The sequence below is a fragment of the Microcebus murinus genome, chromosome 3, assembly GCF_040939455.1.
Source record: "Microcebus murinus isolate Inina chromosome 3, M.murinus_Inina_mat1.0, whole genome shotgun sequence".
Lineage (NCBI taxonomy): Eukaryota > Metazoa > Chordata > Mammalia > Primates > Cheirogaleidae > Microcebus > Microcebus murinus.
In genome coordinates this window covers 51,515,663-51,659,841 of record NC_134106.1, presented here as the reverse complement: position 1 = coordinate 51,659,841, position 144,179 = coordinate 51,515,663, and the positions used below count along the sequence as shown (strand labels likewise).

Sequence of the window (144,179 nt, the reverse complement as noted above, 5' to 3'; positions counted from 1 at the left end):
TTATCATTATTTTAATGCTTCATTGAACACTTTAGAGACATTGATCCTTTTTAAAAATATTATATCTATAAGGCAGCACTATTGTTAACTACAAAAATGCAAAATTGACACATGCCAAAATTGAAAATTACATTGTCTGAGAAAGATGATCTGCATACTGTTCAATGTTAGCCAAAACAATCTGATCAATGCATTCCCTAGAGCTCACATGCAAGTTTTAAGAGTGTAATAGTTATTAAGAATGTGACAGGAGGCTAGACGTGGTGGCTCACTCCTGTAATCCTAGCACTCTGGGAGGCCAAGACCCGCAGATGGCTCAAGGTCAGGAGTTCAAAACCAGCCTGAGCAAGAGCGAGACCCCATCTCTACTAAAAATAGAAATAAATTAATTGCCCCACTAAAAATATATAGAAAAAATTAGCTGGGTCCTGTAGTCCCTGGGACACATGCCTGTAGTCCCAGCTACTTGGGAGGCTGAGGCAGAAGGACTGCTTGAGCCCAGGAGTTTGAGGTTGCTGTGAGCTAGGCTGACAGCATGGCATTATAGCCCAGGCAACAGAGTGAGACTCTGTCTCAAAAAAAAAAAAAAAGAATGTGACAGGATTTTAAGAAACACACACTCATCCTATTTCATTTCCCATTTGACTCCTTAAAATAATTATCAAAAAATAAAAAACCAAAAGCTTATTTTTACTGCCCTTTACTCAGAAATATTTGAGCCCTCTTCCTAGATATCCTTAGAGGTAAAATAATTAAAAGTTGTTTTTTTTACCTTGTATGTGTTCTATGATTTAAAAAATGTAAAAACAAATATAAAAGAATAAAAACTTTAAAAGAATACACAAATAACTTCATTAATGTAAAAATTAAAAGTGATACTATTGTCTTTTTAAAATTCTCCTTTGTTTTTATTTTGTTTTTTTTACAATAAAAAATGATTAAAGTTGTATAATTATAGTTTTAGATTGAGGATACTGCATAAGTCATCATTATATGCTCTTCAAAATGTTCTCTCACTATCTAAAAGCTTTCTGTCTATAGTTTCTGGTTATAAAGCATATCTAATTAATAAAAAATGGAAACTCTCCCCTAAATAAACTCATTCCTGGATATCTAAAATGTTCTGATTCTGGATCCATCCTGCCCAGTTACATATTCCAGTTTGGGGATAGAATGAAGAATATTCCTTCACAAAATGGCTTTCTCTACGAATGTCTTCTGTATTTTATAGCATAAAAAGAAGGACACATTTTCATTGGTACATTTTGTGTTTAAATTGCTTTAGGACCAAGAATTTCATGGCTCTGCTGGTCATTTTCCCATCCTCTAATGCTAGCTCATGTTTGGCTGCCTTCTTATTTTCATATTCTGTGTGGAATATTCCATTCTCTGCTTCAGTGTCAGATCAGGTGGCTCAAATAAGCAAATATTTATCAAGTGCCTACTATGTGCAAAAAAGTACTGAATTTTAAAAAATGTATAAGCCATGGTTGAAGACCTCAAGAAATTTAGAGTTGGTTCAGAGAAAAATGTATAGATCATAAAAATGTAAACTATAACAAATATAATATCTTATAAATTATTCAAGGAACAGTCTAAAACAAAATTAAAGAAAATATAAGAAATTCACTATTGTCTTATAGTTCTGATGAGACTCAAGCCAGTTATGGTGAAACACACAGAACATAGATGAGACTGAAGTTGAGTGAACTGGCTTATTGTTGCAGCTCTACCACTCGCTAATTAGGTCAGTCTAGGAATGTACATGACTTCTTCAGATAGAGGGAAAAGGTCCCATGAGATATATATTGACACATATATACACACAAATGTGACATATATGTGTGACATATACATGCATACCTACATATATGACATATATAAATATTCCAAATCAAGCCAAATAGACAATTTGGGGAATATTGGTAGAATTATTAGGAAAGAGAAGCTCTTTCCTCTGGGATTGATAGCTATTAAGGTGGGTATTTTCTCACTATACAATATATACATGTAATGGAATTCAACTTATACCCCCTAAATCTATTAAAATTTTTTAAAAGGGGGGAAAAAGATGAGTATTCTGTTGCCAGGGACCTCCACTGGAGCAAGTCCACCTGAGAAAGAAGGCCAAACAGGAAGCCATGAGATGAAGCAGAAAAAGAGTTGCTTCATTTGCTTCATCTGTAAAATGGGAAATTGGAAAATAACAGTTGGCTACATGGAGGTGAGGGGTTGAAATAAATAAGTTCTTAAAACTCCTTCCACCTCCAATTCTGTGATTCTTAAAATGTCTGCCCTTAATACAAGGATATATGTGTGTGAAGTTAAAAGAAGCATTAAGAGTTTCTTCACAGTTGTTTTCACTATGATAATCTAGTTTTTGCTGTCTTAAGGATGTTTTTCCCCAATTGGGGTTATTTTTGATGATTTTTGTCTACCTTTAATTTTGATTGACCAAAAATTGAAATCTTATAGTCACAATTCCCATACTAAACACTAAGGTGGAACGGTTTCTGTCAGGAACATGGAAGATGTTGTTGTAAGTATACAACAAGATGATGTAAGTATACCAATTCCTAATTCAATTGTTTTATACTCAGCTCTAAAAAGTAGCGTAATCACAGGTCAATTTAAAAAGCATTAATAGAACATATTGCTCTTTTGTTTGAGTATATTGTTTATAACTCTAATGGCAGCTCCACCCAAAGAGTTCAATCTTTTCCAGCATGAATGCTGAGGTTGTTTGAACTCTTATAAGAAAGAGACACCCATGATTTGCAATGATTTAGTGTTCTCTGAAGATTAAGAATACAGAAACAACCTATACAAAAATTACTCCAAAATGGATCACCAACCTAATTGTTAACAGCCAAAACTATAAAACTCTTAGAAGTAAACAGGAATAAATCTTCATGATCTTGGACTTAGCAATGGTTTTTTAGGTATAACAAAAGTTTCAGCAACAAATTGGGCTTCGTCAAAGTTTAAAAATCTTGTACTTCAAAGATACCATCAAGAAAGTAAAGAAAGACAAATATTACATGTTCTCACTTATATGTGGAAGCTAAAAAGATCTCATGAAGGCAATGAATAGAATGGTGGTTATCAGAGGCTGGCAAAGAAAGGGGAGAGGGAAGGATGAAGAAAGGTTGGTTAATGGGTAAAAAAAATCCAGTTAGGAGGAATAAGTTCTAGTGTTTTATAATAAAGTAGGATGACTATAGTTAATGAGAATTTATAGCATATTTAAAAACAGCTAGAAGAGAAGATTTAGAATGTTCCCAACACAAAGGAGTGATAAATGTTGAGGTGATGGAATTCTCAGTTATCTGGATTTGGCCATTATCCATTGTATGCATGTAACAAAAACACACACGTACCCCATAAAAAGAAAGTAAAAAAAAAAATAACCAACAGATGGGAGAAAATATCTACAAACCATATATAAGATAAAGGACTTGTATCTAGAATATATTAATATAAAGAACTGCTACAGCTCAACAACAGACAAATATTCCAATTTAGAAACTGGCAAAGAATTTAAATAGACATTTCTCCAAAGAAGATAGGTAAATGACCAATGAGCACATGAAAAGATGTTCAAAATCATTTGCCATCAGAGAAATGGAAATCAAAACAACAATAAGATACTACTTCAAACTCACTAAAATGGCTTAAAATCAAAGACAAACAATAACAAGTGCTGATGAGGATATAGCAAAATTGGAGTCCTCATACATTGCTGGTGGGATTGTAAAAAGGAACAGCCACTTTGGAAAAACATTTTGGCAGTTCCTCAAAATGATAAACATAGAGTTACCCATATGATTCAGCAATTTCACTCCTAAGTAAATACCTAAGAAATGAAAGCACACAAAAACTTGTACATAAGTGTTCATAGCAGCACTATTCATAATACCCCAAAATTGGAAACAACCCAAATTCCATCAGCTGATAAGTAAACAAAATATGGTATATTGACACAATGGAATATTATTCAGCAATAAAAAGGAATAAGGTACTAAATGAAGTACCTATTCAAGCTACAACATGAATGAACGTTTGAAAACATTTTGCTAAGTGAAAGAAGCCAGTCACAAAAGACCATCTACTGTATGATTCCCTTTATATGAAATGTCCATAATAGACAAATCCATAGAGACAGAAAGTGGTTGCTGGGGAAGAGGGAAATGGTGGAATGACTGTTAATGGTTATGGGGTTTCTTTTTGAAGTGATAAAAATGCTCTAAAATTAAATACTGATTGTTGCACAACTCTGTGAATATACTAAAAACCACTTAATTGTGTACTTTAAATGGATGACATTTATGGTATTTGATTTATATCTCAATAAAGCTGCTATTAAGAAAAATAAAAGAATATAGAAACAGACCACCAATGAAAGGCACTCACCAGTCTTACTACTCTGCAGCCACATTTAACCAAGAGTCACAAGACAACTGAATGTGCTGGAGAGCTCAGCAAAATATAATATTCTAACACAGAAACTTAAAATGTGAACATTCCTTATACTTACAGTTTGGAGATGTGGGTTCTAGTTTTTCCTGGACTCCAACATGCAGCCTGGGACAAACCACTTAGGTTTAACAACATTCTGTTCTTTCATCTGTAAAATTAAGGCAGTAGATTAGAGGATTTTCAGTTGAAGGAAGAGTCTAGGAGGTCTGGAGGAGTTCAGAGGCAAAAATTATTAATTGCCTCTCAATACCTATTTTTGGTTTTTTCCTCAAAAGCAATAAGAACCCCAATTTATAGCTGAGCCATTTTCACTCAGCTAAAGACCTGCCGGCCACCTTTATAGTTAGATGTGGCTATGTGCCTAAGTTTGGCTAAGTCTTGTGCATAACTTCTAGGAAGTCTCTCCTCAAAGGGAAGGAGTGTGCCTTTCCTTGTCTCTCCATTTTGTTGATGGGATTTGGGTGGGCTAGAGCTCTAGCAGCTATCTTGGACCATGAGGATAAGGGGTGGCAAAGTTGCAAGCTGCAAGGAGCCTGGGTTCCTCACAAATTTGTAGAGCCACTACACTTGCCCTGAACTGCCTGTGCCCAGACTTCTTTTATATGAGACAGACATAATCATATTAGCCATAGTTATTTTGTTTTGTTCCCTTGTCACATATAAAGGTACTTAAATCTAACTAATATACTGGATTATGAAGAGTAAAGAGAAAAGTGTACTTTAGATTGACTTGGAGAAGGAGTATACTCTTTCAAAAAAGTTAAAGCCTTCTTTCTAAATGGAACAGCTTTCTAAATTAACCTGAGAGCATGCAAGAGCTCTTTATATTCCAAAATTTTGCCAACAATGGCAAAAACCTAGAACTGTACAAATGTATCTGCCATCAGTGCACCTGCCTCCTCTCTCTGGCATTTTCATATCAGCCGAGATCAGTACTAAGAATCTAAATATTGCAGGTTTCAAATTTTATTAGTTTTCGGGAAGAGGGCAGGATCTTTCCTTTGAAATAGGTTTCTAGTGGCATTCTGATTTCTTTTTCACTCTATCCCAGTTTTCTAACTTTGATTCAATCTGAATAGTTAGTTAAGCATTTTTTGAGGTGCATAAGAACAACCCCTGATAGGTAAAAAAAGTTTAAAAAATCATGCATTCTTGGTTATTAGAGCTTTATGTGGCTTTATAACTGGTCAGTATTCATTAACAATGTTATTCAATCTTATATAATAATTATTTTGAATTATTTAATTCAAAACACCTATTTTTAAAAGCACATACACTCCATCATTCCAAGCTGGCTTTTTCTGCTACTCCAAAGGAGAGACCCATGGGTTCCATCCACTAAGTGCCATGCTGCAGGTGACTGTTTTAACCACAGTTTTCACAATTTCCTAGATTACTGAAAGATGTCACAGTCCATCTACTCCTGGGCAGGTATCCCTGAAACTTCAACTATTATAGACAATACCAAATGTGATTAAAAAGCAGACATCACAATTCTGTTATATGTCAAGAAGCTTTAAAAATATTCATGCAGATTCTGCCATGTGAGGAAATATGAAAGACTAGAGAGAATCCTGATAACTCTTTTCAACTTCCTAAAGTTACAACCATTACTTCCTTTTTAGTACTAACTATGTGTTTTCTGCGTATACTTTATCATTCATCCATTAAGGACTGAAACTTCATGTTAAACACAAGGGCAGATAAATATACAATCAAGAGGTTTCATTAGGAAAAAGTCAAGATTTGATAATAATGTAATCATAATATAGCCAGAGGTTTAGGCTCTTGCTAATGAAAATCGATACAATTTTTAAAAATTATCTTAATAATAGTAGAAATTTTATTTTATGTGAAGATATATCAAAATAGATTCTGAACTAGCCTCCTTTTGTTTTTCAATTCTATCCACTTGATTTTTTCTCTATTGAGGTACATACTGATACTTCTTATGTCCACAGCTCACTGACAAGGCATTGAAACTTCTGTGTTTCAACTCCTAAGACTGTCTTAGGTTTTATTGCATTTAAGAATCCTTTTAGGCCAGGCGTGGTGGCTCATGCCTGTAATCCTAGCACTCTGGGAGGCTGAGGCGAGTGGATCACTCAAGGTCAGGAGTTCAAAACCAGCCTGAGCAAGAGTGAGACCCTGTCTCTACTATAAATAGAAACAAATTAATTGGCCAACTAAAAATATATGGAAAAAATCAGCCGGGCATGGTGGCGCGTGCCTGTAGACCCAGCCACTCGGCAGGCTGAGGCAGGAGGATCGCTTGAGCCCAGGAGTATGAGATTGTTGTGAGCTAGGCTGACGCCACGGCACTCTAGCCCAGGCAACAGAGTGAGACTCTGTCTCAAAAAATAATAATAATAATAATCCTTTTAATAAACATGACCACAGACTTTGAAAGTTCTTTTTAAATTTTTAAATATTTTTACTGGCTTAGTGACTATAAAAAAAATAACAAGCCTCAAGTGATTCAAACATACACATGCAATTCTGGGACTCCTGAGTGAGTGATGGGATGCACACATCCTTATTTGGAGGTTCATTAAAATGGCCTTTTCTATACTCATGCCAGGCCCCCCTTCATGAAGCAAAGCCAGATAGTCATTCCAAAACTTGCATCCAGTGCTGTGTCACTCCTTTACAAAACATGAGGGATTAATGTGTAATTTCCATTTTATGGAGAAAACAAAACCAAAAAATGGTCCCATTGTGTCCATTTTGGAAGTGTTTGGTTTCTTATGCTTTCTCTGTGAATAGCCTGGGTAGGAGGAAAGGTCAAGTGATGAAGAAAATAAAATAACTGCCTGATACATAGAAGATACTCGATAAATGCTGATTTCCTTCCTTCCTGTCCCTTCTCAGGGGAGCATACATTAATAACATTGTTGATTAAATTAACAAAGTGTAATGAAGCTATATTAATATTAATTGTGCTACCTAAAATAGCCAATTGATACACCCAATATTAAATTACTTTCTTCAGCAATTCTCTCTCAAACTAAAAATTAGAGCCTGAAAGAGATCATTTCTTTTTAAAAATCTACTACTGGATATATCACTTCACTGCTTTTGTAAAAGTCAAGTTTCAATGAGAAAGAAACCTGAGGAATCTTTTCCAGAATCTACTTTTCTATGAAGTCCTTCTATTCTTTCAAAAGTAGGCACAGCTAATATTCTGTGTACTTATTTACTGTGGTAAAGAAGCCATCTATCAGCTTGCTTCATTTGAAAACTTCAGCAGTAACTACTTTGGGACTGACTTACTCTTGCTCTCCTTCCTTGAATCTACTCAACCTCATACTTTATAAAAATACACCAATTCTTGTTTCTTTGTTTGGTCCTTCCATAGCTGGTCTGCACAGATTCTGGAGCATTTAGTGGTACCTTGAAAGTAATGTCTTTTTTTCTTTGTATTGGGATCCTTACAGATCATTTCACAGAACATGGCTGGTCTTTTATATTTAGATTGGCAGGTCAATCCACAAAAAAAGAAACATTGGAAGAGTTCACTGAGAAAGTAATAAGCCATGTCACAAGTGCATTTTTATTGAACCTAGGTAGGAATACCTAGAAAATTAGGCAAATAATAAATGGATGCTTGGAATTCCTCTGTGTACTTCTACACAGAGGTGAATCCACATGTTGCAGCCCACCCATAGATTATCTGAGAACCTTAGGACCTAGTACAACTGGGATTTCCTACATCCTTTTAACGCTACTTGGAGACTGCACCTAGGTGAACGGGAATGAGCTCAAGGCTAAGCAGTTTCTGAACTTTTTTACTTCCAATCCTTGAAACAAGGAAGATTATTCCACCTCCTTCCATCAATAGGAGGATTTTCTCTGGGTTTGAAGAAGAAAGGCAACATTTAAATAAAATGTGTATTTATAAAGTAAAGGTGTAGTGAGTGATCAGAGAAAGACAGTGTTTAGAACTGGAAGAGATCTTAGGGACAGTTTAAGTCAATTCCCCTGATTAAGAATAAAGAAAAAGAGCCCCAGAGAGGATTTGTGTTTGCTTCAGGTCAAAACAGAATGTGGGAGGTCACATGGAGTGGTGGAAAGAGCGTGGACTTTGGGTCCAGCTCTTCTAGTTGAACGGTCTCTTCACATGTAAAGTGGGGATAATAGAACCTGTATTCTAGAGTTGTCGTGAGGAGTAAATGACATAATTTACGCAAAGTCTCTAGAACAGCTGCCAGCACATAGTAAGTGCTTGACAAATATTAAAATCATTGCAGGAACCCAAACCAGAGTGTTGTGACTCCAATTCTTATATATGCTTGCTGCACTATTAATACAGCTAGCCAAAAGGATTCAAATGTGTTTAAAATATGGGATTACAAATGAAATAAATGGTGTACAACATCAAATAATGTTTTTGAAACATTCACTAATCATTAATGCAAGCAATACCCAGTTAGATAAAATAAAATGTTCCACTTCTCTTAGTGATTTTAACTATTTTCAGATACGCACAGCCCAGTACAAACGGATGACACAAGGGACTTTTTTATCTGCACTGCAGAAAGCAATACGGTGATAATTTGCATCAGAACTTGCCGTTAGCTCCATATGGCATGTATTCATCATTTAGTGGGTTCAATGCCCTATCTTTAGAGCTTCAGTGATCAGGGTAGAAATTGCCCACTTATTTATGCTTGGCTGGACTGAAAATATAGGGAAAAGAAGTAGTATAGGGAAACACCAATCCCTGCAAAACTTGGCCCTGCAGTTAGGAGTAAAGGACTAATGCTGACTTATCCAGGAATAGCTGCCTCTGTCCTAAAAAGTAGGCAAAATGCAGATGACATGAGTCGTATTATTTATGGGTTGCAATCATACATGCTATTCTTGTCTGTCCCACAAAGGACTTGTCTGTAGTTAAATGTAGAGCTGTCTTCCTTTTGTTCAACACAAAGCCTCACTCATACTGAGCAAGTGAACATTTCCGATAATACATGATCACTTAGTTTGTATGAGCAATAGGAGAAGTTGCTCTTAAAAGTCAAATTAGGAATCAACCAACCCCCTTTCAGTGCCCCTCCCTCTGAGAAAGGGAATGGAGAGACATGTTGTTTCTCCTGTCCCTATTGAGAGTAAAGTGACAAAGAGTTCTCTCTCCCATTGGAAAGCCAAAGAATCAGTTCCTTTATACAGAAGGAATTTTGATTTTTTTCCAATTTATTGCTTCCAAAGATTATATAAATATTTCAAGCTGGAAGAATCTGGTCTTTTATCCTTTGGTCATCATGGTGATTTCAATAATGAGAAAGAGGGAATTCTGAAGCCTACCCCTTCCCCTCCGACCCCATAGTATTAAGCATTTATTTAGTTCTAGAATTCTAACACTGGAGCAAAAGGTACAGTCGCTTATGGGCTCTGGACTATTAAGAAGGATTATGGACTGAGATGGGTTGAATTGTTTCTCTACCAAATTCATATATTAAAGTCCTAACTTCCAGGGCCTCAGAATATGACCTTATTTGGAAACAGGGTTGTTGCAGATGTAATTAGTTAAGATGAGGTCATTAAGTGGGCCCTAATTCAATATGACTGATGTCCTTATAAAAACGGGAAATTTGGACACAGACACCCACACAGGGAGAACACCATGTGAAGATGAAGGCACAGATTGGTGTGATGCTTCTATAAGCCAAGGAATGCCAAATATTGCCATCAAACCACAAGAAGCTGGGGGAAAGGCATGAAACAGAGTCTCCCTCATAGCCCTCAGAAGGAACCAACAATGCTGACACCTCAGTCTCTGACTTCCAACCTCCAGAACTGTGAGACAATAAATTTCACTGTGTAACCCACTCAGTTTGTGGTACTTTGTTATGGCAGCCCTCGCAAACTAATATATGGGCTCACTATCCCCCCACCCCCTTTCCCTTCTTTCCTCTTTTCCTCCCTTCCTTTTCCCGTGGACTTCATGGAAAAGGAGGTTGGAAGATGGGAACATTATTTGCCTTTTAAGCCACTGATGGGCTTTAACATTTTCTTTAGCATTAAAAAGTACAAATACTATTAATAGTTTAAAAGCATATCTACAACTTATTGTGACAAAAGCTTGGTTATAATGGGCAAAAGGGGCTGCCCCAAGGGACACATGTGCCGGTGTTTGCTCCATGTGCTTAAAATTAAATAAATGGCTCCTAAAACTCAATGGCTCATTTCAGGCCTCCAGAGAACCCTAATTTTTCCCTTGTTTCTCCCACTATAGCTTTTCCCTTCCTTGACTGAAGAACCAATTTTTCAACTTGCTAAAAAGCTTTACTTTGTCCAGATCTATCCACCTACCTCCAAATTGGAGCAGAAGTAGTATTCTGCTATCTCTCCTCCTTTCCCAAGGAGTAATTCCACTTCTACCACTCCATACCTGACCCTCCACCCAGCGAGGAGTCTACCCCAGGTTTTAATACTGGCTGTCCCTGCCCTGTCCCACCCAATGCTACATAAAGGATGTGTCTCCATGGCCACTGCTTGGCTATTGTATTTGCTCTTCTCCTGAGGGCTTCTTTATCAATAATACAGCATCAAGGTCACTGACACTTGCATCTGAACACCGATGCACGTCCACATACTCTCACAGTTATTTTTTTCCTATGATGATATTACTAGAGACGAAGTTCCAATGTGTGTGCAGTTGTACCTGATAAGACCACTCTGAGACCATGGAATCTTCTTGTGCCAAGTGTGCCTGACACCTGTTCTTGAATTACACACCACCTTTCAGACACCCCAAACAGCTTGATGTTCTTAGTGCTACTGCATTCTCATCCACGGTGGACCTGAAGCTTCTGTTCATAAAACAGCAAACTCTGGTCCCCCAGATGCCTGGGCCCATGGGCTATGGCTGTTTCACATTCACCCGTGATGCCACCACATTTCTTGAACCTATTCTAGGCAAGTGAATATCTGTCATGTTTGCCCACCTGACATTCATTCCTCCTTCTTCCCTAGTTTTCTCACTTTCCATCTGTGTAATTTAGGTGACCTTATTTACCTATCTCTAGGCCTCTACCATTAGTGAAAGGAAGTGCAAATGGCCCAAGCCAAGACAATGCAACTCAATTCAGGGCTTTGTGTTGAAATTGCTGGAAAAAGGTGTTGTCTGTATTTGACTTGGAGTTGGGAGAACATAAGCCTGGAGCTTCTGGAGGCCACCAGGTGAAGGGAATCTCCTGAGGATGAAGCCAAGCTGAGAGACAGATCAAGGGGGCTGTGGGGAGTTGGGAATATTGTCTTGGTTTGCCTGTTTGGGGCCAGCCAAGCCTGAACTTTTAAGTTCTGTAAGCTAATAAATTTCCTTTGCTTAGGCCATTTTGAGATGGATTTTCTGGAATTTGAAACTGAAAGCATCCTATTATGCTCATTGTTTCTTTTGGCCTTTCTTCTGTCTTCCACTTCTTGCTTAATGGACAATCATTATTTTAGTTATCGTGCATTAAATTTACATGTTTAGCCTTCTCATAAATGTGTTGGAATAAACTTCAATGTCAGTGAATAGGGTGTTCAGTGAATTTACTGTTGCCACTCTTATCCTTCTACGTGGAGAATTTATAGTTAGTTGATGATGAAACTGTTTCCAAAAATCTAGCAGTTCTGTCCTAGAGTCAGCCCAGAAGGTCAGAAAACATCAGAATTTGTTATAGCCTTATGACCTAGTTAAGAGCTTGATATTGTGCTGGTACCATCTGTCTGTCAGATTCTTAAATGTCAAGATGATCTTAATTTATTTCTAGACTTTGTCAATCAGCTTATCACATGCTATCTGGAAAATAGAATCCAATGACATCCTCATTCCAGGTTGAGTATAGGATTTTCTTGGTGCAAGCCAGTATGTGATTTTGGTTTTGCAGTTACTATAAAAACAACTGTTCACAGATGCTTATAACAAACAAAAAACCAAAATTATAAGGCTATTAATTCAAAGGTACTAGAAGAGCTGCTTCTTAGCAATTTCCAAGCAAGGGAGAGGAAGAGAATGACAACAATCAGTACTTAGATAAGATATACTGCTGACAACGAAGGACACACAGACCCCCTTAATTGTCACTTTTTATAACACATCCTACTAAAGAATCAAAATATCTTAGAATTGGAGGGGCCTCTGCTATCACGCAGTTTGATTTCACTCAGAATACAGGCATGTCCTCCACATCCTTCCCAAGTGGCAATCCAGCCTCTTTCTGACTGTCAAAATATCTCCAGGGATTGGGGTCTCTGCCCATAGAAGGAAAACTCTTATTTATGGAAAGTATTCCCTGAGCCACCACCTCTCTCTGTAAATTTAGAGCCTCAGAATTTTATATAAGAAAACTTAGAGATCATTTAGTCAACAAATGATGAAGACGTCACTTCATTTTGTGCCCAGTGATCTGCCTTCTGCAACAGAGTTTCTAGTCATCTCCTCTGTAATGGCCTTTTCAATATTTTATTACAGCGTTTGTGTTCTTCCCGTCACATTTTTTTCTCTGGGATAAATACACCCATGTGCTTCACTCTTGCCTTATCCTGGCCAGAGTTCTCTGAGGTTCTACCCAAATTTCCCACCTTCTAATTTCCCCTTATGATATAATACAGTCTCCCCTGACATCTCACTATCATTCATGCAGAAGCTAGGCATTTCCTTCCGCATGAAAAACTAATGGAAAAAAGCCAATTTTTCAATACTGTATGCCCTAGATAGTTTTAACTTCCCAAGCACAACAAGTTGGCTATAAATGTGTTGTCAATGTTTCTGACAAAGCCAGATTTTCTACAAATAAATTTATCAGGCTTCAGATCATTGAGCCTGTCAATAGCATAGAATTGTGCTATTGGAAGGCACTTTAGCAGTTACTTAGACCTTGGCCTATTCATTTCAGTCATGCTGTCTTACATGTATTCAGTTTTTTGTATACTTTATATAGTATTTTCATACACATTATTTTATTTGATATTCATTACAAACCCTGGGAAGAAAACAGGGCAATGTGTTATTTTCTCCACTTTGCAGATGAGGCTCAGTGACTTTGTAACTAGTTAGTAGTAGAGATAGAACTCAAGTCCCATGACCCTTGACTTTCAGACTGCTGTTTTGTTTTCTCTATAAGCACTGTCCTTTGTCACCAAATAGCCTCACATTCCCTCTAGACAGCACTACTGCGTGAGGAACTCTCTGAAAGCGTGCAAGTTTAGGACCTGCCACCTGTTGACTACAACCTGGTGGCCCACTTCTGAAAGAACCTATATCTTCTGACCACTAAAATCCAGTGGTCAGTGATCTCATCAGACTCCAAGGCTTCACTCCCCTCCTTACTGCTTCATGGGAAACTGGTACTGAAATTAGCAAATACTGCAATGTTGGAAGCAATATAATTTTTAGGGAGAATGTCTACCTCTCTTCCCCCCTCCCCACCCAATCTGCAGATGGGAATCAGAGGTTCAATTTACCAAACATTGCAAGCAAGAACAAGATCAATTTTAAGTCATGAACTGGTAGTAATGATGGAGAAGGAAAATGAAACTTGTAATCTGTAGGACCCCCACTCAACTTTCTCCTTTGCCTCCTTCCGTGTAATTCACTCATCTTCAGATTCAATAACTTGAGGAATGAGGGAGTGTGAGGGATGTGGGTGAAGCCAGAGAGCACTGAAGATGAGAGGAGAGGAACTCTGCATCCAGATGGGCAGCACATTGTTCTGAGCAGTCTCTCTATAGGAGCAGCTCTCCAGACAGAAATAGAGCTTTCCTTTCCCACTCCTTAACCCAGTGAAAGGGTTCATAAAGAAGACATAAGGCTAAGTGATGTTTTCCTTTTAGATTCTTCTTTCTTAGTTGACTAAAAACATGATAAAAGAAAGGCAAATCCCTCAACATTTGGGGACAAAATTTCCTCAAGTTCTTTTACCTGAATTTGAATGGGGATAGTGAAAGAGGGAATTTGTTGTTGTTGTTGTTGGGAATTAATATGCTCAGTGTGCTCTAGACAAATACTCAGGTGAAGCATGCCTTGCTCTTTTGCCTTAAGTCTGCCAACCCTAAAATATAGCCCCAGCCTCAGCTTAGCTGTAGGTTTGCTCCAGGCTTCTAGATACTTGGCACAACATACTTTTTTGGTGATGGCTTGGGATTTAACTTTGAAATCAAGTTGTTATATAATTTAATGATTCAAATCCCTGTATAGACTATGCCATTCTATTTTTTAAAAATGTTTTTGCCAATATAAACTTCAGACTTGGTATTAAGAGCCTCTGTCTTAAGTAATAAATGACTTAGGAAAATCTATTTAAAAAATCTATTCTTCAATAGTAAAGAGGCAGGAAATTTTCTAAGATCTTTGTTTCAGGTACTAGATACCTCCTCAGACCTTAGGACAGGAGACAAGAAACTGGAATGTTAGGAGAGCCAATGGAGGTGAGGGTGGGGTGAATAAAAGATAGATGAAAAACAAAAATAATCCAAAGGAAAATATAAATGCTGGAGTCAACTGATTATTACAGGAATGACAAAGGCCTAAAATTTATTGGGTAAATGTACTAGTGATGTAAAATTTGTAGGGGATAAGGAAAAACCTCATGACCTGATTTCAGGTTAATGTCTCCTTGGCTTTCTGGAGAGGTTATGGTATTGTCAAGACTTTCATATTTATGTGGGTTATAAAAACAGCAGAAACAGACAAAAGACTTCTGGATTCCTGAACTGACTGACAGATGTGATATGATGTTACAGTTTAGTGATTTTTCCATTATTTGGGGATTGATTAAACAAGTTAGAAATGTTGTGGGAGGTCAAATCTAAAAGGGACTCTGCGTTAGATTATGTTGATAAAATGCAAAGCATAGGCTTTGGGATCCAAGCTTTTGGGGCTTAGACTCTAGGTAGTATCTCACTAGCTGAGTTGCCTTGAGTGAGTCAGCCTCTCTAAAGCTCAGTGTTTTCTGTCTAATGAGTCTAATATGGTTTTAATAAATAAAAATATACAATTTAAAATAATGAATCATTAATGAAAAATATTTCTTCTGAGTAAAAAATATGTTACAAAAAAGGACAAATAAAATAAGATCTTTGTTTTTAGTAAATATATATGTAATAAAAATGTAGAGAGCTAAATATATTAACATAAAAGGGTCAACAGATCTTTAGATAAGAGGGATGTTTATTTCTTTTTTTACTTTTGTATATTTTCTCAATTTTCTCTTGACCATGCGTTTCTGATAGAGAACATTTAAAAAATATTATAATTTTTAAAATTAAAAGCCAGATCCTGGAAAAAATGAATTGAATAATAATGGCTGTTTTAGAGCTCAAATAAGCTAATGTATAATAACATAATACATGGATACAGTTTATAAATTCTAAAGTGTTAGTTACTATTTTTATTATTCACTAATGCTAGCCCCAGGTTACAAATCAAAAGGGAAACAAAACACACCCTACTCTGTCTTAGGAAAAAAGATGGGAATAAATATTTTTTATTGTATTTCTCCCTTCTTACTTCATCTGGGTCTTTGAAAAGCTGCATTCATCCATTATTTTGGCTTTATCCTTCAAAAGTTTCTGTATTTGATATCTTTAGGCTCTTACACATGTTAAGAACTGTTATAGGCTTGTCCATTCTTAACTTAAGGGAATAAATCATGGAACTTGGCCATGGCCTTGGGAATTTAAATTCCACTGACTACAGGTGGGGAACCATGTTTTTTATTTTTATAGTAATGCGGTTTCTGCCTTCTCTTCCAGAAAAACAATGGCTTGGTCTTTTGTGGATTGATAAATCATTAGAAAACAAAAATAATGGATCTCATACAATTCGACAACCCCTATGTGGGAATTCCCCAACACAAAGTCCTATAGAATTGTGTCAAAGACATGAGTTAACTCTCAGCTTTATTCATACCAAATAAACAGTCAGCCAGAGGAAATCAATAAGAGAACCATCACTGGCCATTTTTGAAATGTGAACTCTGAAAGGAAGATGGCAATTCAGTCAACAAAATGTGTTTATGAAATATAGCACAATGTCAGTTCATCTCTCTCAATAGTTACTAGGCAAGAAATCAAAATGAATAACTTTGAGGAGCCAAACTAAATATTGTTTTACATCTGTATCTTCAATGATGTCTTGCTATTCACCAAGGTTTACTTTATCACTTTATGAAATGGGACATGTATAATGATTAACCATGGTGTAAATCTTATTATAAAGTATTCATAAGATTATATTCCAGGATAGATTCATAACTCTGCTTTTTGAAAAAGGTAGCTCTATTTGGACTGCTTAATGTAAAGAACTTTTAATTCTTAATAATAACCAAATGATTTCCTCTTGCCTGAATTCAAATTCAAAGGTTCTCAGGATAGGAAGGCACCCCTCCATGGGTTCTTCCTTCTAGGAGGCCTTTTTTGCAGCATTGGAAAGGGTTTTTTTTTTTTTTTTTTTTTTTTTTTTTTTTTTTTGTTGTGGTATTTCAAGAAACAGAAGAAAGATCTTATTTTATAGTTAGGCTCTTTGTTCCCACGTTCTGACTTTGCCAAAAATGTAAGCATGGCATTGGACTCTCCTCTAAATTTCAAGACTATTTCAATGCCTTTTCAATAATCTTAGGACACTCAGCCATTTTCTCTGGATGGGAGCAGGAAGCAGCCACTTTCAGTATATTCATGAAAAAGCCAGATCACAGGACTTTCAAGAGTGCTTCAAGGCCGATGACTTACACATATAGGCACTTTCAGATCACTTACTAAGAGGTATTCTGAGGCAGACAAATTACATAGAGGTTCCTCTTCCCTAGCACTAGAGTTTATAGTTAGTTAAGGATGGCTAGATTTTAACACTCATCTGCCCCTGGCAGGGTACTTTTTCACAGTGTACAGACTACCCTATAGGGCACCATGGGCACATGTTCACTTTTAACATAACTGAAGCCACAGGCATCATTTCTTCAGTACCAGAAATCTCTCCAGTTTCTGCCTCCTGGGCTTCTTTCAAATATTCACTCTCTTCTGGTCTCTAGTTCTCTCCATCCCACTAAAAAAACCCCAAGTTCTCCCTCTCTGTCCAGTGATTCTCAAATATTTTTGACTGAGGCCCACCTAGGTGGGGCAAAAGTCTCTACAACTCACATACTCCAGCCTTCTTGCTTTTCAAAGAACTCCCTGATAGCAATAAACTGTTGCTGTACAAGCACATTTGATTAAGATTACATTATATCTGTTTTAGCAATATTGGTATGGATTGTTCCTATATGTACTACAATCCATATTTCCTTTAAAGTTTTGTCATAGAAAACTTACAGGTCATAAATGGTGTCAACCTATATAAGTATCGCTATCCTATGGTAGGGTTAACTAAACAATCCACCTTAGCCAACATAGATGGTGATGAAGGTAAATGAAGTGTAATTTATAACTAAAAAGCAGGAATAGAAGCCATTGAAAAGCACAACCAACTCAATACTGCACTGATGCTGATAACAAAGCAATCTTCCCCCAAATTAGGATATTTCAACAATCTGCTCATGCATATTTATAGTGGAAGCTTTGCAAATATTGCCAAGTATCGTCTGGTAGCCAGGTGAATACTTAGTTAAGACCTTACGAAACTTTATTTATGCACTAAATTTTTATTTATGAATATGAAATACTACTAACGCTTAAGAACTTCGCAGTTATTAGTAAGATACACATACACACATATACAAACACAATAAAAATCTAGGGCATCGAGGACCATTTATTAGTAAGATCCTAACAAAAGACATATTTTAGGATCAGTTTGCGAAATATTGGTGGTCCACCAGTCCATACCTTGAAATTGGTTGGGTGGTTGGCTTGGCTTTTTGATTCAGCTTCTTGATGTTAAATAACCTTTCTTGCTTCACACTTTGCCATTACAGGGGCATCTCAAGCTTGTGCCCTAGCCAGTAATCCAGTTATGCCATGGCCTGGACCTCCAAATACCTCTCTCTGGGAGGGAGAGTCAGATGTTACCCACTACCTGGGCAGACTCTCAGTCACCACCCTGCAGCATCTGTGATGCCATAATGGGAGGCCTTGAGTGATACAGGGTGAAGAGAATTCAGAAGACTTGGTCACAGACCACCCCTGCCTTGCCAGCTATTTGACAGCAGGAAAATTACCTCAGTTGTTAGCTCAGATTTATTCTCTATAAAATGGAAATACAGATATGCACCAAATAAAGATGTTTCAGTCAATGATGGACTATATATATGACAGTTGTCCCATAAGATTATAATACTGTAATTTTACTGTATCTTTTCTCTGTTTAGGTATGTTTAGATACACGAATACTTACCATTGTGTTACATTTGTCTCCAGTATTCAGTATGGTAACATGCTGTAAGCGGCATCCTCAAACTATGGCCCACGGGCCACATGCAGGTGTTTTTGCCGATTTGTTTTTTTATTTCAAAATAAGATATGCGCAGTGTGCATAGGAATTTGTTCATAGTTCTTTTTAAGCTATAGTCTGGCCCTCCAACGGTCTAAGGGACAGTGAACTGGCCCCCTGTTTAAAAAGTTGGAGGACCCCTGCTGTAGAGCCTAAGAGGTTTGTAGCCTAAGAGCAATAGACTATACCATATAGCCTAGGTGGGTAGTAGGCTACACCATCTAGATTTGTGTAAATATGTTCTGTGTTGTTTGCACAATGACAAATTTGCCTAATGATGCATTTCTCAGAACATACCCCTGTTGTTAAGTGATACATGACTGTAATAATACCAACCTCATAGGTTTCTTATGAAGATCAAATGAGATAATGTAAGTGATAAAGCATTGTAAAGTACAAGTTCATTCATAAAAGTAATATGTATTATTGTTACAGAGAGGAAATGTTCATGCAAACATCTGGACTGTTCTATTTACAAAGTATAACTGATATTAGGATTGCTATGATGTATAACAATGACAAACAATCCAGACTGTCAACCATGAAGGTCAAATGCAAAGACCATACAGGCCCTAGCCACTATTGAGAAAGTGTTGTGAATTCCTGATTTCATAAGTACATGTCTCAATGATCCCTTTCTTTTTTTCCTTGTCATGGCTTGGAGAACAGGACTTAATTCAGATTAATTCCAAACATGAGAAATGAAGGTCCCCCCCCCCCATCCCACTTGAGTTTAGAAGCTCCTGGAGGACAGTGGCTAAAGAATGCTAGGAATTCTTCCCTCCACCCAGTCTGGAATGTGTCCTGCTTGGGGTGCTTAGCAGGAATGTGAGGGCTGCCAGATAAGGCCCAGCAGTGGAAGCAGCCAGAGTACACTAGAGACTATTGAACATGGGCTTGTCCTGGGAGGGAGCCTCCCTCTAGAATCAGACCCTACTCATCATCCCCCAGAGGCTGCTCTTGGGCTAACAATGAGGCCAGAGCTGGTGTTGCAGAACTAACCTCTGCAGCCAATAAATCAAGAGACAGATCAGCTGAAACTTTTTTGTATTTTTGAGATAGGATCTCACCCTGTCACCCAGGATAGAGTACAGTAGCATCATCACTGCTCACTGCAACCTCAAGCTCCTGGGCTCAAGCGATCCTCCTGCCTCAGACTCACGAGTAGCTGGGACTACAGCCATATGCCATCATGCCTGGCTAATTTTTCTAATTTTTTGTAGAGGTCTTCCTCTTGCTCAGGCTAGTCTCAAACTCCTGTATTTGTTACCTCATTTTAATTGCATTAAGCAATACTGTGAACTTGAATACTCTTGGGATGGTTTGTGGATATTTTTATCTTTTAGAATAAATAACAGAATATCAGCTTTGGCAGTTATCACACAGCCCCATCTTAGCTCTTACCCACACCTTGTTCCTACTGCAGTTTTTACAGGGAACTTCCAGTCACAGGCAGGCTGCCTTTCCCAAGCACACTGGCTGTATTGAACCAGTGTAGCTGCTCTCACCCAGGTACCAATTGGAACCTGGAAGAAGCTGTTGTGAGAGGTCAAAGACAGACTCGAAGGCTTCAAGGAAGCTGGGCGCCTTCCCAGAGACTCAGGAAGCTAAGGCAGGAGGATCATTTGAGCCCAGGAGTCTGGAGCAGCCAGGCTGCTTTCCTGACCCCTTACATCTGAGTTTCAAAGATTTACTTGAGTTGGAGAAGGCCTACCCTGCCCCAGGCTCCTAACAGGGTTCTCCTGCCTGTTGCTTTGCAGGGTGGGGAAGGCAGGACTCTGTCTCTCTTAGCCCTTCCTTGTCATAGCACAACTCCTGGAACAACGTTGTTGTTCACCCTGACTGGAACTGACACTTGGCATTCCTGAAACCATGGCGCTGCTCCACTTACCTGGATCCCAAATCTTGATTCATGCAATTAGATGCAATTTGTTGAGTACTTCTATAGACTTGATCTTGGATTTTCAGCTTCTTCCTGGTGTGGCGCAAATGAGGATGCAGCTCTAACCTATTTCCTAAAGTCTCTTCAAACATCACAGTAACTCTTTCTTCCCTGGTCTCAGTCCCTCTATAATATCAGCCACAGACTCTGGACGTGAAGCCCCATGCCCAGCTGGGAGCAAACTTATCTCTCCACTGATGGCCTTAATGCTTCCAGGCTGGTTGCAGTATAATGCCATCCACCTCCTACTCCATGAATCTCAGAAAAATTTCATCCTTTATTTGTAGTAAGGACACACTATTTTCTGGGGGAAAGACATGTAAAATCATTGCTTTTATTGACCTTCTTGAATTCCTAAGGGCATGGTTAGGCTCCAGCCTGAGGCATGCTGGGACCACAGCTCTCTTATTTGGCTGGGAGGCTGGTGAGCAAGGGCCAGGCAAAGGCCCGGGTAGAGGGAAAGGGGTGGTTCAGGATGAGGTTTGCAGGAACTTTCCTACATGAGAGATCGGACCTGGGGCAGGGATCTAAAGCAATATCTAAAAGACGTAGCCAGGTCTTTTACAGTGTGGTCTTTGCTAGTGTCAGGCAGAAGATATTCCAAGGCATGATTAGATTGAAGGTAAGGGGTAAGTGGAGGTTGCCTACATGTGGTCTGGCTCCATATGGAAGGCTTGCCTACAGAAGCAGGATCCAGGCCCAGGGAAGGCTATGTGGGTAAACAGAGATGCAACACGGGAGCTCACATCACTAACCAAAGTTCTGAGCAGTTCCAGGCATTCAATGACACATTTAAAATATAGCATCAGGCAAATGTGTCCCTGATGCTGAAAGTAGCCTTGAGGATCAGTCTACATTTCTTCCCAAACCCTTCTCCTGGTTACTTGTCTGCTTTGCCTCCCTCTCATGACCATGATTTGGCCACTGCCCCCTCTAAACTATGCAAACACTGTAACTGCTTCAGCTTTTATCCAACAACTACCAACAAGAGTAGGACAGAGGTATCCTACTCTTCCTTTGTTTCTAACTCTGTATATAATATTTACCATAAGATGTTTCATGTGCCCCATCATGTTCCCCTCAAATCTGCTGCTACTCCAGGCTTTCCCGTCTTACTGACTGGCACCGAAGCTAGAAACCTGAGGTTGACCATAGTCTCTTTCCACCTCTCCACTACGCTGTGCATTATCACTGTGGTGCTTACCCCTTCTCTGTTCCACCACGACCCTGGGCTGTGGTAGACATCACCAGTGCCTATTGTTATCCAATTCTTCTTTTCTTCCTGGTCATATAAGAGGCGACATTTCCTGTCCTATTTCTAGTTAAGCAGAGCCATATGACTAGTTTGGGCCAATTAAATGTTAATGAAAATCTAACTGTTCTTTCTGGGCTAAAGTAGTGAAAAACTCTTTCTCAATTCTCTTTGGCTGAGATCTCTCTCTTCTACTGTTGTGTTGAATGCAGAGGTGCTATGTTGAAGTGGTAGAGTCACCCAATCAAAGTAGCCTGGATAACAGTCACCTCATGGAGAGTGGCTACCTTGGAGAGATGCTTGGATCTGCAGCAGATGCTGCATGGATTGAGAAATAAACTTTTGTGTTAACCACTGAGGTGGGATCATTTGTTACTGTAGCATACTTTAGCACATCCTGACTAATACAATCACTAAGTCCTGTTGATTTTACCATCTCATATTCCTTGAATTAACCTCTCCTCTCTAGTTCCTCTGCTGCTCTAGCTCAGGACCCCAACATCTCCCACTAGGACTAGTGGGAAAGCTTAAAAAAGATCTCCTTAGCTCCAGTCTGGCATCCCTCAGACTCATCCTTCAGACAGACACCAGAATGGTCTTTGTATGATTCCAATCCAACCATGTATCCTGGGTTACTCTGCTTCATTGGCTCCCTCCCACTGACATGATGGGTGATGCCACGTGACAGGCCCCCCCCCCCCGCAGCCTTGTCTCCCACCTCTCTTCTTACATTTTACACTGAGCAATACTCAAATGTTTGTGATTTCCAGGATTATCTATGCTGTTGCATGCTTCCATGCCTTTGTTCATGCTGTTCCATTTATTCGAAACAACTTTATACACCGTTCACTCCTTGGCAATTGCCTGGTTAGCTCTTTATTCTTCAAGACTAGATTCTGCTACCACCTTTTCTGAGGTTTTCTGTGATGAGGTTTCCTGCGGCATTTAACACCCCTTCTCCAAGCTCCCCAGCATCATCTGCACATCAATGACCACATTAAATTATATAATTATATAATCTGTTTATGGGTTTCTCTCCCCTGTGGGAATATAAACTTGACTGAGTTGACTGACACCTGTCAGCTGGTGGGTGCTCAGTTGTAGGAAATGCTGAGGTAATGAGATTCAGTGATGATATGGACATTCGGGGCTCATCCCGGGACACAATATTCCAGGATTATATGGACAGTTAGGTAGACTTGAGAGTTTCAACCTGAGAGCTTCATCATTCAGGGGCCTTTAGGTCTGACAGGGGTGGGGGTGTGGGTGTGACTTCATGCCAAGCTTAACAAGTGGTGGGCGTATGGCAGGAATTATTAACTTTCTTCCCTAAGCAAGACTGGCTTAAGAAGCCAGGTAGAGTGGCACACAACAGTAGTCCCAGCTACTTGGGAGACTGAAGTGGGAGGATCGGTAGAGTCTGAGGTCAGCCTGGGCAACATAGTGAGACCCCCATCTCTAACAACAACAACAACAACAACTAAAGGCTGGCTCAAGAACTGAAGAGGCATTACATTGAATAGGGACCATGAATAGATACCAATTTGAGAATCAGGTAAGGTAAAAGCAGAGGAAAGAAGGTGGGGCCTGATATAAACTTATAAGTTCATTGACACTCTTAATATATTGGGCTTAGGCAGCAACCACACAGTTTGGCTTTCTTGAACAACTACAATAATAAATGCAATGTATTCTCACTATTTACAATAGTTATATTCTATAAAGTCACTGAGAATACTGCTTAACAAATAGTGAACCATTTTTCCTAGGGAATATATAGGGTTAGATGCCTGCAAACATCGCATCACATTTTAATTCACCAATCAATACATAACCATGTTTTATGTGTGTTTCTCCTTAAAGATGCCTTATTTACTTATTTAATATATTATTGATTCATTCACATTGAACTCATGGCCAAGAACACTATAATTCATGCCTGAACAAGCTCTCCTAACACACTTTATTTTCTTTGTAAGGTGCTTCTTATGCTTAGGAACACTAGATAGCACTTTAGTACTACATTTGGGGGCCATTTTAAAAAGCAAAATCACCAAAAGCACAAACGTGAAAAACATGGTATTGAATAGATTGCAAAAAGGACACTTGTTTACAGAATGAAAGCTGAAACGAGAATGCAAAGCATCACCTTATTTGACCTCAGCTGGGAATGTGTATGTCAGATGACTCAAATTTTTCACTGCTCTGTGCAAGTCCACGAATGACCATGAAAGCAACACAGTGTTGATTTGGGGATTATAAATAAATTTTTAGTGAATAGACAAATTCTCAAATACAGAATCCATGAATAATGAGAATCTACTGTAGCTATAATTTATTGAACACCTACCACATGGCATTGACATAGGTGCTTTACGTATACACATATTACCAAGTTTATCAACTTTTCACCCTTCAAATAAGATGACTCAGAGTTAACATGGTGGGCATATCCTTAGATCCATAGGCTACTACCATTGGAAAAAGTAGGACTTTATGGTAAGATTTGTGTCCTACAATCTTTATGTTAAGCTTACAGATATATTAATACGGTTGGAAACTTGTAATAGGCTAGGCTTCTGCTTCTTTTGGAAACTTTTAACTCTATAGTATGAGCTCTTGTAGAAAACTAAGAATGCAGAGGAGGAGTAAAAACCTAAAAACCTACCTAACAGGCACAATGGACAATATTCAGGTGATAGGCACACTAATAGCCCCTACTTAAGCATTATAAAAGCTATCCATGTAACAAAAACATTTGTATCTGCTTAATATTTTGAAATGATAAAAAAGAGAAAACTAAGACAGTATTGCACACTCAGCAATAGGGCTATTGACTAACTATGCTTAAAGATCCACCAGCTTATGTGGTGGTCTGAAGAGAATTTTTCTTATAGGAAAACATGCCCAAAAGTTAAGAGCATAATCATCCAGCTTCGGAATCTACTGAGGCAACATCATGCAGAGCCAAGAACAGTCAAGTAAACAAATTCAAAGAGACAAATATGTCTTTCAGGGTATTGACTGACTGAGTGGGAAGCCAAGAAGTTAGCAAGCTTCAGACTTTTACTCCAAAAAGTGTCAAAAAAAAAAAAAAAAGCTTCAGACTAGACTATACTACAGACTGAGTGCTTGTTTCCCCTCAAAATTATATGTTAAATCCTAATACCCAGTATGATGATATTTGGCAGTGAGGCCTTTGAGAGGTGATTAGGTCATAAGAACAGGGCTATCATTAATGGGATTAGAGCCCTTATAAAAGAAGCCCAGAGAGAGCTTCCTCATCCTCTTCTGCCATGTGAGAACACAGCAAGAAGGCATTGTCTATGAACCAGGAAGTGGGTGTTCACCAGACACTGAACCTGGTTGGCACCTTGATCTTGGACTTCCCAGCCTCCAAAACTGGAGGGAAAGAAAATTTCTGTTGTTGATAAGCCACCCACTCAATGGTATCCTGTTAAAGTAGCCTGAACAACCTGCAAAACGAGGATCTTGTTCAACCATCTATATATGCACAGTCTTCCTATTTGCAGCTAGGTTTCCATTCAGGTTAATCTGGACTCTGCTCCAAACTATATGGTTCTAATTCCTCCTCCTCTTCTTTACTCTTGCCAAAGTGTCATTCTCTTCCTCAGTCAAGTCACCCTTGACTGGCAAGGCTCAGTTCAGTCTCATGTCTTCAATTAACCTCTCCTGGATCTCCTCAGCACCTATAACTTCCTTATCTATGGGAGGATGCAGACCATCTGGAACCTCTATCTCACTTGTCACCTCATCTGTAAAAGGGAAATAATAGCACATACCTCTCAGGACTTTCATAGGATAGCATGTGAAAATGCATAGCATAAGGCCTGGCACAAAGTGGATGTTCAGCAATGTTGTGATTCTGACTCAGGATTATGTTTTTCATTTTGGTTCATAGGCATTAACCTTTTATTACCCCTTCCTAGACAAATTTTCTGAAGAAAAGATAATATTGTGAAAGACAAGGCAATAGCAAGAAAAAGCATGCATTGGGCAGTGATTTCCAAATTTTGAGTTTTATGGACCAGTGCAAGAATTTTGGGAACTGATATCGGGTTGCTTAATATTTCCCTTTTGCCCAAAATTCCCCTAATAACTCTATTCTTATATCATTGTTTTTTACAAAGTAAGTACATTGCAAAGGCAAAAATGTAGGAAGAACATAATATCAGAAGTTTTTATTCTGAAAATGAATATATTCAACTTACAGAAAAACACACCTCACTTATCTACTTATCTGTTTTTTCATTTATTGGCCAAATATTTATTCAGTGATATGCACCATGAAATTTTCTGGGTGGTGAGGTGCAGTGGTAAATATGACAGGGAACGTCTCTGTGCTCATGGAGCAGGTTCAGTTCCTGCTTCCAAGCTCTAAAGGAAGGCGCGGAAGCTGTGACAATGTGCAGAGCCAGGGAGTAGAGAGGCAGATGAACAAAGCACCAATTCTGAGCAAGTGTCTTATGCCTCAAGGCAGTGACTGTGCTGGCCTGAGGACTGGACCTCGGGCCAGCTATTCTTTGTGATCACAACTCTCAAATCCTTGTAGAAGTTATCATTTTTCACCGTGAAGGACAATAACATATATTTAGTCCAAAGAATCCTGAAATATAGGGCATAAGCAATTTGAAACAGTTGTCAAAGTGTGGAGATAAGCCTTAAGAAAAGACATAGGGGGATGAGATAGAGTCTCAGCCTGGCTATATTTGGGGAGTTCCTCAGCTTGTTTCTCACCAGGATTCAAAAGAAAATAGCTGTATGTTGTGAAATATGAGCTTTCAAAAGTGCTATAGAAAACTTTTAGCACTGTGGAGCACTCAGCCAATGAAAATAAAACATTTTCTCTTATTCTGAAATTCCAGATTAAAAATACTAAGGTCAGAGTAACAGTTGTGTTTTGTTCTAGCATGCCTCAGTGAGAAACTGGAGGACACTTCCCTGGGACTGATAAATCATTAGATTCAATAGAGAGGACACTGTACACATATTATGCTTTTTTTTTTTTTTTTTTTTGAGACAGAGTCTCACTCTATTGCCTAGGCTAGAGTGCTGTGACATCAGCCTAGCTCACAGCAACCTCAACCTCAAACTCTTGGGCTCAAGCAATCCTTCTGCCTCAGCCTCTCCGGTAGCTGGGACTATAGGCATGGGCCACATGCCTGGCTAATTTTTTCTATATATTTTAGTTGGCAAATTAATTTCTTTCTATTAGTAGAGACGAGGTCTCGCTCTTGCTCAGGCTGGTTTTGAACTCCTGACCTTGAGCGATCCGTCTGCCTCGGCCTCCCAGAGTTAGGATTACAGGTGTGAGCCACCACACCTGGCCTTGTGCTTTCTTTTTAAAAGTCCCAATCAAGGGAGTATAGCACCTAACATAAACCATCACAACTTGTCATAATACTTTCCATATGTAGTAGATTGAGAGTCTCATGTGACAATCTCCAGTATCCTGGCCTAAAATATGTCAAATGGAACAAAAACACATTCTATATTCCAGAGAAACTCTTCAGAATTCAAACAAGTGTTTACTGGAGAAAAAAAAAAAAAGGTAAAAACCCAACTACATTTTCCAAGGCTTCACTTTAGAGATCTCTCTCCTGCAGCGTTACACTGCAGAGGAAGAAGGGAGTGAGGTGTGTGAGTGCCAGCTTCCCGAACACATTGGGAATAAGACCGAAAAGAGCACGATCAAGAAACCATAAGCAGAAGGTTCTTCCTTGTCACAGCATTTCAGGATTAAAAATAAAAAGATTTACTAAAATTAGCCACCATGTTAAACCCTAGAGCAGAAAGCTTTAAGTAAGGCAAATGTCCTAAATGCAGAGTTTCAGACAACTTTATTGACTTCATGCTATACACCATCACAAGCAAATTAATTATTCCCAGACGCTGGGGACAAAGATCGCGGCTGAATTGTTTTGCTTCTCAAACTCTTCAGTATAAACACACATTCACAGGACTGCATTCCCTTTTTTGGCTCCCAACATGCAAGTAATTATACACTGTGCAGGATAATGTTGGATGAGCTCTCCTTTGAATACCAAGCAAGTTCTGGGTTCTGTCAGCCTTTTGGATACCATGTCCACAAACATTTTTCTCTGACAGTCTTTAGTAACAACTTGTAAACAAATTGTTTCAAGTTTTAAAAAAAAAAAAAAATCGTTCAACAGCAGTACAAACCTCATTTCCAAATAATTCCAAACTCCTTTAGCTGGAGCGGGCAAAATTCACCTCAAATATAGTACAGCTCCTGTCTTACATCAAGAACAGTTTTTCTGCAATCCCTGTGAGAGAAGGTCAGAATTCATAATAGTTTTAATATTTTTACGTTCCTCACATTTTGCCAACATGTAAACAAAGAGAATAAAAGTAGGTTATGAATCAACCATGACTTGAGAATGTGCTTAGGTTTAAACACAGATTCTATGACCACGGCCAGAATAAAGTACGTAAAGGGTCATGTTTTCTATGCCAGCTCCAAAGTTTCACAGGGCAAATGAAATGTGTCTGCTGTTGAGTGAGTTGTGGAGGATTTTCTGGGGCTACGTGGGGCCTTCACACTTCTTGGAATAAATAAACTGGGTGTGTTTGCTGTGGGTCTCCATATAGTGAGGCACAGGTCTGTGTGGTAAAATATGGGGGGGAGGAGGAGATAAGGACAGCAGGGCACAGAGAACCTCAGGAACTGTTAAAGAAAAAAACATATTTTCTGCAGAAGGGAAGAGAAGTTTTGTAGTTCTGCCAACTACAGCAGAAATGAGAAGAAAAGTTCAAGGAAAGTTGCTATCTAAAAATAAATAAATAAGAGGAAATTCAATGAGCAAACAATATTCAGGTCAGGTTGAAGCCCGGGGGGGGGGGGGAAAGCTCATTCAGGAGTGGGCTGCCATCCGGCTTTTTTGAAGCAAGCAGCTGCTGGGTATTGAAACCAGCCCACACAATTGGGTCCCAGCCACCAGGGAACACTCTGGTGTCTGTGCCGGAGTAGCCAAGGCACAGTGGGGTGGTTCCACAGCCCGGAGGCACTCTGGCTACAGATTAAGGAGGTTGTGTGTTTTTTCCTTTGTGTGTATTTGGGGGACTTTGATTCCTGGGTTTGTGATTGGCTATTGGAAATTTTTCCAACCTGTAATAAACTCTGACCTAAAGGGCAGATTTTCATGCAAAAAGCAGCAGTAGGGAAGCACTGAGGTGTTTAACAGGCAAATAACTTATTTCCAATCTATTTTAAATGATCTCTTATAAATCTCTAGTAGGCCTCTGAGCATTTGTATCTGGTTCCTGGTATTGCAACTTTAATATGTTTTAAAAATAATGCTTAGCTTGTTTTTTATTAATATATTTGTAGTTCATAATAACACATGGCCCTAAAAGGAAAAACTATCATAGCCTTGTGAGTTGAAAAAGTTAACTAATAATTGAAGACTTTGAATTAAGAATACAGTCTATAGCTTACATATAATATCTATACAGAGCACCAATAATGGTCACATTCAAGTATTGAATTCATCGTCTCGGTTTTATTAGTACTACAAGCTAAAACATTTATCTACCTGCTAAGTATAAAGAAAATTCCAAAATAATAACCTCATGTTGTAGTCTTGTCAGTAATAGCATAGACTTTAGAGCCAAACTGCCTAAGTTCCAATCCTGCCATTTATTAGCCATGTAAGCAAGTTGCTTACACTTTCTATGACTTTATTTTTGTTCCATAAAATGGCAATAAGAGGAGTATCTTCCTGGTAAAGATTGTTATAGGTATTAAGTGAGTTAATATTTGTAAAGAGCATAGAACAGTGATTAGTAAGTGCTTAGAAAATAAGTAAATAAATAAATATGTTATAGGACCTCCTTGTTGACTATGGGAAATACCACCTTTGGAATTTAAGATAGCACAATGTATTTGTGCATCTCTATCACTACTCAGGACTTCTTATTTACATCTAAAACTTGTTACTCACTTGGAATCATGCTTAAGCCTGATAAAGCAGCTTGTTTGTGAAATTTAGCTAATTTGTATGTGTGTATGAGAGAGTGTGCTTTGAAAAAATATATACTGGATCCTCTGATTCACTGGGATCCCTACAAATGCTTAAGTGTTTGTTAAAAGCACAAAGCAAGTATGAGTTGCAGCCCTAGGCTCAGAAACCCATCACTATACCTGCTTACTCCAGCAGCTGCCAAGGAGTCTTGGCCTCCTGGAGATAGAAAACCCAGCATTTTTTCACTACCATAATAGGGTAGGATGCATCGTTTCTACCAGGGCTTGTTCAAGGGCTTTTCATTTCATCCCAGAACTGCTGCACTGGTATTAAAGAGCCCATTCATGGGCTCAGATGCCCAACTTTCATGGTGTCCATCCATATCAGGCCATGCCATTTCTTGTAAAGTATGGAATTATGTTATCTTCTACCATGGGACCAGCCTGAAATTGGCCCTACATAACCCTATTCTTCTGTTTATATTTCCTTAGTTAACTGTGTGAAGAAATTTTGCTGTTAGGTATCCCATAATTGCAAAGTTCTTTCACAGATCTTGTCAGGATATTTGAATGTTTTCCATACAAATATGCTATTCCACCACCTACAGCATCTATAACTTTTTGAAATCCAGTCTATCAGAGGCTAAGATTTTAGCTATTGTTTTCAAATTAAGTCACACATATTCAGTTCTAAGAACAGGCACTAGAAGTTTCCCTCAAAGAAAGAAACTTCATTTATTTTGGTTAGCAAATGGTAAAATTCTGTTTTTATATAATGGGGGGGATTTCCCCCTTTACAACTATTCAAAATGGGGTCACATAAGTGGGGAGAGGTGGGAACACTGAAATGCCAAAAGGACCAAGACCAAAATACACATAAAAGTTCATTTAAGAAAAATTCAAGGCCACCCTAAAGTTTAACACATGTCCTGTTTTCTAAGAAAACAAGTGTACTATCAGAGCCAGTAAAACTTTCTGTGGAAAATTTTTTGGAGGCCAGAAGCAAAATTAGAGAAAGGCAGTCTTCCACAGTGAAAGGAAAAAGAAGCTGCCACCTAGACAAAACTCAGACCTACTGAAGCTATAATAGTGTGAGAAGACACATAATTGAGCAAATTGACTTTACTCATCCAGGAGGTTAAAATAGAAATCTTTAAAAAGCAATCTCCTTTTTCTACTTTCTACTCTAAGAATTGAAAAGGCTTTATACAAGAATGTTGGCTCTAGCATTTTTGCTGTACTTAAAACAGAAGGGAAATTATGAGGTACAGGGAAAGCTGCACTGGAATAACCGTCAAGAGACCTGGGCTCCAGTTTCACTTTGGACACTTGTCAATGTATGAAAGGTTACTTTCCCTCTCTGAGATATTAATAACCATGGTGGTGGTGGCAGTGGTAGCAGCAGCAGCAGCGGCGACTAGCAGTAATAGCAGTAGTAGCAGCAGAATTTGTAATAGAAGCAGGAACAGCAGCAGTAGTACTAGCAGTAATAGCAATAGTAGTAATAGCAGCAGGAACAGCAGTATTAGTAGTAGCAGTAGCAGTAGCAATAGCAGCACCAGTAGCAGCAGCAGCAGTAGCAGAAGTAGTGGTAGCAGTTTCCATTTATTGAGGGGTCTATTGTCAAGCACTTGACTAGGAACTACGTAACATTACTTCATTTAAACTCCATGGTGACCATTTAGAGTAGGTATTATTAACCCCATTTAGCAACTGAGGAAACAGGACCAGAGAGGTTAAGTCATTTGCCTGAAGCCCCTTTGTTAGGAAGTGGGAAATCAGATTCAGAATCCAGATTCTGAATCTGGATCGATCTGATTACAAAGCCTTGCACTTCTTTTGGAAAACAGGGTCATGTGAAGCAGGGCTTCTCAAACATTACTGTGCTTATGAATCATTTGGAGATCCAGTAAAAGTGGAGATTCTGATTCAATTGTTCTGGTGTGGTACCAAGATCCTGCATTTCTCACAAGGTCCCAGTTGATGCTGCTGGTCCAGGAAGAACACTTTGACTTGCAACGAAATAGTAGAAAATTTGCTTTCCAGTCAGAATGTGTGGCCTCAGTTCACCCATCTGTAGCACAAAAGGGTTTGATCAGATGATTTTTAAGGTACAAACCAGCTCTAAATCCCCAGTATTCAGGGTGTTCTATGGTATTAAGAAACCAGATCACACAGGAATGATTATTAACCACATGAATTTTTAAACTGGTTTCAGTTGAGATTCTGGCTGTGATTTATGTATCATCCTGGAGCATCACTGACAGGTGGGGATCAGCCACCCTAACTCAAATTACATTATTGTTAAGCTTTAGGCTGAGCTAAAAATCTTACTGAAGGAGTTCAAAGCACTTCTTTCCATAAGCATCTTTAAAGATTATGAATGTAAAAATAGTTTCTTATGAGAAGCTTAGATGGCAGGGTTTTTCTTTTTAATAACAGAAATGAGAAGTCTCCAAAACCATAATGGTAGCACAATCCATAAAAATATGTTAATGCCTTATTTTAAAGTCTTACAGAAATTGAGGTTTTCTGAGTTAACAAAATAGACTTCATCACAGATGGTCTGAATGATAAAAGGAACCAGCACACTAGTGTAGCAAGACTAAAAACACTGCTCGTAGCTGAGCATACTGAAAGCTTTTAAGGAAATCTTTCTACATAAAGCTTTGCTAGGTGTTGAAGGAGAAACGGTTTTGATTGGCAAGGGCAGCTCAAATGCTTCAGGCAAAGCTCAGGGCCATAGGATGTGCAAGTTTTATGAAGTCATTTCTAATTAAAATGGATGCCCTTATTAAGATGCATTTTCTTATCATCTCATGGCCTAACACAAAACAATGGCACCAAGGAATGTGATTTCTGCTCTCTTTCCAGAATTACAATCCAGGTGACCAAGAGAAATGCCATGAGCTCCTTTTCCTGACTTCAAACAAGGGTAGGGGTACAGTATATGGTCTATACGTCTCTGAGCAAAAAGAATTTCCCAAGCATGTGGACTGTTAGAAATTGGAATTGGAACCCTTTATTGAGGGCTTTAGAAATCAGATATAAATACACATCCATCTGAAATGGCCTAAGTACATTTATCTGAAGGAATCTAGTCAGGGAAGATTTGATATCACAATATGCTTTCTATGGTCCTCTAAGGTGGGCCATATTTACTTAGCCAACTCTCAATTACCTGTGGCAGTGATAGTCTTAAAGAGGTGGAACCACTTTTTTCTAAATAATTTCTTCTGAGGAACCCCAAAATATAAAATAGATAAAAACAGAGCTACTCCATTTAAAGTTTGGGAAGAAGAGTTCCCCTTAAACCCTGCTATAGTCAACATAGGCTGTGTTCCAGTTATCAGTTGCTATTTAGCACACCACCCAGAACTTACTTAGTGGATACAAAGAAAACTTTATTATTTCTCTTAGTCCTGTGGGTGGAGTAGGCTCAGCCAGGAGGTCTCTTGGAGTCTTTCCGCAGTTACAGTCACACAGCCATCTGAAGGCTCTGTGGGGCTGGACATGCAAGATGGCTCCTTCACTCCCATGCCCAGCACTTCAGTGCTCCTCGGATTCTCTTTGTCTCCACATAATGTGTTTCAGTGTGGTTTGGGATTCCTATAGCATGGTGACGTCTGGGTGGTTACATTTCTTACATAGCAGCTGGCTTCTAGAGGCAGGAATTGAAACTGCTGGGCCAATTAGTGGCTATGCCCCAAACTGGCACAACAATACTTCCACTGTATTCTATTGTCAAAGAAATAATCTGGGCCCTCTTAGATTGAAGGGGGTGGAGAAACAGCCACCTCTCAATAGGAAGGTAGCAATGTCACATTGCAGAACATGTGGGATGGGAGACATTGTTGCAGCCATGTTTCGAATTTTTTGCCATCTGCCTAAGTTGAAAAGCACTATGGTAATAATGATCTAAGATGGTATGGAGAATCAGTACACACAAATAATCTTAGGGTCTTCTTAAAAATCCCTTCCTTATTAGAGATTTTAGTTGTGATCTTGCACAAAACTGAAAGTAGTAAGTTTGGTTTTATTTTTGGATCTTTTCTACTGGCAGAAATATTAATGTTACATACTATTGGGATAAATGTTATGAGTTGTTACTTGTTGAAGGAAGGAATGAGTAAGAAAAAGGGAAGATAGGGTTATTAATGGTTTGAAAACACAGCCAATCCTCCCTCTCCCTATTTTCCATATCACAGAACATGACTGGTGTGGACAGACACATTATGGTCTCAGAACATTCAGGGTGAAGAGACAGACAGAAAGCTGAAGCAAGGCCGGGCGCGGTGGCTCACGCCTGTAATCCTAGCTCTTGGGAGGCCGAGGCGGGCGGATTGCTCAAGGTCAGGAGTTCAAAACCAGCCTGAGCAAGAGCGAGACCCCGTCTCTACTATAAATAGAAAGAAATTAATTGGCCAACTGATATATATATAAAAAAATTAGCCGGGCATGGTGGCTCATGCCTGTAGTCCCAGCTACTCGGGAGGCTGAGGCAGAAGGATCGCTCGAGCCCAGGAGTTTGAGGTTGCTGTGAGCTAGGCTGACGCCACGGCACTCACTCTAGCCTGGACAACAAAGCGAGACTCTGTCTCAAAAAAAAAAAAAAAAAAAAAAAAGAAAGCTGAAGCAACAAGTAGCCATTCCTGCCAACCAGTAAAGCAGACAGCTGGCATTTTGCAAAGCATTCTGAAAGAAAGTGAACCCTTCTGTAGAAAACAACTAGAAAAAAATTAAAGACTGCACTTTGAGGAATCCATAAGCAAAATCTATAAATCTGCTATTACAACTAAGGACCCTGAAAAGAGAAGTGGAATTCCAGCCCAGACAGCTGAGACAGGATTTCTAAAACCTAAAAGAACAAGAACAGCTGCGTGTGGTGGCTTATCCTTATAATCCCAGCTACTGGGGAGGCCGAGGAAGGAGGATTCAGGATTGCTTGAGCCCAGGTGCTTGAGGCTGCAGTGAGCTATGATCGCACCACTGCAACTCCAGCCTGAGGGACAGAGTGAGATCCTATCTCTCAAAAAATAACAAACAAAAGAACCTAAAGAAAAACAAAGAATGAGAACAGTTCTCGAGCCACACTAACTAATTAGAGGTTTTCCCAGTTCCTTAGTCAGTAAGGAAGGGAATTAGATAGAATCCATAATAAATGATATATTAAACACAAAACTTTACTATATGAAATTACATATGATAAAGTATTTAAGTATTAAAGTTCTCATTTCAGAAAGAGGATTCAGTTATTCTGAATAAATCCATTAGTTGTCTTCATAAATTCCAAAATGAAAGGACTCAAGTTTATTTCATAGGTACCTGAGCTGAATGCACACTAGTTGAGTATTATAGTCACAATTCTTGTGCCCAGAATTGACAAAATCCTTCAGAATTCTTCCTTTCTAAGGTTTACCTATGTCTGGATGTGCCACATGTTACATGAACATATCCATGAAGATGATGAAAAGAGTCTAGATAGTCTGATACTGAGTTTTGTCTCAGTGAATTACCCTCTGTAGCCCCAATTGGAAGAACTAGTTTGAACATATCTGGAGGCCAAGTATATTAGAAAAGCAGGTTTAATATTTTTTCTTAGTTAGGGAAATTGTTTCCTGGAAATTGCTCAATGTATTATTGGCAAAATCTACTACTACCAGGGCAGGATTTTCAGAGAATGATTCTCAAAGAGATGAAGTCTGGTCAGTCCTGATGAGATCACATTGTAAGGTTTGCTTTATTCTAAGCTTTTGTTAATAAAAACAATTGTGAGCATGAAATACCATGGGACATTGCAGATTTGTATGTGTAGGGGGCAGAGGAGGGTTGGTGGGGAGGGAATCAGTGGTCAGAGTAAAAAAGGAAGAAACTGTTGAGCTTTGAAAAATAATCCCTATGAATACTTTTTTAAAAATTGCTGGTTTGTAGAAGTTTAACACATAAAACTTATTTTTTGGATTTGATACCACTCTTTTATGATCACAGTTTTTTGCCTCATGGTTCTTTATGATTGATCAGTCTTCTGCTTCCTTTCCAGTCTCATTTTCTCAAAAAACTCCACCTTACCAACCCATGCTGAAGGTATGTGGAATGACACTCATATTCTCAAACATGCCACACTCTTCCACAACTCTGTCTTTGTGCCTTGAGTACCTTTTCTTTCTTTGACCACCCAGCAAACATCTACTAGTAATAGTACTTCTATTTTTAAGAGTCAGCTCAAATATCACCTGCACTTTGAAGCCTTTCCTTACCTTGAACCTTATCCCCACCCCTCACTAGAGACAACTGACCGTTTCTTCCTTTGTCATCCCTATTATTTTGAGAATATTTCTGTAGTAACACTACCACACTTCATTTGCTTCTTTTTATTTAAATGTTTGTTTCTCCTATCAAATGGCAAGCATCCTCACAGCAGCTCCAGGGATTCTTTTAAAGATCTGGGAATTCAGCTTTTCATTCCATTTTGTAACAGTTCCCAGGTTCTTCCAATAAATTCCACTTTTGAGCTCAAGTTAGCTGAAGTCTATTTCTATTATAAATAACCACAGAGATCTAATTATTACAGCCAACATACTGACACTGAACCAATTGTCTGAATGGAATGGGCTCAGGAAGCTCAGAGCACAGAGAAAGGAGACCCAATGAGTTAGAAATTGGCAGTGTTTGTTCAGCACTCTTCAGAGGAGGGTGTGCTACCTCTGGGAACTTGCTCAGTCTGATGACCAGAGAGGTATTCTCTATTGTGGGTCAAGGATAATTCTTCAGACCATTTCATGGCCTGGAGGATATTCCTAAAACCATCCTCCACTTTTTTCTCTGATTCCATGTTTCCCAGCCAAACTTATAATCACAGATTCAATTCTCAGGATATTACAAGATCAAGAAAGAAGTAGGTTTAGTAATTGGAAAAAATATCCTCCACTGCAAATGAATAACATTATGCAGCAATTTCTTGACAGTTTGGACAACCCAAGTCAGTTGTCTTTGTCTGATGAAATTTAGAGTCCTTGTGAAGGTGAGTTTTTCAACTTGAGGTGACCTCATAAGGGTGGTGCCACTCTTTGAGGTTTACCAAGATTTCCACTGTTTCTGCAGATTATATTACTCTTCTCCGCCATTCATCCTTTTGCCACGATGCTCAATAATACACTAATGGTGGATAAATCTCCAAGGTCCACATTCTTTCTGTATGTAGGTATAGACAGTAAGTAAAACCTAATCAATTCCAACCATTGCCTATAATTAGAAAGTTGAGTGAGCAAAGTTTAGTTCTATCTTTATATAAGAAAAAGGTTTGTTAAGAAAATTAATGATATAAAGCAGTAATCTCCTTCTGTTTTTTTTTTTGTGTGTGTGTGTGACAACACAATGGTTTCAGCATAAACAACACAGACCCATGTGCAATTTCTGGCTCCATTTCTGTAATTTGCCCTGCCTTTTCTTTTAAGAAAGTACATTAAAATTCAAACATATGACTGTAATATTATTATGATAACCTTAAATCTTCTGAGTTACTGTGAAAAGTCAATCATTTGCAAACTTTGATATTTCTACTATGACTGGTATTAGGTTGTTTGCAACACACCAGTGTGTCCTGTTGAGACCTGCTGATATAAATATTGAAAGGAGAATGTTTGAGCTAATTATTAACTAAGGTGTTTGTAGGAATTATTTAGTGTTTGTAGAATTAATGTACCAATCTCTTTCTTGTTAGTTCTAGCAGGACAGACAGAACCCCAATTTGGTAATGCTGAGAGGTTGAACTGGAGTTGCCATCTATATTGGAAACTGATAAATCACTTCAATTATCTAGAAGTTATTTGTCTTGGTTCATCTCACAGATTTGGACTGACCTCCCCAATCAGGTTAAATACACAAGGTTTTACTGAACATTAAAACTTTTGAGAAAGCCCAAGTCAATGGACAGTGATGCTCTTTTCATTCTAAGATTATTGATTTAGATTTCTCAACTCCACACTACTTAATCCTTGGCTGCAGGTTGAATCCTATGGATGCCAGGTATGACTTTCTTTAGGCCACTTGGAGACCTACCTAGTACTTGACCTGCAGTTTTTGCCTCTAGAATGATAGACCTATCTGTGCATAATTTACAGAAGCAGTTGATACTTAATGAAAGGACATAATGAAATGTTTTTCATGCCAATGTCACATGGAATACATGTGTGTTAGGCCCTAAAGTTTAGAGCAATATTCTGTGCTGATAATACCTTGCACTATCATTTTGGTACTGTAGGGTCTTTTAAAACGCAGCCATGAGTCTGCATCCTACATCCAAGGAATGGCCTAGAAACAGGGCAATGAATTAAAAATGTCACAGCTCCCTTTGCTTAACATTTCCTATTTTTCAGAAGTTTGTTTTGCAACTTTAATATTATTAATCTACACAACCTTTTTTTCATTCAGAATTTATATCAGAATCAAGCTAATAAATTAAAGATGAGTTAGTTCATTGTTGGGTGGTTTAACATAGACCTAGTGTGTTAATCCTGATGTGCTTATTACTAGGGTTTTAAAATTTTTATTATTATTATTTTTTCTGCCTCGTAGCTGTGGTTAGGCAGCAGCAATAAATCAGAACAAAGGAATGAAGGTATTGCAGCTTTAGGGAAAACATGTATTAGAAAAAATTGGTTTGGCAGTAAGGGCCATGTTGCATTAAGATGGATTTTAGAGATACAGAGGTAAGAGAATGTAGACAAATAAATTGCATAAATAATCTGAGAAATAGCAAGCCTGTACAGACCCAGAGTAACCCTGTAAGCTACCATCAACAGGACCTCCTAATTCCTGTTCAAACAGACCAAACAGGTACTCTCCACTTAAACAAATAGCCAGGAGAAATGGGCACATGGCTAATGCTAGAGAAAGTGGGAGGAATAGATAAAGCTCTTTAAAATAGCCCAAAGGATTGGAATAATAGAAGTCAGTGTGGGAGTCTGACAAGGCATCTTCTGTGAATAGGGCTTTATTGCCACTTCAGGCACTGATGTTGCAAACACAGGCTAAGACAACCAGAAACTGGGAGGCTCACAGTGCAACTCATGAGTGCCTCAGAACGCAGTTCTCTACAGTAGGGAATTCACATTATCAGCCAGAATTTGCAAGAGACAGAAAGTATTCAGATAAGCCTGAGCATATGAATAAAGATGTGGTGTGAGAGATAGAGTTGATGGGAACAAGATAGGACTGGTGCAGAGCCCTAAGGAAGAACAGGGATGCCGGGAAGTGCAGCAAGAATAGAAAGAGCAAAAGGGACCTCTCTTAGTAGCCTAAATGGTACCTGAACTCAGAGATCCATATGTTCTGGAACAGATTTTATACTTAACTAAAGTATAAAAGCTTTATAAATGAGGAGAGACAGCTTGTTTGAAGCCCTGAACTTGCTTTTATGGATCAAATATGCCTGCTTTGTCTCTAGTTCTTTAATCTAAGTTGGTCCAGGCATGCATCTTTGTGTAGGGAGCAGACTCTGTCCTCATTCTTACCTTTTATGTTCTCTAGGCCTTCTTTCCATTTGTTCACTTGACCAGCTATTCCCTGGCCCTGATTCTGTCCCCTGGAATCTGCTTCAGGCCCTGCTTCTCAATGGGCCTGTCTACTCTTCCTTATTGACCTTTCCATTCTCCTTTTTTATTCAGCTTCCCCCACAAGGGGTAGACAGGATGTGACTGCTAAGCCATGATTGGTTATCTCCAAGACAGTAGTAATCATGATAATGACCATTCTATCCCATAGAGCCTGGGTATTCATTGTCATAAAAAATGAGTGTATTTCTCTGGCTTCATAGGTTTGCAATAGTTGGAAGCCCTAACACAGGTAGAGGTAATCACCCTTTTGATCCCTTTCCTTCTCTTTTTATTCAAATAAGAATATTATATGGACTCTGACATCAAGAAATTTACAAATTAATATGAACGATTAAATATAATTATGGAAAGTTCATAAGAGGAAAAAGTTGTTTTTAAGAACAGTAAAGTTGTTAAAAAATTGTTTTTAAGAACAGTAAAAAAATAATCACAAGTCAGCACGTGATTACTTGGCAAACGAATGGGTACTAATTGTTGCAAAACTTCAAAAGCAGTAGAGTAAGACCACTTCAAGCTAGTGAGGTCAAGGGCAGGTACCTGTGAGGCTTATTAAGGAAAGTTGAAGGTTTAGACTACAGCTCTTGTGGGTGTCTAGCACTATAGGTCAGAAGAAGGGAAAAGAAGAGAGGGTATTTTATAGCATGGCTACTAACAAGTAGCTGACGCGAAAGGATACAGACAGAAAAATCTCACCCTTTACACTGAATTTTTATTGCAACATTTTATATATCATCCTGTGAAGAGATGTGTATCACCATGATCTTGAACCACAATCTTGAAGCATCCAAAACTTGACAGTATATTTCTTGGGAAAGCCTGTGAAATGTGAATTGACAGGAAAATTCTGTCTGCAGGTCAGCATATGCCGCCTAAGAAGTTTGTGCTCTTCAGCTAGCCTGAAGCTAAAACCAGGCTATTTTCCCTCTTTGGTTAAATGCTAGCTAAATTCATATTAATATTGCACTGTCAGTATTTTATTTATTTGTCCTGATGCCACATTTCCTTTCCCAAATCTCTCTTGCATAAATGATTTACTATTTGTTCCTAAAGCTGAAGATTTTATGCCTTGTCTCTTTTTTCAGATAAGAGGATATTGCGGCAGCTTTCCTTTTGTGCTGCTGATGGTTTTTATTTTGCTAATTCAGAGTTCAGCAGAGTAACTAGCTTAGCAAGGCACCAAAAACCAAGAGGTTCAGCCCTTGAAATGACTAAGACAGTAAATCTTCACTGGCCCATTATCACATAGAACCCTGTTGAATTTGCTTCTCTAAAAAGTCAGTTAGCAAAGTGTGGTTCTTAAAATAGGTTTTCCATTTCCTTAACTCTCCAAACTAAGCATATTTAACTACAGGACACTTAAGGTCCTTAAGATTAAGTTTAGAAAAAAACAGTTTTACAATGGAAACCCATAAATCTTAAAGGATGTTTTTTATTTTTAAAAAATTGGAGCAATGCTTTGTGGGTGTACCCTCATTAGGTTTTCACCTTAGGTCTTCACACAGGAATGTAAAGTGCTTTACATTCAGGACAGGGATTATGTGATTTTTTTAAAAAATTTCAGTTTCTTTAAGGTGGCACTTGGGATGTTAATTTACATTAAGAAAGTTACATATCATAATTCTTCATGGTGGTGGTCACTAGACTAAGCTAAAAGATTTAAAGTTAAAACAAAAATCAACCAACAAAGTCAAAAAATTAATTCATTAGTACAGTACTGAACTGCTGTCCAGACTCAAAATGCAAGTCAATAGAAAGTCTATTTCATACTAATGGTTGCAAGCACAGTAAAGACGTGACCCTGGAAACTTTTCTGTTTTCTACCTTTCCTCCCTTGGGATCTGGGGGATAAATTTGCTATAGAACCCCACATTACTATCAGAATCCTCCACCAGTTTCCTGAATTGCCACTATTCTTTCCAAATTTCTAGCTTGTAGACCTCTGGAAGCAACAAGTACTCCATGTTCAGGAAAATTGATAAGAAATAAAGAAGAATCAACTTAGTAGTTAGGTTTCAGTGGGGTTAGGGCAACTGATTTCATTGCATACCAAGAAAGGAAATGGTAAAACTCTGTCGGAATGCTCCTGTGATCCTATGTAAATATAGTTCTCCAGTTTTAACCAGTTATATTTCTGTTTGGGAATATTGGTTATATATAACACAAATTAGGTCTATATGAGGGGTCTTATAAAAAGTTCATGGAAAATATGTTTCATGAAAAAACTATGGATTTCAAAAAATTTTTGGCACCAGAATAAACTCATACTAACTTGTTATAACATGTCTGAACAGGATCCAGTTTGAGGCACTAAAAAGAAGAAGAAGAAGACAACCGTTTGAAAAGAGCCCCATCAAAGCAACATGAATTCTACTAAAATTAAAGCAAGAACAAATGTCAAATTTATGGTGACACTTGGGTGGAAGAATGATGAAATCATTGATGCTTTACCCAAAGTTTATGGGGATAATGCCCTAAAGAAATCAGCAGCTTACAAATGGAAAATTAATTTTAATAAGGTATGAGATGATATTGAAGATGAAACAGCAGCAGACCATCCTTATCAGTCCATTTGCAAGGAAAAAACTTATCTTGTTCATACCCTAAGGTATGAGGAAGACTAATGATTAATAGCAGAAATAATAGCCAATACCATATACATCTCAACTGGTTCAGCTTACACAATTATGACTGGAAAATGAAAGTTGAGCAACCTTTCTGATATGCCAAAACTGTTGCAACCAGATCAGCTGCAGACAAGAGCAAAGCTTTCAATGGAAATTTTAAACAAGTGGGATAAAGACCTTGAAGCATTTCGTCAAAGAATTGTAACAGGAGATGAAACATGGTTTTACCAGTATGATCCTAAAGACAAAGCATAATCAAAGCTATGGCTACCAAGAGGTGGAAGTGTTCCAGTCATAGCAAAAGCAAACTGGTCAAGTAAAGTTCATGGTAATAGTTTTTTTTTTTTTTTAATGCTCAAGGCATTGTGCTTGTTGGCTTTCTAGAGTCCCAAACAATGCAAACATCTGTTTATTAGTAGAGTGTTTTGAGAAAGTTAGTGAAAGTTTTAGCAGAAAACAACCCAGGAAATCTTCACCAGAGAGTACTGCTCTACCACAATAATGCTCCTGGTCATTTTCTCATCAAACAAGGGCAATTTTGTGAGAGCTTTGAATGGGAAATTATTAGCCACCTTGTAATTCTGATTTGGCTTCTTCTGACATATTTTTGTGTTCTAATCTTAAAAAAAATCTTTAAAGAGCATCCATTTTTCTTCAGTTAATAATGTAAAAAATACTGTATTGACACGGTTAAAAACTCAGGACCCTTTCAGTTCTTTAGAGGTGGACTAAATGGCTGGTATCTTTGCTTACGAAAGTGTCCTGACCTTGATGGAATTTATGTTGAGAAATAAGGCTTATATTTTTAATTTTTATCTTTTAATTCCATTTTCCCACACATTTTTTGAAGTCCCCTTATATAGTATTTTTTTCTCTCCCGGAAAATTACACAAATGGAATACACATTTTAGTATATCTCGCTAAAAAATACAGATCAAGCCAATGAAAATAAATGAGAGAATAAGGAATTTGATTAACACAGTTCAAAAACTAAATATCATAAATATGCAGACCTTTATAGCCAACGAACAGAAAATATGTAGTTTTGTTTCAAACACCTATGGAACCTATATAAAGATTGATCATACTAATATATCATACTACAAAGACAATTCCAATAAAATTCTCAAAGTTGAAACCATAGAAGTTATATTCTCTGACCATATTGCAATTAAAATACACACATACACTTACACACACACACTAGCCCTCAAGTCCACCCATTTGGAAATGTTAAAAACAGGCTTCTAAGTGGCTAATAAATTAAAAAGAAAGAAAAATGATGAGATCATAGAACATGCAAAAATGAGAGACAACAGCAACTTTACATATCAAAAACTATGGGACTCAGAGAAATGTGTCTTGAGAATAATCTGCCATTGCCAGTTCTGAAGATAGAGTAAGAGGGCCATGAGGCAAGAAATGTACTAACCTCTAGAAGCTTGGAAGAACACTTAGCTTATAGCCAATAAGAAAATGTAGACTCTAGTCTGACAAATGCAAGGAACTGAATTCTGCCAACAATCTGGGTAAGCAGGAAATGGATTCTCCTCTAAAGCCTCCAAAAAGGAACACATCCCTACAGACGCTTTGATTTTAACTCAGTGAGACCCATGTTGGACTTCTAACAGAACTAAAGAATTATAAATTTGCGTTGTTCTAAGCCAATACATTTCTGGTGCTTTGTTATTGCAGTAATAGAAAACTAATATAGATGATTGGTACCTGAAAGTGGGGTGCTGCTATAACAAAAAACTAAATATGTGGAAGTGGGTTTGGAATTGGGCAGTTGGTGGAAACTGGAAGAATGATAAGGAGGCTGATAAAAATAAACGTCTGGATTGCATTGAACAAACAGCAGAAATATGGACTTTAAGGACTTATGTCCTATAGTTATGTAGAAAGCAGAATTTGTAAAAAATAAAATAGGACATTTAGCTGAGGACATTTCCAAGTACAGTGTTGAAAGTACAACTTGGTTTCTTCTTGTTGCTTATAGTGAAACATAAGAGAAAAGAAATAAAGACAAAACAGGAAAACAAATGGAATCCAGGATTTGATGATTTGGGAAATTTTCAGCCTACCCAGATTACAAAAGACATGAAAATTAAGAGATTCACTGTCAGGCAAGGGTACTGTAAAGAAAAAACTGAGGGTGTAGCTGGAATAGATTGTGTTAATATCTTGAAAAGATCAAAAGGCCAGAGTATTCTATCACAAAAAAAGTTCTTTAAAGAGATTAAGGATGTGGCTCAAAGATCCTCTCAATCAAACCAGAGAGCTTCTAGGAAACCTAAAGAATTGTCTCTCAGGCATCTCAGCAAAAATTAAAAGTAGAGGTGGAATTATCTAGGAAAATCTGTAGATAAGGTTCTTACCTGTAACATACATGGAGATACACAAGGTTTTCAGAAATTCTATATCTTCAGAAACACTGTCAATGTAGACCAAAAGAAATAGAGAGAGTATGAAAATAAAGAAGGAAGACTTTCAAAATTCTACAGGCTAGATAGGCTGGATAGACTGAGAATTTCTCAAATCATCAGCCTGTTTCCTACAAGATTATGCAGCTGCCAACATGTGCTTCCTTTCATTAAAAAAAAAAAATTAATGATTTTTTTTAAATGCCATGTGCCATTGAGGATAATTCTCAAACCTTGAAACTTAATGGAGTTTCTCCAGGTGGATTTCAAAATTGCTTGGGATGATGAGTGATCCCTTTTTTCCTTCCTTCCATTTTTCTTTTTATGAACTAGAATATGTCCCACCATTGTTTTTTGGGAGCAAATAACTTGTTTTCTAGTTTCATAGATCCACAGATGGAAAGGAATTGTGCCTTAGTATAGATTATACCCAGAGCCTCACCCATACCTGATTTAGATGATGAACAATAGAAAACAAATATAATATGTAAGGAAAATGCAGTAAAACTTACAATTAAAAATTATCTTTGGTCGTGCATAGTGGCTCATGCCTGTAATCCTAACACTCTGGGAAGCGGAAGTGGGAGGATCACTCAAGGTCAGGAGTTCAAACCAGCCTGAGCAAGAGTGAGACCCCGTCTCTACTAAAAATAGAAAGAAATTAATTGGCCAACTAAAAATATATAGAGAAAATTAGCTGGGCATGGTGGTGCATACCTGTAGTCTCAGCTACTTGGGAGGCTGAGGCAGAAGGATTGCTTGAGCCCAGGAGTCTGAGGTTGCTGTGAGCTAGGCTGACGCCATGGCACTCTAGCCCAGGCAACAGAATGAGACTTCATCTCAAAAAAAAAATTATCTTTTTATTTAAAAGATATTCAACAGACCTTCTTTCATGTTTACTTATTCAAAGCACTGTACTTAAATATACAGTTAGTTATGTTATTTATATATAGCTAATAGTTGTTACTATGACTTTTAAAGATCAGTATAAATGCAAATTTAAAAATTACCATCTTTATGAAGTTTCATTTTCTTTTCAGAATAAAAATGAGGATCTCAATAATCTTTTCCCATAAAAAGATTACACTGTAATCCCACATTTTACTAAAGTTATTCTTATCACCAATTAGCATAAAGTAATTTACATATAAATTTTAGTCTAATATAGCCTCATAGGACCTTTGGGAGGTAAAATGTATCTACAAATATTATCCCATTTTACAGAAGAGAAAATAGATACTTGGAGAAGAAAAAAGCTCATCTACAGGAACACTGAAAATTAGTGACTGACTTAATAAAAGGCAAAAAATTTATACGATCTGAAGAGAAACCAGAGTATGACTTAGAATGGAATATTATTTAGCTGTAAAAAAATGAAGGAAATCCTGTCATATTAAACAACATGGGAAGAACCTTGAGGATATATGCTGAGTGAAATTAGCTAGTCACAGAAAGACAAATACTGAATGATTTCACCTATATGAGGTATCTAAATTGTCAAACTCTCAGAAACAGAAAGTAGAATGGTGGTTCCCAGGAGATGGGAGGAGAGAGAAAAGGGGAGTTGTTCAATACAGATTTTCCCTTTTGCAAGATGAAAAAGTTTTGGAGATCTGTTATAAAACAATGTGCATATAGTTAACACTAATGTATTGTACACTTGAAAATGGTTAAGATGGTAAATTTTGTGTTTTTGACCACAACAAAAAAACACTTTAGTGTTATTATATTATACTGAATCCACAAATGGCATAATTACAAACCAATTCCTACTTCAAGAATTACAGAGAGTTAAAGGAGTTAAATGTTTAATTGAAATGTAATGTTGAAACTAAACTGTTAGTGTGCTACTTTAATATTATTGAAGTACTAGTAAATATATTAAAAGACATTTTAAAAGTTACTTCCTGCAGAAGAATAATCATCCAGAGAATAACATTAGTTCTTTTTATACTATACAGAGATAATTAGCTTGTTTTTTCAAGCTAATTAAACCCAATGAATTTTTACAGCAATTAACAATATATGGTTAATTATTTATTATTCAGGGTTTGCTATATAGCATTAATTATGATGAACTCATTTGGCTTTTTCTAAGAAATAGGAAATATATTGGTTTAGGAAGTATGGTATTTATGATGCTTTATCATAAGTTAGACTTAAATTAATGAACTTTGGAACTTTATATGAAAAACAGTTTTCTAAATAAGTTTTAATTTTGAGTCAAAAAATATCTTTTAGGGAATAATTTTTGTAGATTTGACATCTGTATATAATAAAGTCTACTCCAAATTAAAAATATATTTGAGATATCATCTTTATGTAAATCACTGTACTTGGCATCATGAGAAATATAAAAATGAATTGCTTCAATCCCTGGACTCAAGGATCCTGTGTTACCAAGGTAATTTGAAGAATTTCTGATTCCTTAAATTGTGTTCCAAGGAATTATTTAACTTTATAACTCTCCTTGATTCCTCTCTCACCAAGCAGTTCAAATTCTTTCTGCCTATATCAAGGTGGTTCTCAAACCTGGGTCAAAGTTGAGTCATCCAGGGATCTTTTAGAATATACACAGGTGAGGACTATAACCCTAGCCATTTTGAATTACATTGTCCACAGTGGAACCTAGACATTTGTGTTTTAAAAAATGACCATGTGCCTGGGGCTTGGGAATGGAGAGTGACTGCAAAAGGGTAGAAGGTTTATCTTTAGTGTGATAGAAATGTTCTAAAATTAGATTATGATGATGGTTGTACAACTCTATACATTTACTAGAAATCATTGAATTCTGTACTTACAATAAGTGAGTTTTATGGTATATGAATTATACCTCAATAAAGAAGATAAAAAGAAAAAAAGCTATGGGATGTGGCCAAAATGTTACCCAAAGGAGTGTATAGTTTTTACATTTATTGAAGAGAAAAAGACAGAAAATAAATGAACAAAGCATCCAACATGATAAATTAGAAAAACAACAAAAACAACAAAAATAGAAAGGAAAATAAAGATACAAACGAAAATTTGATAGGAATAAAGCCAGTGATCCAAGAACTAGTTCTTTAAAAAGAGAAATTTAATGAACAAACTTCTACTAATTCTAATAAATAAAAAAAGTATAATAACAGCACTGATAATAAGATAGGCATATAACCACAGAGTCAGGAGATGTTAAAAATATTAGAATAGGCCGGGCGTGGTGGCTCACGCCTATAATCCTAGCTCTCTGGGAGGCCAAGGCGGGCGGATTGCTCAAGGTCCGGAGTTCGAAACCAGCCTGAGCAAGAGCGAGACCCCGTCTCTACTATAAAATAGAAAGAAATTAATTGGCCAACTAATATATACAAAAAATTAGCCGGGCATGGTGGCGAATGCCTGTAGTCCCAGCTACATGGGAGGCTGAGGCAGGAGGATTGCTTGAGCCAGGAGTTTGAGGTTGCTGTGAGCTAGGCTGACGCCACGGCACTCACTCTAGCCTGGGCAACAAAGCGAGACTCTGTCTCAAAAAAAAAAAAAAAAAAATATTAGAATAGTATATGCAACTTTATAACCATACATTAAGAAACTAGATGGAATGGAAGAATTTTTAGGAAAATATGTTTGCCAAATTATATACAAGAAAAGGCAAAAAACAGACCAATATTCTTAAATTTTAAATGTTTGTCAAACATATTCTTCCTCCCAAAGTCCCAAGCCCTGGTGATTTTGTGGGTAAATTTTCTCAAACTTTCAAGATACAGATAACTTTTATGTCATTTAAACTGGTTCAGAGAATACAAACAAGATAGCAATCTGTCAAATTCCCCTTCTATGAGGTTAACATAATATTTATATCAATACCAAACAAAACTCTCTTTTGTATTCAAAAGAAAGAAACAAAGAAAAACTTGTAGCCCAGTCTCATTCACAAATATAGATACAAAGAACTAAATTAAATATTAGCAAACTAAATATAGCAGTATTTGTAAAACAAATACATCATGATCAAACAGAATTTAGAAACAGAAAGATAGTTTAGCATCAGAAAATCTATGACATTAATTCATGGTATTAACATATTAAAGGTCATTTACTCATTTTGATAAACTCAGAGAAGGCACACCAATTCTTGACAATTTTTTTCATAAGCTAGAAATATAACAAAACTTAATTTGATAAAGGTTATGTATCTCTCTGATATCAACAGCAAACTTTATATGAAATTTTAAAGCACTAGAGAGACATTCCCATTGGAGTCAGGTATAAGACAAAAATGTATCATCATTAATATTATTCAACAATGTTCTGGACTGGCATTGGCTCAGCAGTTCCTTCAACAAAGTATCAACACTGTTCTAGAAACCCTAACCAATGTAGTAAAGAAAAAAAATTCTTTCTTTTTCTGTAGATAAATAAATAGAAAGTATTATTCTTCCTAGTATAAAGACAACTCCAATAAATAAATAAATAAAAATAAACAAATGGCAAACACCCAATAGGAACAAGGTCAAAGAATGTGAAAAAGTAGTTCACAAAAGAATGAAATGCTAATATCTAGTAAACAAATGAAAAGACATGAGACTTCACTGGTGGCTGGGAAAATGCAAATTAAAAATGAGATTCCACATTTATCTGCCAAATTACAAAAATTTAAACATTAATAAAGTCCAAGATTGCCAAAGGTATGCAGGAAAAAATCTTGCACACTTCTGGTGCAGGGTGAATTGGAACAACCAATTTGGAGTGACAAATAACTGTCAACCATTATTACAATGTGACAATAACTTTCAAAATTAAAAATATTTTAAACCCACACTTTTAGATGTGCACTCTATGGAAATACTTGCACAAGTGTGAATGGACATATGTGCATGAAACATTATTTGTAATAGATAAAAATATAAAATAGTAGATGTCCAACAACAAGGCAATGATTGAATAAATGCTGAAATAGCCATAAAATGGAAACCTCTATAGCCATTTAATGATTAAAGTTAAGTCTGATGAATTATTAAGTGAAAAGTTATGTAACAAAATATAGAGTATGAATTCATTTTTGTGAAAACTAATAATGCGTGTACCTGAATATTCTTCAAAAATGTCTAGAAAGATGCCAAAAGTTTGATTGTGTCTACTTCTTGAGAATGGTGTGAAAATTGGTGGTAAGGGTACATGAGTAGTTGGAGATTTTTACTTTCTACTTTATAAATTATTTATACATAAATTTTATAAATAATTCTATAATATATTAACCAAGTTACTTTTCCAATAAAAATAATAAAACCAACATATACAAAGGATGACAAAGTCAAAATATATTTATAGGAATTTACACTTTAAAGCTGAGCAGAAGTAAAATAAATTGTAACCCCCCAAAATCCTAAACAAGAATTTTGAACCCTCACTCCATTTTTTATGCATTTGTATGAATTGCAAAAATAATCACAAAATTTAGGGATTTAATTGCTATCAGAACCAAACCTATATATTTTATAGAACCACATGATAGTGGAACATTCAAATATAATTTGCATCCTGTTTTGAATCTTGGCCCATCCACACAAATGGACAACACCACAGACATCAGTACCCTCCCTCTGGAGTTCCTCCACCTTTTCACTCCAGGAAAGCTACTCTTCCTCTCAGCTTACCTGGTTCCTCCTCAACCATTCTCAATTTCACCCTAAGTTGGCTCCTAATCATTCCTCCCTTCCTTTTTTTTTTTCGAGACAGTCTCACTTTGTTGCCCAGGCTAGAGTGAGTGCCATGGCATCAGCCTAGCTCACAGCAACCTCAAACTCCTGGGCTCAAGCAATCCTCCTGCCTCAGCCTCCCCAGTATCTGAGACTACAGGCATGCACCACCATGCCCGGCTAATTTTTTCTATATATTTTTAGCTAGCCAATTAATTTCTTTCTATTTTTAGTAGAGATGGGGGTCACGCTCTTGCTCAGGCTGGTTTGAACTCCTGACCTTGAGTGATCCTCCCGCCTCAGCCTCAGCCTTCCAGAGTGCTAGGATTACAGGCATGAGCCAGTGTGCCGGGCCCCTCCCTTCTTCTGAATTGAGGTCCATGTTTTGCTTTCTGTGACCTATTCCAGTATATCACTTCTGGTATTTTTTTCCCTCCAGCCTCACATGTGTTCCTCGCTATATCCCAACCAGCTAGACCTTCCCTCAGCTACCTCATCTCCTCTGTAACCTAGTGACAGAAAAGCACATGATTCTCTTCACCTGATATTGTATATTAGTCCATAGTAGAGTTCTTTGTCTTAAACATAAAACTTTATTTGAAGAGAACAGAAACTTTAAGAAACTGGTATAACTCCACCACTATATTGTGGATAATTATAACACAAACATCAATTAATGGTTAGACCTCATCTTTTTCATTAGCTTTAAACCTTTAAAAGTAATGTCATGTAGTCTAATGGGGAAATTGCAATTTCCAAATCTCTAGTCTTGAATCATTGGTTAATAAATGTTTCTAATCTGGTTTGCTAGGTTGATTTTGAAATATGGATAGTCTCTGGTTTAGAATTTAAAACTTTCAAATTAGAAGAATGCTTAGAGATCAATCATCTTATTCAGGGGTATCTGAGCTCACTGGTGGGCCAATGTATAGCTATTAGAAGAAGAAGGAGAAAGAGAAGGAAGAGGAGGACAAGGAGAGGGAGGAGGAGGAGGAAGAAAAGGAGGAGAAAGAAAAGAATTTTGACCAGTAATACAAATATAGTTTTAAAGCTGAATAATCACACTTACTCTTCCAAAGCACATAGGCATAGGTCTACAGATCTAATCTAAAACTGCAGGTATATTTGGTCTCAATCTGGATTCCAGATTAACATCAAATATGGTAGCTTTTGCTTTTATTTCAGTAGTTTATTTAAAAAAGGATATACTTTTTCACAACTAGGCAGATCCAAATATTAGCCAGAATTGGACCCATAGCCATAAAATTCAGAATACCAGGATTCATATGCTTGCTTCTAAAATTTCAGAGATTTGGCATCGCTTTCAGTTCAATGACTCTTTTTTTTTTTTTTTTTTTTATTGAGACAGAGTCTCACTTCGTTGCCCAGGCTAGAGTGCTGTGCTGTCAGCCTAACTCACAGCAACCTCAAACTCCTGGGCTCAAGCAATCCTTCTGCCTCAGCCTCCGGAGTAGCTAGGACTATAGGCATGCGCCACCATGCCCAGCTAATTTTTTCTATATATTTTTAGTTAGCCAATTAATTTCTTTCTATTTTTAGTAGAGGCAGGGTCTCGCTCTTGCTCAGGCTGGTTTCGAACTCCTGACCTTGAGCGATCCACCCGCCTCGGCCTCCCAATGACTTTTTCTTAAAATTGAGCAACATGACTAGAGAAGATTTATCAATTCACAGTTTATAAGGACAATTGAAGGAACTCATAGCATGATTTAGGCTCATCAAAATTAGTGAATCTCTTCAAATTGTGATTTACTTTCTATTAAGTAGTCATATAATATTCCAAAATCTGTGATTCCCTGAGCCAAGGGCAGGAATTCAATGAGAAATGGATGAGGACTTCAGGTAATACCTGTAAAATCCACAAGGTTAGTTTGAGTCTTAATATCTCTACTTCCTTAAACAAATAAGTGATGTATTTGTTTTTTTCTTTCTCAGCCTTAAGTTCTTCAAATGCTGGCCATATCATTAAGAAAATACAATCTTGTGAGACTTGGTGGAGTTGCATTTAATTTAGAGGCATTTAATTACTCAAAGACCAAAGAGCAAAGCAAATTTCAATTTAAAAAAAATCAAATAAGTTTCCACAACTTAACTCTTCAACTACTTTAAAATAAATAGATGCTGCCTTAAATTCTGTCAAATATCCTATACCTTGACAACCATGAAAGGAATTAACATGAATAAAATTCACAATCTTCCATCACCTTGAACAATGTTTCATGTTTGAAAAATTTACAGCACTGGTTTCTGGTGACTGAAATAAAGGAAAGACCTTTTTTTTTTTTTAATTTTAATAAGCTGATGGACACTCTTCTCTTTTTTCTTATAGGTTCCCCACTTTTGTAAAGGAAGGTGGGAAGAAAATATCTTAGCTGAAGAGAGTGTCCTATAAAGTAACAGGTTTCATATTTGCCTATGGCTAGTAATCTCTGAAGATAGTTACAAAAGAGGATTTCCAAAACATTTAATAAGCAATGGCTCAAACGTTTGTGTAAGTGGTCAAACTTCCAAAATGACTACTTTAAAAGATAATACTCCTTTTGGATAAGATTATTTAAAAAATAGCATCATTATCTTTGCCTGGTAAATCCAATTCTTAAATATCCTTTAAAATAATTGATAAAAAAAATCAGAACTATAGTGATTGCAATTCATTTTTTAAACATTTTATTTTGAAAAAAATATAGGATCACAGGAAGTTGTAAACATAGTATAAAGAATTCCATGTACCCTTCATGGTGACATCTTATATAGCAATAGTACAATATCAAAGCTAGGAAATTGGCCAGGCATGGTGGTTTACTTCTGTAATCCCAGCACTTTGAGACTAGGAGTTTGAGACCAGCCTGGACAATATGAGACTGGGCAGTAAGACTGGGCAGTATGAGACTGGGCAATTTGAGACTGGGCAGTGAGACTCTGTCTCTACAAAAAAATTTTTACAAAATTAGCTTGGCGTCGTGGTATGAAACTGTAGTCCCAGCTACTTGGGGGGCTGAGGCTGGAAGACTGCTTGAGCCCAGGAGTTTGAAGTTGCAGTATGATCGCACTACAGCCTCGGTTAATGTACCAATAATGGTTGACATCTTATTCATTTGTCACCATATTTTTAACCTCCATTCATTTGTGTGTGTGCATGTTTGTATAGTTCTGTGCAATTTTACCCCATGCATACATTTGTGCAACCGCACTACAATTAAGATACAGTGTTCCATCATTGCAAAAGAACTCCTTCATGCTATTTGTATTTATGTTCCCCCACCCTACCTGCCTCCTTGTTTGTTACCTGGCAACCACTAATCTGTTCTCAATCTCTACAGTGTTTTCATTTCAAATATATTATATAAATGGAATCTTACTCCATGTCATCTTTTCAGACTGACTTTTTTTCACAAAGCAGAACACCCTTGAAGTTCATCCAGGTTGTTTCATGTGTCAGTAATTCATTCCTTTATATTGCTAAGTGGTATTCTATGGTATGCATGTACCAGAGTTTGTTCAATCATTCATTCACTGAAGGGCATTTGCGTTGTGTCTAGTATTTCTCTAGTACAAATAATGCTGTAATAAACATTCATATTCAGGTTTTGTGTGAGCATAAGTTTTCATTTTTTTCTGGGATAAATGCCTGAGGGCAATTGCTGAGTCACATGTTTAGATTTGTAAGAAAATACCAAACTGTTTTCCAGAGGGGCTGTACCATTTTACATTACCACCTACAATGTATGACAGATCCAGTTTCTCTGCATCTTTGCCAGATCTTGTTATTATAACTATTTTTTCATTTCAGCCATTCTGATAGGTGTGTCATGATGCCTCATTGTGGTTTCAATTTGCACTTCTCTAATGACTAATGATGCTGACCATCTTTGTGTGTGCTTATTTGCCTCCCCTACATTCTCTTCTGCGAAAGGTCTCTTCATGCCTTTTACCTATCTTATAATTGTTTATTTTTTATTGTTGAGTTTTGAGAATGTATATATATACTCTAAATATAAAGTCTTTGCTATATGTGTGTAAATATGTATATACACACCCATATAAAGTCTTTGATATGTTCATATATAGATTCTACATATAAAACCTTTACTATATATGTGGTTTGCAAATGTTTTCTCCCATCAATTCACTTTTATAAGACAAAAATCAGAACTAGGCCCCAGGTGGGAGGACATGTGATTTTGTAGATACAGGATTACATTACTACATTACATTACTACATTCACTGAATGTCTTCTTGCTGCCACTTAAAACTGTAGGTGTAGGGGGTGACTGTCATTCCTACAGTTACATGTGTGGAATCTCCAGTAAAGATGAACCTGATTGGGAATCTCTCATTTTCCTGGCTAGCCTTATACCTCGCATGTGTCACAACATTAACAGAGTTGTCTATATATTTGGTCCACAAGTTAAAGAACCTCCTACAGATGTCACTCCCACTTTCTTGACAACAGGGGTGCTCAGTACTTAACGCCAAGCTGATTTTGAGGCCCATAACATTCTCAGGGAGTCTGGTTATGCTGGGAAAATCAGTCAAATGCCGGTGATTTTGACACCATTACATTTTGATTGGGACCCACTTCAGAAGCAGCCTTCGTGCCAGAGATCTGTGGTTATTTGAACCTTTATTACTAGTGACTTCATGACTGGTATACCTGCAACACCTGGCAATGAGATCCCTGTAGAGGTGGTGTTAAAGATGGTCACTGAGATTAAGAAGATTCCTGGTATTTCTCGAATTATGTATGACTTAACATCAAAGCCCCCAGGAACAACTGAGTGGGAGTAATAAACTTCTTCTATTAAAAAATAAATAAATAAAAGGCTATGTGACTTTGAGTTTACCCATTATTTAAGCCCAAACCTAGAGGTTTTTTGATACAGTGATGCCACAGTATGCTAAGCAGAATCAAAAGATAAAAAATCACCACTAGTCAGGATTAGTTTCTACATCTTAAAGACAAATGTATTCTCCATAACATTGGATTGAAGGAGAAGCTCCTACTGCTGATGAAATGCCTAGTTCCAGAAAGCAGAAAATCTATTTTCAAGGCAGAATAATGAGAGGTAACCTGATCTTTAAACTTTCTATTATTTGTAGGTAATATTTATGGAATATTTGCTATAAAGTGTTATAAAATCTTCTGACTTCAGAGTCTATGATTTTTTTTTCCAGTGTACCATGCTTACTCTAGAAATGGTGACTCTACATTCTAAATTTGGGAGAATAGTTCAAATTTCAAATATTCTAAATCATTGCCTGCATCAACCATCAAAATAGCCTCAAATTATTTGACCATCAAAATTACATCTATTAGACTACCCCTTATACCTGGCAAAGATCCTTGGTTAGGATGTTCCAGATATGCCTACCTTCTCCTACCCTTTCCTGCTCTCACCTCCTGGTTCTCTAATGTCCATGCTCTATATCACATGACTCTGTCCCCTGGCCACAGCTGATCAGACTAAACATGGACACTTGACCCAAGGCATCTGTCCATGGGCTGTTCAGTGACCCCTGACTTGGATGTACTAGTCCAAGGGAAGAGAGGCTGGATCAATTAGATTCTTCTTTCAGGAATTTGTAATTGAAAAACTGAAATGAGGTTAAATAACCATAAGAGCTGGACTTAAAGGTCATGAGGTAGCCACCATAGGCCTTGAGCAAACTGGGAGCCAGCTTCTGGAGGGCAGGGCCAGCAGATGTGCTGAGAAAAGCAGAGATGCCACGAGTTTGTCGATGAGGTTCCTAAGAGGGAGGCAGAGGCACTAACTGCTTGGGGTTCTGATGGCTTTCTGGCCCTGTGATCCCAGTCCTTATGCAGACTGGGATCACATATGCCTTAGAAGACACTCTGTTTCTGAAGTAACTTAAATGAGTTCTGCGTAGCAAAAAAAAACCCTCTAATTATGACGTGAACATGATGGTCTAATTTTTTTATTTGGAAGTCATAGTCAATAGCTATAGCAAAATTTACACAATCTAATTAAGGCAGGATTCTTCCAAAAAGTTTTCAATTGATGTTAAATCTCCCTAAAGAGAGACAGGCCCTCCTACATAACGACTAGGGGAAATATACATAGGTTAAACCCTCCTGAAAAGCAATTGGGTGCAATGGATAACAAAAAGTCTAAAAAATGTGTGCCATAGAATTCTCTTTTTAAAAATATATGTGTTGGCTGGGCACAGTGGCTCACACCTGTAATCTTAGCACTCTGAGAGGCTGAGGCGGGCGGATCGCTCAAGGTCAGGAGTTCGAAACCAGCCTGAGCAAGAGCGAGACCCTGTCTCTACTATAAATAGAAAGAAATTAATTGGCTAACTAAAAATATATAGAAAAAATTAGCTGGGCATGACAGTGCATGCCTGTAATCCCAGCTACTCAGGAGGCTGAGGCAGAAGGGCTGCTTGAGTTCAGGAGTTTGAGGTTGCTGTGAGCTAGGCTGGCACCACAGCACTCTAGCCCGGGCAACACAGTGAGACTGTGTCTCAAAAAAAAAAAAAAAAAAAAAAAAATATATATATATATATATGTGTGTGTGTGTGTGTGTGTGTGTGTGTGAAGAAAAAACAGAAGTGTATATTAAAATAGTAATAATACAATAGTTATCTTTAGGTAATATTATGATTTATATCTTACCCTTTTCTAAATGAGTATTTATTTCTTACAATTTTTCTCAAAAGCAGATGCTTAAAATATGAAAACCAGCTACCAGTTATTGAGTTCTTATACGTGTTATATGCTTTATGGACATTACCTCATTTAATTTCTAAAATGACCCTATGAGGTATGTACTGTTATTCTCACTTTATGAATAAGGAAGTTGAAGCCCAAGGATATGAAGAAAACCTTTCTAAACATCATAACTAATAAGTGGTACTAAAATGTAAACTCCATAAGTTCAGAGGTATTGTTTGTTTTGTGTACTGTTGTATCCCCAGCATCTAGAATGCACTAAATATGTTTAAATGAATGATAGGCAGAACCAGGCTTTGCACCCAAGTATGTCTAACTCCAAAACCTCTGCTCCAAGCCCCAAACTCCAAAGAAACCTTCTACAATTTATGTCTTTGATAAATGTGTTCCTTTGCCTTTGAGAAATGTTTATAGAACATGTTGATACTCTAGGAAATATAAAGTCATGTGATGTGTTACTATGTTGTCCTAGTCAGTAAATAAATAATTTATAGATAAGCTTAACAAAGTTTTGTATCATATAGCATTTATATTTTATTTAATATGGTGTTTGTAGTCATTGCTAGGGAAATTGAGATAATTGACCCATAGTTATAAGTTCAATTATGAATTTATTATACCATTATATTTGTGGAAAAACTCAGCTCCTTTTATGTAATTTTGACTTCCAGTAGCTTTTCTAGGAGTTTGCACACTAGAAGAATGGACTTTCTTGATATTGTTATTCAAAATCATAATTTATCCTTAAGTAGCTACATAGCCTTTTAAATCAGCATGAAATACTATTTTTGGAGGAAACCTGACATTCGAACTATAATTTTGTGATAAATATAGCAATGTCAACTTGAGGTCTTAGAATAAGGCTTTAACTCATGACAAATCTATTTTCAGTTCCTAATTCAATTTTAATAATAGCACAACAATATCATAGTTACTAGATCTTAGCCAAAAGACCAAGAAGCAAAAGTTAGTTGTAATTATTACATTTATGAAAGGCCAAGTTTTCTATACAGCGATGTTTGATCCTAAACTTTGTGCCACTCTTCTTTCCTCACTGTGTTACTGATAAGCTTCAGGCATGAGGGGAAATACATAAGATGATGTTACTAAAGATGTGCCTTCTATCATCACTGTGATTTAATGCTGTCTTGGAAGTTCGAGCCAATGTAAGAAGAGAAATGAACAAATCCAAGATAAAAAAAATGATAGAAGAAACAAAAATATCATTATTTGAAGATGGTTGATTATGTGATTACCTAGCTAACAAAATGCCCAAGGAATCAGCTAAAATTGTTAGACTTAATAGAATAGAAAATGCCAGATAAAACATCAAATATAGAAAAGCCATTAAGGTTCTTAAATACCAATAATTATAATCTAGAAAAACCTAATTTTAAAAAAGGAGATCAACCGACAATAGCAATAAAATATATACAAAGAATAGACTTCATAAGCGTTTGGCTATATAAAAAAATCATAGAATTTATTGGATAATAATATCCAGAAAGAATAAAATATTGTAAAGATTTAAACTCCTAATATGTTATTTAAAAAATTTAATTCAGTCCCAAACAAAATTGCATTTAGATTTTCTTAGGATTTAGAAAGAATGCTATAATATTCATTTAGGAAAATAAAAAGGTAAAGATAAAAATATTCTAAAAAATAGAAAAAGGAAAATGAAATAACAAAATAGAAATATGTCAGTGAAACTTCAGAAATAGAATCAGTTAAATATATACATAAATTAAAGAACCAACCAAGCACAAGATAAAGAAGATTTAAAAATACATATTTGTGGGAATCATTCATTAGAAATTTGAATTAAATTATTTTAGATTGAATACTTCATACCATGCCCCAAAACATATCCCAGATGTCTTAGATAGTAAGTGTTCTTAAGGTCATAAATGAGTAACATTCACTGGGTGTTGGGCAGGTGGGAGGGGGGAGAAGCGGATGAGTATATTCATACCTAGTGGGTGTGGTGTGCACTGTCGGGGGGATGGACAGGCTTGAAGCTCTGACTTGAGTGGGGCAAAGGCAATATACGTAACCCAAACATGTACTCCTGTAATATGCTGAAATAAAAAAAAAAAATTAAATAAATAAATAACAGTGAGTGTTAATTATATCTCCAGAGAGGATAATTTTTTAACCTTGAAGCAATAGAAGAAATTACAAAGTAGGGCTTATGGTTTCAAACATAATTTTAAAAACCTTCATTCAACTTAAAAATAGCAAAACTAGGGAGAAATTAGAGAAGTATGTTAATTACTTTAGGATACTGGAACTTATATGGCCTGCTGTATCCTTGCACAATGCAGGGCACATAGTAATTATATCTGTTAACATAGTAATAGATATCTGCTAACCAGATATTGCAATAATTAACTAAGTAGACTTTGATTAATTATATGGTGAGACAAAAAAAAGTGACCCTTGAGTCAGATTAGTCAGCTGTAACTGTAAATGATGAGTGCAAATTAATTTCTTTGGCCCAGATACATAAAAACCGTGGACAGGAAGCTGTCTAATCAGCTGTGGAACGGAGAAGTGATGGGAACAATGAGTGGGCTATGGAAGTGTTGTCAGGCCACATCAAGTCCCACCACAAGAGTCAGCTGTTGGAAGATGACAGCAGCCAACAGGCCGCACTGGTCTGGGACAGTCAGCAAATGTATGGCTTGACTCCATCAAGAAATCTTGTTCAACTTGGGAGGTCCAAAGGTCAGAGTGCTGGATGACAGGACTATAAACAGCAGTCTCAACTGCTAAACAAAGGGCATGATTGTGTTTGGAGAGGAGAGAGAGGACCACATACTTCTCATCAGTCTTTTTCTAGGATAATTGCAGCATCCTGAAGCAGTTACAATTGATGGTTGCTGCATTGTTCATCTGAGGCAGTGCAGAGGGATTTAAAAGTCAGTATATGATTGTTGTCAATGTATATAGTAAGGAAAGCATTCATTCAAAATCACTTAGTAGTTGGGTAGTCTAGGCAGTAAGATGTTTCTGTGTTATTTTCAGAGTCTACTTTGTGCTGACTGCTCACAGCATTCTACACATTTTTGCAGAATCAGTAAATAAATCAGGTAGCATTTATTTGGATAAGGCTAAAAAAATATTATTTTGGTTTTGTTAAGATCTTGTTGTCCAATTCGATGTTGGAAAATGGTTTTAGAAATACTTGCTAATGATATGAATCTAAGTGTTTCTAACTTTTTAGTCCTGTTTTCCCATGGTGATGAAAATAAACACATTGGGAGCACAGAGCTGTCCACCTTCACTCCATGCCTGGATCCTGCTATAATGATGCCCCTGTACCTAGAACAATTCTCCCATCTGTCAGCTAGAGGACAGATCGTTCAAGATGAGTAAAAATATTTTTGCTATTATTTCTTGACCAGCAGGAAGACTACAGGATGAAATGGGCCAGACTAGACTGGCAACCCGTTTATTTCCTAGCTATGCCTACAGCAACTTCCTGAGCACAAAGAGGAAAGGAGAACATATTTTTAAAAACCATTTATGAAATAGCTGGACCAGTGTTAAGCGCATGTAAAATGGATATTTCTATATAGTGGCAAAATGAGAGAAAATGATATGTCAAATATTTTAAAATCCATGATCAAAAGTGGAATAATATAAAAACTGATTGTAATCTGAGGCAGTAGAATTAAATTTTCCTTGCATTATGGAGATTTCTCTGAACAGACCCAGGTTAAATGATTGCTCTGAGGTTGATGACACACTGATTCCTAGTGCCAACAGTGACTTCAGCCTCATGGCAACCTTTACAAATTGCTTCCTGTAAATTCTTTGTGAGAATAACAAGCAATTCATTTTGCTTGAGAGTGACTTTTAGCTAAGGGACTCCACCCAATAATCTGGATTTAATAAAACAAAATACACTTTGGTATTACAAACATCTTTTTTTTTTTTTTTGAGATGCAAGTTCCCCACATAAGTTTTTGTGAAAACAAAGCATTTTGGTTTTCTATTCAGTGAAAGCCAGATGGATCCTTATACATAGCCAATGATTACTCAGTGTATATGATGAGTTGGTAGGGAAGGAAAGAAGAGGAGAGATGGTCACTGAATAGTCATATTTGTGTGTGTGCATGTAAGATGTGTAAGATGCTCAGGTTAATACTTACAAAAGACTTTGAAGCCACAACCAGAACAATGCTTGGCTATTCGGTCATTCACTCATTCACTTATTCAACATACAGTGTTCATGGAGCACCAAGCAGCATTGTAGGCTTTAGGGATACAATAATTGACCAAGACACACAGTAACTTTGCTGTCAGGGAACTTACATTCCAGTGAAGAAAAGGCAGACAATAAACCAAAAATTACCTGAAGAAAAATTCCTTTAAAGAGGACTCAATATATTTAAGGGCTTGGTAGAGGACTCAATGCATTTAATGCTGATAGAAGAGTAGGTGTTGAGAGCATTTACGTCTTGTGATTAGTAGTAGATAAAATCATACCAGTTAAAGGTTAGCTTAGCATTGCTCAGACATTGTATATAATTTATTACTTAGTTCCTGAACTCAAAGAGCTTACAATTCCAACATTCAAGGTGGTCTTACAAATCACACAGACAGAGAGGGAGGGAATAATGATTACATATTTCGTACACCATCTGAATCAGAGCTACATTGCCTTCAAGGTTACAACTAGTGTAAGGAAGGTATAGAATCCTTAGACCTTGAGAAATTCAATTCTTTGTTGCTATATGTGCTTTCCTATTTAGTAAAATACTAATGTAGTCATTGGTGTGATGGGGAAATCTTTTTTTTTTTTTTTTGAGTTAGAAAGAATGTCCAATCTACTGTGCTTATTTCAATGAACTCACTATGGTTAAAGGAGGTGGAAACAGAAACTTGCTTTTTTTTTTTAACAGCCATTAATAGAAGGTCCTTGGGCTTTGTGGTGGAAAGATCATAAAACTTCTTTGGGAAAACACCTCTGAAATTTATTCTCTAATTTCTATTCCCACGTAACGCTTCCTGCAACTTTCCTCTTTTCAATGCTCTTTTCCAGCTGCAATCATCAATTGAGGCATATGGTTGCTTTTATCATCTCCAGACATGTTGGCCTCAGAGCTCATGAAATCAAAATTGCCTTCTGCTACCATTCTGGAGTCCATCAGAACTATATCACTTATCTCCTCAATCTGGCAGAAAGAATAACTTTCTTAAGGATAATCCTTTTAATATTCCTGATCGCAGTTGCTTATTGTTCAAAGCTGTACCTGGCAAATCTTTTGTCTCTTTACTATTGTAAGAAGCTTTAATTCATCTAACATGCATGTTGGAGATCCACCGTGTGTAAGGCATTATGTGGGGCAACTTGGGCCTACAAAGATGTTGATGATACATGGTTGCTACCTTTATAGAGCATATGGTTGAGAAGAGGGCCAAATACACAGACAGCTATAAAACAAGGTAGAAGTGGGAAAGTGCCATGAGAGAGACAAATGAAGTACCATATTTGCTCAGAGAAAGCTTCTGATGGGGAGCTTCAGGATGGCAGCACTGGAACAAGACTTTAGGGAAAAGTAGGATTAAAACAGATCAAGGACACATGAGCAAATGTGAGTTTACCCTTTTCATTTACAATTTTTCCCTTATTAGTTCCTGTATCAGAGTTCTATGGAAAAACAGAGCCAGTAGGATAGATGTAGATACATAAGAAGGGATTTATTACGGAAATCGACTCACAGGATTATAAAGGCTGAGAAGGCATATGGTATCCTGTCTGCATGCTGGAGAACCAGGAAGCTGGTGGTGTAATTCAGTCCAAAGACCTGAGAACTAGAGGAGCCAATGGTATAATTTTCAGTCTGAGGCCAAAGGCCTAAGAACTGGGTAGGGTGGGGGATTAATCTGGCATAAGTCCTGGAGTTTGGAGGCCTAAGATCTCTGATGTCCAAGGGCAAGAGAAGATGGATGTCTGCACTCAAGAAGAAAGAGCAAATTTACCCTTCCTCTACCTTTTTGTTCTATCTGGGCTCTCAATGAATCGGATGATGCCCATCCACAATGGTGAAGGCAGATCTTCTTTACTCGGTCTACTGAATCAAATGCTAATCTCTTCTGGAAACGCTCTCATAGGCATACCCAGAAATAATGTTTTACCAGCTATCAGTGTATCCTTTTTAACCCAGGCAAGCTGACACCTTAAATTAACCATCACCATCCTTTATATCGTCCTTCCCATTTTTATTTACAGTCTTTGAATGAAGCTTTTCTAATAGAAAGTCTTTAACTTCACAAACCTCTCTTCCTTATTTTCTTCAATGAATATTACTTTAAATCTTTAAATTTGCTTTTAATTGGATAGTCAACTTTATAATGAAAGTTAAATATGAATATCTAAGTAGCAAAACCAACTTACTAAAAAATATGCCCTCAAATTTCTATGTTTTCATAATCTCTGAAGACTTTCTCCATTCTACTGCTTGCATAAAGACAATTATACATAGTTTTTGAAACCACTATTTTATCATTCTAAATTACACTTTTTCTCATCTATTATTTACTATACTTCTTTATCCATGTGTTTCTCATATTTATCATTTCTATAAGCAATATAATATTTTATTATATCAATGCATCATATTTGCTGTCTACCTACTTCCCTATAGGTGTGAATGTGGGCTTTTTCTAGTTGTTAGTAATACTGAGTGTTTCCACACACATCCATGTGCCTTTTTTTCCCTTTAAATTATCTCCTTGTTTTATGATACATTTCCCAAGGTTAAAGGAAGTAATGTATAATGTGTGGCTAAGGGTGTAAGCTCTGGCAGACTGGTTGTGTTTGAATCCTGGTTCTACCACTTGTTATCTGTGTGAAGTTGGGCAAACTACTTAATATCTCTAAAGCATGGTTTCCTCATCCTGAAAAAATAGAAATAATAGTACCTACCTCATTTGAGTAATGTGAGAATTAAATGAGATAATATATACATATAAACACTTAGAACTGTGCTTAATTCATGGTAAGCCCTCAATAATGTTAGCTATTTTATATAAAGTTCTTAGCGTACCATTTATTGCATTCTAAAATTCAATAAATGCTAATTTCTTTCTTTTCAGCCACCCAAATTACAACTAACCAAATGATCATTTCTATTAATTCTGGGATTATAAACTCAGGTTTGTAATTTTAAAGGTGTAGTCTCTGATTTGTGCCTCATGTGTACAAGATGCTTTCCAAAAAAAAAAAAAAAAAAAAAAGAGTATCAGCTTATAGAATCATCAGGTGCTCCCAAACCTTCATCTTCAAGTATTGCTATTCTTATTTTATTGGTACAAAGATACTATCTTACATTGATCTATATTTGTATTTTTCCATTGTAATAGCTAAAGCCTTGGTTTCAAGTAACAAATCTCAATGTTTTACATGAAGGAAGAGTGTGGGTGCAGCTGGGCCTGAGAGCCAGCTGGATCCAAAGTGTGATGCACTGTTTCTTTCCTCCTTGTCTCTCTGGCCTCTGTTTTTCCCATGCATTGGTTTCGTTTTCTTAGCCTGGCTTCCTCCACATAGTAAGGGACCTGGCCACCAGGAGCTGCCATGCTTAAATTGATGATGACTGCATGTCTTTACCAAATCCACATTCCCAGAGAAGGAAGCTTATTGGCCTAGCTCAGTTCACTTTCTCACCCCTAAACCAATCAATTGTGGCCAGGAGTTGGGCACTATAACTGGTGGTTCCTGTCAGAGCCATTTGTATGGAATGGAAGGAAGAGCCTTATTCCAAACTGAGGATGCCAAAGGGAAGGGCTCTTGTGTGAACTGCTCATTTCTTTGACCATTTGTCATTAAGATATATTTTCCCTTATAAATTTATATGATTTCCTTAATAGTTTTAGAAATACAACTGTGCAACTATTGAAAAAATTAGGATGTCATCAACAAACATATTGAAGAACTACTATGTATAAGGCATTGCTCTGGGCACCATGAGGCCATCAGAGAGCTGCAGCACTGTAGAGAATTCAGTCTCTAATGGGGTTGAACAAATAAATAAAAATAATAAAAGGATATACAATAGTGACTCCTCAACTATGGACACCATGTTCTTAAGAACACTGAGGCAGAGCACTTGTAGTTCAAGGACTTAACCCCATATGGTAAAAATCTGCTTAGTGGAAATAATGTTTGGATTAACCACTGAAAGCCAGTAAATTATGTTTTCTTATACTAAATATGAATTTTATACATCTTAAATTAATAATCAGGAGTACTACATGGATATTCAACCCTTTACCATTTTATACTCACTAGCAAGATACTTTTCAGGACCTTATTTTCTATAGTTTCAATAAGATATTTATAAATGATTTTGTAGGATTGCTAAAAGTATCCAGAGTGAGAAGAATTCTTTCTGGGGTTGGTCTTCCTCTGAACATTCAAGGTCTGTCTTATTTTGTGACTTGGTGGTCTCTATTAGACACACTACTGTCCTGCCCAAATCCCTCACACATCAAGGGCTTCTTACTGCAGGTGTGTAAGACTCTGCCTGAAGGCTCTTTCTAGCTGCAGGGGCAAACTTGGTCAGAAACAGGCTAAAAGTGCTGGGGACTTAATGCCTCCAGGAGCAAAAGAGAGTTGGTGGACAGATGTACCAGCTCTCACCCCTCAGGTGGAACAACTCAGAGGAGGCCGATACACAATGTCCCAGAGGTTTCTAGAGGGATCGAGCCACAGTTGACCACAGCAATAATGTATTCATTAACACTATGCATTGATTTCTTTGGATCAAGTCTAAATTGCTTGTGTTAAGGCCGGGCGTGGTGGCTCACGCCTGTAATCCTAGCTCTCTGGGAGGCCGAGGCGGGCGGATTGCTCGAGGTCAGAAGTTTGAAACCAGCCTGAGCAAGAGCAAGACCCCATCTCTACTATAAATAGAAAGAAATTAATTGGCCAACTAACATACATAGAAAAAATGAACTGGGCATGGTGGTGCATGCCTGTTGTCCCAGCTACTCGGGAGGCTGAGGCAGTAGGATCGCTTGAGCCCAGGAGTTTGAGGTTGCTGTGAGCTAGGCTGACGCCACGGCACTCACTCTAGCCTGGGCAAGAAAGTGAGACTCTGTCTCAAAAAAAATAAAAATAAAAAATAAATAAATTGCTTGTGTTAAAATCCTTGTTTTAGGATCTGCATGTAGGAGGAACCCAGCCTAAGATAAACTTTGACTCCCACTTCTTAGGCCCTGCTTCCTAAGTATCTGGGTCCAAGAGACATGATGGAGGCTTAAGACGGAAAAGTCTTAGAGAATCGAGCCCTCCCAATACCCAGAGTTTTGCAGCTTGGACCTGCCCTTGGCAACTCCACATGTATCTCTCCACTTTCCTCCCCACTGATGCCACAGGAAGTACTTCCACAGCCCAGGATTATCACTGCATGTCTTCCTTGGTCCTACTCAAGTCTTCATTTCAAAAATCTCTACATTGTTTCTGTTTTAGTTCCTTTTCTTTTTCTTTCTTTCTTTCTTTTTTTTTTTCTTTTTTTGAGACAGGGTCTGTCTCTGTCATCTAGGCTAGAGTGCAGTGGCATCATCATAGCTCACAGCAACCTCAAATTCCTGGGCTCAAGTGATCCTCCTGCCTCAGCCTCCCTAGTAGCTGTGACTACAGGTGCACACCATCACACTTGGCTAATTTTTCTATTTTTTGTAGAGATGAGGTCTCACTCTTACTCAGGTTGGTCTCAAACTCTGGCCTCAAGCAATCCTCCTGCCTCAGCCTCCCACAGTGCTAGGATTACAGGCATGAGCCAATGTGCCTGGCCCTTGTCTATTCTCAACCTCCATTTCTTTTCTTCCCCAGCTATCTATCCACAGAAGGAGTGAGCTGCAATTTACACATACCAGGACAGAAATTCTAGACTTGCTGATAAAATGTAAACCTATATGTGTTAAATAAGAATTATGCCCAAGAGAATGTCATAGTTAGGGAATTTAAAATGGTATGTTGAAAAAGGAAATAGAAATATGACTGGGGTAATCAGGGAAGGTCTCACAGGGAGGAAGCTTGGGACCTGTGAGCTAGTCCAGTTCCTCTTTACAGATGAAGACACTGAGCTCCATGAGGTTAAGCTACTGGTCCAGGGTTCCACAGGTGACAAGTGGTGAGCTGCCCTCTCAACCCTCTGCTGTCTCAGCACCCCCCACCCCAGGCTGCCCACTCACCTGTTGTCCAGGGGCAGCCTTGCCTTTCTGCCTTTGCCTTTTGTTGGCCTTGAAATTTGCCATGATGACTAGTCCTGGAAGAGGAAAGATGAAAACAAACAGTGCATTCTCCTAAGTACTCTCCATTTTGCACAGTGTCAGTTGTCCCAAGAAGGCTTTGAATATGGGTTGAAAATATTGTTTGTTTTGTTTTAAATCTTGGAAGAAATTCTAGCTGCATGGAATTTTTTTCTCCTGAATTAATCATGAGTAGCATATTCTTTAGCCTTGTTCTTTGGCAAAAGCAGAAAACAAAATAGCCATTGTAGGCCCCCTTTGTTTAGACCAGGGGACCAATGACATTGCTCACGCCTCCCACTGAGCAGCCAGCAGATATTGGTCTCTCAGGAGCACTGAGTACCCAGGATGGCAGGACGCTGCTGAGTAAGTCCTTCTCGACCCAAACTTGATCCCAAAGAGACAATTCCTTTGTTTGTTCTTGAGCTTTGCTGTATCATATATTCTCAACAAGTTCTTACAGTTTCTGTTTTTAAAATAAAAATTAAAAGGCCAGCACATTCCTTTATGTTTGTGCAAATGAAGTAGAGACAAGAAGCTGGGGAAACTCTAGTAAAAATCTTTTAATATATAACTTGAATGATTTCCTACTGAAGTCCTGAAATATGAATTAAAATAATATATTCACTTTTATCTCAGATTTCAAGAGCATATTTTTGGTACTTTCTATAGACTTTGGGAATCAATATTCTAAGAATGAGTCTGTCTTTATCAACCTCCAGTAATAGTGACTCAGGCATAATTAGGGATCCATTAAAATACAACTTTCTCTTTCTACATCATGCTTTGTTTTAAAGTAGGGCGTCATTAGCTCACTTAGTGTTCACTACAGAACAGTGCTATTCACCATGAAATAATTTAATTAGAAAGGTAATTTCCCGTAATATAAAATTTCAGGCAATTCAATGTCAGTTGAGCAATACACCGACAGTAATATTATGCACGTTGTATTATTCTCATTTTCTCCATTGATTCATGTTTGACTTGAATCTAATCGGGCATGTCTCACCAACCACAGAAAAACCCTTTGTATGCAAAGTCTTTTAGCATCCAGAGTGTGTACTGCTGTCAGGTGTGCATGTACCATATCCACAAGCAGCATCCTAGCTGGCCTCAGAACCTGCCTTGTACCTAGTATGTGCAGTCCCCAACTGAAAAATGGGCACAACCTCTATTCCATTTGACTTTTCCTAAGATCACCTGCTCCTGCCCCCACCAGGGTCCTTGATTCTCCTGCAAGGGAATCGTAGAAAAAAAATTGGAGCCTCTAGAAAATCAGAGGTTCATAAGGGAAGAAAAGGGAGAAATTATAGAAAGCAAGAACAGCCCTGGGAGCTGTTTTCAGGAGCAAACATATAGCTAGGATGGGCCTTCTTTTTGGTAAGCATCCCCTTGAAATCAAACAAATAACAAATAAAACAGAAAGGGGGGGGGAAGAAGGGGAAAAAACCTCTAGGAAACCAATGTGATCATCAGTTATCCTCATCTTAATATGGTTTAGTTCTGCCAGATTGCTTTCTTTCTTACAAACCAGCTGCACCAATAAAATGGAATTTTGTTTGCTAGGAAAAGAAAAGCAGATAATTCTAGAGCATGGTGCACTTCTGGAAGTGTGTGTGTGTGTGTGTGTGTGTGTACACAGTGAGGGCACAAAACACCCTATGGGAGATGTAGAAAGGAGGGAGAAAAATACCCAAAGCAAACATCACTACTTTTAACACATCGCCTAAGAAAGAAAGCATTAACTCTGTCCTCTCTTTCTTCTCCTCTCTCCTCCCATTTTCATTTTGATCCTATAGCCCTTGCTCCCAGGAACAAGAATTTAAACCTATATTATTAGTATGAGAATTTGGCAACATTACTCATTAAATTGGTATTTCAAGGAATATGCTAGAAACCTAATTGCCATAGTAATAATCACAATATTACTAAGGATTAACAATTAATAATTGCAATAATTGTTATTATCATTTTCCTCCTCATCAAAGCTCCATTGGGCAATTGTATGCCACATTCCAAACTGTTGTACACTGCAGCTCCTAGGCTGGACAATGAAAGAATGCAAGAGTAGAAGGCAAATGGGTATGGCTTCTGGGTAAATGTATGCAGTTGGGCCCTGTACCTCAGGGTCAGGCCAAGAGGGTAAGTGGAGTCTGAAATCTGGTATGTTTTCCACTTACCAGGCTGAACATCTTGGCTTATGGCTGTGTCTGGAAAGACGGGACATTTGTTCTCACTTGTACACAGGCTATGGGTTGGCCAGGGCCCTGAGCCTAAGACAGGCCTACTGCTGAGCCCTGAGGCTGTTGACCAGAGTCAGGAACAGCATGCATAAGGAGATACTAAGCCTTTTTGGAGGGGTTCCTAAACCATAATTTGGGAGTGTTAAAGCGAAGTTGGGGAATAAGCATTTTGGGGAGTGTTAGGACTTTCGCCAAGGGGCTCCTTTTGTGGAGCTCTCGGGCAGTTTTCATTGCATACCTTCACTTCTGATATCTTCAACGCACTGCTTGGCTTGACTTTTGCCATTAATATTTTATCTAAGATTTTTAGAAATTTAGTTTGTTCATATGCTAGGTCCTACCTGTATTGAAGGAACTCTAGGAATTTCCTTTTTGTCTCTACATATCTCTTCCATTCCCTTTCATTATGAAGGTAAAATTTAGCTTTAGTAAGTAATGAGATTTACCTGATTCTTGATTTAACCTGAGAACAACCTTAAAGCAAGGCTTGTTAGAAAGTGTGAGTTAAAGCGTGGCTCATCAGTCTGGAGCTTGTGAAGGATGTTACAGCTGCTGCAGCTAGACAAGCAGGCTTTGTTTGTATTGAACCACAGCAGTGTCTCATGCTCTTCCTTGCTCTCTATTTAGCACTTCATCTTTATCTAATCTTTAACAGAGCACAGTCTGTGGCAGGCAGTCTGTGGTAACCATAGCGAATCAGCCTATCCCTCTGGAAGGTGAGTGACAGCAATGAGGAGTGTCTAAATATTTACTTCAAATATAATCCATCCTATAGTCCTCCAAATCCGAAGATTTTCCAGTGTGAAATATCTGTGGCCCTATAATTCCTATGGCTTTTGCAATAAGAGACCATGCAAATGAACTCAAGTATCACAAGTACTGCTAAGCTGGTGTAAACCACAGAACTGGTCCCACCAAGGGATAACATAGAGAAGGAAGGGCACTCTGCTTTGAAAAAGATTGCCACATATGATTGTGCATATTGGTAGGGGTCCCTTGAGCTATGGATGGCTACATATGGGGGTGTAGGAGCCAGAATGGATTAGGTTATCTACAGTAACAAATAACCCCATTCTCAGTGGCTCAATACAACAGAAGTTCATTGTCTGCTCATGTTAAAAGTCCAGCATGGGTAAGCAGGGGCGTCCAGGCTGAGCTATTCCAGTTCAACACGCGCTTCTACAATTATCTCAGCAGGAAAAATAAAATATGGTGAATCATGAACTGGCTCATAAGCCTCTGACTGCAAGTGACATGTGTCACTTCTCTTTCCATGTCACTGGCTAAAGCGAGTCATATACCCACACCTAATTATAAAGGAGGCAGAGAAATACAATCTTACAACATATCCAGAAAGAGGACATAATGGGAATATTTGGAACAACCCTAATGACTACCACTTGGGAATCCATTTGGAAGGACTCCAGTACCACCTTTGTGTTCTAGTAGCTCTCAGCTGAGATCGGGAAAAACAACATCCACATTTTTATGTCTGGTAACCATCCTCACAACTCAGGTGCCTTATTTCCAGAGGTAGGTCTTGTGGACAACTATCTAGAGAGAAAAACAGTAAGTCCTAACTCTTCTAAGCAGGTTCACTGTATTTTCATCTTTAAATAAGGTATTTCCTAAAACATAGAAACCGTTATTGAAAAATAGCATAAATAGCATGAGATTGATTCTCAGAGGCTTCAGAAATAAGATATGCCTCTAGGCAGGGGTCACTAATTGTCTGAAGAGCCTATTCTTTCTGCCTACTATCCTTTTCATCCACACTTGTGCCGCATGTTAAAAGTGATGGGAACGTGGCAGCCATTCAACATGATCCTTTCTCCAAGACAGAACAGATTGGCACAGGGTGTACATCCCTGACCAAAGCTGGGCAAAAGTCTCTACCCTAGGAATTTGGAGTTTGGACTAACAGGAACAATACCAGGAAACAAGGAGTTTGGATTAATTGGTCTGGATTTTCCGTTGATTGGAGATTTAACTGAGATTGTTAATGCTCACTAACTTCCAAATGCACATCCACATACCCCAGTTTCCCTTACAGTTAGATTGGGGCCATATGACTAAGTTCTGGCCAATGGGAAATAGAAATGATGTAAAAGCCACTTTTAGGCTTTGCTGTTGAATATATACCTCTTATCTTCCCACTTTCTGTTTCCCTGTCACAGTGACCTTAGAGGCCACATGTTCCACATGGCATAGTTATAGGAGGGAGAAGGCTGTCCAGCCCATAGAAAATTGTGACATGGGCCAGGCACGGTGGCTCACGCCTATAATCCTAGCACTTTGGGAGGTCAAGGTGGGCGGATTGCTCAAGGTCAGGAGTTCGAAACCAGCCTGAGCAAGAGCAAGACCCCATCTCTACTAAAAATAGAAATAAATTAATTGACCAACTAAAAAAAAAAATATATATATATAAAGTAGCTGGGCATAGTGGCACGTGCCTGTAGTCCCAGCTACTCCAGAAGCTGAGACAGAAGGATTGCTTAAGCCCAGGAGTTTGAGGTTGCTGTGAGCTAGGCTGACACCATGGCGCTCTAGCCTGGGCAACACAGTGAGACTCTGTCTCAAAAAAAAAAAAAGAAAGAAAATTGTGACATGAGTTAGGAAAAATATCTTCATGGCTTAGGATTTGTTTCTTGCTTAACCATAGCCTAGACTACCCTGACTAACATAAAACAAACACAGAGGTGGCTGTTTTTTCCCCCAAGAAGCAGAGACAAGCTGATTTGCAAAGAGGGATAAAGATGACGTACATTCACAGAGAGGAACAAAGTTGAGAAAGAGTGTCCCGGGGTCCTTCTAATTCCTGGTTCCAACCCTTCCTTGAGGGCAAAGCACATTTCTGACCTTGTCTTGTCTTCTATGACTCCCTGTATCCTAATTATAGTACATTTTCTGTTTTTATTAAGCTTTTACCAAAGAGTTTCTGTCCTTTGCAACCAAAGTAATTTGTAGCTGATACCCTTCTTATCTCAATGCTTAGCTTATGCTTTACTCATTATACCATGAAGACAACTAACAAGTTAATAGGTATGGGCTGGCTTGATTCCTAATTCCTTCATGCCTTTTATTCTGTTCAGAAATTCCAAAAACTATAGCAAAATCTTGTCCAGTTATGATGCCATCATACAGTCATCCCTGAAGACACAATTCTAGCATTTCAATTTTTTTTTTTTTTTTTGAGACAGAGCCTCGCTTTGTTCACCAGGCTAGAGTAAATGCCGTGGCGTCAGCCTAGCTCACAGCAACCTCAAATTCCTGGGCTCAAGCAATCCTGCTGCCTCAGCCTCCTGAGTAGCTGGGACTACAGGCATGTGCCACCATGCTCGGCTAATTTTCTGTTTCTATTTTTAGTTGACTGGCTAATTTTTTCTATTTTTAGTAGAGATGGGGATCTCGCTCTTGCTCAGGCTGGTCTTGAACTTCTGACCTCAAGTGATCCTCCTGCCTTGGCCTCCCAGAGTGCTAGGATTACAGGCGTGAGCATTTGTCTAGCCACAATTTAAGTAAAGGTGGATAATCTTTTCCATTTATTGATTACAAATCACCAGCTGACAAGTTATTCAACTTCTGCAATTATTGTAAAATTCTAGAACTACCAAGAAAGGGTCACTTGTTCAAGAACAGCTAAGGAATTGATTGGTTCTTCAGAACCTGTGCCAACTTCCTTTCTGCAGGCGGGCTAAATAGTGGCTACCTTTTAATAGGAGAGAAGCCATCATCTTAGGGAAAAACCTTCTGTCTGCTGTGAACAAGCTGAATGCAATCACAGAAACTGCAGACAAAATAGCTTTTGATGACAGATATTGCTGATGCCTGGTGCCTTCAAAGGCATTCCAGGAAAGGTGAAGGAATAATTATGACTAACAATAACTCATATTTCTTCCAGGATATTATTCATTGAGCCAATGGATCACTTGAGAAATATGTCAGTGAGTCAGCTCATATCCAATTAGGCAAAAGGGTCCCCGGCCCAAGCTCTTTGCAACTGAGTAAACCCCTCGTGAATACATCCTAGGGGAGAAGTAAAGGCAGGAGGGCCTTGGTGATAAAAGGCTTTACTACTTTAGTCTTCCATCCACCACTCCACGCCATATGTCTGAGCAGACTGAAATTATCAAGGCCAATCAAGAAAATCTGGAGCATAGCTTTCAAAAAGATAAAGGACCCAGATGAGGGAAAAACATAGAAACACCAGCAGGAAACAAGGAGAGTCCAATAACTCACCAAGCATCTAAAACAATATGAATTTATAAATTTATATCACAACTTAAACAATAAAAGGATATGCCAAAAGCCAGTTGAAATAATAATGGTTATAAACAAAATGGAGGTTGGACTGAATGGTAAGGTCTTTTATTCGAAATTCCATGATGAAAAGACTATGTGGTTCAAGGACCAAACTGGCCATTGACTAAATTTATCCTATGATAATGGCATTAGCACTCATTATTTTATTCCGAAGAGCTTATTAAAATATAGGTACAGTTTAAAGAAGAATAAAAACCTTCTACCCACACACTCACTACCTAGCCTGGTCTAAGAATGAAATAGTATAAGCCCCATGCACCTGCGCCAGTTGCATCTCCTCTGCCCACTTCCCTTCAATGGCCACCCAGAGGTTCATGGAATTTGCACTTTTGTGTTAATCATTCTTTGTTTTTCTTAATGGTTTTACTAACTATGCTTGTATACCTAAACTATATATTTTTTATTTTTGAAAATTTAGTAGCTATGTAAAGATCAAAATTATATCATTAGTTGAAACCTCCAGTACGAACAAAAATGAATCTCTGGGCATCAGCTTCTTTGAGAGTTCCCAAGAGCTCTTTCAGGGAAAGTTGGTGGGCAAGGTCACAAGCTAGTCCTAGGAAACATGGGGCTCTGCACACTCAGGCACTGGGCAATGCTGCTAGGTGAGCCTGGTATTGAAGTCAGGCGGAAATATGGTCAGAACAATTGGGATGCTATTTTCTAACTTACCTCTAGCTTTCCTATGTATTAATAGGTTTAAACAGAAACTTTGGTGAGATGAATGAGTGTCTTCAACTGATTCAAACAGAGGAGCATGGAATAAAGAACATGAAATTTTTAAGCAAATGGTGATGACACAGATAAGAATCTGGGCAAGCTCACTCAAGCATTCTGTCCTAAGGTTGAAAAAGAGAATAAAATAGCAGTGGAAACTTAGCTATGACAGCCACCATGTCTGTCTCTTGAGTCTCATGATCCTCTCTGGGATAGTTGCCCTCTATGCTTGTTGAAAGCTGTCCTGGAATCTCTCTTCGCTGTCCTCATGGGGATTCCCTTCACCTTTCTCCTGTGTTGGATTGAGTTTCTTATATCTAGGCCCGGACTTGTGGGGCTCTGTGCAAAATGAAAACAGAGTCCCTTGTTAAAAAAAATCATAAGAATTTCAAGATGACAACAGCAGGCATTAAACCAAGAATGGGGTCCTTTTATGTGCAGGATCCTGTGTGACTGTATGGGTTGATGTCCATAAAGCAAGCCCCACCTGTATTTCCTTTCTTCCTCTTTCTTAGTTTACTCCCTTTAGTGGAGTACATTCCCTAATAGTTTTTTGAGAAAAGATGCATAGGAAATGAGTTATTTTGAGACTTTAATGTCTATAAATGTCTTTGCTCTATACTCATACTTGAACATAAACCACTTTATTGTATAGCACTGCATTCTGAATGTTGCTCCCTGGAATTATATAATAAGGTAGGCCTGTTTGATACATGATTTGGCTGAGTATAAAGTTCTAGGTTGGAAATAATATTCCTTCAGAATCTTATTTTATTTTATTTATCTTTTAGACATGGGGTCTCATTCTGTTGCCCAGGCTGTAGTGCAGTGGCACAATAATAGCTCAGTGCAGTCTCCAACTCCTGGGCTCAAGTGATCCTCCAGCCTCAACCTCCTGAGTCAGTGGGATTACACATGAGTCACCATGCCCAGTTCTTCAGAATTTTAAAGGTATTGCTCCCTTGTCTTATTTATAGTATACTGTGGAGAGTCTGAAGTTATTTGGATCCTTAATTTTCTCTATGTGACCTGTTTATACCTTTCTGAAAGCTTACATAACTTTCTCTTTGCCCCAGAGTTCCGAAACTTTATAATGTGCTTTTGTGAGGGTCTATTTTTATCCATGGTGCTTGGAACCCTATAGGCTGTTTCGATCTGGCAGTTTATGTTGATCAGTTCTGAAAATTTCCTCAAATTATTTCATTTATGATTTTCTCTGCTCCATTTACATTGTTCTGGAGCTCTTATAATTTGGATGGTGAACCTTCTAGAACAGACCTCTCATTTCCTCACCCTTTCTCTCTTCTGTCTAGTCTTTGTTCCACTTTCTGGGAAAATCCTTAATCTTATGTTCTAGCCTTTCTTTTTTAATTGTTTTCATTTCATGATCATGTTTTTAATTTGTTAGAGCTCTTTTTTTATTTTTTATTCTCTAAGTGATCCTTTTTTTTATAATAGCCTACTCTTGCTTCATGTACGCAGTATTGTCTGTCATCTAAAAATATAGGAAATCTTGTTCATTTGTGTATTTTCTCCTCCCATTATGGTCTCTATTGCTTCATGTTGCCTTTTTCTTGTATATATGTAGGTCTCTATTTTTTTCACTGGGAACTGTCTTCTGATATCTGGTAGTCCTTGTTTTTCTGCTTTTGATTAATAGAGGGGAACTAAAAAGCTGATTAGAAGCATTGGACAAGTAGGTGAGGCTTGTTAGACTTCGAATTTAAGGGTAATCCAAATGCACTGTTTCTTGGGGGGACCCTTGAAGTCAGTATCTTTATGTTGGTTTTTTTTCTTGTTCTGGTCAGATTTTGCAGAGAAGAATTTTCTGATCTCCTGCTTGATAGATGAGGGCTTGGTGGAGAAACAAGTGAAGGAAGAGGGCTGAGGAGTCAGAATATATGAACTCATTTCCCTGTTCAATAGGAAGCTCTGCTCTCAACTGTACCTATAAACACAAAGACTCCAGGCTTCTGTAGGCACAGGGGAGGAACAGCCACCTGGTGCCATGAAGAGGGAATAGGCAGCTAGGAATTCAGTTGCTTCCAAATCAAGTAGTTTTTTTCTTCCTTATTTAAGGCCTGCCTTTACCCCAGTCCCAGGTGTACCTGATATTGCCACTTCCTGAACTTTCTGAAGATTCTATGGTTTGAAGCCAACTTGGGATTTAGCTTTTTTGGCTTGTCCATCTGCTTTCCAGCTTCCAAAATTTGATTGCTGTCATTATCTCACCTATTTTTCCTATATTTATGTGTTTATGTATTTTGTAAATATTCCTTTAATGCATTTTTGAGGGTGCTTCAGGAGGCAGTGAAATTAGATACAGGAGTCCCCCCTTATCTGCGGGGATATATTCTAAGACCCCCGTGGTTGCCTGAAACCATGGATAGTACCAAACTCCATACATACTATGCTTTTCCCTATATATACATACCCATGATAAAGTTTTATTTATAAATTAGGCACAGTAAGAGATTAACAATAGCTAATAATAAAATAGAACAATTATAAACAATATACTGTTATGAAAGTTATATGAATGTTGTCCCTTTCTACCTCTCAAAATATCTTCTTGCACTGTACTCACCCTTCTTGTGATGATATGAGATGATAAAATGCCTACATAATGAGATGAAGTGAGGCGAATGATGTAGGCATGGTGATGTAGTGTTAGGCTACTATTCATCTTCTAACAATAGTCAAAAGGAACATCATCTGCTTTAGGTGATTCTGGATCTCTGAGCCATGCTAATGTTGATGGTTGAATGTCAGGAGCAGACAATGTCTATGAATAACAGGAAGATACCATATACAGTATGGATATGCTAGACAAGGGATGGTTTACATCCCAGGCTGGATGGAGTAGAATGGCACAAGACTTCATCATGGTACTCAAAATGACATGCAATTTAAAACTAATGATTATTTCTGGAATGTTTAATTTAATATTTTCAGACCACAGTTAATCAGGGTAACTGAAATCACAGAAGGTGAAACTGTGGCAAAGGGCAGACTAATATACATACATTCAATCCATCATCTTAACTCAGAACCCCACTGGCTAAGCCCTTTTAGAACTCACCATACCTCTTTTAGACTTACTCAAATGTACAGATGATGAAGTCGGTGCATTGGCATAGGTGAGATTGCTACCTTCAAATCTGGACATGACTTCTGCTATTGGATTAGTATGGGAAATGCCTATAAATTGTCTGCTCAGCACTTCCTCCTCTTTTCCAGCAGCCGTTCAGCCTGGCCCACCTCATGGCTGACATGTTCTTACGTCATCCTACATCCTGGCCAGAGTTGACTGGTTTAGGGACAGCTATTACCCAAACTGGACCAGTGGCTTTCCTCTATGAGGTTCTTGGATACTGGCCCATCAAGGGAGCCCCTCCCTGGTAACAAACTCTAATATGTAAATTCCTCCCATTCTGCTGCTCAAATTTTGCTGCTGGGTTAAGTTTGCCTGCACCACACTCAAGATGTGCTGCCTTTCAGAGCAGCAGTCCCCAACCTTTTTGGCACTATGGACCATTTTCATGGAAGACAATTTTTCTGTGGACCAGGGAGGGAGGGGATGGTTTCAGGATGATTCAAGCACATTACATTTATTGTGTGTTTTATTTCCATTATTATTACATTGTAATATATAATGAAATAATTATACAGCTCAGCATAAGTTGGGGACCCCCGCCTTAGAAAATCCCTCTGGAACCCCTTTTTCCCCCATGAGAATATATACTCAACCCAACCAGTTCACCAGACACATCTAAATTCCAGCTTTTGAGTTTAGGTTAAGGCTAGAACATCCCCTCCCAGTATATTCATCTTCTCATATCCACACACGCCCTCAAAAAATGCTTACCCCAAACAACTTTTTCTTTACCCTCAGCCCCTTCCAGAGCCCCAGTATATGTCAAGGCTAAGTAGCAGAAGTTACCTCTGTTGACAGTGCCACTGAAGCATACACACAGGGGGTATATTAAATGGAGGCTAATCTGGGTTCTGTGAGAAGTCAGACTGCTTCGTCATTCACTATTGCAGCCCAGAGCCCTTCCTCAAGTCTTACATGTCCAGCCTGGAACGGGATCCACCCAAGTGGGGGAGCTGCAGAAGAGGCGAGACCAGAGAGGGCAAATGGGAATACAGAGCTCCCAGCTTCTACATTCAGATGGTTTAGGAAATAGCACCTACCCTTTTTTAAAGGGGAGGAGCTTAAAAGTGTTTTAGTATTAAAATGCAAATTTCACCAGTAATTAAAATTTGTCCCTCAGGGAACTCTTGGCAGTGTAGGAAAGGCATTGACTTTGGATCCAAAGGGTTTTGAGGTCTAGATTCCAATGCTGTGACTGTGGGCATGTTATTTGATCTCTTTTGCCTCTGTTTCTTCATAGGGGAAATGGGGATTGAAGATACAGAGATGAAAAAAGGCACTTTGAAAGATACCTGGCATGTGGTTGTACTCTATAAATATACATTCTTCCCCATTTTTCTTATCTGCTAGCAGAAGCATTAAGATAATGGAGCCTATTCTGTATAGCAAATACATATGCCCAAGAGTGTTAAAGGAGGACACATCAGCAAAGGCAAAAATGATCTGGAGTAGGGGGAGAATCTTTGAAAAGGGTACTCCTTATAGATTTATACTTGAGAAGGGAAAAAGCTGAGAACTCCCATATTTGTCAGGTATGATGAAGAGAGGTTTAACATGAACTTTTTAAAATGTTAACCAATAATCCCAATGCATTTAAAATATAACCCACACATAATATTGACATTAATTTGGTAACATTTTTTGAGTCGGGATCCTTTTGACACTCTCCTCAGAAAATCACATGTGTGTATTTGTACTCACACAACTACCCTTTGCAGTTGTCCCATCCCTTGAAGACAAGGACACCTTGTTAATAAACTGACCTACAAAAAGTACTTTGATTTCACTGCAGTGCTCTCCTTCCTCTGCACCCCCACACCACCTGCCGCCAAGTAAAGAGAGGGGCAAGCGCCACCCGGCTCCAGGGAGGCAGGATCTTAGCAGGACTGGTGGCTGTAGGGATGGGGTGGAGGTGTCAGGGCAGCACGCTCTCCCCTGCCTGTCCCCTCCTGCTGTCCGACAGCGAGTGGCAGCACAGGTGAGCGCTTGGGAACTGCCTGACACGGTATGGGCGGCATCCCTGAGCTAGGCGGCTCTGTCTCCCACCGTCCTAGTTCCAGAGATTGGAAAGAGAGGAGAGAGGGAGCAGGTCCAGCCGAAGAAAGCACCCCGCCCTTATAGGAACTGTGGGTTGACAGCGACTATACCTCCCAGCCATGGGGACAAGATTTTTTTTTTTTTGTACTAGAACTTGGATTATTTTCTCCCTCCTCCATCTCCCCAGGCACGGTGAAAGGAGGATTAACATGGACTTAGGTTTGACCATAAAGTCCCTGCTCCCAATGCATTTAAATATAACCCATACATAAAGCCAGTATTAATCTGGCAATACCTTTTTGAGTCACTGATTCCTGCGACATTTGCTCTCAACAGGCAGGACCCGCAGAGCCAGCAGCTGATGGGGGCCCATGTCCATGGGGCGCACAGGGATTACCCCCAAAGACAGCCCAGGAATGGGGGCCCAGGCCTGCAACTCAGAAGCCTTGGTGGGTAGGTTTGGAGGTCTGGACTCTGGCGGGAGTCAGGGACAGGGACAGGGACGGGCTGGGCTGCAGGGAAAGAGGGGCACGCCTCACTCCCCTTGAGGTGAGGGTCGTGGAACAGGCGCTTGTCATCTCTTTGTGTGATCCCAACCCCAAATCCAAAAAGAGAAGACCAGCTATTAATTCTGCAAGCTGTTCAGTGTACAAAAGACCTAAACAGACACCCCAGGCTACTTGTGTTAATAAATAACAAAACCCACATCCTTAAATCCTTTTGGTATACGGTGAAATATTTAAAAATTAGATTAAAAAATTAGTTACACTTGGTCCTTCGGATTAATATGCTTTGCTTATTTTATCCTCCCAGCCTCAGGAGTTGGTGGTGTTTTTTGCCTCCTCATTGACAAATGAAGAAACTGTCTGAGGGGTTGCTCAAGGTTACACAGTTAATAAGTGACAGAATCAAAGCCTGAACCAGGCCTGACCCTGAGCTGGTGTCCTTTGTTGATGCCTCATTTTCCTCTCAGAGGTGAGGCAGATGTATCCTCATCACCCTTAGCAAAGAAAACAGTCCCTCTCTATGTAAATAAAGATGCAACCAGCCAAGGTACCTGGGAGAACTATTACTTTCACTTCTTTCCTAACCACAATGATGCCTTTGCTCCAAGCTGTTTACATTCTCTCCCTTATGAAATGGCTTGCTAGATTTAAGATCGCAATCTGTAAAAGTAGATTTTTTTTTCTTTTTTGAATCTAACCGCATCTATGATATAGGCCTAAGTAGCCCATATTCAGACCAAATGATCCAACTAGGCATTACTGAGAAAAGGTACACACACCCTTCCAATAAATACAGACTATTAAATTACCTTGATCATATAACCATCAATTATCCAACCACTCTACAGGTATTTAACGAGCATCTCTGCCTTTCCTCACACCAATCTACTTTCTCCTCTGCCAGCTATCATTTTTCATACATGATTCAGATCCAGTCACTCCCTTATTAAAAACCCTGAGTGGTTTCCCACCATCTACACGCAGGGATCCTCAAACTTTTTAAACAGGGGGCCAGTTCACTGTCCCTCAGACCGTTGGAGGGCTGTTGGAGATTTCACACATGCGCTCTGTGGGCCAGGGAGGAGTCGGCTGCTAAGCAGGACAGGCAGCGTTGGCAAAAACATCTGGCAAGCCAAATAAATGTCCTCGGTGGGTGCATGTGGCCCTCAGGCCGTAGTTTGAGGACCCCTGATCTACAGGATAAAGACTTGTCACATGAGGCCCCTGCCTGTCCTAGCAGCTCTTAAATCTGGAGTAGAGGCAAAGTAAAACCCCAAAGTCGAGCCAAGTGTTTGACATAACTGCAAGAGTATGGATTCTTGCCCTCCAATTCCTCAAATCCTATGTGAGAATAACCAGAGCATAAAGTATAAATAGGAAATGCTTCTCTCCTCAGCTGCACTTGACCCTGGAGATTTTGGTACTCACAGAGAAATGTAGGCTGCTGAGAGTAAGGTGTCCACAGTTTGTTTTTTGTTTATTTCTTTTGAAAAATGAACCTGGGAAACTTTGAAAAAAAGTTAATTAATGGGGACTAGAAAAGCAAGACCAAAAGAAAAGGAAAATGTAAATATTCTAGATCTAAAGGTCAATGTCAGTGCTAGGTTCATGCTTCAAAGTGGACTTTGGATTTCCTGGTAGCCAATGCGAATTATTTGGATTTTATTGATAGAAAAGTGAAAGCCTACCAGTTCTTGAAAACAGGCAAAATATTTTATGGTGATACTTTTATCTTTCTCTTCATAGGTTTTTACTTATAAAGTTACCACTTTTTTTTTTTTTTTTTTTTTTTTGAGACAGAGTCTCGCTTTCTTGCCTAGGCTAGAGTGAGTGCCATGGCATCAGCCTAGCTCACAGCAACCTCAAACTCCTGGGCTCAAGCAATCCTCCTGCCTCAGCCTCCCGAGTAGCTGGGACTACAGGCACGAGCCACCATGCCCGGCTGATTTTTTTTTTTTTATATTATATATATTAGTTGGCCAATTAATTTCTTTCTATTTTTATGGTAGAGACGGGGTCTCGCTCAGGCTGGTTTTGAACTCCTGACCTTGAGCAATCCGCCCGCCTCGGCCTCCCAGAGTGCTAGGATTACAGGCGTGAGCCACCGCGCCCGGCCACCACATGTTTTTTGTAACAAATTCAAGTAATACAAACATCTATAGAATAAAAAGTCTATATCTCCTTTACCTATATCTCTATTCCCCTTCTCCAGAAGTAAACCCAAACCCCTTAGACTAACCATTTACTTCTAGAGAGGTTTTTTTTTTTTCAGTGCAATTAGAAGTACTTAAATATATTTAGATCTGCTTCTTTCATTTTAATGACTATAATATTATATTATATGGAGGTAGCATGAGTTATTTAACTATTCACCTGTTTGCTTCTGATTTTGTTGTCTTATAAATAATAAGCAAGCTTATAATGCACTTTTGTGCAGTTATGTAAGTATTTCTATACAATAGATTTCTGGAAGTGGAACTGCAAGATCGCATGGTTCATACTTTAAAATTTTGATGAATTGCCTTCAAAAAAGCTATACTAATTTATACTCTCACCAACAGTGTCTGAGTGTGCCCATTTTCCCATTCCCTTGCCAACACTAGATACTATCAACCTTTCTCATATGCTGGCACAAACTTCTAAATGGAATTTCTTCTGGCAAGGTCAACATATTTTAATCAAGAAAAGAGACCAATGAGACAGTGTCATTTCTCTTTTTCTAGGGCAGTGGTTTTCAGGCTGTGCTCCCTATAGCCCCAGGATGGGTGTGAAGAAATATAAAAGGACAAGACCTTGACCCTGTTAACCAGAGCAATGGAGTTTTTATTTGTTTTACATGTGGCAATTTAAGATAATATTTTGTTTGAAGATAAGATTCTGTTGTTAGAAAACATGTTTGAAAATCACTGGTCTAAGATCTTGTTTCTTACTGAACCATTAGCAACTTGCAGAGAAAGTTCTGTTAAAATATTCAGATATTTTCAATTTGTATTTATCTTCTAGTTGATTAATTATAGGATTGTCCTACTCAAAATATTTACTATTAATACTTTGCATTTCTTTTTTATAGTGGACTTTTTCTTCTAAAACTTCTTTCCTACTTCTCCTATGAGCTAGATTATTATTTTTGTTTATTCCCTTCCTGCCTGGCAGATAGGAAGCAGAGATGATTATCTATATCAATACAATATCTCCTCTTGCAGGGATCCCAAGAATAAAGAATACTATATAAAGTAGCATACTATGTAAACCAAGGCTTAAAACATCCTTCAGTGAACCATCGTAAAATATCACTTGACATTCCTACAGGATCTTCTGTCTTCTATGTTTAATTCCTAAGTCTCATGTTATTAAAAGAAGTCTGTTTGCTCTTTTATCTACACTCCACATTATACAATTTTTTTTTCATCAAAACTGGCTTAGTTTGGTGTGAGGAAGCAGAAACATATGACAACTTAGAGTTTCTGATATTTGACCCTTTGCTATAAACTTAAGCTCATGAATAGTCCAAAGCTCAGATTCCAATGTGGATATATACACCAGGTCCAATTCCATTGTGAATATATATCCATATATATACTGCCTACCTCATTCTGCCTTGTCTACATGAGAGCATTTTTGCCCAAATATTTAAGTGGAAAAAAATATTTAAGTGAAAAATGTTATTTAATTAAACTTCTTTGGTGCCATATAAACAATAAGAGAATAATCATAACCAGATGTTTCACTGCTAAAATATTATGCAGTCTCTCCCACGTTTAGTGAGAAAGTTTGACCTGGTTACTTGTTGACATGTGGCTCTTATCTGCTATCGTTCCTGTTAACTAGCTAAGGCATGTTCATAAACAGGATATGTGGGCAAAATGAGCTACCATTTCATTTTAAGCACTTATGTTTTCTGTGGTTCATACAATAAATGTGATAAATGAAGATAAAAAGATTGAAGATGTAGGAAGAGTGATTTAAGATGTGATTTAAGATGTGGTTTAAGAGTCAGCCACACCTGGGTTTGAATCCTAGCTCTAACACTAAGCAACTGTGACCTTGGGAAAATTACTTAACCTCCTAAATCTGTTTGCTCAGCTCTAAATTAGGGCCAATAATACCTTTCTCATATTGTCACTGTGAGGACTAAATGCAAAATATGTGTTTAATAAGTGGTAGCTGTTTTGTGGTAATGACTACCACAGAAGCTTTGCTATGTAAGCTCTTTGACATCCTAAATTAATTTTTATATTGGTGTCTCCCTTTGAACTTCTTCAAAGCATTTCTCTAGCCATAATTTCATTTGACTCTCACAACAACTCAATTAACTTCATTAGGAAACCAAGAACTAGGTAACATCAGTGTGTTATCTCAGACAAACAGCATCGGGTAAAGTGGGGCAAGAATCCATGTCTGGTCCTTACCTTCAGGAGCAATCCTCCAATCTGCTCTCACACAGCGACCAGAAGGAGCTCTTAAAAGTACTGTCTGATCATGTTACCCTTTTGATCCCAGCTCCATTTAGAATCCCTCAAGGTCTTTCCCAGGCTCACAGGATAAAGAGACAAATCCTTACTGCGGCCTATGAGGCCTTGCAGGTCTGACCCATTTCTCCAGCTCCTCTTAGAACATCCTTACCCTCCCAAGACCTTGCTGGGCTCTGGTTCCTCGAACATGACCCGTTTGTCTCAACTCCTCCCTCCCCGTGGCCAGTTTGCACCCTTCAGTTTCAAGTCAACACGTCACTTCCTCAGGGAAGGCTTTCCTGACTACCCAGGCTAGTTCGGTCTCCTTGTTACTTATGCTCATATATTCTGTCCTTTGCTTCATAGAACTTGTCACATTTTGTACTAATATATTTGCACAACAGTTTTTTTTTTTTTTTTAGTGTATGTCATCTCCACTAAACCGAAAGTACCAAGAGAGCAGGAACCAGATCTGCCCTGTCTCCTTTGAATCACCTGCTTTATACATAATGCCTGACACTTAATAGGCACTGAAAATATACCTGTTGAATGAATTATGGGTGCTGTTAGAGACAGTGGGAAAAAAAAAGATGAGAAAACCAATAGCAAGTGAATGATAGTCCTTTTCTCTTCCCTTCCCCTTCTCCTCCTTCCCCCACCTCCTCCATCTCCCTTCCATTTCTCTCTTCCTCCATCTCTCTCTCTCTTTCCTTTTAAGTTTCTGTTTGGGATTGATCCAGAAAAAGAAAGTCCTGATGCCAGTTCAGCTGGGTGATGTCCGTATAGAACAGCAAAGCCTATGGTCTTATGATATTGGTCCCAAAAAATTCCAGAAAGAAGGAAAGAGCAAGTGAGCACAACCTAGCTAAACTACAAGTGAATACTTTAAGCTTCCTCCTGCCACCTTCCTTCCACTTAACTTTCATTCTGTTCTGACAAGGACAAAGAGCCCTCCACTTAGAATGCCTCTGCTAGAAAACAAAAAGCAAAATGTAGGGAGGGGAATTATTTGGGTGCAAATATTTATATTCATTTATAATCATTTCCTCAAAAATGTTGTGGGCAGGAAGTGAGAAGAATATACAGAAATACATGAGGAATTGCAAATATGCATCACAAATATATATCTGATAATCTAAAATCACTTTTCTGTAGGTCAGTGATTCCTCAACTCGTTTAGCATTGGGTCATCATCATTCAAGACTTTCATGATGTTTTTAAATTAAATTCAGCTAAAATCAATTTGTTCTAATAACTCTGACACCTCATAAACTGATGTTGCAAGACTATCACTGCTCTATACCAAAATGTGAAAATGTAGAGGTTTCAAAGTAACAGTGTTTGTGATTAAGGCACTATGACGATGCACTTACCAGGTCACTTTTATGCACAGAAGAAGCAGACAGGCATCTGTCTATGTGATACACTACTACATTGAGGGGAGAATTTCCCCTTAAAACTCATCTTCTTCTCTCTTTCTACCTCTGTCATTACTGCCTTAAACTCCATCATTAAAGGTTCATTCAAAGTAGAAAAATTAGCTGGCTGTCGTGGCATATGCCTGTAGTCCCAGCTACTTAAAAGGCTGAGGCAGGAAGATCAGTTGAACCCAGGAGTTTGAGATTGCAGTGAGCTAGCATGATACCACTGTACTCTATGCAGGGTGACAGAGTGCAGAGTGAGACTCTGCCTCCAAACAAAAAAACAAAAAAACAAAAAAAAAAACAAAAAAAAAAGAAAGAAAGAAAAGAAAAAGAAAACAGAAAAGGAAAATGAACCTAAAATTACTAAAAAAAAAAAAAATTTAAAAATGTACTCATAACCTTGAGACAATATGGTAAGTGAAAGAAGCCAATTGTAGAATTCCACATTTTGTATATTTCATTTACATGAAATGTGCAGAATGGGAAAATCCATAGAAAGTAGAGATTCCCAGAGACTGATGGGAGGGGTGAATGGGGCTGCTATAGGGTATGGGCTTTTAGGGTGATAAGATATTCTAAAATTAGATTGTAATGATGGCTGCAAAACTCTGTGAATGTGCTAGAAATCATTGAATTATACATTCTAAATGGATGAATTTTATGGTATGTGATTTATACCTCAATAAAGATACTTTTTAAAAAAGAATACATTAATATGTTTTGTTATTTTGAAGTCTAGAACTAAACTTTTTAAAAATTCATTAAAAAAACTGTTGTCTATTTCTCCTTATAATTAAAACAAAACAACAAAACTGTACCCACTTAGAAAAATAAATATATCTAATTTACTTTATACTTAAATTGATAAAATAAAGTTCTGTTAAGGTTTTCACTTTATTTTCACCCATTACATGTAAAAATGGCCAATTTCAAACATAATTTATAATTTTGTGGCCCCCACAGAGTTTAGTCATAAGGATTTAGCTTCTATGATGGACAGGTATATATTGTGCAGTAGGGATACAAAGGAGTTCCTTATATCTAGGGGTGATATTCAAAATATTTTAAAACTGTTATATAGTTGGGCACTGACCAATCAGAATTGATGATAGCTGGAGGTCCCTCAGTTGCTGGAATTTGGAGGAGTCTGGCGGTATAGGGGGAAGGGCCAGGGAGGTTGAAGTGGGAGGGATTAGGGAATGGGAGCACTTGTGGTACAGGAGCTTTCAATATTTTAGCAACTGATTAGAGCTATTCAGGGCATATTTGTCCATTTTTTTTCTCTGTTGCTCCATCAGATCACACACCTGGCTTTCCAGATGGGGCCTTAAAATCTGAGAAGCTTAGAGATTATCTATTCTACTCCTGACATTTTACAGATGAGGAAACCAAGGTTGAGGAAGGGTGAGTGGCTTACTCAAGATGTACAAGTAGTGACAGAGTCAGAATGAAGACCCACATCCCTAAATTCTCAGTCCAGGTCTGATGAGGTAGAGAAAAATGAGCAAAACATCCTCGCACCAAATTAACTTGCCCACTCCTCATTTTTGTACCATTTCCAAATCAGAGTTGCAATTTAGTTTCTAGTTGTGTGCCTTGAAAAACCACATATATTCTTCATGGGAGCAAAAGACCTTGAACATGGAGACCAAAGGGGCAGTGGGTCCAGACTTCTGGGTAATTGTTTTTAAATTATGTTAATGGACAGCACCATGGCACAAATGTAGCATTTCTCAACAGAATCCATGCATAATTGCCAAAGCTAACTTGAAGAGAATAAACCAAAGGCATTTAAGGTAAAATATGCTGCTGGCACACAATCTCATTTTATAACTTTTTTCTTCCTAGTTATCAGAAAGAAATGACCAGGAAAGACATAAAAGATAGTCAAAAATGATTCTGTTCACTTTACATTTGACTTAGAAAATTATCAATAAAATAAATGCAGAAGGACTTTTTGAGTGCTTAGGGTTTGTGTGTACTGAGGGACAGAAGAGTATATTCATTCATTCATGGTTTGATAATAACTACTGATATTTGAATGGCCCTTTACAGTTTTAAAAGTGTTTTCCTATACACATTAGACGACTATTGGCATGGGAAATATTTTGCAGTGTTATTATTGCTAAGTGGAAATGCAGGCTACAAAATAGTATGCTAAATAGTTAGGATGCTATTTTTCTTTAAAAGGAAGTGTGTGTGTGTGTGTGTGTGTGTGTGTGTGTGCACGTGCATACATATAAAAAAGATTGAAAAGACTGTGAAATACTATCTATTCTCCTTGATTGTTAAGATTATGGGTACTTCCTTGGTGTTTTCCTTAGTCTTTTTCTGTTTTCCAAGTTTATTGCATTGAGCATGTATTGCTTCTGTAATTAGAAAAAATAAAATTTAAGTGCTTCCATCAGCATTTTTTCTTCATTGAGCCTCATAACAACCCTGTAAGGTACAGTTGTAGGAGATGATATTGAGGTTCAGAAGAACTGAGTTACCTGCTGTTTGACAAATACCAAGTGTTAGAGCTGGGGTTTCCATCGAGGCCATCTGGTTCTAAATCTTATGTTCTTTCCTCTGCATTATGATGCTCAGTTCTTAGAGCTGGCTTACGTGACAGCTCACTGTAGCATGCTGAGGGCCATCTTTATGTTCTCCTTGCAGTAGAGCATCATCCACTCACTTGTACCTGTTAGTCATTCTGTAGAACCCGATTTTCCAATTAAAATGATAGCTGTTTTGGAAGTGGCACCAAAGACTCGATGCAATTAAGCTCCCATGACAAATTCCTGTAGCTTTAGTGACTGGAATAGCCATTATTTCCAAGCAGTATACTATAAACTGCTTTCAAACCTTAAAAGCTTCCTGGATCTCTCCTGGACTCCATCATTTTTCTTTATGTTCAATTTCTACTCCTATCCATTTTTCAAGGCATGGGTTTTTCTGTGACCTTTTTCTTAACAGCTACTTCTTGTTTGCTAATAGGCCCTGTTCCACTGTGCAAAAGCAAAGAGAATCATGGGGGAACCAGAGCTATGGAGCTAAATGTGACCACAAGCTCTGCTGGAAGCTCTGAAAATCTAATCCATTATCCCATCACTTCACAGATGAGCTCAGAAAGCTGCTACTGTTGATTTTCTCACCATGGAGAGAATTCTCAGTCAACGGAAAGTCTCTGTCTTGGGATTTATCAAATGCTTTTATTCTTTGACTTTTCACACAAATTTTGCAGCATCAGGTAAATATGCTGAATAATCAACATTGTTCAGAATAGAAAGATTTGCAGTGAAGGCTTTATAACCATTTTGTGAGGCACATAGGGAAGTTCTGGGTTAAGCCAAATCTTTCAGACTTTGTGTATCTTTGCCAGATAAAACTTTACCTTCATCCTTCAGAGCTGAGCTGTGTTGTCCTGGGCCCAATGATGATGGTTTTTGGGTGTTTGTTTCTTCTTTCTGCTTTTTAAAAATAATGCACATCATCATTGCACATCAACCATCAGAGAAGGTGCTGATATTTAAGTGCTGTGACCCCCAAGTGTCTGGGCCTCATAGGTAGCCCTTTCTTGGGCTCAGAGATACCTTGAAATAGGACTGAAGACTTCCACACTTCTCAACAAGAACAAATCCAATTTCCCCAACACATTAATAAGAAACAGAGATTTTTATTATAGATTTCATGAAGAGATGCATGAAAGGATTATATAAAGTACTACATGGTAAATTTTAATAGAAATTTCTATTAAACATCTACAGTCTCCCCACAAAGTTCCCCTCAACCACCTATTCACCCTTCAATCTTGCCCACACACAGGCTGTGAATTTTCCCTGGTTCTTCTGGATATCACTCATTTTCCCTTGACCCTGCCCCACCCACAATAAATAAATAAATAAATGGGATTTGTCTAATGCAGAACAATTTAGTAAACTCTCTTAACCGTGCATCCTCACACGCATCACTATGTTCAGCAAACAGAGAACTTCCTTTGGAATCAGCTGGGCATTGTAAACTGGAACTAATTTTTCTCTGTTACAAATAATTTTTTCCCTTGTTACAGTTATGTTAGTTTATCATGCCAACTCCTTTTGAAACTGTAGGTCCAAATTTCAAGAAGCTTTTCTTTAAAGGTAGTTCAGCAAAAGCTTGAATCTTTCTTTAGCAGAGCTGTTTCGTGGTGGTGAAAAGAGAGAGGGTCTGAGCTGGGAGGAAACTAAGGAATTCAATGTGAAGAAAAGAGAACTAAAATTTATTAAGCACTGTGCTGGGTTCATTACATGTATTATCTCATGGCATCTTCACAATCACATATCACAGATGAGGAAACTGAGGGCTTAGAAACGTTAAAATAAATTTGCCAAATCTCATTGCTAGTAAGAGGCATAACTGGGATTCTAAGCCAAATCAATAGACTTTAAAGTCTGGAGTCTTTCCTTATGTTCCATCACCCTTCCATGAGTTTGGGATTTTCAACATTCATAGAGCAAACTCCTCTACCATCCCATCAAATTTCTTGGCAGCTCAGAGTTGCATCTGTCCACAAAAAGCCATTTCTTCTCTGACACTAACCTGGCCCAGGGATGGCTGGTATTATCAGCCTTGCCTGGCTCAGTCTTGCCCTGTTCCACTGCTTGTTCTATCCAAGCAGCCACATGAATTCCTGACATCTCACAGTAAGGTCAAGGTATGACACTAGGAGGAGAGGGATGGCAGATAAGCTTGAGTGCAATAGTGGAAATTATTGGACCAAGATTATTAGACCAAGATTCAGGCGAAACAGAATTTAATAACTATCATAGAATCAATCAGTGTGTATCTATCTTTGATGTCTTTGAAAACAAATTTTTGCACAAAGTACAGTGAAACACAAAATTTTAAAAATTCGTATTTGTGGACTGGTTCTCACAATGTTTCCCAAACATACAAAAGTAAATTAAAAACATTTTTTGTATGAATGGTTTAGGAACTTGACATGAACAGATTTAGTCTTGCAATATAAGATAGAACATATTTTAGTTCCCTCTGTCATCTCCACTTTGCATTATTTTTAACATACAGGGCAGGCTGCATGTGGACCTACTTTAGCTACCCACTCAGTGCCTGAAGTATTGTTGTTCAAGTTGCTTAATTTCTTCCCACCCTAGTTTCTTTGACTATAAAAGGAAGAGGGTAGGCTAGATAATCCCCAGGTTCCCTTCCAGCCATGTGGTTTATAGAGTGGTAAACATCTGCAAAGGACCTTGTGGGAAACACTATCCCATCATTCTGGGAAGAATCTCAAAGTGGACATATTTGCCAGTAATCATAGCTCCCTTAAGATGAACCCAAAAAGTACAGGTGGGAAGTAAAATAAAGGACAGAAGGGAAGGGGAGCTGGGTGGAAGGTGAATGTCAGTCTGGGGGAAATGTTATTATTGTAGGTTAACATGACTTTATGAACTTTTTTGGGATCTGTGTAGATTCCACTTATTCTAGTTATTTATTTCCAAGTTATATTTTTTCATATTTTACATAATACTACATTACATTAAATTAAATAGGAGACTATGTGGAATTCCTGCTTTTGGTTTTTTTGGATTTTCAGGGAAATCACATCAGAGAGAGCTTCAGCAACTTGCCCACATGTATGTGAGAAGGAACATTTCAATCATTAACTGTTTGGCTTTTAAACCTTCTCTGATGTTTATAGAAACCATACATTGTTGTAGTAGTTCACTGAGAATAAAAAGTACCTTGTATCTTGGTTATTTTTGTACAGTTACAAATGAAGTTTATTCCTGGATTAGTACAGAAAACTTTCGACTAGACCAAAGACAATCACAGAGCTTGTGAATACTGTCTCTGACAAAGTGTAGGCCTGTATTCTCGAGACATTTTTCAGACTGTGACCTTTGCAACATTTAACACTGTTTCTCACTCACCCACCCTTGAATGGCTCCCTTCTTTTGGCTTCTCTGATACCACATTCTCTTATTTTCCTTCTCTGTGTCCTCTACTTCTCAGCCACCTTTCTAAGCCACCCTTCTTTTTACAGCCTACTCACTCTCTCTAGGAGTTCTCATTCACTGCACCCTCCAGATTTGACCGTCTCTACCCTGAGGAGTTCTACATCTATATCTCTACCCCAGACTGCCTTATAACCTACAGACTCACACATTCAACTGCCTGCTTAACACCTACACCTGGGTGTCCCACAGGGATCTCCAACTCAACATGCCCAGAATGCCTTCCCTCTAAAACCAACTCTCCCTGTAGCCTCTGTCCACTATCCACTCAGTTGGATATGACCCCACCATCCACTTAGTTGCCTGAGCCAGAAAACTGAACAGCATCCCTGATACCCCCTTTCACCCAAATCTCATCCCATCCATCATGAGACTCAGCTGAATAGAACCCTGCATCATCTCTGGAAAATGACCACATCTCTCCATGTACATTTCTGCTGTCTTAGCCCAGGGCACCCCCATCTCTCACTTAAGACACTCAAGTAGCCTTCTCCTCTGCTTCCCCACTCTGCTGCTCTCCATTCTACAACCAGAGTGAGAGTTTTAAAACAGAAATTTCATCATTTTTCCCTGCTGCTTCTCTTGGCTCTTAAGATAAAATCCATACTCCTTAAGATTGCTTACAAACCTTCTCTAACTTGCACTCTGCACTTCAGATTTAATGCATTTTTTTTTGTTGTTGGTCTTCAAGAGAACTATAGTCTCTCACCGAAAGGATTTACAAACACGATTTCTGTTCCCTTAACACCTCTACTCCCTACTTTTGCTTACCTCACACCTAAAAGCCTATCTTGACTCTGTCCCCAACACACACACACCAGGACTAGCACCGGGTATCACAGTGTCAGATAATTATTTAATTGCCCATCTTTTCACTAGACTACATAGGCCATGAGGGCAGCTAACATGCCTTTTTTTTACAATTATATCCCAGCACCTAGCACAGTGCCTAGCATATGGAAGTTGAGTAGATATTTTTAGAATAAATAATTTTTAAAAAATACATTACTGCTTTGAATTAACAGCAATATCAGTATCCTAAGCCTACTTTATTTGTATGCAGAGGAAGCTAACTACTGAATCAAAAAAGTGTTCTAGTTCTGTTTTCTTCTTTTAAAACTTATCTTTAATCAGTGAGAACATTTTTTTCCAATAAAATCTGTGTTAGAGACCAATTTATATAAGATGGGCAAAAATAGAGCTGCTCATATTGTAATTGGAGCGGCGGGGGATGGGGGAGTGTCCTTCCACAATCCCATCTTGATCCTGAGAGATTTCCAAGGAACCTATTAGAACACTCAAGGCTTATTGTGAAAACCACTCATCCACCCAATCCCACTACAATAGGCAGAAATATTCGCTTCATTGAGACTTTTGTTTTTAAAATCTTTTAAGAAGAGTCCACTAATAGGAGGAGGTGCTTATCTAAAGAAAGGAGGAGCCTAACATGAGACCATTAAGTAACTCTATGTTAACTTCCCTGATGATGATTTTCTGACATGTAATGAGAGAATAAAATACTCTTTCAAAGATTTAGAGGCTCAGAATACTTCAGGGCATAGACTGAACACATTTTACCATGAACCTGGACAGCTGGGAGGTGGTTCAGAGCAAGTTAAAGCATAAGAGGATTTACCCTGATGCCGTCTTTGCTTTGGTTAGAGCCGGAAGTCAATCACACGTATAAAGTTCTAATCCTCATGCAGTTGTGCTTTTCCTTATGCTGCTGATACTCAGCACTGAAATCTAGGATCCCTTTCATCAGGAAATGTTTCTCATGAATAGCATTTTCTGCCAAAGGGAACCAACTTGCTCCAGACAGAACGGCATTAAGAAAAGCACAAGAAAGACATTTGTCAATAAGAAATTGCACAATGAAATGTCTCTTGGGCAGATGAGCCACAGTTGGAAGTGGCTGAGAGAAAAGTACAGTCCAGAGCTCACATAATATCCTAGGTGAGGCTGTGGCATGCAGTATTATCAGAGGACCATGAACACTTAATATTACCAGCGCAGGATGTGGCCTTAAATTCAGAAAGTCATAATTTCTCCTAGATTTCTTAGGGAAAATGGGAACACTTTCATGTTTATAAATACTGTTTATTTTGACCATAGGCCAAGCTCTAAGTATGAATAAAATTCTGAGAATATTAATGGCTATCTGATGAGGAAGCATAAAACAATCTCCTTTAGATAACAGTATGATTAAAAATTTATTTTATTTCATTGACCGTAACATTAAGGAGGAATCAAGAAAAAGAACTTATCTAATAATGGCCAGGGCCATTGGGAAGAGGCTACCACTAACTTTGCTTATGCTTATCATGTTGTTGGCAGCCTATAAACTCAATGTAATTTTGCTATAAAAATTGATTCTTTGCAGAGGCAGATAAGGCAAAAATGTCATTTTCTTAATAGTTAATAAATTCAGAGTATAACTACTTCAGAGACAGTCAATTCAGTCCCTAGCTCAAGAACTTACAATCTAGCTTTTAGCCTCAGAAACAGGCAAGTAAGTGAGGAATTGTTGGGAGTATGATGCATGTTGCGATAGCAGTAAGCACAGGGAGAAAGTACAGAAAACAATACCTTAATCCAGCAAGAATACTTAAGGGGCTTCGAGAGGAAGTGATGCCTGGGCTGAGTTTTGAAAGATAAATAAGATAGAAAGGCAGGAAAAAAGGAGAAAAGAGTTTGAGGGTAGAATGGGGCAAGGAGTTCTAGATGAAGAAAGGAGCATGTACAAAGGGAAAGAAGCATTGCTTATTTGACAGTGTCACATGATTGAAATATAAAGTGTTTGTGGGGGAATGGGAGGAGGTTTGGCTTCAAAAGTAGGGAGGTCCAAGGCTGCAAAGGACGTGAAAGTGTCAAGCTAAGGAGTGTGAACACCATTCCTCTAGATTACAGGGAGCCATTACAGGGTCTCAGCAGAGAAATAATAACATGATCAGACAAGCAAGGTAGAAATAATTTATTAGTAGCAGTGTGATGTCAAAGTATAATTTTCAAAGAGATAAAAATGTGAGTCTCATGTTAATATAGATTGGACACCGGTTGGTAGGCATGTGCTGCTGCTAGTGAGAGACATGTGCTGCCCACACAATCGGTCATCTCTGGCTGACTTTCCACCCTCCCCCGCACTATGGATGTCCAAAGGCAGGTGGTCCACTTTGGGCCTGGGCTCACCATACTGCTGTGCTGGGTGTTGTTGGAGATATAAAAAGAATTATTAGACTACAAAGGTGGAAAGCTCACTAGGTGCTCACTAGGTTCACCACAGGTGGAGAAAAATTTCTCACACAGAGTTTAGGATACATAACAGTAAAAAGTTTACGAGAGAGAGGGAGAGAGAGGGGGAGGGAGAGAGAGAGAGAGAGAGAGAGAGAGAGAGAGAGAGAGAGAGAGAGAGAGAGAGAGAGAGAGAGAGAGAGCGCGAGCGAGAGACACGTGTGCGCGTAGGAAAACAGCACAGCAAGAGTGAAGGTGGAAAGGTGCCAGCCATTGAGGAAAAGCTGTTCTGGCTTTTAAAAAGTAAAAATGGTTGGTTTTTTTCTTTGCTGAAGACTGATAACAGAACCAGCTGTGAAACTGTGGCAAGTGCTCATTCTTTTTCTCTTTTTTCTGTGAGAGCAGGTTATCTGAGTCCTTGAAATGTATTTCTGGCAGAAACTGAGGCAGAGTACTGGAGTGGGGAGTTCACAACCCTACTGTCCACTTAGGGCTCTTCAAGTCTGAGAAGACGAAAGTATTAGAGACGAGTTAGGCCACAGGTGTTTTAATTAAACAAAATAAAGGGGGTAGTTGTGAGTTTTCTTTTCATGGGGCCAATTAGGTGCTGTGAATTTCTCTTACTTTTTGTTTGATAGTTTATATTCCTCTATTTGATAGGTTATTAGTAAGGCCACCTTTCAAAAGGTATTGGCATTAGTGTTCTTGAAATGAGCCACAGGTCATCAGATTTTGCTAAGATTATTAACAATGCAGAGAATCTTGTACAGGAATTGTTAGCCATTCCAGGAAACTACTATACAAAGTGGTTTTTTGCAAGGAAGTGGGTCTGGCCAGTTCAGTGCTATCTCCTTAAACCCAACTGGTCTGAAAACACGAAGGTGTAGAAGGTGTGCCAACTACATGGGGACAGGAGCTTGGTCAGCTAAAGCTGCAGAAGACACCAAAATTTTGAGATTTGAATATCAATCACCTTGAATTTGGAAGTTATATGAAAATTCCAGATCTAAGCACCTGGAATCTCAACTCTGTGCCTCCTGTGTGTAATACTGCACAAATGACGGGCACAGCGTGGCATTTGACTTTATACCTGATCTCAGGCAGCAGTGCTGGGTTGCCACATGTCCTCGAAATTCCAGACAAGCCAGTGGATGTTTCCAAGTTTGATGTGATTTTTGCTGGTGAGGCTTAGCTCCATCAAATCTCAAAAAATGATTTATGATAGTAATGATAATTCCCAAGGATTCTACAAATGTCCAGTAGAGCTTTTAAATAGACAAGCAAGACAAATATTCCATTCCACATTGGCAATGCCAAAGGAGATCATGCTGTAGAAAAAAAGTTTTCTTGAAAAAGCTCTTCAACTCAGTATGACTGCCTTGGAAAGACACAGGTCTGTGATAGGCATTTAGGCCTCTCTATATAATGCCATCAGGACTGAAGATGTTCAAAAGCTAGCAGCCCTTATTTTCCAAACTTCTCCAAAACTTTTTGGAGATGCATCATCTATGAACACACCCTAATTAATATATATTCTGCCCTTGAACAATGCACACAACTTAAAGTAACTTGGGAATGGATACTAAAACTTACACATGGTATTTTTCTTGAATGGACATGCTTATTATAGATTCTTCTTTTTTCAAAGAACAGCAAAACATCTGCAGTTCTACAAAGCTGGTGGGACTTAACAGCCACCTTAATTCTGACTTGAACTGGAAGCATTTTTTTAATCTTCCTGTTGCTTGCCTAATCAATTTCAGCTTAGTTTATCTTTGCTGCTACTTTTCCTAGCTAAATCTCAGTATTCAAACTTGCCTGTGGACTTAATTATGCAATTTGCAGTTAATAATGTCTGGAGACACAGCATGGAGGATGGGTGGAGCCCTCTAGGTACTGAGTCTAGATCCTAGATTCAAGACAGCAGTGGAGTGTCCTGGGTGATTTAGGTCAACACTGATTATTTATGAGAGTATGGGAGTTTCAGGCAAAAAGGCAAACTGTAAATCTTTCTTTTTACTGTTATTCTCATAAAGAGATAAAAGTGACATACTGTATGTTTATATAGCAAGGTATGTTTTTAATGCCATATAGTTTATATTGCTATGCATTTATATTTCTAATAATACGGTTCCCAGTAATATAGCTGGAGACTTTTATAATTTATTAGAATCCTTGACCTTGTGTATTATAGCATTACATTCTCAACAGTTGTTCCTCCCTCATCTGTCCCCCTCCCCCTTTTTAAGCTGCTTCACACAAAAGATCTAGTTCCATGATTCACTTTTACTCTCCTTTCGGTAGGTTAAGAGAAGGTTGGTTGGTTTGTTCTTTGTTTTTTTAATTATGCTATCAAACTAAAAATCACTGTTAAACTCCCTTATCCTTTGTTCACTTGACTGTTTTCTTTATAGTGTTTGACTAGAGTGATACTGTGAATTCTGAGAGATCTTTGCTTAAGAGCCTTTTCCTATTGTTTATCTATTGTCAATATTTTATGTTGAATATGTGAAGAACATTAAAGTTTCAAAGTATCTTCAAAAAGAGGAATGTGACAGATGAACAGATGAAAATGTGGTATATATACATAATGGGATACTATTCAGCCTTTAAAAAGCAGGAAATTTTGTCATTTGTGACATGAATGAATCTAGAGGTCATTATGCTAAGTGAAATAAACCAGGCACAGAGAGGAAAATACAGTTTGATTTCACTTATATGTGAAATCTAAAAGAATTGAACTCAGAAGCAGAGAGTAGAATGGTAGTCGTCAGAGGCTGGCGTTGGGGGTGGGCAAAGGTTGATGGGGAAAGCAGAGGCTTTGTTCAAAGGGTATCCAGTTTGGTTAGACAGAAGAATAGGTTCTAGTGATCTATTGCACAACATGGTGACTATAGTTAACAGTAATTTATTGCATATTTCAAAGTAGCTAAAAGAGTGGATTTTAAATGTACTCATGACAGAGAAATGTGAAGTATTTGAGGTGATGGGTATGTTAATTAGCTTGATTTGATTATTCCACAATGTATGCATGTATTAAAACATCACATTGTGTGCCATAAATATATACAATCTTATTAATCAATTAAGAATAAAAACTTTAAACAAAGAATAGACAATGGTCAAATATTTTATTTAATTCATTAACTAATGCAGAAACAAGTAATCTGATTAAACTTGTTCCAAGAGACTTAAGGCATGGGTGTTTATATAGATCATCAAGAGACGTGTCTAAATGAGCTTTCTATTTTTTTAAGTTAGTGATGATCTGGTTACTGTTAGAGCAATGAAACATTGAGATCACCTCTTCTATCTGAAAAAACTGTTTGCATCTCTACCAGGCAAAAATCTACGAGTTACATTGTAGCTGCACAGAGTGTGAGCCCTTAATCTATAAATTCCAATAATAACAGCAATAATAAAGTCTACTGTTGGTACATTCACCAATTAAATAATTATTGAGTAGACTTATTAAATCATGCTTCACCATCACATTGAAAGGACTAACTGCACTGTCTTGGCCTTATTTCCAAGTATTGTATACTTTGTCTTAACTGTGAAACGTAGTGAGGATAAGACAAAAGCATGAAAACCAGTTGAAAACCATTGTAATAATTCTAGAAAAAGATGGCAAGAGTGAGAAGGCAATAGAAGTGGGGTGGAGAAGTAGAGAAAGGGATAGATTTGAGCAGTTTTAAGACAGTAGTAGAATGATCATGACTTGGCTATTGATGGAATGTGGGTGCTGACAGGAAGAAGATCCAGGGATGACTCTCAGATATTTGGCTTGGGTGATTGAACAAAGGTATTATTCTTCCAGGCAGGACTAGAGAAGGAGAATCGTTTTGGAGGTGTCTGGAGAGTGTCATTATGAAGGCATGATGAGCCTATATGAGGATGTCCAGGATGTGTGCCTGATATCAGAAGGGAGACCAGGCTGGAGACAGAGACAGAAGAGTTATTTGCATACGGTGTGATAGTGTACTTGAACATTTAACTTATGCAAATTCAACTACACATCTTTGTTCTTGGCAAAACAAAGAAAAAACCAATGAGAGGGAGAAAATCAATAATTAAAATGATGCGATGGTTTTTCACATCGTTTCTCTCAGTGTCTGTCCCCAAATAAAATAAGAAGAGACACAGTACTCTTCTGTTCCCTTAATGGGTTTCCCCCGCCACCCCGCCGCCCTCGTGTGCTGTTTGCTGGAAGTGGCACCGTGATGGGAACACAGACACATGCGAGCGCACAGCTAACGTGCACAAGGCTCCAGCCCAAGTCAACAAAGGACCATGGGTACCCCGAAGGCCCAACCTTGTCCTTAGTTCAGTGTGAACGGGGATTGGTCCAAATCAACGCGTCTGCACCTTTCCAGTGGCTCAGTGATCCCACAAAGGAAATATCTCACTGGTCTGTGGGAGCCATCTGCTCACCAGGCCACCCTCCTGCAACTAGCCTCTGGCCCAAGGACCCAGGACCCACCTTCATAAGGCGAGGCTCAGAGCTCCTGGGGGCAGCGGTACGTTGGAGAGTGCCCCCAAGGAGAAATGTGTCCCAGGGAGAAATGGGTACCGGGGACTCCTGAGTCCCAATCTGGGTTCTGGGTCCCTCCCCTAAATAGCACTCCCAGTGGCGCGGTGGTCCCACTCACTGGAGGAGGACTTGAAAACTTCTGAGGAGAGCACTTCGCATGACTGGGACCCACACAGGCCCAGATTTGTGCTCAAGTGCAAGACCACACTGCACACCTCAGCTGGTCTCCTGCACCTGAGAATGACTTAGAAAATTCCAAGGAAGCCACTCCAAAGCGTGGGGCCCAGGGCAAGGCCCAGAATGTCCAGCCTGAGGGCGATACAGCAAGTACCTAACTACCCAGTCTAAGAAAATAAACATTTCCTTCCTGTAAACTCCTCCCTGACCCCACCTGTCTCCCTCCATGGTCAGAGATACACAGATCCTAAAAATTTCCTTTCCCCCACATATATTCATGTTCTTTTAAAAAAAGACATTGGTTTTTCATGTTAACTTCATAAAAATAAAATAAAATTGTGTATGTTCTTGCTTCTTCATTGAATCCATGGATCAATTAGGAGAAAATAAAAATCTTTATGATATTGTCTTCCAATCCTTGAAAATGGTTTATCTCTTCACATAAGTCTGCTTTAATGTCCTTTAACAAAATTTTCTACTCTTTTCCATAAAGGTTTTGTTCTTGTTTTTCTGGATTCATTCTGGCTTCTTGATATTGTTGGAGCTGTTTAAATGGCATATTTGTAATTTTATATTTTCAAACTAAGTTGTTGCTAGTGGATAAAAATGCAATTTTAGTTTTGTATCTTTATTTTGTAAGGAGCAATCTGCCTAAAATTTCTCATTAATTTTCATAATTTATACATTTCTGGGCTTTTGTATAGATGGTCATATGTAATCTGTGAATCATGAGAGTTTTGTACCTTTCTGTCTAGGTGTAGACTTTCATTTCTTTTATTTTTGCTTTATTAAACTAGCTTGATTCTCCAGTACAATATGGAATAGAAGGGGTAATAATAGACACCCTTGTCTTTTTCTAATCTTATAGGGAATTTTACCATCAAGTATGATGTTTTCTGTATGATATAATAGGTATCCTTTAACAGATTAAGAAAAATTCCTTCAAGTTTAAGAATTTCTATCAAGAAAGTATGCTGAATTTTATCATTTTTGTACCTCTGAGATATTCTGTTTCCCCTTTAATATATTAAATTATCTTAATTTACTTCATTAATTGGTTTTCTAATTTTAATCATCTTTGCATTCCTGAAATAAATCTACCCTGGTCATGATTTATTAACTTTTCCATACACCTCAGCATTTGGTTTGCTAATATTTTTTTAGTTTTTTGCATCTATGTTCATAAGTGAAGTTGGCCTCAAGTATCAGTTAAATGCTAACTTTATAAAATGAGCTAGGGAGTGTTCCTTCTTTTTTGTCTTTTTTTTTTTTAGAATATTTTATGAAGGATTAGAATTATCTGTCCCCTGAATGTTCATTTTAGCTCTCCAGTAAAACTATATAGTCTTGATGAACTTCATAGATTGGAAGAGACCAAGAAGACCTGAAGTCTCCCAGTTGAATCCCTAACGGGAAAAGAACATTTGTGGGAAAACTGGGGAAATCCTAATACGGTATGAAGATTAGCTAATCCTATTGTACTAAAGTTGATTTCTTAGTTTTGATTAATTGTACTATGGGCATGTAAAATGTTAACAATAGGGGAAGCTGGATGAAAAGTATATGTGAACTCTTGATACTATTTTTGGAACTTTTTTATAAGACTAAAATTATTTCAAAGTGAAAAGTTTTTTTTTAAAGTTTGTAGGGGGAGGATGAATGAAAAGGAAAGGAAAGGCAAGTGCTGATAATCATTGGAGCTGAATGGAGGGTACATAGGAGTTTATTTTATAATTTTCTCTACTTTTGTGTATGATTGAACATTTTTACAATAAAAAATTTTTAAAAGGAAAACCACCACAACAAAAAAATCTATCTTGTCTTGGTATTTACTTTCTGGGACAACTTTAAATGGATTCATTTTTGTAATGTGTTTTGGATTATTATTTTCTATTTCCTCTTGAGAAAGTTTTGGTTAAGTTCTATTTTTCTAGGAATTTATTTATTTTTCTCAGTTTTCCAATTCATAGCCCTAAAGTACATAAGCCTCCTTATTAGCCATTTAATGTCTACATCAACTATATTTATGACTTGTCTTTTGTTCTAATATTTCCCTATAAAGGTTTTTCACAGAAATAATTTTTGGCCTTATTAATCCTCTCTCTGGTGTTTTTGTTTTCTATTTTATTGATTTCTGCTATCTTTTTCATTTCCACTCTTTTATTTTTATTTCATCATTGTTTTTTAAAATTCTTAGCTCATTATCCTTTTGTTACTGATTTCTAATTTAATTGCATTATGGTCAAAAAAACTATGGTCTGTATGATTTCAATCTTTTTTAAACTGTAGAGATTTGCATTGCAACCCAGAATGTGGCCAATTTTCAAAAATATTCCATATTGGTTGAAAAGAATGGGTATGCCATAGTTGTTAGGTACAGTGTTCTGTGTACTGCACTTATTCAATTAGAGCCAACCTGTTAATTGTGTTGTTCTAATCCTCTATCTCCTTACTGATTTTGTCAACTTGACCTAGGTACTTATAAATTTAGAGAACTCTTACATCTTCCTGGTAAATTGAATCTTTCATTTTTATGAAATGTTCTCTTTATCACTTGTAAAGCTTTTTGCCTTAAGGATTATTTTGTCTGATACTAATAGCAATACCAGCTTTCTTTTGGCTAGTGTCTATTTGGTATAATTTTTTTTCACATTCTTATTCTCAATTTTTCTGAATCCTTGTGTTTTAAATGTGACTTAAGTAAAGAGAATACACCCAATCTCTTTAAAACAGAATATGTACCACCTGTAAACCTTTGCTTATAAGTTGAGCATTTAGTCAACTCTTATTTTAATTCTTGATATATTTGAATTTATTTCCACTATCTTATTTTGTGTTTTTTATGTCTTGAACTTTCAATATTTTGGTTTTTCCTCCATTCTCATCTACTTTTGTATTGGTTATTTTTCTCCTTCTACTTTTTTTCTTTTAATTAAGAAGTTATATACACTTTTGGTGGTCGTCCTAGAAATTTTAACTAGGATACTTAATATCTTTATTATCCTTCCAAACAATAAACACTTTAATTCTGATTCTTCCCTCCCAATTTACATGCTGACAGTTGTGTATTTCATTTCTATCTTATTTTTTTTAGCCCCTTAAGAGATTACTGTTGCTCTTTATAGCCAATATTTATTTACAATTAACTGAATATTTAGCATTCTCCTTGTTTGTCATTCTTTTATTCATCTCTGACTTCCCTTGTTCCCTTTCTTCCTAACTAAAAAAGCAGTCTTTAGAATTTCCTTTAGTCAGGATCTATTGATGGCAAACTCTGTTTTTGTTTGAAGATTTATGATTTTTCCATTGTTCCTGAAAGATAATATACAAATTTTAGTTGACAGTAATTTTCTTTTTATTTTTTAGGAAAAAAGTTCTTGCTACATTGTCCAGGCTGGCCTTGAACTCCTGGGCTCAAGCAATTCTTACACCTCAGCCTCCTGTGTAGCTGGGACTACAGGTGTGCACCACTGCACCCAACTAATTGTCTTTTAACACATTGAAGATTTAAAATGTTTCTGGCTTCTGTAGTTGTTAAGAAATCTAATCATTGTCCTGTTAAAGTAAATTGTTTTTTCTTTCTCTAGCCACTTTTTAATTTTTTTCTTTGAGTTTATGGTATTATATATTCAATTATAATGTGTCTAAGTATGAATTTCTTTTTATTTACTCTTATTGGGACTGTTGGGCTTTTAAAATGTATAGTTTGTCATTTTTGGAAAATTCTCAACTGTACTCTCTTCAATTATTGCTTTTCCACCTTCCTTTCTCTCCTGTCTGTCTGGAACTCCAATTAGATGATTGTTACATTTCTCACAATACTATCTTCATGTTTTATAAGCTCTCTCTCATATTTTCCATCTCTTTGGGCTACGTTCTATGAAATTCCTTGGATCTATTCTTCATAATCTATTCCCTATTTGTGGTTATTCCACTGTTTAACCCATCCATTGTGTTTTCAATTTCAAATATTATATCATAAATTTCTAGTAGTTCTTTTGAGTCTTCTTCAGATCTTCTGATTGTGTTTTATGTATATTTTCAATCGTTTTTTTTATTTCTTTAAATATATTTAAAATACTTATTTTATATTCTATGCCTGGTAATTCTGATAGCTAGAGCTTTGCAGTCTGATCCTATTGCTTGTTGTTTATGCTGGCCCTTGTTCATGCTGCATCATTGCTATGGTTATACAGCAGTATATAATTTTGATCCCCAGTGTGGCAGTGTTGGGATGCTGGGCCTGGTGGGGGTGTTTGTGTCATGAGGATGGGTCCCTCATTAATAGATTAATGCCCTCCTGCTGGGAAGAGTGAGTTCTTATGCTAGCTGGAGTGGATTAGTTTCAGAGACAGCAAGTTGTTAAAGAGTCTGGCTTCCTCTCCTGTCATCCATGTGATCTCCTTGCACACTGTTATTCCTCTTCTGCTGTGCACTGTGAATGGAAGCAACCTGAGGCCCTCATCAGATGCAGCTGTTCAATCTTGGACTTTCCAGCCACCAGAATTGTAAGCCAAATAAACTTCTTTTTTTTTTTTTTTTTTTTTATAAATTACCTAGTCTCAGCTATTCTGTTACAGCACCACAAAACCAGCTAAGACAGTTTTGCTTTTGCTTTGTGATGTTGACCATGAAATCATATTTCTTTAGACATTATCGATGGGAAGTCATTGAGGTCTGTATTGAAGATAGGTACCTCCAGAATAGATTTGCATTTGTTTCTGCCAGTTGCCTAGAAACTACAAGTTAAGGTTTACTCTAAACTTAATTCTTGACTTGAGTTTTCTGGGCTCCAAAGTAAAGTGTGAATTTGGGCTGCGAGACTGCATGTTGGCTGTGTTATGAATTCTCAGGGGAGATTTTTTTCCTCCCGCCATTTAGAATCAAGTCTCAAGGCAGACAATTTTCCTTGCAATTCTCTGGGGATGGGGAAAAGTCAAATTTGTAGCTCATCCTTACACAAAGGGTGTAGTCTTTTGTGGGCCCAGCTTTAAACAAAGGTGGAGGGGTCTACAATTAGACTCCACACTATGTGCACACCTGAACCATCATATTCACTCACGTGGCAAATGCTCTCACAGCAAAACTCTCTTCAGGTTTCAGCTCATCTCCCGGATCACCACTTCCTCTAAGTATTCCTTACTTCTGCCAGCATAAAAATGTAATTTAATTATTTGTAGTTTTCAGTGAGATATCATTCAGAATATCTAGTTTATGATATCGCCAGAAATGGAAGTCCCTCTGCTTCTTCCTGAGGGCCAAAAGTTGATCTTAAGGGTTCCTTACTGGGTCTTCTCCTCTCCTTATTATTCTACATGCCCTCTCTCCCTAGACAATTTTATCTGTTCCTGCTACTTTTGTGCTCTTTACCAATTATACCCTGAACTATACCTCTGTTGTAGTTTCCCATGGCTGCTGAGACAACTTTACCACAGAGCTGTAAGTTAAAAAAAATTAAAAAACACTTTTATTTTCTTATAGTTCTGAAGGCCAGAAGTCTGAGATCAGTTCTACTGGGCTACAGTCAAAATATCACCGGGGTGGTTTCTCCTGGAGGCTGTGGGAGAGAATAACCTTCCTTGCCTCTTCCAGCTTCTGGAGGATTCCAGCATTCCTTGGATTGTGATCCCTTCCTCACATCGCTCCAATCTCTTGCTTTTGCTGTTACATCTACTGCTCCCTCTTCTGTAGTCAAAGCTCCCTCTGTGCCTTTATAAGGATGCTTGTGGTTATATTTAGGGTCTACTTGGATACTCCAGGATACTCTCCCTATCTCAAGATCCCTAACCTGCAAGGTTTCCTTTGCCATATAAGGTAACATTCATAGTTGCCAGGGATTAGAATCTGGATATCTCTGGGGACCATTATTCAGCCTATGACAACCTCCAATCTTGATCTCCAGACTCAAATTTTTCAGTTTATTTCTCAACATCTCCCATCAGATGTCTCCCAGGTACTTAAAACTCATTTTTATCTAAAACTGAACTATATACACCAGCTCAGTTAGTGACATCACCATCCTCCCGAGCATCCAACTTCTAAGTCAGTATCTATTGCTTCTCCTTTCACCCCTTATATCCACATGGTCAGAGTTCCTGTCTAATCTACCTCTAAAAGGTCTCAAATCCAATCCTCCTCTTCATTTCAACTGCCACTAATTTCCAGATCTTGCCTACTGTAACTATGACCTAACTGAATTTCTTACTTCTGTTTTTTGTAACCTAAAATTATCCTGTAACCTTACCTTTCTAAAACCCAAACTAGGATTTAGAAAGTGACTAGGTACCTTCCTGTTAAAACTTCCTCAATGATTCCACCTTTGTCTACTCTGTAAAATCCAAAATCATTCAAGGCCCCGTGCAATCTGGCCACAGTGTGACAGACCAGCCTCATCTCTGCCATGCTCTAGCAAGCACCATGTGTTCTGGACACCCCAACTATCCCTGGTTTTCTTAACAAGCCATGCTCCTCCTGCCTTAGGGCCTTTTTACCTATTCTATCTACCTGGAATATCTTTCCTTATTCTAGAAAAGTCTTTTCAACCCTTCAAGAAGCAGTTGAATTGATTTTTCTGAGAATTATCATAAGACTCTGCTGGACACTTAGAAGTAATGCTCTGTTAACATGCTTTAGATATTGACTCAATCATTTAGCAATATTTATTGAAGGCCAACTATGTCAAGGACTCTATGGTAAGCATTGGGTATAAAATGGCAAGCAAAGTGAAAATAGATCTTTCCCTCACAGGGCTTGTAATCTAGTGGAGGATCCAGACAAGTAAACAGGCTGCTGTAATGTCACATAAGTGCTCTGATAGGAAAAACATAAGATGATATAGGAACAAAGAGGAAGGGCACCTAATCCTGATACGGAGGATGCCCAAGCAGTGATAGCTCATCTGACATCAAGCAATGAGTAAGAATTAATGAGGGGAAAGGGGACTGGAAAGAGAAAGTGTTCCAGGATGGATGACAACATGTGCAAAAACCTAGATATAAAAGAAAGCACAGTGTACCTACCCACAGAACTGAAAGATCAGCAAGGCTGGAACAGAGACAACAGAGTAGGAAATGTCAAAAGATGAGGACAGTGTAGTGATCAGGGGTCATACAGGGCCATGTTCAGAAGCTGGGTGTTCTAGTGCAAAGGAGAGCCACTGGGGTGTTTTCAGTGGTGGTGCCAGTCCGAGATAGGGATGCAAACGGAGAACTAGACACTGGGGTGTCAATCGGGTTTGGAATGTTGCCTTCTACCCTGTCGGCTCCCCTCTGCTGCCTTCAGTGCAGCTGTGGGAGATAGGTCCTGCACTCCAACATATCTCACTTCTGCTTTTCTGCCTCATGGCTTTCTCTGCAGTTGGGAAATCCATTCATCCTGGCAAAGGTACAGCTCAGAAGTGCCTCTGGTTATCATTTCTTGGTGGAAATGCTCAACCAATGGGTCCTGGGGGGTTGGTGGATAATGCCCCAGCCCCCCGTCCTTCAGAGAGTCCATTGTGAGTTACACAGGTGGTGATACCAGTCTATGTCCACAGTGATTATCAGCTCAGCATTTATTAGCTTTTCCTCCTCCTCTGTCTTCCTAATCCTGCTCCTTCACTCCTGCTTCCTGGAATTACCTTCCCAAATAAACTTCATTCATCTGAGCCCTTGTCTTAGGCTCTATTTGAGAGTGAGTGGAATCCATATTAAAATAAGCGTCTGCAGGACATCAAAGTGAAGATCCAAGTGAGACCTTCAGGAAAAGAGATTTGGAGTAGAAACACAAATTTGCGGCTTCCTAACAGGAGCTGAAAACACAGAAATATATGAAATCATCCAGTAAGAGGAGAAAGGGTCTATGAGGGACCTTGAGGAAGGCAGCATTTCAGGCAGAAGAATGGACAAGGAGACAGAAAGAAAAGACCAGAGAGGTGGGAGAAGAGCAAAGAGAGTCTGCAGACATGGAAGCCCAGGAAAGAGGAAGTTTCAGGAAAAAGGGAGCGGATCCATCCTAGTGGATGAGTGTCTGTCCCTGAGCAGCACTGGAGACAGCTGGTTCCCAGATCCTGCAGCTGAGGAGCCCCTTGGTGGTCCACAGCCTCCACCAGTGCAGGGAGGCTAGATCCTGGTGGGGCCCCAGGGATGTGACTGGAGGTGGCAGCAGCAGTAATGACATCCAAAGCATCTTAGGCAGAGACTCTAGGGCTTGCAACAGCTGAGGCACCTGTGCCTCCTCCCCTCCCCACCAGTTCTTTGGGACCACAAGGGTTCTTTGTCCCTTAGAGCTCCACCCTGGTTTTGGTCTTAGTGTCTCCCAGACCTGGGACACCCTATTTCCTGAGAGTGGAGGGACATCACCCTCAGTAAGCTGCCCATGCCCTGCTGCGGCAGCTTCCCTGTTACCACCAGCCATCGCTTGCTCCAATTCCCAGCCCCAAGTTTGGCCACCGAGCCCCCCCCCCCCCCCCCCCCCCCCCCCCCCCCGCCAAATCCTTTCCCTGCTGTCAAGTGGCCTCCCTTTCCCCGCAGATTGCTCCCACCAGCCTTTAATGCCCAGGCTTCCTCTTATGTCACCTGCAGCCCCTTTAGTCTCAGCCCAGCTAAAACCTTCAGTGCAAAACAGATTGGTATCACAGACCTTTTAAAAAGAAGACTTAAAAGTTGATGGCAATGCATTCTTTCTCCTCAGTCAAGCGCAAGCTCTCCCTGAAACCTGGGTGGCCTGGGTCCTTTTCCAGAGATCAGGGAAGAGAAACAGGAGTGGCAGCTAGTTCAGCAGGAAATCTGTTAGAAGGTGAAGACACTCGAATGGTGACTTCCACAGGAAAGTTCTGGATGAGCGTGGAAGGATGATTGACGTTTCTGTTATGTGTGGGAGGCAAGTGACTTTACTATGATTGACCGTTTACAGTTTCCTAGTAAATATTTCTGTTTAGGTTTTTCTTCTTGAAAAGAAATAAACTGTTTTTTGAGACAGTAAAAGATACTTAAAATGAAAAAGAGAGGGAGATTAGGAGGGAGAGAGAAAGGAAGAAAGGAAGAAGGGAAGGAAGGAAGGGAATGGTTGGTAAGGTCAAATATTACTGAGAAGTTAAAAAAAAAGTAGAAGTAGCCATCAAATGTAGCACAGAGAGGTCAATTATGACTTGGTGAGAAAAGGACTCTGAAAGAATGATGTAGCAAAAGCTAGCTTACCGTGAGTGGATCGTTCAGTGAGAAGAGAAAACATGAAGGGTGAATATGGGGAACTCTTTTAGTGTGGTTTTAAGGGATAAGAGAAAGATGAGATAGTTGGTTGAATAAGGGAGGGTGTGTGTGGGGTGTGTGTGTGTGTGTGTGAGAGAGAGAGAGAGAGAGAGAGAGAGAATGAGAATGAGAATGAATGGGAAAGACTTGAGCCTGTTCTGACTGTTTAGGCTCATAATCAGCAAGGCAGAGAAAGAGGTTGAAGGTAGAAAAGAGTGAGGAATAATAAAGGCAATGAGATCCTGAAAAGGGCAGGAAGAAATGGATCCCAGGTAGATAGATGAGATTGAGTCTGAAGAAGGGATTTATTTTCCATTGAAATGATAAAGTGGTTACTTGCCTATTGTCAAAGATTAGATAGATGGGTGATTCCAAAGCATAACTGCATCCTTCTCTTGCACTAAATTGTCTTTATCTGTTAGACTTTAAATGCATTTAAACATCGATAATACTTGATAACAAATATAATATGTACATCAACTAATGTACTCGATACTGCCATAATATTAAGAATAGAGTCCTTCAGATGTTACATGCCTATTTGCTTGATGAGCTATGAAAAACATGTTTCTCAAGTAAGGGAAAGAAAGGGAAAGATCATTAGATTTCAGTCTAGCATTATGTGACCTCACCTGCTTTTTTAAAGGGAAGTCACAAGTCATTTTACTTCTTTGTGATCTGTTTCTCATTTATAAACTGGGACTAATATAATAGGTACTTATGATCTAATTTATTCCTGGATATTGGTCACAAGCTGAGTTTCCAAAAATTAATCCTTTATTTTCCTGGAGACCCATTTTATATTATGAAATACCAAAATCAGTCATGAAAAACCAAATACATGCTTTTACAATGATTTTCTAAGTTTGTAAAGAAAAAGTCAATGTTGTTAAGGATCCTCTTGGAGGGTTCTTCTTTATCAATTGTCTGAGGCTTTTAAAAATACCAATCCATGCCAATCTTACTAGGCATTAAAAAAAAATAATAATAAAAAATAAAAAAAAAAATAAAAATACCAATCCAAAGAAGCTCTAACTAAAGATATTTTAGTTTTCTGATAAATCTCCCTGGAGCAAGTAAATGCTTCACTGCTCTAAGGACTTTCAAACTGTGATCAAAATTAGGTCCATCTGTCTAAAAACTATCATTATAGATTCAGCAGGTAGAAATTTCTTTGAATGTTAAAGTTTTCCATATTGCTATGTTGTTTTCCTTTTCTCCTTCTCCCACTACTACTCATCCTCTTCCTATCTCTGTTCCTGATTTTATTATCATTAAATACCCATAGAACACAGCAGCCTTCATCTTTAGCAGACTTTGTGGGCAAATTATTTGATGCTACTGTATTAGTTCTTGTGGTTTCTTCCCTGAGCAGCTAATGTTTTGCCAGCTATCTCCTAAAAGTGATCCAACAAGCTTTTGATTGCAATAAAAAAATTTTTCCTTTGATGTCTTTGGGTAGCTCTTGAAATACAGATGGACACAGTCTTTGCAAGAGTGTTGCCTAATTGCAGTAGGTATGGATTTGGTTCATTGCTACCTGCATCCATAAAAAGCAAAAGTTTTTCCACTTTACTCTTAGCACCAATCAGCATAAGAGCAGCTTCATTTTTCCTGTCACCTATGATGAGAGTCATAGACAGTCACCATGGTGAGATTTAGCCAATACTAGGAGGGTCATATTTGCAATCATAAAGGTCATAAAAGCAGGGGTCTAAATTGAAGCTGATGTGAGTGAGGAGCCATCTGTATCCTCTTACCAGTGTTTGTTGTGAAGATTTAGAGCATAAAGTGCTTTAAAAACTGCAAAACCTTATACAAATGGGAGGAATTATCGTAATCCCAACCTGAATAATATACACAAAGACAAACAAACCAAACAGCGCTAATGCTTTCTTCATACAAGTCTGTGCGGTTAGAATTGGAATCATTTCTTTCCCCTAAAAATCACGGCCTTCGTGCTGAGTTAAAGCATTTTGGTCATCATAGGAGAGTAACACAAGAGAACAATCCATCCCCTGACTGGGAAAGGAGCAGTTCTTCCTCCAGCCTCCTCCCTTGACCCGCTCTCCCCTATACGTTACTCACTGTCTGCCTCCCTGGCATTTTACAGCTACCACTGTCTGCCACTTGGGAATGACATCTCTTGCCTTGGAGTTTTCAGGCTTGAAAAATTCTGACAGACACCTATGAGAGCACAAAACAGCACTGTGCCATTTGAATCTGAACCAGCCTTCCACCTCAGTGACAGACTGTTAAATAAAAAAGTTTGTCCTTCCCAGAAGCTTTTAAAGGACCAGAATTCCTTTTGTTTAGGTACAAAAGAAAGGAAAACCCAATTTATCTTGTTATAAACAAAGCAATTTGAAATTCTAGTCATATCCTGAAAAAAGTCAAGTGATCATTTTTCCACAGGACCCTCATAATAATGCCTTGTGTGACTTACTGGAAGCCTTCAGGCAGTAGAATGCTTTAGAAATTCAATCTAGGTTTTGCTTCCCTGCGTACTCCTAAAGGGCCAAATAAACTCTGAGAAATGGAGCCTCCAAACAATTGCCAAGCTATTTCCCACTCCCTTAAATTTCCAAAGATTAACATAAGACGGAGATGTTGGGTACATTCATATATGTTAATTAAATAATGTTTATTTAATCCCAATCACACTTACATAGGTTGTCCCCTTCTTTTGGTTAACCACAATTTGCTTCTAGTGCTTGTCATATTACTAGAACAACAACTACAATAACCACCACAGGACTTTTCACTAGAATAAACATGATCAGTAGCCCTCATAATTCACCATAATAGCTAAAATAAGAAAATATAGAGAAGAGTTAAATGAAATATGTCTCCCTTGAACCCTACCCATGATTCATACCCATGCTTATTTCCGTCATTGGTTACTTGAAAGATGGTTTATAGATCTTTTGAGTCTCCATCAAAGACCAAACTAGAAGAAATGGACCTTTGGACCTGACTTTGGTATGATGCTTCATAGTTTACAGAACATCTTTGTGTTCATGATTTCCTTTCATTTGTTGAGTAGATTTTATTGTAGATGAAGAACTGAGTCTCGGAAAATTCAAATGACCCAACTAGGAAGTACTGATGCTTAAATCCAGACTGTCTGACTCTTCACCACCCCACCTTTCCCTAGGTAGATGAATACAAAGATAATAGGACATAAGGAATGTTAATGTGAGAAATACTCAAATATAAATAATATAGAAAGATCAAAAAGAGAATCAGATAAAACACATATAAAAGACTGTCCTGATTTTTAGATTATATACACACATATATATACACACACATATATATATACACCACGCTTTATAATTTTTTCAAACTTATAATCTATAGTCTTTTTCTTCTATTTTTTTTCTAACAAGTCTGATGGTGTTAAATTGAAAAACAAACAAAAACCATTTAAACTAATGTGTGTTTCTGTTGATTCATTTACGGTGGTGTTAACACTGGAGCAGCTTGTTGGCTATCTTCTCACACATAATAATTATTATTTACTGATGGCAAAGCTCTGTGGATGTGACCAAAGTGCCAGTGACATAAAGAAAAGCCTGTTTAAATGATCTGCAAAGCAGGGCCACAGCTGTAACTTTGCCCTGGCAGAGCCTGTCAAGTAAATAGCATGATCTTTTCAAACATAGCCATATTATTTTCTTCCTGGCATTTGTAATTTGTTAAAATTCTCAGTGTGCATGCCTTTCTTCCTAATAACAATGGCAAATGGCCAATCTCTGTACTTATCTCTTGCACACACATTACTTCTATGGATATTTGATCTAGTTTTTATATTTGAAGGAGAAACATATATATATTGAAGAATGTACCCAGCTGCAAATTTTAAACAGCATTGTGTGACTGGTATGATATAACCTATAACTCAGTGATATAACATTCAAAATCACCAAATAAAACAATTTCATTTAGAGATGATATAAAAGTAGCCCAAGATCAATTGCTGGCTCTGCTTAGAAGAAAAAGACCAAATCCATGATGCTTCAAAACTGCTGATATTTGGTTTTGTAAGCCATACTACATCTGGTATTTATAGGCTTAGTCTTATTGCCAGAGCCCCAAGAGCATCTATCTGGGATCCCAACCACTGTTTACTAACTTAGTTTTACTTTGGTAGATGTGCGAATATCTGATAGTTTTCTAATTTAGTAATGGTGAGTGGATTTTCAGTAACTTTTATTTTATTCATAATTTAAAGATTAGATACTGAAACAAGAACCACCTCACATCACTACCAACAAAATTTATCTTTAATATTAGCCCCTTTAGGCATGACTTTTTTCTTCACACAATTATATGAATATAATCTCAGAGTTTAAAGAAATATTAAAGGTTATTGAAGCCAGCCACTCATTCTAAATAATGTATTGCATTGGTTAAGAGTCAGAGCTCTAGAAACCGACTCCATGGGCCTGAACTCATTTTCATACTTACCACCTATGTGATACCAGGCAAGCCTTTTAGTCTCTCTAACATTCTGTTGCATTTGATCAATGGGGATGAAACAGAATGTCCCTCTTTTGGGTTGCTATGATTAGATGAGATAGCGCATGGCTCAATGCATGCTCGCAGTGGGTGCTCAAGAAATATGAGCTCTTTAGTTCCTCCAGCCTTAGAGAATCTTACAGCGTTCCCACCACACTGTCACTCACCCTTTGGTTGGAAACCTCTGATGACAAAGAATTGCTACTTCTTAAGGAATCCCTGTTACATTGTTGAATCACTCTGCTGCTTAAAATTTCTGCTAGAGTTTATCCATCTCTTCCTCTTGCCCTGGTTATACTTCCTTGGGCCTTGGGGACGGAAATAATCCCAGTTTCAAATAACAAGTGTTCTTTTAAATCATTTAAAACAAACTAATTTGGCTCTTTTCCCCCTCCTGTGAGTCTTCTTTCCCTGGGTGACATATTCCCAAATCTTCCTTTCATATGCCATGTTTTCCAACTTCTCTCATCACCACCATGATTAATCCCCTACAAATCTCTTTTAGTTTATTTCCACACAACATGGAATAAATGTGATGCACGAAGCTAATAAAATAGCCCAAGTGGGGACTAAGAAGTTAAAAGCATATGAAATTCCAATTCTGGATAATGGTAGTTTTATTTCTTCATTTCTAATCTTTTTGTCTTTTATTTCTTTTTCTTTTCTAGCCTGGTTCAGTGCTGAGGAGGAGTGGTAGTAGACATTTTTGTCTTCTTGATTTTAAAAGTAAATCTTCTAACGTTGAATTCTGTATCAGCAAGCCCTATTTCACGTCAAGCAAATTTTAGCTAAACTTGTGCCATGCCCATTGGAAATGGAGGTGTATTAAAGAGGTTTCCTGAGAAATGTTTAACTTTAATATCTGTGATATTTGTATCAGACAACCTCACGCTAACTTAGGAGTCTAAATAAAAACAAACTGTTGAAGCTGTACTTTTCATGTCCTTCGTTTCACCATGAAAATTTTTCTGCCTGATCTTGAGCATGAGGGAGTAATTTTATTGTATAGACTGTCTGCCCAACAACTGTTCAAATATTAGCCAATAAAATAAACAATCTCAAGCATATCTAAATTGAATACACTGTGAAGTTTGAGATTCCTTTGACAGTGGTATAAGACTGTAGCTTTCCTGGTTGTGGACGCTAACCTTTATTAGCAAAGCTCGAGATCCAAGGAGTTTTTTGGCAGCCAAAGCACACTGACGCTGGCAACTTCAAAGCTTCCCCCATGAAGAGGTTATCTAATTGGTATTCTGAATCTAAGAGCTGGTTTTTAGTCTATTTATATTAAATATTATAAGAGAATATATAAGTAAATATTTAATATATAATTTGAAGATATATTTCTGAGTATGACATGAAAGGCAAAAATAATAAAGTGATTGATATATTTAACTTTTTAAAAATGAAAATCTCCTATGTATCAAAAATATAAAGTCTAAAACCAAAAGACAAATGACAAACTTGAGAGATATATTTGTAATATGTACTTCAAAAAATGTTAATGTGCTTGACATATAAAAGCTCTCAAGAAACATTCAGATACACACCCTAGCTGAAAAATAAACAAAAGACATGAACACAGATGCTCCAAAATGAGAAATGCAAATGGTCAATATACATATGAAAAAGTGTTCAGCTTCACTAGTATTTAAAGAAAAGCAAGATAAAGCAAGATTCTAATTTATGCCTATAAAATTGGCAGGATTTTGAAAATCATAATATCCAATGATCAAGTGATAGGGAAATGGGCTATGATTCTCATACACTGCCAGGAGTTTATCAGAAAGAAATAAAATTTTTCCATAAGAATGTTAATGGTAATCTTAACAGAAGAAAAAATAAGGCAAAGGGTAGCATTATAATTACCTATGAATAGCATACTGTTTCAATAAATAATGGTACAGTCATACAATTAAGAGAATAATATTTAATGATTTGGAAAACTGTTTATAATTTTTAAGCAAAAAAATTTAGAAAACAGCATTATAGTATGATCCTGAGATTGGTTAAATAAATTATGGTTTATTAAAACAATATTGTGAAATAATATTTAATGATTTAGAAGGTAGTATTAAATTATGACAAAAAATAGACTGTAAAAAAGAATTTTCTAAGTATTTGGCAATAAGAATATATTATTTTTGTAAACAAAATTGTTTTTTAAACATTATCTTGTTAGACTTAGCCATTGTTTCAGCTTGTAGGCTTCTGTTAAACAATATGTTTTTCAGCAATGAATTTGATAAGCATGCCTTCAACAAAAGTTATGATAAAAGTGTTGAGTAGAACAGGGTCAAGGGGAGAACCTTATATTAAAAAAAATGAAGAAGAAAAAGAACAACAACAACAAAAACCCTCCCTCCTGGCTGAAGCAATTCATTAATTGATACCCTTTGAATATGCTCACTTAGTAAGTTTCTAATTCACTGATTTACATTAACATTAAGTGAAAATTTCTCAATCTTGTTCATAAGGTATTAATGTGTCTTAATGAAATACTTTGCTTAAGCTCAAATACACATTCGGTTACATTTCCCTAAAAAATTAGTCCCTTTTGATTACAAGGAAGAGGAACTCGGGTTACCTTACCAAATGGGTTTTTTTTGGTAAGATTACACATACTGAACCTAGAACTAAATAGCTTCTAGGAGCCAAAGCAGTTCTGAAGAAAGTCTACTCTTTATCTCTGTTTTATTGCCCGTATGGTGCCTCCCTCAAGTACCTATTTTTGTTTCAGGATTTACTTTGCTCTCCTTCTGTTACTGACAGACCAGTCCCTTCTACATTGTCCTACTCCAAATCACAAAGAGAGCTAATCTGATTGGCCACTATTGTGCAAAGATTAGCTCAACTCTGCTTCCCTGAGCAGAGGGCTATGGGTGAGACATTTGCATCTAGAAAGAAACACTGGGTATGACAGGCACTGTGACTGATGTGACAGGTCCCACTAATCTGCTAATTTTGGCAAACAAGAAAGTGAGGTTAGAATGACACAGTTTGTTCATAGTAAACACACTCTGCCTAATAAACAGTAACTTTGATTCTAAATATAATTATAGACCAAAGCATAGGAAGAAAAAAAAGATAGGAAATACATTTTAAAAGCATAAGAAACATAGTAATGCAAATGTAAAGAATATAAAATGTAAAAAAAAAAAAAAGTCTTATTTTAGATTACCTGAAGTTCCAGAATTGATGAGAAAGAAAAAGGGAGAAAGTGGGGGAAGAAGCAATATTTGAACAGATAATGGCCAAGATTTTTTCAAAAATCCAAAATATATCAAGCCACAAGAAGTGCTATGTACTTCAAGAGATTTTCATTAAAAAATTAAAAACACACATCTAGACATATCAAACACTTAAAACCAAAGACAAAGTAAAATCTTCAAAGTAGCCAGAGAAAGAGACACATTACCTTCAAAGGAACAAGAATAAGACTGACAGCTGATTTTTCATCAGAAATAATAAAAGCAGAGGCAGTGGTATGTCATTTTTAAAGACGTGAAAGAAAACAATTGTCCTTTCAGAATTCTATACCCAGAGAAATATCCTCCAAAAATGAAAGCAAAATAAAGATATTCCAGACAAAAAAAAAAAATTCAAAAAACAAAACAAAACAATACAAAACCCCAAAAACCCTAAGAGATTCTGTCGTTAGTCAACTAATACTGAAAAAAGAGGGATATAATCCCAGAGGGAAACGTAGAAGTGCAGGAAGAAATAAAGGGCAACAGAAAGAATAAAAATCTGGGTAAATCTAAATGAACATTAACTGTATAAAACAATAATCATTACATATTGTGGGGTTTCATTTGTATGTAGAATTAAAATGTGACAGCATTAACACAAAAGGCAGGACAAAGGCAAGTAGAGTATCCTAAAGTCCTTAGAGTGCCTTGGAAGTGGTATAATACTAATTTGTATCATATTCAAGGATGCATCTCTAGAGTAAAAGAATAATAAAGAATAAAATAATGCATAATTAAGCTAATATAAGGGGGTATAAAATAATTAAAAATAAATCCAAAAGCAAGAAAAGAGAGCAATGGTAATCTAGAAAAAGTAGGACACAGAAAATTAGTAGTAAAATGATAGATTTAAACCCAGATATTTCAGTAATTATTAAAAATGTATGGCTGGGCATGATGGTTTATGCCTATAATCCCAGCATTTTGGGAGGCCAAGGAGGGAGGATTGCTAAGGCCAGGAGTTTAAGACCAGCCTGGGCAACATAGTGAGACACTGTCTCTACAGAAAACTTTTAAAATTAGCTAGGTGTGGTGGCATATGCCTCTAGTCCTAGCTACTCTAGAGGCTGAGACAGGAGGATTGCTTGAGCTCAAGAGTTAGAGGCTGCAGTGAACTATGATCATGCCACTGTACTCCAGCCTGGGTGACAGAGTGAGACCCTGTCTCTGAAAAAAACAAACAAACAAAATAAATGGACTAAAATATCCAATCAAAAGGCAATGATAGAGAAAAAAATTATTTGCTGCTTACAAAAGACACATATGAAGAACACAGAGTTTGAAGGTAAAAAGATGGAAAATATATATTATCAAGCATCTATAAAAGAAAGCTAAAAGATAGAGCATACTTTACAGTATTTGTAGAAATAAAGCAGGACATATCATAATGACAAAAGAGTTAGCCAGCCAGGCAGGCATAATAATTCTAAATTTCTAAGCTCCTAAAAACATAGTTTCAAAATATCATAAAGAATATTCACAGAACTAAAAGGAGACATGGACAAATTAACAATCAGAATGGACAATTTTAACATGTCTCTGTGACTGACAGAACAGGTAGACAAAAAAATCAAGATATAGAAGATTTGAACAATATAATTAACAAACATGACCTGTTGAACTGATATAGGGATTACATCTAATAACTGAATAAAACATATTCTTTTCGAGTATACCTGGACATTTATCAAAATTTGCCATATGCTGGGCAATATCAAAGGAATGAAATAATACAGAGTGTGCTCTCTAATCATAATGGAATTAAGATAGAAGTCAATTACTAAATGATAAATAGAAACTCCCTAGTGTTTGCAAATAGTAATAAAAACAATACACTTTTAAATAACCTACAGATCAAAGACAAGATCTCAATAGAAAATAGAATATATTTTTAACAAAATTATAATGAAAATACTATATACTAAAATGTATAGCATATAGAAAAGTCACACCTAAAGGAAAATTTATAACCCTTAATGCATATATTTATTTTATTTATTTATTTATTTTTAGACAGTGTCTCACTCTTGTTACCTGGGCTAGAGTGCTGAGGTATCAGCTTAGCTCACAGCAACCTCAAACTCCCAGGCTCAAGCGATCCTCCTGTCTCAGCCTCCTGAGTAGCTGGGACTACAGACATTGACCACCATGCCCAGATAAATTTTTATATATATATGTGTGTGTGTGTGTGTGTGTGTGTGTGTGTGTGTGTGTGTGTATTTTAGTTATCCAGCTAATTTCTTTCTATTTTTTTAGTAGAGACAAGATCTCGCTCTTGCTCAGGCTGATCTCAAACTCCTGAGCTCAAATGATCCGCCCGCCTCAGCCTTCCAGAGTGCTAGGATTACAGGCGTGAGCCACCATGCCCAGCTGCTTAATGCATATATATATTTTTAAAAAGTCTGAAAACCAATGACTCCATTCATCTATTTAAAATTTCATGTCAAAAAATAAACAAAAAACAAAAAATTAAACCCACAGAAAGTAGAAATAAGGAAATAATAAAGATTAGAAAAGAAATTAATGAAATGGAAAACAAACATAAAATAGAGAAAACCAATAAGCCAAATATTGTTTTTTTGGAAAGACTAACACAATTAATAAACTTTTGTCAACACTGATCAAGGGGGGAAAAAAGAAACCAAAGAAGGTGCAAATAACCAATATCAAGAAAGAAAGGGGGTGCTGACAGATATATTCTTTAAAAAAAAGAGAGAAGGGAAGGGAGACATCAATATAGATTCCATCAGCATTAAGAATAGTAAAAGGAAATTATAAACAAATACATGCTAATGAAATATACAAACTCCTAGAAATATACAACTTAGCAGAACAGAAAAAAAACCGAAATAGAAAATCTGAATAATTCTATATCTATAAAGAAAAATTGAACCCATAACCTTTCCACAAAGAAAGCTTCAGGCACAGATGGTTTCTCTGGTGAATTCTTCCAAATAGTTTACAATGGGAAGAACATCAATATTACAAAAACTCTTCCAGAGAATAGAAAAAGAGAGAACATTTCTAACATTTTTATGAGACCAGCACAACCCTGATACTAAGAGCTGGCAAGGATATCACAAGAAAGTATATTTACAGGTCAATCTCTCATGAACCTAAATGTGCAAGTCCTAAATAAAATATCCGCAAGCAAGTCCTGCAGTGGCCTTTGTAATAGCCCAAACTGGAAACAAAATTTTTTCCTTCACTGTTCATATGAATAACATTCATGGTATGTTCAAGCAATAGAATATTATGCAGCAATAAGTAATGAACAGGCTACTGCTGCACACAACTACATGGATGAATCTCCCAAATGTAATGTTGAGTGAAAGAAGCAAACACAAAAGGTACATAATGTGGGACTTCATTTATATAAAATGAAATTAGGCAAAAATAATCTATCAATATAGAAATCAAGATAGTGGTGACTTTGGGAGGGAGAGGGGGATGAGGACTGAAAGGGACCTCAGGGGGTGATTCTGGGGTGCTGGTAGTGTTCTATTTCCTGAGCTGGTTGCTGGTTACAAGGTGGGTTCACTTGGTCAAAATCCATGGAGCTCTACACTTATGATTTGTGTACTTTTTTGTGTGCATGTTACACTTCAATTAAAAGAATGTTTCCTTAAAAAATAAAATCATTCTAGTTTTTTGCTTGAATTGATATCAATCTCACCAGTCTGTTATTCAGAATTGATCACCCCATGCCCCCTCTAAAAATCAGAACTCTGATCAATTGTATAACTATTTCCTTGAGGATTCTCAATTCAATGGGGTATAAATATGAAATGGCTTTAATTTTCCAATAACTCCCCCTAATTATGCTATGCCACCCTCTTTTTTTTTCTGGGTGTCAACTCTTTTAGTCACAGCTTGGCTTGATTCCATTTACATATTAGCCTCTTCAAGTTATTACAGTCATCTCAATTCTAGCATGTAAGGCTCACTGCTGTTCATTTTCAAATTAAGCTTTAAACTAGTAATATTTTTTTCTTCCCTTGCCTTTCCTCCTTTACCTCCATTCTTGTCCAAAAGTAGATAAGTGTATTGCCAGCGGTGTGGAATGTGTGTGAGGGTGCAGTCAGTAGCAGCGTGCTGTGTTCTTTACACCCTTCCCTCTCCTTTCTGGTGCTTCCCTCCTGAAAGGGAAGAGCAATGGGGAAGCAGATATTTTATATGGCTTCCCTAGGAAGGTTGCAATTTCCTCCTTGTAGCATGCTGCAGCTTCTCTAATTAACTCTGTCAAACTTTTGATGTTGTCTGCACTGGAGAGAATCCAAGTACTAGCCTCCTCATTGGCAAGAGTCCTTGGGATGCCTCTCCCACTGCCCAGTTCCTTGAGGCACATCTTGACCTCTTCTGTGAAGAGTCCAGCTAGCAGCCTCTCCTGGAGGGAGGAACATGGGCAGTGCCTCTTCCCTCAGCTAGGCCATCTCTCTGCTGCCCCCGTCCTTGTCCTGGAAGCACGGAGCACACTGCTGGTCCAGGAGAGGTCAGGGATGAAATGGTCACCAGTCTCTAACCTTGAGGGGAGAGTGGGAGGGTTGGGCCTCTCTAACCTTCATGAGTAATTCTACTGAGGGCTCCTCTCTAGACTTGGGGGAGAAGAAGAGCTTCCACCTTCTCCCTTACAGTAAGAATGGGTTGAAGGGGAGGAAATAGAATATCCTTATGGATATTATACTTCACAAAAGGCAAAATTCGTCTCTACCCACCCTTTCCTCATACTGCAGAGAGGAGGGATAGGGTGGTTTAGGGAATGGTTGTGGTAGGACTCTTCCTTGTATCAACATTTCTCAGTACATGGTCCCTCAACTTAGAATATGTGTATTTACCACCTTCTGTCCACAGCTTTAAACCTTAGCCAGGGCCCAGGTAACATGCCTGTTGACATCCTCTTATACTTCTCTCCAATCACCTTGAACTTCTCTTAATTTTCACAGCATGTGTTAAAAAAAAAAAAAAAGAACAATTCTATATAAACTAAAAATACAGTGGGAAAGGAAATAGGATACAGGAATAATTGCAACAATTTTCTACTTTACAAAGCAAACATCTCCAAGAAAATTTGAAGAGTTGTGTTATTCATCTACATAAATATAATAAATAATTCAAATTTATTTGAACTCTTTATGTGTGTATACCTTTCATTTTAATACTAACTTGTCTGTTTATAACATTTCTACTCTTACAACCTTGATGTGATTGAAGATCAAAATCGAACATGACTAAGCAATGCAAAGTATGCTGTTGAAGAACAGTATACTATTTCTTAAAAGCACAGAAACACAATTTAAAACAAGCTAGAGGGAACAGGGAACTATGTGTCAATATTTAGTATAGGAAAGCAACATTTTAATATAGTCAATAACAGGTCAAGATTAATTTTCTTCCAGAAAAGAGAACATAAATTATACTTTACACAGTATAATATATAAAATATTTTTGGTACAGTAAGACTATCCCTACTAAAAATGGAACATATTACTTGTTCAATAAAACTACCACTTGCTTTTAATCAGTGTCACAATTCATTCGACACATCTGAGGTTTCCTTATGCAGGTTTGGTTTTGTTTTTTGAAATATCTCTTAATATAGTATCAAAAATTTCTTTCATGAGATTTTTACTTTCTATGTAATTCATAGCCTGATTATTTCTTATAAACCTTTGAAAAGTGCTGTGAATACAATAAATTGTACTAGGGATTCAAAAGGTTTGATTATCCATTAACCATTTGAGGATTGTAAGATTACATTTCAGGTAATTTACAGTAAGATTTTTTAAAATGTGCATGCTGATGGGGTATAATATCTGAAGATATTATACCCAAATATATAATTTATCTTTTAAATTTATCTAGATTCTTAGAAATGTCTCACAGTTTCTTTTAAAGCAATAAACTGAATGACATATTCACTTAAAAATATTATTTCTAACCTATTAGTATCAGGTGGAAAGAGTTCATATCTTTGTTATGCCAAAGAATAATTTAAATAACTCTCTAAATCAGTTTTTTGTCACATAATACATTATTACCAGACAACATTGTTCCTTGTCAAAGAGAAACAAACCATTGCATTCATTAGTCTCAAAATTTTTGTGAAAATAAACCATAAATGTAATTCAACCTCAAGAAATACATTAAACAATTACTGAAGAAGCAACTATTACTCTGAGTGTCAACACTGGCATAAGAATTAAACAGTTTAATGTGATAGGGTTATTTATTAATCTTGCTGGGAATGAGTCCCATAATTTAAAGTATGGAGACTCCATTCTTCTCTCTTTAGATCCTGAGTAGTAGGTCTAGAATATGGGAAACTCCAATTATACCAATCTCTTAATTTTTCATGAAAGTAGATCCCCTCCTGTTGTACTTCAGTATTTCACCAACATGATTGACTATAAATATTGTGAGCGCAAACTAACAAAATAACATTAGGAAAGTTTTTATGAACACTTTGGAACATTTGTGACATGGATAATGGCAGAACTCTTTCCAAACCACATTCCTTTCCTCTCAAATTCTGTAATATATTCTTGCATCATCATTGCATCTTCCTCTCAATTTATTTTTTAATAAAATTTTTTTCTAACTATGAAGTTAATGCTCATTACAGGAAATTTAAATAATAAATAAAGTTAAAAGGAAAAATACCCATAATTCTACCAATTTTTTCCTCTAGGATTTTGATAAATAATTACAATCTAAACAAGGTGTTTCAATGCTAGGGAAAAAAATCTTTAAAAGAATTCACTTAGGCTTTTGATAAATTTGTTTAACATGCATAGTTAGTTGTTAAAATTAATGGTTAATTGCCTACACTGTCTTTACTAGGAAAGCAATAGAGATATCACCTAGCAAGTATAGCTGAATTTAGAAAATTAAACATGAGCATTATTTGACTCCACTGTAGGAGTTTCTTCTTCATTTTAATAGACATATAAATGATGACTATGATTTATGGAGAGACTTATTTAATGATATAATCTTCACATCAAATGCTATAGTAAGATATCATTATTCTGACTTTACAAAACAAGGGTCTGAAATCAATCACATAGCTCTTAAGTGGCAAATTGAGAATTTTAGTAGATTTGAACCCTGCCCTCTCTACTTCTAAGGGCATTCTTTCCTCTACAGTCCAGCACCTCACCATGAATATTATAATTTGCTTAGCCTGTGATTGGTACTTCAAATACCCACTCCCACCCTCCTTTTTTTTTAACTAATACCAGTAACGTTGGAAGTAACATTTTGATGTATAAAACTTCATTTCCATGATTATTTTCCCCAAAGAGAGCCTTAAAATTTGGATTATTGTGTTAAAGGCAGGAACATTTTTAAGGCTATCTGTATATATTGTCCATTGCTTGTCTCATTGGGGTTGTCCAAATTATAATTCAATCAGCATAACATGAAGCCTCCTGCTTTACTGTATCCTTTAAAACAAATAACTTTGATTAATGTAATAGATGAAAAGTGATTCTTTGTTGCTAAGTGTTTGGGATTTTGTTATAATTCACTATGTTTTAACACACCAATTCTCTACTGGTACAGAGTGAACCTTATACAAGGGCTGGCTAGGTCCTTGAACTAGAAATGGGAAGACGCAGGAGTGGACATTAGGCCTTTTCTTCCCTTTGTTCCCTCAAGAGTCATCTGGTTCCTACTCTAGGCCAGGCATGTTGCTAGTGTTGGGAATAAAAAGAAAGTCCATCCCTGATGTTGAAGAGCGTGTAGACTAGCAAGAGAGACAGACACAGAAACTGTCAATTTTATTACAAAGTGACCGGCACTGTGGCCAAAGTAACAAGAGGAAAATGCTTTAGGAAACACAGAGGAGGGCACCAAAACCACTTCGAGAAGGCCCTGGAAGCCTTTTTGGAGATGCTGGAGCCTGAGTTCCACCTTGAAATGAAGCAAAAGTTAGCCGGCTTTCCCCTGACACCCACAACCAGAATTAATTGCTTCTTCATCAGTGTTCCCTTATTAGAGTACTTATAACAGGGTTTGTATTTATTTGCTACTATGTCACTGGGCTGAGCTTCTCACTTTGTCACTGGGCTGAGCTTCTTGATGGAGAAAGACCATATACCTAATTAACCAAAAAAGTAGTAGGAATGCAATCAACACTTATTAAATTATTTTGAAATTCTAATCATGAAGCTATTTCCTCCCATATCTTCTTCTTGACATTTATATAAATATAAGGGATTTCTCTTTTTATTGTAGAAATAATACTCTTCACCACACATCCATCGGAAAGGCTAAAAGGAAATGATGGAACATAAGTGTTGGTGAAGTGTATGGAGTAACAGGAATATTCATACATCTATGGAGGCAGTAGGAATTGATACAACCACTTTGGAAAACTGTTGGCAGCCTCTACTAAAGCTGGGTCTTAAGTACCCTATGACCCAGCAGTTCCATTCCTAGGTATACACTCAACACAAATGCATGCATTATGTTCACCAAGAGGCATCTTTTCACCAAAGCGGCGCTATTCTCAACTGCTCCACACTAGAAAATATACACTCATCCCCAGTAGAATGGATAGACTTATTGTGGCATGATCACAGTGAGGAAAAATAATCTACATTCTACAATATGAAGGAATTTCATAAAAATAATGTTGAGGACAAACAGCCAGATTTTCTTTTTTAAAAAGTACTTACTGCATGAATACTTTTCTATAAAGCATAAAAATAGGCAATTCTGAGAAGCGACATAGCCAAGAGAACGTCATTATTTGAAAAGTGTGGAAATAAGATGCACACATCGTGTTGCCCCCCCCACTCCGTGGCTCTAAGGCCTACCACCTTCAGAAGTTCACCTGTGGCAAGCGTGGCTACCCTGCCAAGCCCAAAGTATAACTGGAATGCCAAGGCTAAACGACAAAACAAAATACCACCAGGACTGGTCGAATGAGGCACCTAAACATTGTACACTGCAGATTTAAGCATGGATTCCGTAAGGGGCCAACACCTAAGTGCAAGAGGGAAGCTGTTGCAGTGTCCAGTTCATCTTAAAATTTCAACTATTAATTACCCAATAAATGTTCTGTTTTTTTTTTTTTTAAAAAAAAAGGCAAAACTATCCTATGCTATTAGATGTCAGGAAAGGTCAGTTGGGAGGGTTAGGGACTGAAAGGGAATCGGAAGAGAGAGCTTCTGGGAACGCTGATAAGGTTCTGTTTCTTGATTTGGGTGCTGGTTACACGTGTGTATTTAGTATGTGCCTTTTTCTGTATGTATACTACACTTAGGTTTTTGTTTCTAAAGTATTGAGAGAAAGCTGACAAATATAGCTGTTTTAAAATGTTTAAATTACCCACAATCCCACTATCCAAAGATAACTACTGTCAACATTTTGTATTTTTTCCTTCCAGTCTTTTGTTTTTTAAGCCAATGTTCATATGCTCACTCCTCCCTACCCTCACGTTTACACACACACCGTTTGCTAAATTAGGCTCGAATTTGTTTTTATTTCTGCTTTTTTTATTTTTACTTAAAGTTAATTCATATCAAATATTCTTTGCAGGCATTTGATAAGCTGCTACTACATTTAATAAGTTGCCCATTGTATATATCTTTAAATTAGAAAACCGAATTGGTCACAACATTACACACACACCCCTAGAAGAGGAGCTACTGGATCGTGAACATTCCTTAAGCTCTGCATTCGTTCTGTATTTCCCTCCAGAAAGGTTATACAACAGTCCCAGGGCCAAGGTGCGAGGGCTCCTTGTATCGCGCAACCCAAACCCAAGCCCAAGCCATTTGTCATTGTGTGTTGGTTTTTAAGACGGTGGGGCTCAAAGCAGGACTAAGGGATCCGCCGTTTAGAACACGGCGGAGGCGCTCGGCCCCCGGGGCTGGGAACCAGCTCTCAGCACGCGGGTCCCTCCCAGGCACGCGGGCTCCCGACCAGACCCGGCCGGCACTGCGGCCCCGCGCGCGCCCGTGTCCCGCCGCGCTGCGCGCCGCCGGGTTGCCGTGGGAACCACAGAGCGCGGCTGCGCCCGCAGACCAGCCTGTGTCTGAGGGGCAAGGGACACTGAGGTCGGCATGGAGCTGCCGGATCCGGTTCGCCAGCGGCTGGGGAACTTCAGCCGGACCGTGTTCAGCGACTCCAGCCGGACAGGGCCGGAGTACAGTGAGGGCCCGGGTGAGTGGCCGAGGCCCGGCGCAGGGGGTGTGGCCCGCCGACGGTTTGGCGCCGGCTTTGCCGAGTCCACTGATTGCCCGGACCTAAAATGGTGGTTTAGCCTTCATCCGCTTCTCCGCGGTGCGGGGAGCCCCGTGGAGGAGGGGCCGGCTTGGGCGCCTCCGGCCTCCGACCGTGGGTAGGCCCTTGGCTGGTCGTGCTGCCTCCCGGCCTACTCTTTGCAAGCGCGGCAACTGAGGTGGTGCCAACCTTTGCACTGCGTGATGCCCAGCCTTGCTGGGAGGAGACCCAAAAAATAAAAAGATAAAAGCCACCCTCGCAGCACACTCCGGGTCGCGCGCGCTCCGCAAAGGCAAATGCCGACGCTGCTTTTCCTCTGCGGCGCCCACCCTGGCTTTTCTGGCCAGATAAGGGGAACCTCCCTATCCTCCAGTCCCCATCCCGGGGCTGAAATATCTCTGCCTTTTCTCTTTTCCTAGCAGAGTAAGTACGTTCCTCCACAAAACTATTTTCTGGCAGAAGAGATGGAAAGAATTTTTTTAATGAGTCATTTTAAACCCCGTTGACTCCAGAGTGGCAACTCTAGACTAGCAGGGCCTTCTAACGAAACTCGCCTCTTCCCTTCCGTCTCCCTCCCTACATGTATGTAACTCTTACCCTAAATCTGGTAACAAAATACCAGGATGCTACATTCAACTTGATGACAAGTGATAAAGCAGTTTCCTCCTCGTAAATCATGATGATAGCACACTGTCAACCAAATCCATGTGGTTTTTCATCATTGAACTCAGCTGAGAAATAGTTTCCTGTTTGGTTTTAGGGAAATTTAAAAGGGGGCAGAGAAATGTAAAATCAGTTCTCATAGTTGCATTTTTGTTACCTTGATCATTTGCCTGTCCTCCAAGTATAGGCCTTTTATGATTTAGGATGTAGCAAGAAAAACGTGAAAAAATAGATTTTCACGTTTCTACGGCTGAGACTTAATAGGCACTAAAATCCCATAATACAAGGTCAGCAGACCTATTCTGAAAAGGGACAGATAGTAAATATTTTCGACCTTTGTGGGCAAGTTTGGTCTCTGCAGCAGCCATAGGCAATAGTAATTGAATAGGCATGGTTGTGTTCCAATAAAAATTTATGGACACTGAAATTTGAATTTCATATGGTTTTCACATGTCACAAAATATTACTTTTAACCATTTAAACACGTGAATAACCATTTTTAGCTACCTGAACAAAAACAGTTAGCTGGCCAGTAGTTTGTTTGCCTACCCCAGATTTGTATCATACATTTTAATTTAAATTCCATTTACAGAACTCAACATGAACTTTTGCAAAATTTAGTAAATTCATGTCTTATGCTTTCAAGGTTTATTTACATATAACTTAATTTTTCAGTTGCATGATTATAAGTTTGATCTGCTGAAATATGGACATAGCATAACTTTTAAGACATTCATGTACCAAACTTTTAACATAAAAACCATTTTTTGCAAAATATGGCTATAGTTTCTGCTCAAAAGGTACTAAAATTTTCAGCTTGCCCAGTTTATTATTGATCCACATTATTGATTGTTCTTTGTGGATCTGAAGTAGGTTTGATCATTTGTACTGTAATAATACATTTATTTTACAACCATGTTCCACAGCATCGTATTATTGTTATGAAAAAAACCTAAGCTGGTGAGTTGTTTTGAGATTTAAGATTTTAAGAAATCATTCCTTTATCAGTGGTAATTTCATAAATAGGTGCAAGCAAAAGTAGATCGTCAGCCTGGGCAGAATAGTGAGACCCCCCCCCCATCTCTAGGGGAAAAAAAATTAGCCAGGCATGATAGCCTGCGCCTGCAGTCCCAGCTGTTTGAGAGGCTGAGACAGGAGGATTGCTGAGCCCAGGAATTTGAGGTTACAGTGAGCTATGATCAGGCCATTGCACTCCAGCCTGCGTGCAGCCTTGGTGATAGAGCAAGACCCTGTCTCAAAAAAAAAAAAAAAGATAATAATCAGGCATATTCTTAGAGCTAAAGGAAACCGTCTTGCTTTGAGAGACCATGATTATTTTTTACATTTTAACATTGTTAAATGACATAAAAAATACTCAGCTGTGGGGAAAAAGAAAAAATAATGTTTTTAAGAAATTTATTTTAGAGCCTTTGTAAAATCTTTTATTTGGAACAATTGATTTCAAAATATATATCTTCTCTTAAGAATTTAGTCAAATTAGGATTTATTTTGTAAAGCTCAATTTTAAAAATCAAATTCTAAATTTAGGACCCTTCTTCCTTACATAAAAGCAAAAGGTATTATGTAATCAACCTTAGATAAATGGAACTTACGTACCACAAGTGGCTACATTGGTGATGTCCTTATGACAGTATGATTTCATTAATTTGATCTTTCTGCTTATTTATATTTGGTATTTACTTCATGTAAAGCAAGATGCTAAGTTCTATGAGGGTCTCAAATTTAGGTAGGACATGGTCTGTGCTTACAGTGAGACTGTATATAAGTAGATGAGAAGAAGGAAAGGGGACTAATATTTGTTGAGTGCCTACTAAGTATGCCAGGCATGGTGCTATGGTGAAATAATTGTCTTTAATCCTCACAAGCAACTTGTGAGGTGGTATTAACGTTGCCATTTTACAGATGAAGAAATTAAGGCTCAAAGAGGTTAAATAATTTATCTCAAGTCTGGCATTCAGGCTCATGGGGGTTTGGGGAGCTCTGGGTTTACTTGAACTCTGAAGCCCATGATGTCTTCAGTATACCAGACTGTCTTAGGTGAGGGGAGTGTGTATCTTTACCAGCCCTTCTTATATATAGTTTAGAGTGATAAGTACCTTAAGGGGAAAGAGATTTCTGCTGGGGTGGGGAGAATATGATCAACTAAGGACTGAAGGAAAAGGTGGCATTGGATTGGACTTTAAAGGATGGCTGACATTAGGGTATACTGAAAAGAGAGTTGTGTTTAATTATAATCTGGAGAAATTAGCTTTTGTATGAATTTGGAATATATGTGAGAGATTTGTTTTTATGTGTTTTATGTGTTCATTTTGTAGGCTTTTTATATAGAACTCTACAAAGGAGGCAATGATAATTATCTGTTCAATAGGATTTATATTGATATTTCACATTTAATCTATACTTGTAGTGTGCAAAAAAGTCAGCAGACTATAATGGCAAAAGGGTAAAGTAATTGAAAAATATGAAACGTACCCCCAAGTAGCCAGTCTTTGAACTACATGGATGAAAGTTCCTTTCACTGTCAGTGATTATAAATAGGCTTAAAATGTGGAGTTTTGGCTGGGCACGGTGGCTCAGCCTGTAATCCTAGCACTCTGAGAGGCCAGGAGTTCGAAACCAGCCTGAGCCTGAGCAAGAGCGAGACCCCGTCTCTACTATAAAAATAGAAAGAAATTAATTGGCCAACTAATACATATAGAAAAAAATGAGCTGGGCATGGTGGGTGGCGCATGCCTGTAGTCCCAGCTACTCGGGAGGCTGAGGCAGGAGGATCGCTTGAGCCCAGGAGTTTGAGGTTGCTGTGAGCTAGGCTGACGCCATGGCACTCACTCTAGCCTGGGCAACAAAGCGAGACTCTGTCTCAAAAAAAAAAAAAATGTGGAGTTTTATTGAGCCAATATTATAGTTATGAATTCTAACAAACAAAAGGACATATAGGGCATAGACCAGGATTAAGAATTTGCTCCTTTTCTATTTCTTCTATAGATAATGAGATGGTCTCCAGTTTGGCATTGCAGATGTCACTTTATTTTAACACTTACTTTTTCCCACTTTGGTGGGTAAGCTGCATTATGATGCTTTACATAAAGGTATGTATATGCTTTAATATTTCTGGGAGGCCTCTTCTGCCCATTCCTGACATTGTTACATTGTCAATGAAATTAAAGTTCTTAATATTTTTTCTATCCTAGGTCAGTGTTACTATATGTAAGATTTTACAAACACAATTTGACTTTTTTTTTTTTTTAGTATTCAGTTTTGCCTGATTACTACAAATTCATTGTGATCACTGTTATCATCCTAATAACCTTAATTGAAGCCATCCGGTTGTATCTGGGCTACATGGGTAACCTGCAGGAAAAGGTAACCTCTTCTTTTTCTCACTCAGTGCTATACATAAATGCAGTAAGGTTTTCATAGCAAATAAAAGGCAGTAGGGTGAGGAAGAGCACAGGCCTGAATTTAAGGCCTGGCTCCAATTTTATCACTCTGTCACTGTGGTCTGTTCACTTAATCTCTTGAGCTCTGGTTTCCTCATATATAAGATATGGAAAATAATATTTACTTTTCAAGTTTGTTGTGATTAAGTGAAATGATTTATATAAAGTACCTGAATGTAGTAAGCACATAAGAACTAATAGTTTTCCTACTTCTTATCAGTCTTGAAAATACTTGGTCAACTAAACATATTTATTTGGATCCTGAATAAGAAAATGGAGGGAAATAATAAACTCATTTCCTGTTCCAGGCCTATGTTTTCTACGTCATCATGCTGCCTAAGCATTTACAGTTACCAGAGTGTAGGGATAGTAACTGAAGATCTCTGCAGTTTTTTTAGGCCCTTCATAATTAGGCTCCACCCAGCCTGTCTTACTGTAGTTCTTGCTTTTTCTAATCCAGCCATCCATTCCAGGCTGATGTGTTGATCCCAGCCATGTGTGTTTCACATGTTTGCTTACTTACCTTTTTGCGTCTTCCTCCTTCCACACAACTTTACAAGCCTACATGCTTAAAGTCTTTCTTACACCTATCCTAATTACTTTCTAATATTTCTTGTAGCATTTAGTCTATGTGTCACATTTGATTATTCACTAAAGTGTAGTATTCTAGGGTTGTTTTACATGTTAGTTTTCTCATCTAGACTAAGTTCTACTACCATGTCATCCTCATTTTGAATTACTAACAGAGCTCATAATGTAGGTTCACAGTAGTAATAAGTACTTGTTTATCTGTATAAACAAAAAACAATATTTTATTGATTTTATTACTTTTGATGTGTATCATTGTAGGTTCCTGAGTTGGCTGGCTTTTGGCTTTTGAGCCTTCTATTGCAGTTGCCTTTAATTCTTTTCTTGCTCTTAAATGAAGGCCTAATAAATCTGCCCTTGGAAAAAGCGATACATATCATCTTCACCATCTTCCTAACTTTCCAAGTTGTTGCAGCATTTCTTACCTTGAAGAAAATGGTCAATCAGTTGGCAGTTCGTTTCCACCTCCAAGACTTTGATCGGCTCTCTGCAAACAGAGGAGATGTGGGAAGGATGAGGTCAAGTATAGAAGAGATCTGATCTAGTGCTGTTGAGTGAAAATCTGAAAGCTCATTCTAGAAAACTGAAATAGTTAGGAAAACATCTGAGGTCTAACAAGAGAAAACGTACAAAGCAAGTGTTTTGAATTGTATACTCTCTAGATCTGAAATTCCAAGGTTAGGGGCCATGATAAGACTTTGCACAGTACCTGAAAGCAGTATATTAACCCTAAAATCTAGATGTTATCCACCTGATGCCAAATTTCTTAAATTTTTTGATGTTGTTGACTTTTTCAGGTTTGTAGAAATCTGTCTATTGGTGATCTTAGTTTACTAGCTTTACTGTAATATTTCCAGTTAGGATCTATAGCTAGAAATGTGTACGTTTCTTTTAAACTTGGTTAGTCATATCCTGGCTGTACCTCTGACCATGTTTCTTGAAGTAAATGGAAATGCTAGTCAGTATTCTTGTGTATTAGACTGTATTTATAAACCAAAAGATCAAATTTTCATGTCTGCTAGGGTTAAATTGTAACCCTAATCTTAGCTGTTATACTGAGGTTGAGAAGAAAACAGGTGGATTATCATGGTATTTAGGAAATATTTTTGTCATAAAATTGTAACTTTCATAAAACCATGTTTAGTACTTGTGGTGGTATGTAAAATGTTTTTATAATAAATTATAAAATATTTATGTTCAATTATCAGAACAAATTATACTGTCTTATGCAGTTCTTTTGGGTTATGGATGTGTTATTTTTATTACAGAGTTGCTAGGGAAAGAAGGAGGAAACAAACAAAACAGTGTCCCCCTTCTGGGTAGGGGCCACTGTAGTAGGCACATTAAGTTAGCCCTTGTGATTTCATCTACTGGATTATTGTTCATTAAAGAACTGCTTCATTCCTATTAAGTTCATGTGAGGCTTGCTTTGGAAATGAGACTGCCTATTAATACATATGAGAGCTGAGATGGCCAAAGGGACTATACTCAGGATCCTAAATGAACATGTTCCCTTGTTAATAGGGGAAACCTATTTAAGGAAATTTTTTTTTTTTTTTTTTTTTTTGGAAACAGAGTCTCACTTTGTTGCCTGTGCTTGAGTGCCATGGCATCTGCCTAGCTCACAGCAACCTCAAACTCCTGGGCTCAAGGGATCCTCCTGCCTCAGGTTCCCGAGTAGCTAGGACTACAGGGATGCGCCACCATGCCTGGCTCATTTTTTATATATATGTTTTTAGCTGGCCAATTAATTTCTTTCTATTTTATAGTAGTGATAAGGTTTCACTTTTGCTCAGGCTGGTTTCGAACTGCTGACCTTGATTAATCCGCCTGCCTCGGCCTCCCAGACTGCTAGGATTACAGGCGTGAGCCACCATGCCCAGCCTATTTAAGGAAATTTGATAAGAACAAAGTTGCTTGGGTGAACATTATTTTAAAGTGATTATTGGATTGTCTTAAGAGATATAATATTTTTATTATAGGTTTTATTCTTTCCTATAGGGAAATATGCCTTTATAAGTAATGTATTTTACTGAGGGACAGTTGTAGCTACATTAAAAATTATTCTTTCCAATTTTCTTTTTTTTGCAATTCATGCTCTCTTAGGATTTCCACATTTTGCTTTATTCATTCTTACACTGCTGAATTTTTTTAAATGTCTTCACTTCCCATTCACTCTTTTTTTTTTGGGTCCCTTATTTTATTTTGGCATATTATGGGGGTACAGATTTTAAGGTTTCAATAAATGCCCCTTTCCCCCCTCCCCCCAAAACCCATTCACTCTTGATTATACTTTACCGATTTATGCTAACATTATTTCTGTACTTGATTATTATAAAGTTCAACCAAAGATTTTTCCCCACATGCAGTAGCTGATTAATCTTTCCCCTATACCAAAGTAGTCACTAAGTACACTCTAATAATTTGAAATTAAAAATAGAAATCTGTTTGAATAGTTTTCTAACACTTGTATTTGTTTGCATCTGTTTTCCATATAAGAGTAGGTAGGTGATTCCATAAGAAAATTAAATCTACAAAACAGATAAAATTAAGGGATGATTGAGAAAGACTTTCCTATTTCAAGATTGTTTCCAGAGTTTTGTTTTAAATGGTAGAGCCTCTGGTACTTTTAAACTTTAGGATTAAGAGATTAATAACTAAAATGTCAATCATAAAATCATAAAAATTTTTAAGGATCTTAAAAATTGATTTATTACAATTTTCAGGTAATTTTGCTATCATAAACATATTGCTTAAAATGCAGATAAAGTAAGGGTGGGACAAAAGAAAGTAAATTGAGACCATGACCTGGTCATTTGTAGGGTTTTTCAGCTAAACAATAAAACCATGGATTTTGTGTTAGGCTGAACCAATATTTGCTATTGGGAGTATAGCTGTTTCCCTATGTAAGTATATGAAAATTGAGGTAGAGAAGATATTTACATGCCAGCACATTTAGGGGTTAGGCAGCCTTTATTTTAATTTTATTTGAATATGTTTGTCCATCATTAATTCCTAGTATATCCTTCTCTTCAGGGGTTCACAATACTGTTCTGAATTTTTTTTTTTTTTTTTTTGAGACAGAGTCTCACTTTGTTGCCCAGGCTAGAGTGAGTGCCATGGCGTCAGCCTTGCTCACAGCAACCTCAATCTTCTGGGCTCAAGCGATCCTCCTGCCTCAGCCTCCCGAGTAGCTGGGACTACAGGCATGTGCCACCATGCCCAGCTAATTTTTTGTATATATATATTTTTAGTTGGTCAATTAATTTCTTTCTATTTTTTTTGGTAGAGACGGGGTCTCGCTCAGGCTGGTTTCGAACTCCTGACCTTGAGCAATCCGCCCGCCTCGGCCTCCCAAAGTGCTAGGATTACAGGCGTGAGCCACCGCGCCCGGCCTGTTCTGAAATTTTTAGTTAAATTTTGAGCTTCACAAATATTTTTTTCCTTTACATAGTTTAATTCTTCCAGAGGCTTTTTCTCATCAGAGACAGGGTAGGTGTGAATTTCTGTAAATCAAAATGATTTCAAAATATTGAAACTTGTTAATTTAACATATCTTTGAATACCTAGTATATGTAAAAAGTAGTGGAGGGTTCATAGACAAGACATGCTCCCAGTTGGTAGGGGTATGATGTAGAAGGTAAAACATTTGTACAATCTTAAGACAAAGTAGAAAAGTGTAAGTTTATCAGGGAGGCACATTGAATGACGTTTCTACTTGATAAGTACCTGAAAAACAACAGGCCTTTGGCTTCCAGTGCATCTCTCTGTCTGTGTTCCTAGCACTTGATATCCTAGGATTAGCACGTTAGCCCTTCATCAACATTATTTAGCATTCACATGCTCCACATTGTCCAAGGGGGTGGGGTTGGCATTCAGGTTAAACACATACACTCTCACTCCCACTTGCCTGTACAAACAAGAAGTTCCCTGTCTGGTAGAAAAGGCAGATAAGCAAATCAGTGAGGGTGCAGTGTGGTAGGGTACTGTAGGATTATAGAGCAGGGACATCTAAATGACATGAGAAATCTGGAAAGCCTTCCCAAAGAAAGTGACACTTGAGATTTGAAGACTTAAGTTCAGTATTAAGAGACAGAAATAATAGTGACTATGAGAACTGTCTCAGGTACTACAAGTAGTTTGGTGAAGGTGGTAGAAAGGCTACAATGAGAAGAAATGACACAAAATAAGGTAGAGAAGCTTGGAAGGTGCCAGAAAGCTAAGCTAAACATTTGAATGTGTTCTGAATCCCTGACTGAACAGTGGAGTAACACAAACAGACTTAGGTTTCAGAAAGAGCTCTTTGAAAACTGTGTGAAAGATGGATTGTAAGGGTTGGACTAGAGATAGAGCAGTAGGAATGTGATGAAGTAACTTGAGAGAGAACAAACTGGCCTGGATGAAGTCAGTGGCAGTAAAATAAACTTGAATAGAACCTACTAAAATTTTTAAAAATAATTTTATATCTTAAAATAGATGTTGGGAGTTTTTCTCCTAATTCATCCTTTCACAGATGACCCATAAACAAAATGACATACTGTCTTTCTTATTGCTCCCCGCTCAATTATTAGACTTAAATAGAGCTCTATCTGAAATAATCTTTTGTAAGTTTTATTTGATATAACCTACTTAAATGATTCTTTATTTGAATTAGTTAAGATTATAGTTTTTAAAATTTTAAAGGTATAAAATCACAGAATTTAGGGAGTAAAGAAAAATCAGCTATAATTCCACCACCTTAGAATAAGGTTGGGTGCAGTGACTGATGCCTGTAATCCCAGAACTTTGGGAGGCTGAGGTAGGAGGATCGCTTGAGTCCAGGAGTTTGAAACCAGCCTGGGCAAAAATAAAAATAAAAAAATTAGCCAGGCATGGTGGCACTCTCCTGTAGTCCTAGCTATTTGGTAAGCTTGATGCAGGAGGATTCCGTGAGACCAGGAGTTCAAGGCTGCAGTCAGCTATGTTCACACCACTACACTCTGGCCTCAGCAACAGAGTGAGACTTTGTCACCAAAACAACCACCACCTCAAAACACCCCACTATTAGCAAATGTCATGTTTCTTGGAAGTTTTTTCTTTGTAAATGCTTTTTTAAAACATAGTTGTGGCCAGGCGCCGTGGTGGCTCACGCCTGGAATCCTAGCACCTCCTCCTGGAATTCCAGCATCGCTCAAGGTCAGGAGTTTGAAACAAGCCTGAGCAAGAGCGAGACCCCGTCTCTACTAAAAATAGAAAGAAATTAATTGGCCAACTAAAAATATATAGAAAAAATTAGCTGGGCATAGCGGCACATGCCTGTAGTCCCAGCTACTTAGGAGGCTGAGACAGAAGGATCGCTTGAGCCCAGGAGTTTGAGGTTGCTGTGAGCTAGGTTGACACCACGGCACTCCAGCCCAGGCAACAGAGTGAGACTCACTCTATCAAAAACAAAAAAAACAAAAAACAAAACATAGTTGTGATCATAGGTACTTACTATTTTGCACCCTGCTTTTCTGAAAACATTAAATGTATTTATCCATGTTTGGTTACCTACGATAGTTACATAGTCATAAAACCATTATCTTAAATGATGACACATTATTTCATCAAGTGGATGGACTATAATTTCTCTCCTATTGTTGGGTATTTGTGTTGTTTTCTTCTTTTGTTTTTATATATATAACATTGTAATGAACATCTCATGCATATAGCTTTTTTCATATCTTAGATGATTTTTTAAAATCAATAAGCCAGATTCTTAGAAGTGAAATTGCTAGGTCATAAAGTTTGAACATTTTTAAGGGCTCTTGATGCATATTGCCAAATTATAACATCCACTTTCTGCCATTCACCACCCACAAATCTAAAAATAGTACAATGAAAATTTTGACAAGGGCATTTATGGACTTTTGTTACCTATTTGTCTTTGTATTTCTGAGTAGCTACCACAGGAACACTGAGTCTCCTGAGGAGGGAAGAAAGTCTAAAAGCTGTGAAAGGAGAACTGCAAAGAATTAAAAAAAAAAGATTTTTGAATTAAGGAAAAACTGATAAGAGACAGGAAAAGGATTAGGCAAGCTGGTGGCAGTCAGCAACAGACAGTGAGATGTGACACAATAAAAACTGGGTCATTGAGTTAGGACAGCCCTAGGACATAAAAAGACTGAAATGAAGTAAAGCTCTGGATTACTTTGTTCTTGAATATTGAATTTTTTCAGAAGCATGGAGCATGAAATATTATAGTGATAAGCCAAGATTGGAAATATAGCCAAGAAAAAGAGGTCTTTAAGGGATTGTTTAAAATGTGCTGAAGGAATAATTTGGTTTGGTCTTAAACAGCTCCCAAAGTAAATTGACATAAAGCTTTTGCATAGTAAAATAGGCATGGAGGCAGAAAACAATGGGCAAACAGAATAGTTTACCCTGTAAATTTGTTAGCATGTAAAATGTTAGATTTTGGTCATAGAAAAGGTTTATCAGAAGACATAAATGCTGTATTTTATAAGTGCAATTAGCACTAATTTGTTATGAATATCTATCTTTATTCTAGTTTTAAGAGACTTAAAAGTGGATGTTTCATTAATAAATTAGTTGATTTATCAAAAATAAATTGTTACTAGGCCATTGTAAAAATCATTCTAAAAATCTTTTCCTCCTAGCATTTAAAAACGTTCAGGCCCTAGAAAAAAATGTGTTTAAAAATAAGTTTAACAACAACATTTAAATTTATTCTGGTGCTTAGATGGATTTATGTCTTGCTGAAAATGAGGCTAGGCATTGGTGTGTTGTAATCATCTTAACCAGTCAGGAAAGTCTAGAGCTCCTGAAAACCAGATATAAACCATGGGACACCATGGAACACATATTTTATGAAAAACCAAAGATATTTGGAAATTTATCTTATCAACATGCTCAAGAAAAACATGTTCCACAGCTGAATATCCTTATCTGAAAAGGGCTTTTTAACCTAGTGAGGTATACAATCAAAATGTATATATTTCAGCTATTTGTCCTCCATTGTCCCATAGACCTAAGGGTTTAGCACTCAGCTACATTAAAAATGTATAATTTTAAAAACAATAATCAACTAAGAATGGCCTTGTCTTTAATTTTTCAGAACTCTAATAGCACTATATTTGGCTGATAGGAAAGCGGTATTATCGACTCATCTTTAAAGGTTTTTAGTTCCTGATCTTGAGTTATTTATACTCTGATTGAAAACATATTGGAGACACTGCTCAGTATTATACCCTAAAGGAGAAGAATGTTTAATATTCAAGTTATATGTACATTTAATAATTATAAACACTTGATTCATTAATGCCTAGAAGTGCTAAAATGACCGCTAGAGAGAGTAGAAGTTTAGCACTTTGTTTCAATAGCTTTTCTAAAAAGAATGAGAGGTTATTAAGAGTAAAAAATGTAAAAAAATTCTGAAAACTATTGATTGCTCCCTCTGGCCAATCAACTTTTGCTAAGGAAGGCTAGAGAGTTAAATGTTGATTGTTGAGTACTTTACAAAGCAAAGCAGCAAAAGGCATGCTTTATATTTTTAGTATGCTATGATTCTGTTCTGTGAAGCAAACTTAATTTAGGTAGCTCCAATAATATGTCATCCACTATACTTTGACACTCCAGGACTAAAAAGATAAATAGGATTGAGTCCTTGCCCTTCCAGGTAAGGTCTAGCAGAGGAGACAAATTTAAGGTGACCACAATGTCTTATGATAGTATTGTATCAATAATACAGCTATGTAAAAGATGAAAATAAGTGATGAACTTTGTCTGGAGGTCAGGATAGTCTTTCAACAGATGGAACAGAATAAGCAAAGTATTAGACATTTGAAAACATAAGGGCTGAACAGAACCAAAAGTAGTTTTGAATCATTAAAATATAAGGTATGTAGAAGAAAAGGGGTTGAGATGAACTGAAAAAACTGGCATCAGGAAGTTATTGTTTTTTAAATAATATATTATGATAATAGAGTATCATAATATATTATGATAATAGATAATAATATATTATCATAATAGATGATGATATCATAATATGATAAAAATAAAATAATATATTATCCTCATGCTGCAGGCAATGAATGGTATATCTATATTTAAACAGAATTAGAATGTATTGTTGCCATATTTGGAAATGATAGAAAGCTGAGAGGGAGTACTAATTTGATAGAAGATACAATCACATTTCAGAAGAATCTCCTGACAGGCTAGATAGACCCAAATACATTTTTTATACACACACACACATACATACATGCACATGTGAGCAAGTTCACATAGTTCCTCCTCCAACATGTACTTTTTAAAAACTCAGTTCACAGAATCTGTGCTATTTTCCAAGAAAAAACATCCGGGTAATCTTAGAAGATGACAAGCATATATTACTGGAAATATAATGACCAGATCATGGAAGGTAACAATCTCACTGTACTGTTCCACTTTGGAGCAGTAATCATGTTACTGCTTTCCTTAAAATTGGTCCAAGACTCTCATTTTCTACAGGATAACACCCAAACTACTGAGCATGGCATTTGAGGCCTCTTTCTGCCTACCTGGCCTCGTCTTGCTATCCCCTGCCCCTCCAATCCCACATGTGCAATTCTTCCAATGTACCTTTCTGGGTTCTGCCTACAGACGTTTTTCCTGCATACTCCTCTCTCCTCCTGAAGTAATCTTATTCATGTGGTGAAACTCTACTTATTTTTCAATGCCTGGTTCAACTATCGTATCCTCTATGGAAATCCCATTGTCTCCTACTTCCAGGTAAATTTGAACTTTGTATCCCTCTTTACAAAAATAAAACATTTTATTACTACATCTATCTTAGTCCATTTTCTGTTACTATAACAGAATGCCTGAGACTGAGTAATTTATAGAGAAAAGAAGTTTATTTGGCTCACAGTTCTGGAGGCTGGGAAGTCCAAGGGTATGGCAACAGCTTCTGAAGACAGCATTCGTATTGCCTCATAACATGGTAAAAGGAATCACATGGCAAGAGGGCAAGAGCATGTGTGTCAGCTCAGGTCTCTCTTCTTATAAAGCCACCAGTCTCAACATGGGGCCTGTCCTGATTACCTTATCTTATCCTAATCACCTCCCAAAGGCCCTACTTCCAATCAACATATGAATTTGGGTATTAATTTTCCAACACATGAAATTTGGGGGAAACATTCAAACCATAGCAGCATCTAAAACAATTGATGCATCTAAAACAACTGGCTTGTATCCTTGGATTCCCCATTTACAGATTCAACCAACTGCAGATTGAAAATATTTGGAAAAAAATAACAATACAACAATAAAAATAATGCTAATAAACAATAACAGTGTAACAACTATTTACATATCATTATATTCAGTATTATAAGTCATCTAGAGATGATTTAAACTATACAGGAGGATGTGCATAGGTTGTATGCAAATACACCACTTTATAAGGAACTTGAGCATCTGAGGATTTTGGTATGGAGAGAGGGTCCTGAAACAAATCCCCCATGGATGTGGAGAGACAACTATATTTTTATTAGGCTACTACTACTTAATTGTAAGGTCTTCATGGCACGTGTCTTATTCATCCTTACATTTTTAACACTTAACATATAAATGTTAATAAATATTTGGTGAATAAATGAGTGAATGGACTTATTGGGGGAGCTAGTGTAGCACAGTGGTTAAAAGCATGCAATTTGGAGGCAGGTAGACATATGTTCAAATCCTTTCTCTATTTATCAGCTTGATCAAGTCATTTAACTTACTTAATCCTTAATTTCTTCATCTTTAGAATAGGTGCCAATAGGGCTTTGTAAGAATTAAATGAAATTATCGTGGCATAATAAACATTCATAAGTGGTTAATATTCTTATTATAATTTTATATTCTGAAATTCTTAGGCAGTTTAATTCTTTCTAAGTCTTTAAACTCACTCTGTTGCTTTATGGGCCCAGAAACTTGACCCTCAAAGGGTTTTGATTATCTCCATCTAAACTGATAAGAGACTTACTCAGAATATATGATAGTGGCTATATCTGGTCCCTGGACAGTGGGCCCAGGCATAAGGCTTGCCCTTCTGAAGCGGCTAGGTCCACTTGGGAGATCAAGTTATAACTGCAGAGGTTGCTTGGAAAGTAAAGCTTCAAAAGAAAGAAATTGGGCAGTAGTACAAGAATGTTTTTAACAAGCTAATATGTACCCAGTAGGGACATTTGAATTTAGAATAAGTCATATCCAAGTTTTTCCCCCTTTTCTCTTAAGAGTGATGATCTTGGAGTTGTAAAGGTCTTTATAAATCCTTGTTGATGTCGGGAGGAGAGTTAGATACATTGTCTTAGGAAGCCAGCCTAACTACTTTGGTGTTGTCTACATGGGTTTAACACAGTTTGGTTCTTGGATTTTCCATCCAAAAACTCAATTTTGTTAGTGTATCATAACTAAGCAGACTCAAAAGGAATGACCACAGTGACCAAAGTCATAAAAGACTGATGTACAGAGTACAGATTTGTTAATTTGTAATGCAAAATACAACTGCCAGTATATTTTCTTCTGGTAGAAAATCTATTTAAAAAGTCAAATAATCATTAATGTTGCTTGGTAATCATAGGACCAAAGAAATGGAGGTTCATGCCATCTAGCTATGATAATTTGAGGTGCTCATCTCCACTATAGAGTTGTGTCTGCCAAGGAACTGACTACTCGAATCCACACGGACTAGGGCTCCATCTCACCAGGACTGGGGAGATGCCGCGAGCAAAGAAATTTCATGGTGTGTGTGGAGAATACCAAGCTGTGTGTGTGATGCCCAAGGACAAGTTGAAAGGAAGAGTGAAAAGGATGAGGCTAAAGAGGTAAGCAAGGCCAGATCCTGGGATGTGGAGAATGGCAGGAGTGACCAAGGCTAGGCAAAGAATTATTAAGTGGTATTGAGACTACTGAGGGTGGAGACCATGAGTGTGTGCAGCTATTCCAGCCTACACAATTGGGTCATTTTCTATAGCCATCTGGATATCCCTGGACAGAAGATAGATAGTTAAGTTGAGCCAAAGTTGGGAGTATATGGGGCAAATGCAGTGGAGGAACAACAGTACAGAGATTTTCAAATGTTGTTGAGAGTGGCATAAGGAATGAACCATGAACTTTCTAAAGGGTAAGTGAAACCACGAACAGTAATCAGCTGAAAGGGTGGAACAGAAGTCTTCACGAGGTAGATGGCAAGTTTGAATATTTGTTTCCCACTATAGTCACTAAGCATCTTGGAGACGGGCCAGGTCTTAATTCCCAGTATCTCCAGTATCGTAAGACAGTGCTTATGCATACAGTAATGTTGACGTTGAAGGCACTTAATAGTGCTGACTGAATGCACAGATGAAGGAATAGACAAGCTGTTAGGACTCAGAGCTTTTGCCTCCTGTTCTTAATAAACTCCCTACAAAATAGAAATGCCACATTTACTCATATGAATCTTTGCAGTGTGAAAAAGAATCCTAATTTTAAAACCAATAATCACTCTTATACTAAGATAAACTTTCAAATTTGGCTAGAGTCCCAAGCACCATTTAATTCAACACCTGCTATGTACCAGACGTGCTGGGGCTTCATCAGTATCTCATCCAACTCTCACAGAAACTCTGTAACACAGGTACTATTCTCACTTTACAGAAGCTAAAACTGGGGCTCAGAAGAGGTTAAGGAACTTCCCCAGGGTCACACAGCAAGTAAATAGAAGGCAGGATTTAAACCTAACCTTGTCTGGCTCTGAAGACCATGCTTTTCCATTGTGCTCTCTCTCTCCAAACATATGCTCCAAAGATATATTTAGATTCATTTAGACCTTTCCAATCTAGATGCCAGAGTAGGAACATTGACACTATTTCTCAACCTTGGACCCCCAGCCTTCTAAGGGTCAAGGAAATTAGTAAAAAAGTGGTCATTAGCTATGGTCATTTTTTTTTTAAAAAATCTAATAATATGTTTACCTATGGAAAGGCTGAGCAAGCAAACTAAAAATTCTTGATTTTTTGCCTTTGGTTGGAATTACATTAACTC

At 37.8% G+C, this 144,179-nt stretch overlaps 2 protein-coding genes, 1 long non-coding RNA gene and 1 pseudogene across 9 annotated transcripts in view; 2 read left to right on the top strand and 2 right to left on the bottom strand.

Annotated features, from left to right (window-relative positions):
• Window positions 1–4,627, bottom strand: part of EHBP1 (EH domain binding protein 1) — a 351,096-nt gene extending 346,469 nt beyond the window's left edge. For 6 of the 7 annotated variants that reach the window (XM_012764882.2, XM_012764889.2, XM_012764886.2 and 3 more), the window contains exon 1: window positions 4,538–4,627. The gene's annotated coding sequence lies outside the window, so the exon portion shown is untranslated. The remainder of the gene's footprint in view (window positions 1–4,537) is intronic. The other variant, XM_012764883.2, reaches the window with a different exon arrangement.
• Window positions 4,628–27,937: 23,310 nt separating this feature from the next.
• LOC142869963 (uncharacterized) lies at window positions 27,938–111,572 on the bottom strand. The gene is made up of 4 exons (XR_012918492.1): window positions 111,515–111,572; window positions 67,347–67,420; window positions 44,705–44,760; window positions 27,938–28,391 (listed from the first exon to the last, which is right to left on the bottom strand). It is a non-coding gene; the product is annotated as an uncharacterized LOC142869963 (long non-coding RNA).
• On the top strand, window positions 95,403–109,033 carry LOC105871553 (phosphoserine aminotransferase pseudogene; annotated as a pseudogene).
• A 15,573-nt stretch (window positions 111,573–127,145) lies between the features above and the next one.
• On the top strand, window positions 127,146–133,360 carry TMEM17 (transmembrane protein 17). The gene is made up of 4 exons (XM_012764880.3): window positions 127,146–127,374; window positions 131,104–131,207; window positions 131,368–131,481; window positions 132,408–133,360. Exons 1-4 carry the CDS (start codon window positions 127,275–127,277, stop codon window positions 132,684–132,686), a joined length of 597 nt encoding a protein of 198 aa, XP_012620334.1. The 5' UTR covers window positions 127,146–127,274; the 3' UTR covers window positions 132,687–133,360.
• The last annotated feature ends 10,819 nt before the right edge of the window (window positions 133,361–144,179 follow it).

Coding starts and splice junctions, on each gene's coding strand:
- TMEM17 (XM_012764880.3), top strand. CDS start 127,275: ATGGAGCTGCCGGATCCGGTTCGCCAGCGGCTGGGGAACTTCAGCCGG. Junction 131,208..131,367: donor TTATGATGCTTTACATAAAG/GTATGTATATGC, acceptor TTTTTTTTTTAG/TATTCAGTTTTGCCTGATTA. Junction 131,482..132,407: donor TGGGTAACCTGCAGGAAAAG/GTAACCTCTTCT, acceptor GTATCATTGTAG/GTTCCTGAGTTGGCTGGCTT.